We start from the raw sequence: 121,980 nt of genomic DNA, 5'->3' as shown, positions 1-121,980 counted from the left end.
CAGGTCCCTCAGCCTCTCCCCACAGGGCTGGCCACAGAGGCCCCTAACCATATGAGTGGCCTCCTCTGGACCCTCTCCAGGTTCTCCATGTCCCTCTTGAAGTGCGGAGCCCAGTCCTCTTCTACCTCAGTCTTTTTTGGACACTCCATGTCTGGATGCTGCTTCTGAGGATGAGGATATGGGGGCCTAATTCTGATGGGGTGGTTTTTGATAGAGACATCTACAATTTGGCTGACTCCCTGCATCTCACCTTACATAGGTCACCTTTGAGCCGTTGGATTGCAGATCTTGGGATGAATGGAGATTTATGCGGGTCAGCTGGCAAGTGCTTACCTGTTGAACAGATGCTGGAGGTGGTTTGAGGGCTGATGTTGGAAATGGGAGGGCTAGAGATTACATTTTCTATTGACTCACCCTCGGCTCCTTAATCTGAGGCACGTATTTCCCACTGGATCTCAGGATGCCCTATTTATACAGCCACCTTCACAGGGCTATGCAAGTGATGGGCTTCTAAATACTGCTAGGGGAAGACCACTGTGCAGTGACTGACTGACGGAGCTGGTAGCACCTAGGTATTCTGTCATCCTTTCCTGCCACATGTGGACTGAGGACCAGGGGCAGCGGTTCCCAAACTCTGACAGACTGCCCACCACCTACTGAAAATGATACAACCTTAAGTACCACCAGCAAATTTTTCTCATGTAATTATAATAAATCTGTTAACACATATCACTGACAGGTTGCCTGTGTACTACTGGTGATACCTGTACCACAGATTGGGAACTGCTGACCTGGGGTATGGCTAGAGGTGGGACTCTTGGGCTAGCCACAACTTAGACACCTATATTTGTGCATATGGCTAAGCAGGAAGCATAAAATACAGCATCTGCTATACAGCTGTCAAAACCACGCTTTCCAGTCATGGCCAGTGCAGATGATCTCTATTTGTCTGCCAAGCCCAGTAATCCACACTGTGGGTTTCCAAAGCATTTGGGGTAAGATCACTTGGATTCAATGCCCCTTCTGTAATGCTGGGGCAGCAGTGGTCCCAAAAGGAAAATGCAAGGGAGGACCCCTGCTTGATGGTAAGGGTTACACATGCAGACTCTGGAGGTGCTGAAGGAGTTTTGAATTACTCCTTTTAACCTGGATGGAACAACATCCTCATGTCTCCAATGCAAATGAGACCTGTTCAAGACTAACCTCCCCTTCTACCACAACACAGGGCTTCTTCCGCTCTGGTCAGACTCCCAAATAGACTTCACCTGCATGTTTAGTGTCTCACGGTGGTGTCCGAGCAGTGATGGCCACTCTCTGCCTTGTTGCTGAGGGTTTAGGGGCCTGGAAATGATTGACTTTTGGTTGGGTCATGGAGACTTTTAGCACTAAATCACTGGGTTGGAGATACCCTGTGTCACACCTGCCTGAGAGGAAGCCTGGCCCTGAGGGTAAGGCACTCCCTGCACTAGAGCCCTGTAAAGCCATATTGCCTCCCTGGGTGACAGGTTGGTGTCTCCATGCCCCAGTTGGCCACGGGAGGCTAGGCGAGAGCATCCCAATATGCTGCATACCCCAGGAAAGACCCCTTTCCTCTCATGTAAACCCAGCACAGAGCCCTCTTGGGGCCAAGTCCTCAGCTGGTGTATGTAGGTCTAGTCCCAGTGACTTTGGTGGAGTAATACCACTTACACCAGCTGTGGCTCTGGCCCCTTAGATCTCCGATTCAAGAACCTGGGCTCTTCCTCCTGGGGAAAGCTGCTGTCACTGGCAGGCTGCTTCTCCCTCATTCCCACCCCTCCCCTGCCCAGTTTGCCTCTAGTGTCTTCGTTCCCCATTACAGGCCTCCGCCTCCCCCACCTCTCCACAGGGGCTCTGCTCCTGTGTGGGAAAGCTGAGTTGTTCCCCAGTTCACACCCTGGGGCCAGAGGCTTTAGCACATGGCAGCTCCAAGGAGAGCAGCGAGGCACACAAGGCTGCTTTTTCCACCTCCTTGGTAGGTGTTCTCTCTTCATTTTCCCTTTATGGGGCTGCTGCTTCACCAGGGAGGGGAGATGGGGAGCCCGGGAAGTTGCTACGCGCTCTCCCTCCCTTTGGAATGCAACGAGGCCCCGTCCGCGGGCAGCAACTCTTTCACTGCCAGCATTATTCCTTAGACAATCGTCCCCCTCCCCAGTCCCGGACTTCCCCAGAGGTTCCCATTCAGCACAGTGACACCTGTTGGTGAGGGCAGCACCGTCCCCCTTCCCAGCACCGCAGAGCAAGGCGGCATGCTGGGAACTTTACAGCCAGGGGGCCCACCCCCCAGGGCATCCTCCTTTCTGCAGAACAAAACGCCCGCACAACAGCTGCAAAATGTGCTGACCTCAGCAGCAGGCTGGGGCTGAGACAGGGTCCTCGCGGGCACAAGAAGACCCAGCGGTAAAGGCAGCAGGGCCATTGTGCTGCAGTATTGGATGCTTCCCCATATTCATTTCGTTTTAATGAAGGCGCATTCCTCAGAGGAGAAATATTTACATTCGGCTTCCCAGGTGGTCACCTTCGCCCAGATGACACGCACACACAGCTGCCTCCTAAGCCAAGGCCTTTCAAGGGCTCAAGCAGGGGAGGGTGGCTGGGACAAGGAGGGAGCATAATGCTAATACATCAGACATCCAGGCCTCTTCCCCTCCCCTCCGCAGAGTCAATGGAAAGCCCATTTCACATGCTAATCCCCTCCGCTCTCTTCACAACACCTTTTCCGAAAGTGTTTGGGAAAAGTCCTTGTGGCGCGTTTACAGCTCCCCACCGCTCAGATTCCTTCTTGTTCAGACCCCGGCCCCCGTGCGGGTCTCTCGCTCCAGCGGGGCTTCTTACAAAAAAATTTAAACAAAGGCTTTGGAGTTCATCAGCCTCCCACTGAAATTCACAGCTGCTGAACAAACTAATCTCCTCTCCAGGCCTTTCTTCCTTTCAATGGGTTCTTGGCTTCAAAGACACTTTGGGAAAAGACTTTGCAGGGACTCACACTGTTCTCTCAATAGAAGTTAGTGCAAGTATTATACTCTGAGCAAGTGGCTTTACAAACAAATACTGCCTAACAATCTCTCCCTCTCCACCTCCACCAAACACACACACACAAGCCTTGCCTTGCAGACATGATGTTATCTCCCAGGATTAGAGTTCTACAGATCTCACGAGCTCACACACGCCCCTGGCTCTTTGTCAGCCCCAGAGGCACTTCTGTCCAAGGTGGAAAGTACATTCCCCATTGGGCTGTGCGGGAATGCTATGGTACAGCCAGTGGAGTGTGTGCCCACCAGCCAGGCTGGGGTGCTGCCAACCAACAGTATCAGCAAGGAAGTAGACCCATACTACTTTACCAGAAGCAGTTTAGCCAACTTGGCAGAGCCCTCCAAACTAAGGCTGAGTCTGTGGGTTCAGTCCTAGCTCAGGGAACAGTATTCAGTTATGCTGCCTGCGAAAGGGGAAGGGGGTAACAATTCTGACCTTTCCTGGAAAGTGCTTTGAAAGCCATGGAAAAACACTTGGGAATCATCAGACCCAACATGAATGAACTGCCTGTGACCTGGGTAAAGGTGACAAGAGCCATCCTGTATGGGGGACTAGAAAGTGTCAGGTAAGGATGGCTCCTGTTGTTGGTCACATAAGCCTCTTCCTAACAGCCGAGGGACCAGAAGGGCAGTATATGTAACCATGTCTCAGAACTACTTTTGCTAGAACATTTTGGGGATCCTCATGAGGGGAAATCTTATTTGTACTAAAAAGAGCACAAAGAAGCATCACCTGAGATGGGCATCTCATCATGGTGGCTGCTGCACCCACCTACAGTGAAAGGGCACCAGCTCCAAAGAGCCTTCCCACCAACTAGATAAGACAAAGGACAGAAATAAGAAAGGTGAAGGATTAGAGATGCCAAAATCCCTGGCAAAAATATTCTTCTTACTCCTCATATGGTTTCTGCAGGGGTCTGGGAAGACCCCAGTCTTGATAAGAGCTAAGTGACTTGGCACCAATTTCACATCTCCACTTATCTCACCTGCCAAGCCCAATTCGACAATGTTTGCACACAAGGCCTAAGAGATCAGGTACTTCACAAAACACAGCCACAGGGGGACAGACCCCCAGTGAGTGGGGCCTCACAGGGAGAGACCATGAATGGGTCTCCAGGCTGCCCCTCACTCCTCCAGCTTCTATTTTCTGCCCCATCCTGAGGGTGGGCAGCCTGGCACAGCACAGCCATATCACACAGCAAGAACCTGTGGCTGGGGAGCTGAGCACGGGGCCTGGGTTAGAGTTGCAGCACCCAGACACTTACAAGTCAGACAGCCCTGTTCTGAAGCATAAAAGGAACTAACTGCCCTGCCCAAAGCAACCTTGCTTACTTTAGCAGAAACAAGGGGCCAGATGCTCAAGCCATTTTTATGGTATCACTGATTTGAATGTACTAATACTGAGAGTTGGAGGATCCTCCACCAGCTGAGGACTGTGCCCAAGAACGCACACTCAGCTATTACTACAGCTCTGAAAGTTCATTTCAAGAGCAAAATCCCTAAGACCACTCTCCATTCCAAAGACTGCCACAGACACTCAGCCACCCAGGGCAGATATCTGCTTTAATACAAGGGAGTGCTCAGGAGAAGGACCATTCTCCATTCTATAGCTCCAAGCAGTTTGTAACTGAGGAAACCCTGAGTTCACACTAGGGCCAAGTCCATGTGTCAGTGCAAAACATCTGGAGCAGAGGGCTGTTTGAATTGCTAGTGTTCTGTACCAGAATCGGCACCCACATGGAGTCAGTATCTATCCTTTGGCCCTGAAGATGGCAATATATCCCAAGGAAGCACAGCACCTTATCCCAGGGTAAGTTGCAGCTGCCACAAATAGGATTTCTCTGTATCAGGGGCGAGGTGAGGTAATCCAAGCTGTGGCAGCCTGGCCTGAGAATGAAGACACAGGTTTCACAAAAAGCAGCTTTATTTCACCATTCATTAGTATGTCAGTGCATCAAACCGCAGCAATAGAAACATCAGAAGATGGCAGCAACGAGGCACTTTGTGCTGACATGAGAGAGGTGGGGGAGGGGGCAGGGAGACCCCTTTCCAAGTCTCAAGGCAGATCACGCTGATTCAGCAGGAGCAGCTTTGCACCCAGACAGCATCACAATGTGCATCCTGACCAGAGAAGGCAGGAGGCCCTCTGAGTCCAAATGGCAGGCAGGAAGGGAGGAGATTTCCCTCTGCTGGGGCAGGCCTGCCTAGGGGGTTATACTGCTTGAGCTGAGAATTCACACAGTGCTGAAGGACAAACTGCGAGTAGGGGAGGACATCTCATAATGAAGTCACCTGCACAGAGATGGTGGGTGGGAGGAAGCTCCTAGACCCAAACAAACGTCAGCATGAAATGGGCAGATGTGTGCCCTGGAATCCGATGTGTCCTCCACACACCAGCTCCAAATGCTTCACTGTTCCCCGAGTACCCTCAAAGCAGCCTGGTCACGGGCTCTGGAGCAGATGGAACCATTCCCTGAAGCAGGTGCCCACTCTCTGCTGTGCCAACAGGCCTTGCGGTACTATGTAGGAACATCTCCAGGACTTAGTGGGAACAGACCTACAGTGCTCCACCCACCCTCCCTTTACCCTTAGCTTGGAACAGAGGGTCCTAGAATGAGGCGCAAGTTACTCAGATCAGGCTATGGGATTGACACCAGCCATGGTGTCCAAATCCCCAAATCAGGTTTGAAATCCCAGCCAAGGGGCTTTCAGACCATGGCTACTGACAAGCCAGTGGTGCTACTTGGCACATGGTGCCATGTGCCAAGACAATTTAGTTTCAGGGTCAAATGCATCATGCCACAACTCTCTGGAAGGGAGTATGTGCATCGAACATGTAGCTGCCCACTCTCAGGGATACAGTCATCCCAAGATGAGGGGAGAGCCATGAACAACCCTTGACATGAGGCATAAGGGCTTGTGTTGCCTCAGCCATGGAAACAAGAACACATTTTGCACAGGAAGAGGAAGCAAAGGCAGAGCCAACCCAGAATGGCCTGGCATCATCTCCTGTTGAACCATCTCATAGTGGCAAAGGACCAGGGAAAAGAGAAAGCTTTTGGGACAGGAGAGCAAGTGGGGGGGGGGGCAGTGAGTCTCAGGAGTGGTAGCACAGGCAGCATGAGATGAGACAGAATACAGGCCCTGGGTCTTCAGCTCAGGAAGCAAGGGTGTGGTTGTGTGTGTCACTTCCCTACCACCAAAGGGATGTCTATACCCAGAGCAGGAGGGGAGAATCCTTAGCCTTTGCAGGTACCTGTCCCATATAGCAGTCTCCGACTGAAAAGCACCTGCAGCAATAGCTTCTGCCCTACAAAGAGTCTCATCTCTGTACTAGGGGTGAGGAGAGAAGCAGGAGGCTCAGAGCTGCTTGAAGAGGTTCTCAGTGTAACCTTGGTGACTTGAAATCAAGATATAGACCAGGAAGAGCACCAAGATAAGCAGATGTTGGGGAGTGGGGGAAGAAGACAGAGAGAAAGAGACCAGCTATACAGGCCTATCATGGCCCTGGTACTGTCACAGACAAGCTCCTCATGAACTGCAGCTTGCGGGTGAGTCCACAACCCTGTACACAGATCAGCAGGACAGCTGGGAGATTACACCTAGTGTGGCCTCCATGATGACAGCCCATCATAGCTCCTGGCTGGGTTTTACACATTCAGCTTGCTGGCGATGGTCATGAGAACCTTCAGGATGGGCATAAAACCGGACACCTCACTGAAGCTGCTGCTGCTCACCACCTGGGTGTGGACTGCAAGGCCCTGCTGGTAGTTCCGTGCCTCCACACAGCAAGCTATGTCATGAAGCCCCATCAGGATGTGTGGGGAGAGCTGGAGGAGAGGAAACAGACACTGTCAGCAGGCTCAGACTAACACTAGCTCCCTCTACTCCTGGTTTGTGGTCCCTCCCCGACCCACAGTAACCAAAGCATCTGACAAGCACCTCCAGTTGGAGAAAGGCTTTGCTCTGTGGTGGAGCCTGAAGGTTCTTCCCCAGCCTCTTCAGAAGACACTGGGGAACTTCATCCACATGGCAGCAGCAAGGAGTAAAATTAACTCTCCCTGCTGAGTTAACAGGGAAAAAAAAATCTAGGTCCTGTCCAATAAGATGGGTAAAACCAGTGACACTGGCTTATTAACTGAGGAGTTAATGCTACAGGATCTCCAACACTCTGGACCAAGATCAGTCCCAAACCATCCTGGGGACCACCATTCACTTTTACCATCACACTGAACAGAAAATTATATAAAGACATGTGGGGGCAGCTGCTTACTTTCCACTACATCCACGGCCTCACCAACCTCATCCTGGGAACCTCTAGGTTAATATATTCTAGGGGAAAGAGACCATAGGAAACTAAACTCACCCCATGTAGTAATGACCATCTTGCCCCACCAACAGATACCAACTCATGGGTCACATGTACCAGACTGTATACCAGACTTGATACAAGTGGGTATGGTGTTGGAGGAAGGGGACACATGAATTTGGTTTCAGAGATGGGATGAAAGAGAGTTAAGGGTCATGGCTCCTAAGAGGGTCATCACCTCCCAGCTCTTCAGAGGGCACACCTCTGTGCAGTGGACAATGCAAGCACAAGCACATTTGGTGTGGGGAAGGGCCTGGACCCTGCTCAGCATCAGGGCTGGGGGCTTGACTGCTTACCGCCTGCTCCCGGAGTTTCTCATACAAGCACTCCAACCGCTGCATTGCATCCTCCAGCTTCCTTTTGGTTTTCTGAAGCAAAGAAATAGTCATCATTGGCTTTGGCAGGGTTCAAGGCCCCACTAGATTCACGGTGCCACATCTCACCCCAATGTTTTCCTCTCCCCAGGCTGCCTTACAGAGGGACTGCATCTCAAACTCTACTAGAAACAGTTGTGGCTTGGATGGTATCACACTATGTACACTCCTCTCCATTTGATACCACCTGCCAAAGACTCTGCCTTCTCCATGACAAATGCCTGAGCTGACTGGCTTGCACCTCTGCATCTCAACGCCCTCTGCAATGCAAGCATCACATCCCAGGCTACACAGGCCAGAGCTGTCTGAGAAGCTCAAGAAATCATCCAACAGGGCTGACTGTAAGGCTGGAGTGGCAAACAGCTTGGACAACCAAGCTTACACCAGTGTAAAACAGTAGCAAATAGTTGACAAGGACTGGGGTACTTTACCTACTCCAGTGGAGAACTACTCCTGAATCAGGGGGAAAACTCTACTAGTACTAATTAACCTGGTTTAAGTACCATCTGTCCATGCCCACTGTGGGAGAGCTGTTTGCTAAAGACAAACAAGTCATTTCCTACTTCTCTGATGCCTTGTGGTAAGATACTGCATTAGCCACCTACTGCTACCTTGGGACAGCTGCATGCCTATTCCTGATCCCAGAATAACTGACATCTGAGATTTACATTGGTTTTCTATACCAGGATCAGTCTCTGTCTGCCCATGCCCAGATGCCATCTCAGCCTTACTAGTTCAAGCACTGCCCTTTTTGGGCTTCTTGAGTAGAAGATCTAGCCCCATCCTGTTCTGACCCCTTCTCTCACTCTGGAAAGCTGTGAGGGAAACAAAACAGCCCCCAGTCATGGCCTAGGTAAGGGGTAGGCCAAATCCAGCCCACCAGGCTATTCTATCTGGCCCACAGGGCCCCAAAAAATTAGTAAATTAATATCGATTTGTTCCTGGCTGCTTGTTAAAGATGCCAGGACCCAGGGGCAGTAGGACCCAGGGGGAGCCAGCAGGACCAAGAAGCCCAGCCCTACCCCACCCCAGTGATTTCCCTGCCTTCTTGCCCCCACACTGCTCCAGCACCATGTGGACCCAGGCTGCATCACAGGACTGGGGAGCACAGGCCATGCTGGTACCCTGGGGCCAGGAGCAGGAGGGATGTGTGTGTAGGCAGGGGCAGAGTGTATGTGTTCTCATAGGGTGAGTCTTACATGCACACCCCACCCATATGCATGCATCATACTTCACCTTGCACTGCCATACACGCAGATCCCCATACCTCCTCACACACCCCAGCCACTCTCCCCCAACACAGCTCCCCACAAACTCCATACCCACCCACACACCACATATCCACACGCACACCCACATGTTCCCTTGCCCCCCCACACCCACAGTTCCCCACAAACCTATACTCGCCTCCCAACAATATACAAGATCAAGGCTTCATTTTAAGCTATTGTGCAATCATCTTTATGTACACTACACAAACACATGTAAATCAGGACAAAATCAATTTTGAAATCAAATTAATGAACGCTGTAGATGTTTTCTTTTAGAATATAAATTTGATATTTTTCTGGTTCCGAGATGGCAAAGCCCCTGGCTGAAAGGAGTACTTCTCAGGGTAAGGGGAGGGACTTCTGGTGGCAAAGGTCAGGGGTTAGGAGGCAGGACTTCTGGTCACAAGATGGCAACCAGGGGGTGGGGCACCTGTTAAAGGGCGGGGCTACTCATGCAGCCCTTGACAGCTTGTCCAAACTCAGTAAGCAGTCTTCAGCCTGAAATAATTGCCCGCCCCTTGCCTAGGTGGTGGGGATATCTGCTCTGCACAAGCTTTCCCCTGTCAGACCTGCTGACACTGCTTGGCTTTTTCCTTTTTTTCAAGACAGACAGCAAGGGGCAGGGCCAAGTGCCCTTCAGAATGACAATGGGATGCAGGAGAGACGACTTAAGAGAATTAATCTCTAAAGCACAAGCCTGACAGCCATGTTGAAACTTTCAAGAGAAGAGAGCCAGATACTAATCTACAGGGACAGAGAAGACAATGGCAGAGCTGGAAAGAGATCCCATACCACCCCAACCCTTTCCTTATCTACAGCACCTACTGAGGGACAGGGGAAGGGAAGAGGGGAAGCAGCTGTAAACTCAACTCACAGGGTCTGTGGCAACTGCAGAGCAGCGCTGTACCAGTCCTTCAAAGGTGGTTTTCAGCCCCTGGTGCTCTGGGGGCACCTCTTTTCTCTCGATCCTTTCCACAGGCAGCTGGTGAAACTGGAAGCAAGAAGCAGTGGGAGTGCACAAGCTGAGGACAGACAAGTCCTCCACTCAGCTGGGGGAAATGAAAAACAAGGGGCACACTGGTTCCTCTGGCAATATGTGAGAACAACTTGAAAGCATTAGTAGCCCATCACCTCTGAGCTTTTTTTGGATTCAAAGCCCCAGTGAGGCTGTTGGCCTCTGGGGTAACTTGATTCTGGTCAGGGTCACTGCTTCCTACCCACTCAGCAGTTTGCCACAAGGCTGCCATATTCTACCTGAGCTCTAGAGAGAGCTTTGAGAGAGGAGAGGCAGCTAGGGGCCCAGAAATCCCCAAAGGATAAGGATCTCCAAACCCCAGTGTGGAGTCTGGCAGGAGAAGAATGCCTTGGGTTACCTGCATGCTGCCTTCTTTGGGTGCTCCTGGGGGTGCCTGGCCTGACTCCCGGGATCTGGGGTTCTGGGGCTGGAGCACTCGTGGCTCAGCAGGGAGGTTCATTACTGGAGCTGTGATGGGAGCTGGTGGAGTGAACTTCTCTGGCAACTAACGGTGAAAAGAAAGATACAGGGAGAGAAAATTCAATGCTGTAAAAACTCCATGCCTAGAGGCCCAGCAGTTGGTTGCAATTTCCTCCTGCCAAACTCATCAACATCCTTTTCCGGCATTCATTTTAACTGGAGAGTTTCCAGAACGATCCCCAAGTTGGGCTGTATAACACCTCTCACCTACTTCCACCCAGCGGATCAGAGCATGAGGTACTCCTGGCACGTCCCAGTGCCTACACCCAGCACCCAAGGCCACCGGGACAAATCCTCTTGGACTTGCCAAAATTGCTCAATCAAACAGCTGTGCTGCACCAGTAAGTGTCGCCCCTCAGAAAGCTGCCTCGGGTCCGCGGTGGCATGAGTCATGAATGCAGAGATTAGCAGCAGGAAAGTGCCTGACAGAACAAGTGTCGTGGGACTTTTCCTGACAAGGGAGGTTGGTGGGGGAGAGAAGAGCCTCCTGAAAACACTTCACTCGGCCTCTGCTAAGCCAGAGTCTCCAAACAGATTTTCTCCAACTAGGCTGGATCAAAAGGAGAAGGCTTTAACGAGAAACTAATCCAGCAGTAGTGAGCACGGCCTAGAGCAGGCTCCCAGCAACCCTGCCAGGAGTCTACTCCAAGCTAAAACAGAAAGCAGAAGGGGAAAGAGACAGGGGAATGGGTGGGTGGGGGGAGCTCTTTACTACATCTGCCAGTAGGAGGCAACAATGGAAATAGTGGAGACATGGTTTGCTGCAGTGGACCTCACCTGGCTGGTCCTTTTGGAGGAGCCATAGCAAAGAATCACATAGGAGGACTAACTGGCTGAAGAAAAGCTCAAAGCTACTCGAGTTGCAGCTTTGTCCAGCAGAAGGAAGGGAGAGTATGGGGGTTTGCTAGGGTACTGCCTGTGGGGAGCCTACAACAGCAGTATCCTGGTTAAGAATCACCACTCTAGCAGATACCTTGACTAAGCTGTTACCTTTTTCTTCTGAAGGCCTCCTCTTAGTGCAGAAGGATCATTCCAAGATTCCTGAGCTGGAGACAAAGAATAAGACACGGGCATGAAATCCATATAAGAAGTTCAATGTGGTGGTTCTCAACTCCTTTCATTATACAGACCATTCAGGAAGCTGGAAAGTCCCCAGTGCTGAACCACCTTCCCCTCCCAACTTCCATGGCTTGTTTCTCAACATTTCATGGAAAGGCTTTTTGACTAGCTTTCATTCCAGGGGTGGTGGTCTGAGAACCCACCTCCCCAAGGTGTATTCCTTTCCTTCTGGAATTACACTGTCTGGCACAGGAAGCACATGCACAAGCTGTGGGTTGCCTCTGTTTAAGGGATACTAAGTTTGATGCTACTGGTGCAAGCAAAGCACTTCTGCAATTGTCTGTAGCTTCCCAAGTTCTGCACTGGGTGATGAATTCTATGGCTGAACTCAAGCCACATATCGTGTAGGGCTTCCAAGAACTCAGGGGCTCAGGCTTCCCACACAATTAGAGAAAGGACTGTTCTGCTTTATAAGCCAAAGCTACATGGCTCCAGGAGACAGGGATTCTCCCTATCCCTGAAAGGAGTGCCTCACACAGGCAGTCCATAGCACTGAGGAATACAGGAAGCTGGGTGGGAGGCAGATACCAGGGAATGAAACTTTCTCCTACTGATAATAGGTTCCCAACCACCCCTTGGGTAAAAGGTTTCCTGGATGACAACCAGAAGATAGTTTTCACTTTATAATTTTTTGGAGGCTAAGGCTGTTCTTGGACACTATCACACAGTGCCTGACTGGAGCCCCCTGGCACTATTATAACATAGGTCACAGCAGCACCACCCCTAACTTAGCCCTGCCAGGTGGAAAAGATAGTGCAAGTGCAGCATTATTTTACACTGTGATAGTCTAAGGCCTGCTGGAGTCTTAAAAGAACCGAGGACTGAGTGACTGAACCTGAACTGTCATAGGCTAGTATTTATTCACACAAGCCATGGGAGAAGGACACAAAGGTGATTATTATTTTAATGATCTTTATTACTACACCAGCTAAATACTTCTGCAGCCTTCTCTCCCATGTGTCTGCAATGATCACTCTCTTAAGGGCTTAATTAAGTCAGTAATTATGCACAGCCCTCAAGAGGCTGTGTCCTAGAACTGTGCTATTTCAGTGGTCTAGCAGGCTCTGGCATTGCTCCAGGGATTTAGGCCTATGTAACTCAGTCCCCACCTGAATACCCCTCCATTTGGCAACCATGCATGTGTGGGGGAGGTGGAGATGACGACAGGATGACACCCTGGTTGCCTTACTTTTGCTCCAGCTGCTTTGGAAAAACTAAAAAGTGCCCAGGATGAGGACCCTCTAATTTGTGAGGCAGACACACTGATGCGTGCAAGACCCCTCCGCCTGTTGCTGAGCTGCTCTGACAGCAACTAAGATACCTCCAAACGACTGGCTGGGTCTCTCAAGCACAAGCCACTGGGCAGGATTCAGGATTGCTGGGGGTATCTCTCCCTGGCATGCCCCAATGATTCCTTCTCACCTTAAAAAATACTTTTAAAATAGATCTATGAAAAAAAGGAAGGCAGCAATAAATAATCCCAACCACAGAAATCAGGAAAAGACTCTTAAGAAAGCCTGGGCTGATCTGTATGTGTCCTATTCCCATTAATGTTAACAGGAGTTAACTGTTTGCCCAGGGAAGCAAGTATAATTCTGGACCTGATGCATGCCCCCTTCAGCCCAAATACCAGAGTTGCCAGGCAGAGGGAGCATCTCAAAGGAAACAGATCACAAACTCCCTGCTGGAATCAAGCTGTTTTTCACAGGAAGTCACTGGAGTTCTCTGTGCCTTTGCCAAAGGGACAGACTAGAAAGCCTCTGCACACATAGTACTGCCCCAAACTACTCAGCTTCCATTCCACACAAATGCTGGGGTTCCTAGACAGGCCAAAACTCACACTGCTCAGCAGAGCTGTTGAGTAGGGGGGGGCCCTGAGGGCCCTGGCTCCCCTCAGGAAGAGGGCTGTCCCCTGAAATGCATAAAACTTTCCATATGTCCATCATCTTAGACACCCCCCGGCAAAAATAATAGTCAGCATCTATGCTGTTGAGCTTCAGAGACTGGCAGAAGGGATTTAGTGCAAGCAGAAGCCACTGTGTATAAGAGACCCTCAACAACACAGATCTTTTCTCTCCCATGAGTGAAGACAGAAGAGCTGCATTCTCCCCCTTAGGAAACTTCAAATATAGAGACCAGCACAAAGTGGTATCTCTGGCACTGTCCGACTTCTCCACAGCAGACTGTCTGGGATCAAAATCCAGGCCCTGCTCTCAAAGCAGGTAGAGGAACCTATCCCCACTCTGTGCCATTCCCTGTAACACCCATCCATTGGCTGGTAGCAGGGGAGCTTGCCAGCAACTAGAAGCTACAACCACAAGGGCTTTCCAGTACATATCCCCACCTCAGTGGCCACACTGATGTACCCCAGCCAAGGCAAGACTAGGCCTGCAAAAAGCCTTAGGTCAGATGAAGGGAGAACAAGTTGGGAATATCAATCCACTAGGTGTGTTCCAGGGTTTCTGACCCAAAGAAGGATGCTGACATCAGCTTTGAAGGAGAAGCAGCTGCTTCCCAATTGTACTGGCCAAACAGATGCCAGGGTGGTGAAATGAGACACGGCCAGAACGTTCCAAACCCTCCAGGGCTCATCAGCAGCTGCATTAGGACTGAAACCTCACAGTCATCCCAATGAACGCTCCAGTTTACCAGTCCCCAGGGGGGGCAAGTATTTGCATTGCTATGCCTCAGCTCCTGGAAAAGCACATTTACAAGTTCCTGGACGTAAAAGGAACACAACAAACAGCAACAAGCGCGTGCGTGCACACATGCACACACACACACCACACACACATATCTAGATATATCACGTTTCACTCAAAGCAGCACCAGTACAGCAGCTGCTCTTTGTACTACCTGCATGATCCAAGTAGGGATCTAGCCAGGGGAAGAAACCTGAAAATCAAGGCAGGTTGTAGTCAGAGTCACTATCACCAGCTTCTTTGACTTCACCAGTAACATTGCAATGGCATACACAGATTTTCATAGATTTCATAGACATTAGGGCTGGAAGGGACCTCGGGACATCATCGAGTCCAGATGATTTCAGATGGCTCAGTCTAGCCTGACCTAGGCAGTCAAGGGTATAAGCCCAGCCTTCACATAGTTGCACATGGCTATATTTTTCTGTTTCAGTCAACACTTAAAGTGATTCCTTTGTTTTCAGAGTAAATTTGGTTTGAGAAGCACTGGACTATAGGTGCATCCACCTTCTCTACAGTATAGCAGTCAGCCATGACCTACCAGGACTGCATTTGCAAAGGAATCTCCACGAACTGGATAATTTCTATAAAGCTAAGGACTAACAAGCACCACCTTTGATGGCATACTGTGAAATGGTCTAAAACCCTGGCAGACAAGTATCCCCAAGGCCACCAACTCATCCTTGTAGGCCAAGAGGTGACAATGACTTCACATCACTAGCAAGTTAGGTTGGATTCAGACCAGTATTTCAGCCATGAAGGGCTCAGTTAGTTATGAATCTTATCCACAGAGCCTGGGAAGTTCTGAAACAGATTTCTAGCTCAAGAGCCTGTTGGCAGTGGGAAGCAAGAGCTGAAGCACAGTAGAAAGCAGTTTTTAATCATGAACTCCCAGTAATAGGGGCCTTCTTCCTTAGGGAGACAAACTCATTACACTCCTAGCATTTCCAGAACATCAGGTCTCAGGTATGAACAGGCAGCATCTCAGGAACACTGGGCCTAAGGAAACCAGTTCATTAACCCAACATGGGCAGCACTGATTGAGGGATTCGTGGGAACAGAGTGACCCTCAGAAGACTCATTCTAATTAAGTACAGTGCCCTCCATGTATGCACATCCTAGATAGGTGCATGATTTGCTTAACAGAACAAATACAACACAGGTTCCATTTCACTGCCCATTGCTCACACTACAGCTAACTTCAGTCATCTGTACATTGCTGAACTGCATAAACTGTTATGCCCATATCATCCTTTACACCCAATGCCTCCTTTCTCTGCAACTGGACTCCAGATAGCTGAATGATAATGGGCACCAGAAATGGTCAAGGGGAAGCAGCCAATATAGGGTCTTATTGGCAGCCCTCAAGTGATTGTGCTGGAAAATACTCACCTGTGGGAGGTGGAGGGATGCTGGCAGCTGCAAGAGGCTTGGCAGATGGAGCCCCAGGGCCTCCTTGAGGATAACCCATCCCTGTAGAACAGTTGAAAGGGGTTGGAGAGAAAGCTCCAGGAGGGGGGCCTGGTGTGGGCAGAGGACAACTTGCAGGAAGCTGCACAGGATGCTGAGAAGGAACTGAGGCTGGAGTGAAGATGGCAGATCCAATGGGTGGGAGACCAGGGGATGCCATGGGCACAGACTGTCTTGAAATAGGAGGCTGACTGGGAAAAGCAGGTGGTCCAGCAAGCCTGGGCCCTGGCAGGCTAAACGGCTGAGGTTGGGACAGTGCTGAAACCAAGACAAAGAGCATTAGCTGTAGAATGTGTGCATCCCACCCAGAGCATTAGCTGTAGAATGTGTGCATCCCACCCTTCTTCTCACTGTGTAAGCACAGTCCCCTTCCTTCTTGCCTTCCCCTGGGGAGCCTGCCCATCACCAGACAATACCAGGCTAATTATGCCTGGGATCTCCCTCCACCATAAGCATGCTCACTTGATGAGCAACTCCTCCTATAAACTTAATGGGGGCCTCTGCCAGAGTTCCTCATTTGAGGATGCTTTTATAGGTTACATCCTTAGACTACTCACCAGGTCCTGAAACTGTTGCTGGGGCCAAGCCTGAGGTGTATGGTGGGTATGTAGACCGGACTCCTGGCCTGGAGTAAACGTTGGTGGAGGGACTGCTGCTGGCAGGAGGCGGCCCAGCTGGGAGAGGAGTCACAGGCATTGCTGGGACTGGCTGAGGTGTGAAGGGGGGAGGGATTGATGGAGCTGATGCTGGAGGGGTGAATGATGGCTGGTAGATAAGCTGCAATAAAATGAACACAACATGCTGTAAGGCCTATCAGCCCCACCTTCCCTGTCCCAGAAAAGAGGTTGATTTGGGTATTTCTGCAATGATACTAGATAAGAGCTTAGGTGCTACTGTCCTCTTACTCACCTGCCAATCAGCCCTTGATTTCATCATGGGAACTGACTTTTGACTAATGCACGCTATACTGCAAGCTTGCTGCTACTAGAGCCAGTAACTTTATGATGTTCAGAAGCATCTATTGTCCACTTCAGCCTTCTGTAGATGTCTCTCCCCCTTTTCCCAGAGCTTTTACTGCCTAGGTAGTGGTCACTTGAGTTTGGGGCTTACCTTTTCTGGATGTCTGGGAGCTGGTTTGTGAACTGGGCCTTGAGGAACAGAGCTGCTCTTGGCTGTTGGAGATGGAACTGCCCCTATGTGGACATGCGTATAGGGGAAAGGAGGAGGCTGCTGGTCACCCACACTCTCCCCCTGGGCATGAAAGAGTCTGTCTCGGAGCTGCTGGATCAGGAGCTGAAACAATAAGGCCAAGAGGAATAATTTGAGACCCTCAGAAAGATTTAGAAGAGGATTCAGAAATGCCATGGTCCACCAAGTAGAATTCACTGGTAGTGACAGAAAACCTTCATAATCAATATGCAGCACCTAACAAAGGCTCCAGAGGGCTTATGAGGAACTACAAGCCTCAGGATCCTGGACACCACTATGATCTCCATTGACAGAGCTCTCTGATACCTCAACAAGCCTTTCCCCCCCCCACAAGTTGGCCACTGTTAACATTCTCCCTTCCAACAAGACGGATCAGCCCTTCATCCTCACATCTCTATGCTTGTCTCAACATAGCGACTAGCTTTTAGTTAGACAAGAAATGAGTGGATCTTCCCCTGAGACGCTGTTGATAACACTGTACTGCTGATCAGTAGATCACAAGACAGTAAAGTTCCAGCCCCTTCCTCTACACACCACAAGCGACCGAGGCAAGCTATGTGTTCTAGAAAAGCTAAAAACTTCACCCTGAAATGACAGATTCCATTACCATTTGGGCTAGCTAGACTCCTGATTTATAGTGAAGTACCAGATCCCAACTGTCAAGTTTCTACCCCTCGCCTCAAATCCTATCCATTTTTCACATACCTCAGAGCTGTTAGGAAGATAGCTCATTGCAGCTGCCAAGCAACCCTGTGATGCCAAGAGGTTGGCATATTGGGTTAATTGCTCCGCTACGACAGGTCCTGGTGCAGGCCCTGCAATTCCACGGAGAGTCTCAATGGACCTGCTGAGCACCATCACCTTCTCAACCAGGTCCTGAAGGGGCAGGATGAAGAGAAAATGCTTGTCAAATTCATCACTGAGAACAAGATTTGCTATGCTAACCTCCCTAGTCAGAAACACAATCAGCCTAGCAGTTTTTGCCCAGAAGTCAGCATGAGGGAGAAAAGGAAAGTTTCTCTAAGCCAAATATGAACAGAAATGACTTCATTCAACAACAAAGACTATTACTGAGGAGCCTTCCCCACAGAGCTGGAAACAAAAGCATCTTGGTTGGGGGGGGAGGGGGACAAGAACCAAAAAACAAAACCAAGAAGTTAAGTTTCATGGTAAGAAAATAGCACAAAATAGCAACAAGGACATTGTAACCTGAAAATAGCCTCTCCAACAGACATTCCATAGGCAGCTTCCAAGATACAATTACGTGAGGAAACAGGTTAAAATCTGTTCTAAGGTGGCTTCCTGATGGAGGCCACTACCACAAAAGCGAACGAAAGACTGGCCTGCTTCAGCTATTAAAATATTCAGACAGTTCACTGGAAATAAAGACTGGGTCCATGGAAGCACAAGTATAGTTCTGGTTTTCACTGAAAGTTGCTTTTCTCCAATTGAAAACATAACCAGAAGAGGCATTCAGGACACTTTTTAGCTGCTGTTTACTATCAGTGGGAAAATAAGAGGGGGGAGAAGGTTTGGGGGCCTTTTAGGTAAGGAGTATTATACATTATCGCTTCTCGGCCTCTTGAAGGCTCAGATAGTGCCTGACCAGAGGAGGTGCCTCACTCACTGTGAAAGCCCAAAGACACATTGAAAGGTAACCATCCTAGCCACAGTAGGAAGGATGGCTTAACGCACTAGGACAATGGGCTAGGACTTGGAAGACCCAGGTTAAAGAAGCTCAGGCACTGACTTCCTGTCCTTCAGGACATCATGGGTAGATAGGGGTAAGGTCCTCTCTACTGCACAAGGTATGCTGAGAAGATGAAATGCAGAGCTGCTCAGAGAACAGGGTGAGGAGTACTAGATAAACTTATCGCCACCAAAACACAGCCATGCAAATTCTACAGCACCAGACCCTGTCCTGATCAAGGAGGCGCAGAAGGATCCAGGTCATCTAAACAAAACAAGTTGCTGGAGCTTAACAGCACAAATCTCTGTCAGCTGCAAACCTACAAACTAGTCTAGGAGACACTAACTTCTGCAACTGGAAGCAGCACAGTTGGTGAAACTAGAGTTAAAGGTGCACCCTCTCTTTTATGGGGTCATGCAAACAGATTCTGGATGGGAGACTAGCTTATGGTGGCCTCATGTCCATACTGTAGAACCTGTACCTGCAGACCAAGGGGTGACGAAGTCTCATGGTATTTTACCCAGCAGTCCACCAACCTCTCCACATTGCCTGATGAGATGTAGCAGAGGCAGGCTTCATTGGACAGTGCCCCATTGCCTTCTGACTCCAGACGGGCACCCAACATGTCTAAAGGGAATAGGAATAGGCATAATTTCCACGTACTCCCATCTGGCCTGCTCATTCTCCCATCCTTCACTCAGTAATCTTACTACAGCTTTGCAAACTGCTATAGTCCCAGCTCAGGAGCTTGCATACAGAGCCAACTCTGGATTTGCTGCGGAGCGGCTGTTGTCATGAAGGATCTCGAGAGCCAAGCACCAAGCTAAAATTAAACAGCCAGGATTGATCAGAGAAAGAAAACCACTTGAAAGGAACTGAGAAAGAACAAAAAATTCCAGCCCCATCTCCACTCAAGAGGTCCAGACATCCTCCAGCAATTGCAAAAGTTTATACCATAAGAGCTTCCTGCCCGAAAGCAAGTTGCCCCATAGCTCTCAACAACTAACATACCCGAAGAACAAGTGATAGGCTAGAAATATGGAGAACATCCTCCAGTGCAATAATGACATGGCACCTTTACAAGGTACCACAGCCTTTAGAGTTGTGCCCAGCAGTGTTTTATGCATCTCAAGTGATGGCACTTCAACTACACAACAATGCTCAGGCATTTGAGTACTGGTCATTGGCCAGTTGCTAGCAAACAGTCTGGATCGCTTTATATATACTCTGTTAGATCAGACCTGGCTACTTACATTCCCCAGAATGGTTAATTTCTGGGTAAATTTAGTTTTTAAGGGGCTATAAAAGGAAAATGACTCACTCCTTGCCACACTCAGCTTCTGGATTTAGAAAAAGAAGTGAGGACTACGGCAAGTAGGAAGAATCACTTAGGTGGGGTGAACTCTTCTGACCTCCTCCTCCCCCCTCTACCCCACATGGAGCTCTAATTCCCTCCCAGAAGCCACCTACTCTGTTGCTCTTACGTCTTTCTAACCCATTGTTGTAGGGATCAGGAGATGACCTATCCTCATTCCATGCTAGGATTCTGCTCCGCCACAGAGTACCTAGAATTCACTTTTCCTCCTTTTACCCTTCCAGCCTTATTCTGTTGTACACTTCCATTTACCCCAATGATTGGTCACATGCTCATTTGTGATGCACCATCCCGCCTGGAATTCCCCTGGTTCTAAGATATGCCTCCTCTCCCTAAGCTTCATTTGCTTTTCTCTGTAAAGGATCTGGAGAAGCTCTAATTGATCATATCAAAATGAATTACACTCCATACCACAGAGCTGGGCGTAGTCCTCACACTTGGAGTATGTTAGCAAGATGGCCAGTGCCTCCTTCCAGCTCTGCAGGTCACATGTGCAAACTACATCATGCCAATTCTGCTGCACAATGGAGGCAAGAAGCTGTAAAGGAAGCAAAAAGCCCACCAGTCACCAGTTAAGACCAGCAGGTGCAGATATACTGCTTGCCTATACAGAGACCTGAAAAAACACAAAGACCAAGCCTGCACCTGGATAAATGGAGGCACATATTTATGCCTGCAGCATTCATATCACTATAACATTCTCTTGGTCACCCATAGTAGCCTACCTCCAGCAGTACTCAGTGCTTCAGAAGGTGAAAACACTGTATCAATGCACCTAAATTGTTATATACAACACAGTCACTGAAGCAGGAGGAGAACTAGTCTTGCAGCAATCAGCTTATGCCTTGCAGCATACAGTTTGATAACCTCTGAAGTTATGAGTTAGGAATCACTGTGGGTCTGTTATTGTAGATGGATTTTGGAAAGAGTTGGCTATTTTTTTACTGCAACTTCCTGAGGTAAGTAATACCAGCAGATGTACACAAGACATAAAGCAGGGAACAAACCCCACAACTGTAAGCAGAATGTATCTGGCTGACAGCAAGGTTTGCAAAGGTATCCTGAGCACAGAGTAAAGATCTAGATAAAAAGGAGGTTAGATGCACAAAGCCCTTGTTTACCATGTCAACCTCCTACCCCCTGCAAATGTAAACACATGCACAACGGAACAAGTAAACCTACCCAGACACAGTATGCATTAGCCTGCCCTATGCACACCTAGTCCCTCTCCCATCCAACTACTCACTGGATGTACTGTGCCAGGTACTTACCAGAGAAACCTTGGATTTCCGTTTGGCAAAATAGCGCTTCTGGGTCTCCCTGAGCAGTTTCTCCCCTCCAGCAATAGCTAGGATAATTGCATCAGCAAAGCGTTCAGCTCTCATGCACAGCTCCACAGCACCATCAAAATTCCCCACCAGGAGTGCCTGGCTGATCAGTCCATCTGTATCTGGAGAGGTGAGAAAGTAATGCATGGTAGCAGGCTATGGATAAGCATCTATGGCTCATCAGTCGCGACAGTTGCACTGAATCAGAGGCTGAGAACAACAGGTTCCACAGGCATTAGTTCTGTGATAACAGTGATCAGACTCTGGACCTTTCACCTCAAAAACTGCAGGGCTCCAGCACTAAAAGTCAACCTTCCACGGGAGGGTCATACCCTCTGTGGATCTCTTGCCAAAATAGGCAATGCACTCCATTGCCATGTACTGCCCAATATCACAAGCACCAAGGACATACTTGAGGATATGATAAAACAAGCCTGGTCTACGCATGTTCTGTGTATTACTTTCTAGGGCAGTTGCTGGCTCAAGATCATGTGGACCATATGGTACCTGTTGTGACAGAGATCTCCAAGGCACTTGTGTCCTGTGGGATGATGTTGTCAAAGAATGCTGAAGAGGATGAAGAAGCATCTGTGTCATCAGGGGAGCTTCTTGAGCACTGTGGAAAGCGAGCAGGATAGGCAGTTAAGCAACAAGCAGTAGACTCATCTGGCAATCAGAAAATTGCCCAACATCATACATGGGTTGAACGGTTAATCCTTCTGGCACTGAAACCAATATGATCCTGGCAATTTCAAGACTGCTACTGGAGGCCTGGCAAAGGAGCTGTACTGCTACCCAGTGTGTCCACACGTTGTAGATAACAGAATGACCTTCAGGGAAGGTTAGCTGCAAAATAAGCGGGGGTAACTCTGATGAATAAGCAGTCACAGACCAACCACTGGATGTGGTGGAGACAGCAAATGGCAATGCTTTCTCTCCTGAGAAGCCACATATATCTTTTGATGGTGCTGTGACATGGCAAGTACAGTCACTACTATAATCAGCTTGCCCAGCCCCCAGTCACAGGTCTACAAGTCCTCAACAGGGGAAATGGCAGAAGAAGATTCAGAATCTAAACAGCTGCAAAGGTAGACAAAGTCTTTAGTGGAATGAGATCACCAGTTGTCTTGGCCTCCTTGCCATTGGATCCCATTCAGTAAGAAACCATGTGGAAGATGATGCACAGCACCTTCTCCATGATAAAAGAAATCATGCACAGGTGTCTTCCATGAAAACAGCTGTCCCAGCACTTCTCAAGGCCTTTGGCAACCAGCTAGTGACAATGGGAGAAAGACTGTGAGGTCTGGAACTTCATAGTCATGAACTAGCACAAAAGCAAGAGTTACCAGGTCATTTAGCACTTGGTTAAGGCAAGAGTGTGATTTGGCAGCTGTAACTGCAGCTGAGCAGGGGATCCACTTTGCTCACCTCACATGGAGAGGGGGCTAGAAAAGATGCAATAAACATAGCCTGTCTACCTTCTTCCTGACTGAATAATCACATCCACGGGGATCACCTTACCACAGTCAAAATCAACAAAGACACATGAGCAATTCTGAGACCTGGAACATCAGGATCCTCAAGAACATTGCATCAAAAGCCTTGCTAAAGTCAAGGTATAGTCTCCCACAACATTCTTGCAAACAAGTAAGGAAGTATGGGTTGAATGAATGGATTGAAAGGGGATAGAAAGCTGGCTGGATCATTGGGCTCAATGGGTAGTACTAAACAGCTTTATGTCTAGTTGGCAGCTGGCATCAAGTTGAGTGTTCCAGGGTTGGTTCTGGGGCTGGTTTTGTTCAATATCTTCATTAATGATCTGGAAGATGGGATGAAGTGCACCCTCAGCACATTGATGGATGGCGCCAAGCTGGGCAGGAGCATTAAATATACTGAAGGATAGCACTAGGATGCAGAGTGACCTCAACAAATTGGGGGATTGGGCCAAAAGAAATCTCATAATGTTCAGTAAGGACAAGTGCAAAGTCCTGCACTTAGGATGAAAGAATCCCATAAGCTGCTACAGGCCTGGGACCAACTGGTTAAGCAGCAGCTCTACAGAAAAGGACTTGGGGGTTACAGTGGATATGAGTCAACAGTGTGCCTTCATTGCCAAGAAAGCTAGCAGCATACTGGGCTGCATTAGTGGGAGCATTGCCAGCAGATAAGGGAAGTAATTATTCCACTCTTCTGCACTGGTGAGGGCACATATGGAGTAATGTGTCTAATTTTGGGCCTCACACTACAGAAAGGATGAGGACAAGTTGGAAAGTTGGAGTGAGTCCAGTGGAGGGCAACGAAAATGGTTAGGGGCTGGGGCACATGACTTTTGAGAAGAAGCTAAAGGAACTGGGGGGAGAAGAGAAGACAGAGTGGGGATTTAGTAGTAGCCTTTAACTACCTGAAGGGGGTTCCAAAGAGGATGGAGCTAGACTGTTCTCAGTGGTAGCAGATGACAGAAGAAGTAGCAACGGTCTTAAGTTGCAGCAAGGGAGTTTAGGTTGGATATTAGGAAAAAACTCTCTCACTAGGAGGGTGGCGAAGCACTGGAACAGAGAGCCAACTACCTAGAGAGGTGGTAGAATCTGCATCCTTGGAGGTTTTTAAAGCCCAACTCAACAAAGCTATGGATGGAATGATCTAGCTGGGGGTGGTCCTGCTTTGAGCAGAGGGTTGGACTAGATGACCTTCTGAGTCCCTTCCAACCCTCATTTTCTATGATTCTATGACAATCTTAATAGTGAATGGTCAAAGTACTGCACCACAACCGTGGCTTGAGAATTCAAGCAATGCAACACTAACAGGTCTTGCACTGAACAAGACCTGGCAAAAGGGAGATGGGCAGCTAAAAGAACATGGAGGCAGCTACACCTTCTGGAAGGGTAAACAGAAACGAAAACACCAGCTTCAGGAAGTCAGTTTTGCCATCAAGAATGAACTCATAAACCAACTCAACAAGTTCCCTATAGGAATTAATGAGTGCCTCATGACTTTTTTTTAGGTATGCAGGGAGTAAACGGAAAGCACAGAGAAGCATAGGACCCCTACTGAACAAGAAGGAGCAATTAGTGACAGATGGGGGGGGGGGGGACAAGGCTGAGCTATTCAGTGAGTTTTTTACCTCAGTATTCTTGAACAGGGGTCACGATAAGTCTCCTAATGGGTTCTTAGATGGGTATCAGAGGGACACCAGCCCACCAACTGTCAATGCTGACTTGGTGCAGTCACTTCAATGGACTAGATGTTTTTAAGTCAGCAGGGCTGGATGAGCTGCATCCGAGAGTACCAAAGGAATTGGCCAGTGTCATAGCAGAACCACTGGCACAGCTGTTTGAATGTTTGTGTTACTTGGGTCAGGTCCTGGAGGACTGGAAAAGGGCCAATGGGGTCCCTATTTTCAAGAAGGGGAGGAAGGAGGATCTGAGTAATTATAGGTCAGTCAGTCTCACCTCCATCCTTGGAAAGGTTTTTGAAAAGATTATGAAGGATCGTATTTGTGAGAGTCAAGCAGGAAAAATAATGCAGCAGGGGAACCAGCATGGATTCATAGCAGGTAGATCATGCCTGACCAATCTGGTTTCGTTTTATGACAGGGTCACAAAACGCTTAGATGCAGGAGTTGAGGTGAATGTCATTTTCTTGGCTTTTAGCAAGGCCTTCAATATGGTATCTCATCCTATGCTCATATATAAAGAGGCTGTGACAGATGTTTACACGGTCCAGTGGGTGACAAACTGGCTTAGTGGTCACACCCAGAGAGTGATAGTAGATGGGTCGGTATCGACCTGGAAGGATGTGGGTAGTGGGGTCTTGCAGGATTCGGTCTTTGGACCTGTACTCTTCAATATCTTCATCAGATATTGGATGTGGGTGTGAAGCATACTCTGTCCAAGTTTGTGGATGATACTAAATTTGGGGTGAAGTGTATATTCCGAAGGGTAGGGAACAATTGCAGGCAGACCTGGACAGGTTAGAAAAGTGGGCAGTACACAATAGGATGCAGTACAAGGATAAGTGCAGAGTGCTGCACCCAGGGTGTAAAAATATCCAGTGCACCTACTGGCTAGGAAGTGACCCTTTCAGCAGCACAGAAGTGGAAAGGGATCTTGGAGTCACGGCAGACTCCAAGATAAACACAAGTCGTCAGTGTGACAAAATCATCAGCAAAGCTAACCGCACTTTATCATGCATCAGCAGATGCAAGACAAATAGAACCAAAGAGGCGATATTTCTCCTCTATGAGGCACTGGTCAGACTGCACTTGGAGAATTGCGTCCAGTTTTGGGTGCTGTACTTCAAAAAGGATGTCGATAGACTTGAGAGAGTCCAGAGGAGGACCTCTTCCACCAGTACCTCAATAAAAAACTGGCAAATTCCAATCAATAAAAATGGGAGAATGCCAGCAGTGCTTGGGGTGCCTTCATGTCCACCATCAGCAGCACCTGCAAAGAGACGCTGGGATTCTCTACAATCAAACATCAAGACTAGTTTGATGAGAATAGCCAGGAGATCCAATAGCTGATCAACCACAAGCCCAAAGCCTTTTGTGCTTGGCAGAAGGACATCAACTCCAAGCAAAAGAAACTGAATATCCAACAAACCAAAGCCAAGGTCCAAAGACCCATGATATGAAAACCAGATGGTGGGAAGACAAGGCAAAGGAAATTCAATATCTGGCTGACATTCAGGATATGCACATTTTTTTCAATGCTACCAAAGCCATCTATAATGCAAAGACTCGGGGATCAATCCCTTTGAGACAAAAATGGAGGAGACGTGATCAAGGAAAGGGGAACCATCAACACCCATAAGAAGGAGTATTTTGAGCACATTCTCAAAAGAGACTTTGCTGTTGACTAAAGTGTTCTCAACTCCACCTGCAACACCCAGTCAGAGATGATCTCAGAATCCCTCCAACCCTTGATGAGGTGAGAAAACCAACAAGCAGATGAAGAACAACAAGGCATTTGGAGGGGACAGAATCCCCACCAAAATTACAGCTCCATGCCCTCATTTTAAGGGTTTGGAATAATAAGAAAATCTCAGGGATGCCATGATTGCGACAATCTTCAAGGAGACAAGCCTGACTGTGAAAATTACAGAGGGATCTCGCCTTGATGTCCATCACAGGAAAGATCATTGCAAGAATCCTCCTGCAACAGTCTCTTTCCACTTGCTGAAAAGCTTCTCCCAGAATCTCAATGTGGGTTTAAGGCATCAAGAGGAACCACTGACAATCTGCACAGTTTACCAGCCACAGGAAAAGTGTTGGAAACAGTTAAACTTCTCTACATGGCCTTCTTTGACCTCATGAAAGCCTTCATATCTGTCAACCTAAATGCAATGTGAAGGATCCTTCTGAAGTACGGATGCCCACCAAAATTCATTACCAGAGATCCAGGCTTCCTGTTCACGATAGAAAAAATGCAATAAAATGCAGATTTTTCTTATTTTAAAGAGAAAACCCCATATTTTCTCCTTTAAAGGAGAAAAAGCAGGCTTCTGCTTGCAGGCTGGCGGAGTTCCAGCCTACAATCGGCTGGGGGCAATGGGAGGGCGGTGAGGCAGGGGGCGCCACGTGCATGTACACATTACATGGCCAGCAGACAGCCTGGAGTGCTGCTCCCACAGATCCCCATAGGTAAGTTGGGGAGGAGGGGGGAACTGAGGCCCCCAAAGTGGGAGTGAGTTGGACAGGGCTGGTGTGCAGGGCTTGGGGTCATTCAGCTGCAGGGCCCAGGAGGGGAGCGGGATAAAGCCATGTGCAGCTCATCCTGGGGGCAGAGGGGCTGGCTCTCCACCACTGTGCACGCTCCCGAGGGGGAGTACGGGAGGCACATGCCCCCCAGATTTGTGTGCAGCGTAGATACAGGCTGCCCACTTGTGGGCTCAGGCTCCCACCCTGCTGCCCTCCCTCCCAGGGCCAACTCCAAGCCAAAGCCAAGACCACCCTGACCTCAACCATCGAGCTCCAGTATATGTTGATGACACTGTAGTCTGTGATCACTCAGAAGCAGACCTTCAGGCAATCGTCAATGTCTTTACCAAGTCATACAAGAAAATGGGACTGATGTTTAACATTCAGAAGATGAAGGTCAATAAGCTCTTAATGCGCAGTCCCTAGCCCCAGTAATTCAGATTCACTGTAAGACTCTAAAGAATGCTGTGTATTTCCTGTACTTCGAAAACCATCTCTCACAGAAGACTGACACAGATGAAGAAATCCAGCATTGCCTCAAATTTTCAAGTACACCCTTTAGATGCCTGAGGAAATGGGCGTTCAAAGATTGTGACATCAAATACGAAACGAAGCTCATGGTTTATCAAGCGGTTGGGATCCCCACCTTACTGTACGAAGCTGAGATGCGGACAATGTACAAGAGACACCTCAAATCACTGGAGAAGTACTAGCAACGCTACCTGTGGAAGTTCCCTCAAATCAGGCGGGAAAACAGACTCACTAACATTAGTGTTCTTTCACAAACATCAACTTTGCTGGGCCAGCCACGTCATCCAGATGTCCGACTCCAGACTCCCAAGCAAATTTTCTTCTTCCAGCTCAGTCAAGGCATATGCTAAAGGAGGGCAGAGAAAGCGCTTCAAGGACATCCTTAAGGCCAACTTGAAAAAAAATTAAACATTGACATCAAGTTTTGGGAGACTGGAACTGCCCCAAATGGAGGAAGAGTCTCTTGCAAGGATCTTAGTACTTGGAAACCTTATACCAATAGGAGATGGAAAAGTAAGAGCAGCAAAAACAGCACGTTGTTGTGGACTGAATGGAGAATTTGGAGCCACCCACTGCTCACAAAAACATGTGCTCAAGTTGCAAAATAGTCTGTTGATCCCAGACTGGCCTTGTTTGCAGTCTTCAGACCCACCGATAAGACGTTCACGGAAGACAATCATCCTTGACTGTGAGGAACTGCAGAAGAATTCTGACTTGTTTACACATGAGTGTGTCCTGGCCAGCATAGGCCCAGCTACCCTTCCAGCCACACACAAAACCTGGAACTACACTAGTAAAACAGCCCTGGGCTGGCCCTCAGGGGCCACTCTCAGACCCACTGAGATTGAGGACTTGAAAGCAGCCTGAAAGGGAAGCCATCTGAGTAGCATCACCCAGTAGCATTTCTGGGTATGGGGCATGAGTGCAAGTGGGTGTGGGTGCAGTGTGCTCAGCAAAGACAAATCCCAAACAATGTATAATGAGCATTAATGCAGTGTAAACTGTCAAGGACAAGCTGTTCCCACATGAGTTATCAGACACCCTCAAATTGGCTTGCCCCATACCTTTCATATGGGAATCAAAGGGATTTGGCAAATGTTTCATATTCCAGGTAAACAAATGAAACGGTGGCCTGCCAACCATGGGCATAGTTAGTACACTGCCCTGTGTTTAAAGGCTTATCTAAATTCTGAAGCTGCTATTGCAATAGTAGTGCAGGCAAAACTAAAGCAGCAGAGCCCCCTAATGGAGATGTTCTATATAGCAGCAGAAGGGACTTGTTTTTTCTGTTGATTCAGTCCAGTGGTGATCAACTTTTTGGCCCAGAGAGTCAGATGAGTTCCTGATCCAGCACTGTTCCAATCGGGCCTGGAACTGCCCCCTCCTGACCCGACACAGCAGGTTGGGTCCCAGACTCATGATGCCACCCCTTCCCAACGCCCTCCTGCCAGGATTGGGTCCCAGGGACCCAGCATTATCTCCTCCCACCCACAGGCACTGGCCTCAGGAGTCCTGCACTGCCCACCACCTGCCAGGATTGGGTCCTGAGGACCCAGCACCACTCCCTCCCCCACCCCACATGCTGGGTTTAGGCCCAGTGCTGCCCCTGCCCACCCCTGTGTAATGGTAGAGGGTGCCCATCCAGGACACAGAGCCTGGGTTTCCCCATAGGTCCCAAAATTTGGCAGTGGTGGAGTGGTGCCACTGCCAAATTTGCAGGCCTGTGAGGAGGTCTGCAGGCAAAGACATGGCACCATGGGCTGGGGGTTGAACACCACTGGCTTAGCCACAGCACCTCCCCAAATAACAATCTCTGTTAATGGAAGACCCCTTTTGCCAGCAAGACTATGTGCTCACTTGGACAGGGAAGTTTGCTGGCACAGCTATATCAGTGCAGTCTTTTCACACTGTACCAGTTTCTGTAGGCAGGAATTTGTAGTGTCGTCCAGATCTAAATTTACAGAACACAGAACAAGTCTGCCCAATTCAGCGTCAAGGATTACAGAGCTGCGGCAAGGATTATGGGGGTGCTATTCTAGAACCCACCTGTGAATTACTATATCCATCCCAGCGGACACCCACTTGTCTCTTTGCCAATGTGCTATCACCATTGCAGCAAGATGCAATTACATAAGATGTCTGCTGAGAGTTTCAGTAAAATTGTCCACAGGTTAATTATGTATCAGAATTTTCTTTAATAGGACCTTTCGTGTGGGCTGAACTCCCATGTGGTAACAGGAACTGAGGCACTATACTGTAGACAAGAATCACTGGTATTAAGTATGCAGCAATAAAAGAGCTGCTGACGATTACAGATAAGCCCCACAAGTGATCCTGATGGTACACAGACATTAAGCGCCCACTGTGATCAACAGCAGCTTACACAGGATCATACTGATGCTTCCTGTTCTACCAATAAAACAAGAGGCAGTGCCTGCCCTAAAGAATCTAAAAAAACTAATTATCAAGCACAAGGATTTACAAAAGGCCAATACATTTTAAGTGTCTGACTTGAGATGCTTTAAAGGAGCTTGGTTTGTGGAGCGTGGGGTTTTTAAGACATCTGTGCACCCAAACATTGAGGTAGAACACAATAAGGCTGGAAGGGACCCTTGTGATGATCCAGTCAGACTGGCACAAGACAGAACTTCCCAAGGAATACCTGCACTGAATCCAAGAACTTGTGGTTGGAATTTAACCTTCTCGTTCATTCCACTCCCTACTCCCCACCCATCTCAGTGACCAGCAAAGAGATGAGGACATACCTGAGCAGGCTGCCCAGCTTGAGAAGAGTTGTCTGCCTCGGGTAGGTGACATTCGTCTGGGATACCATTACCCAAACACGAGGCTATCTACAAAGAAATGCACATTTGTAGAGTCAAGCCTCTTCCAGAAAGCCAAACATGGGGGCAATCAGGTCTCTTGCAATCATAAGTAATTCCATTGGCATTGGCTGCCCATGCATCTCAGGAGCTCTTCTGAAATCTCTGCATTAGTACCATATACTCCCTTCCCTAATGGACCTGCCCTTTATTACTTCACAGGCCCCATCTCTCCACTCCCTTTGCCGGTTATAGAGCAAGTCTCTGTCCTTTGCCATAATATCATCCACACTGTTGCAAGCATCTTTTCTGCAACACCATCAGTGCCAGCTGGAACTAGCTTCCAAATCTTTCCACACTCCACTTAGGTATCCAGCTGGATTTCTTACCTGTTGTCTATGGAATACCAGGAAAGGAACCAAAAAATGCACAGTGCTCAGGATTACAGCATGGAGAAAGCTGCATTGTCAGTGCCCCAGCTAGATCTGCTGCAGAATTTATCCAGTGGAGCCTTTCTTTCCACTGAATTCATACAATATCAACACCTTGCATATGCTGTTGTGGAGTCACCCGCTTTGGGTCTTGCTCATGCAATGAGTGAAGGGCTGAAAGCCTAGTACTTTGTCAGATGAGCAAAGCAGATAGGAGTGCAAATGTTTAAACTAGGAGGGGGACTGAAGCCTGGATCCACAAAGATATTGAAAGTTGAACTCCTGCTGAACACCTAAAGCCATTGATTTCAGGTGCCCCTGACTTTATTTTTCTCCATCAGCCTCACTCTGCAGTTCAATGGGTTAAGTGTATTAACTTTTCACTTTCAGGGACCAGGGTGCCAATCTCAGCTGAAGCTACGCTACTACTCATGGTAGTGCCCAGGTACTCATTACAGTCCTGGCATGAAACTAGATCAGCATTTCTATTTCAGGCCTAAGAAGAGAGACTGCCAGGGAACACTGCAGGTCAGAATTGAGATGTGCTGGAGATGCTGCCCTGCCAGCTGTCAGGGACAAAGAGCACTAGGATTGCTGGCAAAGAGAAGCTGAAGCCTGCAGCATGCGACCAAGTCAGGCCAGCAGGGTCCGGCTCCAGCCATTCTGGCACAGATGAAAAACACACGAAAGCACCATCCTAAGAATGGCCAGGGGCAGAAGTGCTCCAGCCAACCCCAAAGAGGAAACACACAGATCAGCAGGTTCCTCGTTCTCAGACTGCCCTTTAGTGGAATCTATTCCCTGATACGTTCAGTGACTGTCCTCCACTCTGCCCTCTAAAGACTCTACTTAGCAAAAATACCACTCACCTTCTTCTGAAGTTCCTCTTTATTATAGCCCAGCAACTTCAGGAGTTTGATCCTGGAGTCCTGCTCCAGATTCACCTGGACACCAAAGGATTTTGGAAAAGAAACATTAAGTGAACTCAGTCTTCCAAATGAGGATAACACCAGTTGTATTCTGGTAGGGGTAAAGTTTAGCAACTAGTTGTCAGGGTAGGATTGGGGTTGTTGTGTGCTTCATAGAGTCTAGCCCAGGGGTGGGCAATTAGTTCAGCTAGAGGGCCACTTAATGAGTTTTGGTGAGGTGTCAAGGGTTGCCAGGGTAGCCTTGCCCCTTGAGAGGTGCCCCACCCCCAGGTCACAATCTTGTGATCAAAAGTCCTGCCCCCTAATCCTTGACATTTGCCACCAGAAGCGTCTCCCCTTGCCCAGGAAGTACTCTTTTGGGGGGGGAAGGTTTGCTTGTACATTGTGTGGCAGGATGTGGGTGTGTGGCAGGGGCATGTATGGATGTGGTTATGGTGTGAGTGGAGTGTGTAGGGGTGGATGTGTATTGAGGGCGTGGGATTGTTGGATGTGTGTGGGTATGTTGGGGCAGTGGGGTCTGGATGCTTGTGTGAGGAGGTGTAGGTCTGTCTGTGGGGGGTATGGGTATATGTGTGGGTGTGGGATGTGTGTGGAGGGTGTTCGGGGTACGTGTGGGGGATGGTGGGGAGTGTGTGCATGGGTGTGGACTTTTTGTGTGGTTGGGGTATGGGGTGCGTGGGACAGCGTTGGCTGTGTGTGGGGGTATGGTGGGGAGTGTGAGGCGGTGTGGGTGGGTTGGTTGTGCCCCTGTGCGGAGCTTCCCTCCTGCCCACTCTTTGTGATGTGGCTGAGCCCAGCCTCTCTGCAGGTGTGGGGAGGGGGAGGGGAAGCAGGGCTGCCTGCCTGGCTTGCACTGCACTGTAAAGGGCAGGAAAGCAGCTGCTGCCAGCAGGCACCACGAGATGCCTGGGAGGGGTGGTGGGGCAGGGAACCAAGTGCATGCTGGCTCCTGATGCTGTTCTCACCCCACCTGCCTGTCCTGTGCCTGCCTGTCTTTGTGAACAGCAAAGCTCCTAAACACACCCTCCTCCATCCACACGTTCCTCCACCCAGTTATGCAAGAGCAGGACTGAAGTGAGCTGCAGGCAGAGCCCACCCTACTCCCCTTAATGCTGCAGCTTCCACTCCCTACCTGCTGCCTGGAGAGCTGCAGCAGGGACAGGAATCACTAGAGGTTGGGGAAGTCCAGCAGTTCTATGGACAGTGGCAGCAGCAGCAGCCCAGCCCGGAAGCTGTGCCTGCTGGCAGGGCTGGTGCCCTCCAGTGGGGAAGGCTGGGAACACAGCACATACTGCCCCAGGCAGGACTCGGCCCCACGCAAAGTGCAGCAGGGGCAGCCACCAGTGGGGACAGACACAATTAACTGGTGGGTGCCTGCCTGCAGGCAGGATCCAACCAGATAGCAGGCTGGACTGAGCCTGCAGGCCATATTTTGCCTACCCCTGGACCAGGCTGTAACAAGTTCCTGTGCTGAACATCGTATACAAGACTTTCCTAACCCTGACTCCTCCGTCAATGCAGTACAACTTTGCTGTTCAGGAGAGTATCAAAATAACCCTCGCCTACTAAAACCAAATTAACAGCACTACTACTTGCTTTTAATGCCTATCCCCTTTAAAATGACATAAAAAATCTTCCATGTTATATAACCACTCTTGCAAGCTGTAATGGCTTGGACCATTACTGTAGAATATTTTAGTTATACAGTAAGAACACTCTATATCACTCATAAAGACAGTGTGGTCCAGTGGACAGAATAATGGACAGGAGTGAGGCAATCTATGTCCCACAGCTAATCCCACTGGCTTTAAATGACAGCTGCTGAAATCTAGCCCTCTGCCCATTTTAACCCCTTATGAAAGGGATTACATGATATGGCTGCCTGGACTTGATGACCCACCCAAAGTCATACGGCCCCTTTAAATTAAAGCTCCCACTATTGTCAGTGGGATTTCTGTCTAAGGGAAGCAAGATTTGGCCAGTCATTAAAAACAAAAAAACAAAACAAAAAACAGAAAACCACACTTCTCTGGCCTTCACCAGAAGTTGTGCTACCTTCAAAAACTTCCAGATATTCTCCTCAAACTGCAGCTTAGCCATCTGGATCTTGTGCTGGCAATAGTCAAGGAGGTTTCCCTTCTGTAGAGCCCCCTGTAGTTCTCTGGATCGAACCAAGAACTCAGTTTCTGTAGTGACTTGGCTGATGAACACCTGCCATGGGGAGATCTGTGGCATTTGTTGTGCAGGGGTTTTGGCAAGGCCAAAGGTGATCAATTTCCCCCCAAACTGAAAAGGAAAATAGTAGAGAGAATAAGTGTCTGTACATATGAAACTGAAACCACACTTTGCGTCCTCAGGTGCTGGTTCCAACTGCCTTGCCCAGGGCAATAGCAAGAAGTCCAAGGCTATAAACAGATGTCACATCTGTCCTGGAATAAATTCCAAAAAAGGTTATGGAATAAAAAATATTAACAGTTTATCCCAGGACACTACAAAGTGAATCTGGATGGTTATTCCAGGACTGCATCACTGAATCAGTGGTGGAAATCATGCAGTGCATTCAGCTGCACACTAAACCCTAATTAGAAGGGTGGTATGTATACACACCAATCATGGGATATTTCTCTTCTCAGACAAACCTGGGCACAACTTGTCCAGGGACAAATGTAACAGTTTCCTCACCCAATTATAAAAAATTACAGGTGCAAACATCATACAGTCATTAGCAGGATACAATTCCAGCATCAAAATCATAAGCCCTCACTACTCAAGCTCAATGCATAGCCAACTCTCTCCTTTAACTATGGTCTCTGTACACATGCAGCCACACATATTTTGTTTTGGATGTCAGCAGCAAAGAAGAAAGTATGCTATTTGTTAAGACTATATTAAGTTAGTGGCATATGTGCCACAGATATGGCACAAGCCAGGACAAGGGCAAAGGCAAGCAAGACAGCATAATGACCCTACAGAAAAGAAGAAATGGATAAAATAAGGCTATGGGACTAGATTCTAGAAAAGGAAAGAGAAAAAGAAGAGACAATGAAATGGGAGGAAAGGGAAATGAAAAAGAAAAAAGAAAAAAAAAATCAAGACGACAACACATATGCTTTCCCTACAAGAAAGCATTTCTGAGTTATTCTAGTTTCATTAAAATCAATGATTCTCAAAAAGGTAGCTATGGCCTATCAGGGTGCTATGAGATTTTTTTTTAAGGTTGCTACAGGGTGCCATACAATACAAGCATTGATAGTGCAAACGGCTATACAATTCAGAGATTTCAAAATAGGAATCCATAGTGTCAAAACCATTCTGCCCTCTTGTGATCTGTAACAGGGGTGCCTCTTGGGGGACCGTCTACTGGTGGCCCTGCCCATCCGTTATGGGGCCACCGCCCACCTTCTCGCCTGCCATGCCTTGTTGTTAATTAGCAGATGTAATTAAGCAGGAGGCTTCCCATTTTCTGCTCCGATGCCAAGGAGCGTTATCTACAGTTCTGTTCCTCCCCTACACCACAGCCTAAGCCTCGCAGATGGTATTTGTAAATTCCTCTTTATGTTGAGATCTAGATCACTGTGGGCCTACCCATTTTTCCTCTAGCTAGGCCTGTCAGTCAAAAAAACAACCCACTAATCAGAGTTTGACTTCCAGGCTCTAGCTCTCAAAAAAACCCCAGTCACTCAGGCTCTTGCCCCTCTCTAGCGCCATGGTCCGCGTGCCCCAAAATGCTGCGTCCTCTCTGATGCCGGGGTCCCAATGCTGCTGTGGGCCCCCTATGAGGCCTCCTTCTTCCCCTAATAGCCTCACCCAAACCACTGGTCTTAAACAGCACACAAAAACACAAGCCCCTGGGCTATAACATAAATCCAAGCCACCTGGCTATAACATCATTCAAGCCATACCTGGGATGCTCCAGCCCTTACCAGCATCAGAGACTGTACCTGCAGTCAGGCCTCTCCCCTTTGGTTGCTCTGGGAGAGCTCCTTCCCCCTTGGCTGCTGGCAGGGAAATGCCGTGCTGGCCTTAGCCCTGGGGTTTATATGTGAGCCGGGCCCTGCCCCTTCCAGTCACCTGACCGGCTGGCAGGGCTTAAGCCTTAACCCCTAACCCCTACTTGACTGGCCGGCCGTGACTGGAAGGTTCTGGACTTAAAGGGGCCACCCTGTCTCTTAGTAACAGGGTTAGGGCTCCCTGTTACAGGTCTTTGCAACCTTTGCAACAAAAGGATTGCTCCAGTATTTAGTCACAATCAAAAAACAAGTGAAAACTAAGAGCCAGCATTTTCCATGGGGTGCCCTGAGTCTAACAAGGAGTGCCTTTTGTTTAACAAGACTGAGAACCACTGCATTACATCCTACTCAAAAAGAAAGTTAAGTAAAAGAGGAGTGAAACATCAGTTCTCTTCCCTCCTCACACAAATTCTATTAGGTCCTGTTTGCTGATCCAGAAATGAGTGTTGTTGCTAAGAAATTGGAGCACCAAGGCAAAGGGAATCCATGCAATGCCTTCACCTAGAATGAAAATAGGGAGCATCACAAAAGCTAAATGATCTCCTAGTGAGAAAACAGGATCACCTCAGACATGAAAAGTGCCTTCTCATTTGTTTTCTCAGTAAGGACACTCCATGTACTTACTGCAAATGAGGCCCCAACAGGCCTGCGAATCCATTTGGGGGGTTTCTTCAATGGAGGGATCAAGGTAGTCTGAGCCACCTGCTCTGGCACCTGCAGAGGAGGAAGGGTCTGTCCTGTGCCAAAGGGGTCCAGGTTGTTAAAGGAAGAGGAGATCTGAAATCAGAAGTAGGAAAAATAATTAAGTTTCACTCTGCAGGGAGTATGACCATTAATCTACAGCCTAGTAATTAGATAACCAGCTAGTTATTCTTAACGGTGAAGAAACAAGATGCTAAGTTCTCCACAACTGCCATACCATTTCCCCACAAGACATAAGAGTATATATGGAACCAGAGACTTTATAGGAAATAATTATTTGTGCCCTGGCAGATTTTCCAAGTAGCTTTTCCCTACTGAGATAAAAATCTCTCACAAGAAGCTTTCTGACCCAGTGTCCCACTCCTAGATACTGAAGTACCTCATTTATGGAAGACAATGGTGGCATCTGCTCATAAAACGTCTAGCTTATTTTAATTTAGCCGATGGATGAATGCCAAGCAGCTGTTAATTGCTAGGCTCTTTCAAAACAGTTATTTTTAGAGGGCTTGGAGTCAAACTTTCTATAAACTGTTAACACAATATTGTCTCAAGATTTTCACCTAGATGAGGACACAGTTTAGGTTCCTCAAAAGTGGTTTTTGATCTGCATTTCTTAGAGTGTTGTGGGTACTGGATGTGCAGTTGCTGTGGCAAACACCATAATAGGGAAAAAGTCTGGAGCCATGTTACAGTCCGGAGAACCTCACTGCGAGATTTATCAGGTGGTGGAGGACTGGCACAGCAGTACAAGTAGAAGTGCTGATGTTGAGACAGATGTGGAAGCCTCTGTGCCTGGCGCACAGAGGGGCAGGTCATGAGACCTCAGAGCCATCTCCTACAGGCCTGGAGAAGTCAGACCGGAAGATAATGCAGTGCTGGCTCAGAGGGAGTTTTCCCAGACAGGGGAAAGAACAAGCCAGGGAGAGTTTGTGCAAACTGTGTGGAGGTGTGGGATTGATGAATGGAGCAGGACTAGTAGACCAGAGATGGAGAGGAGCTGAAGGAGGATGCCGAGGGCCTGCAAATGATCTGCTGGCTGGGAAGCTGGCTCCGTGGTCGGACCCAGAGGGTGGTAACAGACAGAAATCAATTGTCATGGTGCCCTGTGCCCGGTGGGGTCCCCCAAGGCTCTGTCCTTGGACCCATATTGTTCAACATCTTCATTAATGATGTGGACACTGGAGTCAGAAGCAGACTAACCAAGTTTGCCAATGACACCAAACTCTGGGGCAAAGCATTCATACCTGAAGACAGGAGGGCGATCCAGACTGACCTGGACAGGCTCAGCAAATGGGCAGACGAGAACCTGATGGTGTTTAACACTGAAAAATGCAAGGTTCTCCACCTTGGGAAGAAAAACCTGCAGCATCCTTATAGGCTCGGCAGTGCTACGCTGGCTAGCCCTATGGAAGAGAGAGACTTGGGGGTCATCACTGACCACAAGATGAACATAAGCCTTCAATGTGATGCTGCGGCTAGTAAAGCGACCAAAATGCTGACTTGCATCCATAGATGCTTCTCAAGCAACTCCCAGGACAGCATTCTCCCCTTGTACTCAGCCTTGGTGAGGCCGCAGCTGCAGTACACAATTCAAAAAGGATGTAGAGAAGCTTGAGAGAGTCCAGAGAAGAGTCATGCGCATGATCAGAGGTCAGGAAAACAGACCTTAGGATGACAGGCTGAGAGCTATGGGGCTCTTTAGCCTGGAAAAGCATAGGCTCAGGGGTGATCTGATGGCCACCTATAAGTTTATCAGGGGTAACCACCAGTATCTGGGGGAACATCTGTTCACCAGAGCGCCCCAAGGGATGACGAGGTTGAACGGTTATAAACTCCTGCAAGACAGTTTCAGGCTGGACATAAGGAAGAATTTCTTTACTGTCCGAGCCCCCAAGGTCTGGAATAGCCTGCCATCGGAAGTGGTTCAAGCACCTACTTTGAACGCCTTCAAGAGAAATATGGATGCTTATTTTGCTGGGATCCTATGACCCCAGCTGAATTCCTGCTGCTGGCTCTATGATCTTCCGAGGAGCCTTCCAGGCTTAATGTCTATGAAATCTATGAAACATCCCTGGAGATGACTCTTGAAGCCCAGAGCAAGGACAGACTTCCAGGACTGGCAAAGTGGGAAATTTAAAGGGTGTATCTCTGGGATATTGAACTTGGTACAGAGGCTCAGGCCAGAAAGTGACAGGCCCATGCCTGACAGACTTAAACTAGAATCCGGCCTTTGCGGGGTCTGCTAAATTTGAGGAGTGAAATGGATTAATCCTGGCTGGTAAACTGAGTAGCTGATTAGACCGACAGAAAACTGATACATGGAATACAGACAGGCTTTGTAGCTTGGCATCGACGGCTCAAATCTAATAAAAGGACATTGGAAGCCCTAATACGAGGCAATAAAATTTGATTAAGCTGGAAAGGGGACATTTCTTAAAGGGAAAAGAGGAAAACTGATGCCAAGACAAAGGACTCAAATCACAGGCTTGAACCACTGGCCACCTGCAGTGAGAAGTAAACCAGTTAACTGCTAAAAGGGACTGCCAACTGGTTACCAGGTCTCCACAACCCATCCGTGGGAGGACGAAACCCTGAGCGAGTCACAGATCAATACCTATTTGGGTGTGGTAAAGACAGGGTGTAGGAGAGGCGGAGCTCTGTGAAAGAAGGCCCTGAGTCACCCTCTTCACTACTGTTAGCAAACATCTCACCTCTCCTTATTTTCCTCCTTCAGTTTAACATCAAGGCAGGGCAGGCGAGCAATAAGGGAGGTGACTGAGAGCAAAGAAGAATGGTGGCAAATTAGTTACCATCAAAATACAAAGCCCCCACAAATTTAACAACTGAAGGAATTTCTTAGAACTAATGTTTCCTAAGGATGACCTCACTTGAATTTAACTAGGCCAAGATGCTCCAAGGGACATCTCACATCTGACACAACCTAAAACTTGGAAGTGTTTCAATGTGGAGTGAGCAGACATTGCAATCCTTAAGAATCAAGGAAGGGTAAGACTGAAAAGTTTCACCTTCCAAGCCAATGAGCTAGCTGAGGGAAGACACACATTCTGGACCCCCAAAACTGATCTCCTCAAGTGCAGGGGAGTTGCTACTTCAACAAATATCACCTTGTTTTGACTGCGGTCCTATATTTAGCATTATGAAGAGCAGTTTAGCTTTGATCATTGACTTATTTTATTTTTATGGAATAGTTTTAGCATATATATAAATATAGACACACATTTTTACACACACACACGATACTCAGTCACATCTCTTGCAGAAAGCAATACAGAGCCTGAAGGATCCAGGTAGATATTACCTTCCCAACTAACTGGTCTGTGGTTGTCACGTATGACACACATGCTTATGCTCACTGCCCCCACAAACACACCCCCTCTAGGGGTAAGTTCATTGCTGCCATTACAAAATAACAAGACCTCATTCCTGTGCTTAGAGTGCTCCTTGATCTCAAGTACCCAGTCATCATTGTATCTAGTCCAAATAGTAGTCTGTTTCTTTGTTCTTTTGGACCTGACCTTGTCAGCCTGAGTCTTCTGCTGAGCTTCTAGGCTCCCACCCATAACAGAATAAATGTTGATCCATCCATCAAAAGTGGCAGCTGAGAAGACTGATGGATTCCGAGGGCACCACTGGACATCAAAACACCACTGGCTTCGAATGGGCAGTTCATAAACCACCTAACACGGACATATAGGAGGTAGAAAAACATTATACAGCAATACACTCACTTGTTTTCTGAAAACCACTTATGCATGGCAGGTCCATCCCATATTATTAACAGCTCCCTAAGCATGAAGACCCTCCAAACCTTGTCATTTTTTGGGAAGATGTACTCTGGCTGGACTACTAGTGTCTAGCACAAGCAACAGCTAGAGGCCACAACGAGAAATGCACAACATAAAAGAGGAGAGAATGATTTCAGGAATGCATAACCCTAGTAAGTTTGATTCAGCTTTGGAAGACCTTCTGCACCTGAGTGCTGCAGTATTGTGGAACCTGGAAGGACACATCCTGGAAAACAGTAGCAAGGAAAGTAGAATTACAAAAAAGTATTAAGTAATAAAGACTTGACAGCATAAGAAAAAGATAAGAAAAAAATTAAATAGAAAGGAGGACAGAGAAAACAAAGAAGGCAACAGAAACAATGAAAAACATGGCTCCAAAAATGGAATCAAAAGAACTGTAGAAAGCGCAGGAAAAACTGTCTGTTTAATGGGGCATTAGACTGACACTTGGGAGAGGCAGGTTCAACTCCAGGCTCGGCTCTAGGCCTTCCATGTGATGCTGGGCAAAACTTGTAATCAGGTTGTGTGTTTCACAGTCTTGTGTCCCATTTGTAAAATTCAGAGGATTCTTCCCTACTTCAAAGCAATGTGGTCTATCAGAACATGGACTCCTCCCCTGTAAGCATGACCTATATTTTCTGTTCAGAGGTATACAACCCTACATTTTCCTGTGTAGGGTTTAAAGTCAGCCCAATTTAGATCATTCTATATAACTGACCTGTCTTTGTATTCAGTGCTTCAGTTCTGGTATCACCTTCAAACTTTATATTTTCTTTCATATAATTGATAAAGATACTGAATGGTGCTGGGTCAAGGACAGCCTTGAAGTATCCCAACAGACACCACTGTTCCATGATCATACATTAACTTACATTCTGAGAGCTGTCAGTTATGTTGTACAGCTTTTGTACAGTACCAACAACTTTAATCAGGACATTAGGTAGTACCAGGTTTGATTATAAGAGGTTCAGATACCATGGTAAGGGGGACCACTAAGCCACTGGGATTTTTTAACCCCTTAAAAACATTAGAGGTGGTTCTCTTCAAAAGAATATATTACACCTATCTAATATTTATATGATAATTATTAATTGCATTAAAGTTATAATTTTAAATACTCAAAGGTTACCCCTGAGCATCCTTACATTAACTATTAAATCTATATCTACAGACAGAGAGTATGACATATGGGCTATCATTATTAAAAGAACCCACACTTTTTACATTTTTAAACTTTTGAACCTTTACAATGCAACTTCACAATTCCAGTGAAAAAAGCTTTTGCATTTAATGTGACTATTTAAGAATGTAAAACGAAATGAAACACAAGACCAGCATGTTAACACCTTTGCTGACAGCACTGTATTTCTACAGTTGTGTTAGTCTAAAGCACATTTTGCACAGCTGCCCAGATGCACCAGTCAGGAATCCTCTCTTGTATGCCACTCAATAGCCTTATCTATTAGAACATCATTTTTTTTCTCTACAGATTACTTCTAATACAATTATATAACTTCCAAACACACCATTAAACAAGACCACACTTGCTTGAAATTTTCCATTTCCAAGCAGGTTTGTAAAATGCAATGCCTTTTGCAAAATAAGCAGACCATTTAAGGGCACAATCCTTGCAAAAACACCTTAAAGCAGGCAAACAGGCCCTATTGGTGTTGTCATAGCATGTCACTTTCATTTTAGACCCAAAGCTGCTTAACTTCACTCACTTCAGTTCTGGAACAATCCCTCAAAATATGGACTGAAGGTAACACTGAATTCTGAGAAAGTAATGATGAATTCATTTGCTATGTCTTTTTCCTCCCAGATGGAGTCTACTGTTTCCATCACTTTCTTCTTATCTTCTAAAGAAAATTACGTGTTTTTTTTGTTTGGTCTCTCAGCCACGATAAAAAAGGGTTAGGCTATCCCAGGTTAGCCCTCATTCACCACAGTTTAAGAGCAAGCAGATGGACAGTCACTACAGAGCAGCTAACACAGGGGTAGACAATTATTTGGGCCTGAGAACAGGATGGGCAGGAGAAGCTGATCCACTCCCTGTACACCCCAAACTGGATCCAGCCAGTTAGCAGGCCAAATCCAGCCCACAGGCTGCATTCTACCCATCCCTGAGCTATCACATGGTAAGTTCCCACCCTCTTTCACTCCACAAGAAGTTGCTTTTCCGCCTATACAGATATTTTTGTTCCCCTTTTTGACTAACAAGTTTCTCTGGACTTCCTGTGGTTTTCCAAATTCCATAATCATGGTTGACAAAGGAACAGGAAACAAGCAGTGAAAAGGCTTTTGCCATGATTCAGTTATAGGGACTCTCTCTCTCTGCATTTCAGTTTTAAAGGCACCTATAGGTATGGTTGTTCTTTGAAATAAGAGTCTATTATACATAAAGTATCAGAACAGGCTTTTCCTGTAATGAATTTTTCATTGTAATGAATTTGATTCTAATGAGATCTACTTGGCACTACCTTCTGTGGGCTGGAAGCCAGAGCTTGGAAATGCTTTCACTGTAGTCAATTTTTTACTGAAATGGGCTTCACTGTAATGAGATTTCACGTGTATTCATTGAAGTTTTCTTCTTTTTACAGATAGACTTCTCTCTTGTAGCAAGCAGAAATTGTATAAATTGGAACAGCATGGAATGATAATACTGAATACAAGTACATGCCCACCCAGCAAGAAGTGTGCACTAACTATCAGAGAGTCAAACTTGTAACACACCTCAGCAATGCAAGGATTCCAGCACAAGATCCGGTTGTCTTTGGCACTGCTCAACAGCAGTTCGGGGTCTGCCTGGCACCAAGAGACAGATAGGACTCCTCTGAAACAGACCAGAAAAAGTCACATTCAGGCATCTTAGCACAAGAGGGACACTGCTAACTCACTTCTCTGGCTTAATCAGACTACAGTGGAACCAACAAAGATAGTGAAAACAGTCCTACACTTTAACCCAAAAGCTAAATGAACACTTCTTCCAGCAACCTATCCTTTAAAGGTGGGACTCCTCTCAGAGGCAGAGATATAGGCAGGCTCTTACCTCATGTGGCCCTCCAGCTGGTTCAAAGGAGAGGTAGCAAATCGCAGGTCCCATATCTGGATCACTGGCATGCGGTCATCCTCAGATGAAAGAACCAGCTGGGTAGAAACTTCTGGGTGCCATGCCATTCCTGAGCAATGCATCTAGGGACACAACAGCACAGACTGAAAATGCAGAAAAGTTAGCTAGCAGCAGACCACACTGCCCCAGAACCCTGGCACTCTGTCTTCTAGCATACTTGATAACCTTAGCATCCTTGTGGGTCAATGTCCTTATCTCTGTCTGTATAGAAATGGAATTTACCTGTGGTGTGGCCAGGCAAGAAGTCAGTAGCAGAACCAGAATTAAACTTCTAGACTAGCCTCTTCAGTTTACTAGAGTACAACCTTTTAAAAAATTAGATAAAAGGCCATAACTCCTAGGTAAGCACAACCTCTGCCTGGGAAACAGCAATTAGAGGGAGAGCAAAGGGTCTGATTTTTCACTCAGTTAATGAGCAGAAGAGAATTTTTCCCCTTTATTTGCCTACCGCAGCGCTTGTAACTCAACCCCTGCCTGCATAAGACTCTCCCCCAATATGCCTTTGATAATGAGATCCTAGACTTGCCTCTGTGACATACAGCTCACCCCTGCAAGGTCATCTGTTCACCTGACCATAAGCCCAGACATACAAGAATCTGAGTCTCCTGTCTCTAGAGAATACTTTGCAACAGATAAAAGGCCTTTTGCCAGACATTCACATCAGCTACTGCCCCTTCACTTGAACAGCTTGATGCTTTACTTTAAAGCAGCGAGGGAGAAAAAGTAAGTCTTGGGCTGCTTTAGCTACGCCGGAAAATGCTGCCTTCTGCTTAGACAGAGGCAAAAACAAACAAAAACAACAAAACAGAAACAGCATCAGTTACTCACCTAGCACATACCAGCATTTCTCTCCTCTGACCTAGAGATGAGTAGGTAGTTTGTCGATATAGCCTATTTGCTCATCAATGGTTCTCCTCACACCAGTTGTCCTAACAAGGACAACTACTTTGGGGACATGCTAGACCTCCCCAGCATGGCACAGAATTGCTGAGGTACAAAAATGCCCTATCCAGAGCCTTGCCTCATTACAATGCCCTCCTGTAAAGATTACTCTTACTGGAGGGTAGATGTTACACAGCCATCCCTACAGGGCCCGCAGGCCAAAACATATGGGTTATAACCCTGGGCCCTGGTGAGCTGCAAGACAATCATGGTCTGGGCCCCAGTGTCCAGCTTGCAGTCCTTCCTCCACTCACTCTGTTGCTGTGGTCACTGACTTTGATGATGGGTTCATTCTTTCTGAGGTCCCACACGACAGCCTTTCCACTGGGATAAGCAGAGGACAGGATGTGCTGTACCTGCCGATTCCAAGCCACCACACTAATGTCTTCTTGAGGCTGTCAAGACAGGAAAGGCCAAAAGTTCATTATACTCCTGTAGCAAACATTAATATCTAGACCCCATCAAGGGCTTAGCCAACAGCATGCCATTATTCCATTGTGTTCCCAAAGAATCTATAGCTTCTCCTTCTCAAACACTGATTTGCTAATCAGATAGGGCAAGAAATAACATTTTTGGTAGGGAACGCTGCAGAAAAATACAATTCCAGATGAGACCATTCCCTAGAAAGATCCCTTGCAATCTGGGCAAGCCTGCACTGGCTACATGTGTCATTAACCATTAACTCCACTGTGAAGTGACAGAACTGGAAGGGGTGAATGGATCAGCAGCCTGGGATATACCAAGATTAGGTTGCAGACTACAGAGAAGCCCCTGACCTCTGGGAGAGAACACAAATGGAAAGATGACCACGTGCAGCATTTCAGGAGTTCAGTCAGATGGAAGACGTTGATGAATTTAAGACAAATACCCCTTTCCAAACTATCACACAGGAGACTGACAGGAAATCTAGCCCGAGAGATATTTAGCCATCTTTTAAGTGAGCAAACAGTTACCATTCTTCCAGTAAAAACTGCTTGTGCTACTCTCAAAGAGGGACTCTCATATAAATCTGCCTCAAAGGTGTGCTTCCCTTTTAAAGGAAAGAGATACCAGCCAAGAGGAAGACAAATCCTAATAATGGCTCATCAGCTGTGTTGTGGCTGTTATGTTAATTAAAGCCCTTGTACCACCACCAGACCATGTGATATGTGGTCATCTGAAATACTTCAAATCCACAAAGTCCAAAGTCTCCATAAAAAAGTTTCTTTCAATCCTGCAGAGTATAGTCTTACAGCTTACCCACTACCAGCTCCCATATGCAACAGTTTCAACCATAAGAAAGACTAACCGTTTGGTTTAGATCCATTTCTGAACTCACTATGGTTGAGCCCACTGAACAGATCCCAAAAAGTTAACAGAATGAAACCACCACCCTCTCTATCACTAGTCGTGTCCATCCATGGCCCTGATGTTTGTAGTGCTGAAGAGACACTGCCTCTAGAGAAGCCCTTTACCTGTGACTTAGTCCCTGGAGTCATAGGCACGCTGAAGTTATTCAAGTCCCAGATGTAAATTTCAGAATCATTGGCTCCAGAGGCCAGGAGGTTACTCTGTAGGAAAATCAAAACTATCATCATCTGCTCTACTCACAGCATCCACAGAGAAAGAGGCTTAACTTTATTAAAACTAGTTGCTACCAAAGAAAACAAAACAACTTTAAGAGACGTGCTGCAAGAAATTATCTACTGTAAATGCATCAGTGCAAGGAACACATTCATGCTGAGGGAGGGAGAAAACAGACCCAAAGCACATCCCAGAAATTGGGTTTAGGGAAGATTACAATCATTTTACATCTCTCTACTGCCCCTCTCAAAATGCTTAGCCAGTTTAAACAGACAGGCAGATAAAGAGTCCAGAAGCAGGGACCTCTGAGACACAGTCACCTTTTGGGTAGGAAAGGACAATTGTTTAATTGTGAATCATGACCACAAGTGACAGTTAAAAATGAAATCTGTATTCCACTGACTCTGTGGGGGAACATTGTAAGCAGAAAAGGATTAACCTTGTTATAACGGAGTCCAAACTCATGTCCCTACCTAATCCTTCTTTCTTCGTCTAGGATGATAGTAAGGCATTATGTCTCTATTCGGCCTAATAAACAGTGCATTAACAACATATATACAATTTAATCTGACTGGCAAACCTGCCCAGGGCTACAAGCCTACAGACCCTGCCTAGAGGGAACTACAGCTCTGCCTCCAAGAGCCAAAAATATTCCAAGCCATTACTGGTCTTCTTAGGAAGATGTAGACTCTTCATAAGGCTGCAGTAGCCCTGGCTGTGGCTTTGTGAGACCTAATAATCTGAGTGCTAGAGTCTTCTTACAACACTTCATTGCAATAGCAATTAGAGACATCAGCCCAGGTCTACTGGGCTGATACAGAGCCTGGCCCACTGTGCCAGGCTCTGTACCAATATATAAGAAGAGATCCATCTGCCTGAAAGAACTAACAATCTAAGTAAGCAAGACAAAGGGAGTGTCATTAATCCTGTTTTATATATCGGGGCAGACAGATGAAAAAAGACTTGCTAAAGATCACAGCAGGAATCAGTGGCAGAGCCATAAACTACTCCTGAGTTCTAGTCCAATAGCTGAGTTCAGATCTCCTGAGTTCTAGTCCAATAGCTTAACCTATTCCTCCTCTATGCAGTCTATAGCTTGTCCGTTCAAGAATCCTTCTAAACATCTAATCCCTCTGAATCCCTCTAAACATAGAAGATAGCGCTGTTGGCAATATACCTGGAAAGGGTTGAAGTCAAGAGCTCGAACAGGCCCCGTATGCTTCTCTGTTTGTCCAATCACAGGCTCTTTCCCTGAAGTCAGGATCTGTGAAGCACTGTACATTGTTAATACTCCATTGTCTCCTCCGCCTATAATCACCCCAGAGGAACTGGAGGTCCCATTTCCAAAGCTGCCCCAGATCAGCTTATGAAACCTAAAATGAGAGAGAAAGAAAATAAGTTAGAGTAAACTCAGGGGAAAGCCAGAACACCTAGTCAGTCAGCAAACTCTACCTTGCAAGCAGAGGCCTTTCCTACAAATCCCAGCACTAGAAAATAGCTTTCATATCTCATGGCTTCAAATGTACCAAGAAGTCATCTATTCCTCTGCATTTTAAAGGGCCACTCTTTCTTTTTCAGAAGGCAATGGTTCCTCCTCCATGCAAAAGAAGAAACAAACCTTCCAAAAGCTTTGCAGGAAAAGAAATTCACAAGTCAGCCAAGGCAGCGCTGTTTTATGCAGGTGTTTTACAGTGATGGAAACAGGACATGGTAGCAGTGTAGATGTGCTCTGCTGATTTGCTGGGGGGGATGGGATGGAAATCAGTGGATAATATCCTCCAGCCAGTCATGTATAAGCAGTCACATTAGACACACTCCATTCCCTTTGGCCTTGAAATGAATGAAGGGGAACTTGTACCAGTGGGATATATCATAGTTTCAAACTAGGATAAGTTGCACCAAGGTAAGCCCCTCTTTATACTGGTGCATCCCATCTATACTGAACAACTGCATGGATGTGGCTACATGTTTTCAAATATCCCCAGTATCGACAAACCTTAGGACCTTGCTGCCTATTAAAAATGTGTCTGATGGGTTAGTTTACCCATAGCACCTTCACACACGATTTCACTTCATCCCACAGCTTTCTTTATTTCATATCCTCAAACTACTCTATGTGATACATACCAATGCTCCTCCAATATGAACCCCTTGGAGTCCCCTCAGACTTTCCCAGCAGTCACTCTGGATGCACCAGTTCCTCATCAGAGCACAGCTGCCAAACTCTACCCACTCAGCCACACTGTGTATTGCTCAGATATTAGAGGAGGGGTACTGGATTCCTTCCAGGCCCTGACATGCAATGAGCTTACACACTGTAAATTTGATTACCCCTCTCTCACCATGCATAGAATTACTCAGCCCCTTCTCAAATCCAGTTCCTGTACTGGCATATCAGCAGGAAGCACTAATACCTGTTAGAAGTAGTAAGGACTCCTCTGCGTTTCAGGTCAAGGGAAGGATCCCTGAAATCAACCTCAAAGATCTCCAGAGTGGCATTTGTACTAAAAGAAGCATCCAGCTGCTGGGCAGACGTTCCTAGCAAAGGTACAAGAAGTGATACAGATGAGAGATCTTTCTGTGGGCCCACAATATAAGAACCATCCAGGGTGAATTGGTGTTGGGTCTGTTGGTATATGTACGTTATGGAACGTTTGTGTAGAAGATACCAAGTTTGATCAGCTGCTATATGCATATACTGTGCAGGGATTTTAAGGCATTTTTGGTTTGTTTGTTTGGGGGGAGGGAGTTGCCTCTTCCCCAAGCTACGCCTAATTAAATAGAGGGGCTGCACCCAGCTACAGAAGCCTAAAAAAAGCCAGTGGCCAGTGAGTGGCAGCTGATAGGACATTTTGAGGAAGAATTTGGCGTGGTATTTTAGTGGGCGTTTTCTTTTTTTCTATGACAGTGCCTTCTCCTCGCCCCACCCAGGTTTTTTCTTAAAAACGTAAATGCAAAGTACAGAAGATAGAAGATGCAACATCCACAGAAACATTTTCAAACTTGACAGGGAAAATGAGAATGACAGGACATGGAAACTGGATTGTATGCATCATCTATGGATGGGTTCCTAACATCAGCTATGCATCAGGCAATCCAGGAAGTTTTTGGAGAGTACTGCGGACAAATTCCTGGTGCAATTGCTGAAGCAGCTAACTAGGAACCTTGTTCTTCTTGACCTGATGCTAACAAACAGGGAAGAATTAGTGGAGAATGTAGTAGCAGATGGCAACTTGGGCAGCACTGACCATGAGATGACAGAGTTCAGGATCCTGAGGAAAGGAAGGATGGAGAGCAGCAGAGTGAGGATCCTGGACTTCAGAAACACAGACTTCAACTCAGGGAACTCATGGGCAGGATCCCTAGGGAAGCCAGTCTGAGCGGGAAAGGAGTCCAGGAGAGCTGGCTATACTTCAAAGAAGCCTTATTGAGAGTGCAGGAACAAAACATCCTGATGTGCAGAAAGACTAGCAAGTATGGCAGAAGACCAGCTTGGCTTAGCAGGGAAGTCTTCAGTAAACTAAAATCACAAAAAGGAAGCTTATAAGTGGAACCTTGGACAAATAACAAGGGAAGAGTATGCATTCCTCAGGCATTCAGGGATGAAGTCAGGAAGGCCAAAGCACACTTGGAGTTGCAGCCAGCAAGTAATATAAAGGGTAACAAGAAGGGTTTCTACAAGTATGTTGGTAGCAAAAGGAGGCTCAGGGAAAGTGAGAGTCCCTTACTGAATGGGGGAGGCAACCTAGTGACAGAGTATGCAGAAAAGGCTGAAATGCTCAATGACTTTTTTGCCTCAGTCTTCACAGACAAGGCCAGCTCCCAGACTACTGCAATGGGCAGCACAATTTGGGGAGGAGGTGAGCAGCCCACAGTGGTGAAAGGACAGGTTAGGCACTGTTTAGAAAAGCTAGACATGTACAACCCCATGGGGCCAGATGCAACGCATCCGAGGGTGCTGAAGGAGTTGGCTGATGTGATTGCAGAGCCACTGGCTATCATCTTTGAAAACTCATGGTGATCAGGAGAGGTTCTGGATGACTGGAAAAGGGCAAACAGAACCTATATTTAAGAAAGGGAAGAAGGAGGATCCAGGGAACTACAGACTAGTCAGCCTCACCTCAGTCCCTAGAAAAATCAGGGAGCAGATCCTCAAGGAATCCATTTCTAAGCACTTGGAGGATAAATAGGTGATTAGGAACAGTCAGCATGGATTCACCAGGGGCAAGTCATGCCTGACCTATCTGACTGCCTTCTGTGATGAGGTGACTGGCTTTGTGGATGTGGGGAGACTGGTGGATGTGGTGTACCTTGACTTTAGAAAGGCTTCTGATACAGTCTCCCACAGCATTCTTGCAGACAAGCTAAGAAACTATGGGCTGGATGAACGGACTGTAAGATGGATAGAAAACTGGCTGAAGCATTGGGCTCAGAAAAGTAGTAATCAATAGCTTGATGTCTAGTTGGCAGCTGGTATCAAATGGAGTGCCCCAGGAGCCAGTCCTGAGGCCAGTTTTATTCAATGTCTTCATCAACAACCTAGAAGATGGCGGACTGCACCCTCAGCAAGTCTGCAGATGACACTAAGCTGGGGGAAGTAGTAGACACGCTGGAGAGTAGGGCTAGGATTTGGAGTGACTTAGACAATTTGGAGGATTGGGCCAAAAGAAATCTCATGAGGTTCAACAAGGGTAAGTGCAAAGTCCTGCACTTAAGATGAACAATCCCATGCACGAGTACAGGCTGGGGGCTGCTTAGCTGCACAGCAGCTCTGAAGAAAAGGACCTGGGGGTCACAGTGGTCAATAAACTGAATATGAGCCAGCAGTGTGCCCTTGTTGCCAAGAAGGCTAATGGCATAGTGGGCTGCATTGGCAGGTATGTTGCTAGTAGGTCAAGGGCAGTGATTATTCCCCTCTATTCAGCACTGGTGAGGCCATATCTGGAGTACTGTGTTCAGTTTTGGGCCCCCCACTAACAAATTAGAGAGAGTCCAGCGGAAGGCAACAAAAATGGTGAGGGGGCTGGGCACATGACTTATGAGGAGAGGTTGAGGGAACTGCACTTATTTAGTCTAGAGAAGAGGAGACTGAGATGGGACTTAATAGCAGTATTTAACCACCTGAAGAGGGGTTAGAAAGAGGATGGAGCTGGACTGTTCTCAGTGGTGGCAGATGATAGAACAAGGAGCAATGGTCTCAAGTTGCAGCAAGGAAAGTTTAGATTAACATCAGGAAGAATTTTCTCACTAGGAGAGTAGTAAAACACTGGAACAGGTTACCCAGAGAGGTGGCAGACTCTCCTTCCTTGAAGGTTTTTAAGACCTGGCTAGACAAAGCTTTGGCTGGGATGATCTAGTTGGAGATGGTCCTGCTTTGAGCAAGGGGATGGACAAGATGACCTCCTGAGGTCCCTTCCAACCCTAACTTCCTATGATTCTATGATATACAACAAGTACTGTTTGATGGTGTTCATGGAAGAGAAGACTGAAGGTTTGAAAATGCAGCCAAAGACAATGATGGAATTCACACCGGATATTGAACATGTGATAGAAACAAGGAGAGGCGAGGCCATGTAAACAAATGACTAGTCTGTGACACCTACTGAAAAAGATAAGCTAATAGCGGACCTTCGGGGAAGTAGCAGAACCCATGGAGTCAGAAGTACAAGAACAAGGCAAAGGAACTAACCAACCAGGAGTGAAATAGAATCAAAGAATCAATTTACTATGTAGATAAATGAAAAGGAAAAAAAAGGCAAGATCTGACAATGGGATGGAAGAGAAGAGCAGCTAATCCAAAAAAGAAGGGAAAAGTAAACGAAGTTAACACGTGATCTTAGCTCAGGAAGATGACAGGAAGGACCAAAGGAAAGCAAAAGACAAGATCTACAGACAGAACGAGCTGAAGGGAAAAGACATTTATGTAACTGGGGATTAATTTTAAAAAAGACAAAACAGCTACAAAGGCTAACCCAGAAACCAGAAAGGTGCACTGTCTAGCAAAAACAAAGATTTGCCACAAAGACCCAAGGTTGAAGAGGATTTTGACAGGAGTAGACAAGAATCTATTAATTGTTCTTCCTGTGGGAATGAACAGTATGACCATATGCTTATTAACAAGGATAAAAGACAATTATGCTAAGATGAAGATGTTTAAAGATGTAGAAGCTCAGGTTATCCTCTATAGGATTCTTCTTGTCCTAGGAGAAGATGAGACAAGAAAAACTGAGGGACAGCTCAAGGACTGGTGCCATCCAAAAAGTTTTGGGACAGACAATCTCTGGGAGATATTTCCAGACATAAGACATTTCTCCACTTGGCCAAGGGAGGAAATATACTTGTGTTATTATCAAAGTTAAACTGACTCAGGAGAAAATACTGGGAGAAAACTATATAATCTCCCTACCACAAACAAACATCCAACAGAAAAGCAATCAGGTAAATGAGGAGGTGGCAACATCACTGATACTGGATGGTAAAACATATTCCACCTGGAAACTTGGTAACGTTAGAAGGAAACAACTAAAATGTTTGCATATCAGTGCAAGGAGTCTGGGTAACAAAATGGAAGACTCAGAACTCCTCCAGTGGAACATGAAACTGGACATAATAGGAATACCAGAAGCACAGCACAATAGCAGCTATAATTGGAATACAGATACTGAAGGGTATAAACTCTTTAGGAAAGATTAAAATAAAATTTAAAGGCAGAGAGATAGCACTGTCAATTAATGAAGTGGTAGACTAGAAGGAAATACAAAGCACTAGCATGGATGAAACAGGGTCTAGTTGGGTTAAACTCACTCTAGGAAGGCATAATGCAAAGTGTAAAGGGATTGGTGTTGGGGATTTGTTAAACTGCCAGGTTTAGACTTGAAAGACAGTAAGTTTTCAGGAGAAGATAATAAAGTGGAAATTGTGTAATTATGGGTGACTTCAATTTCCCTGATATAAATTGGATAACAAATGCTTTCAATAAAAGTAGGGAACAGACATTTTTAAAAATCAACTGGTAGATTTATCAATTCTGTACCAATGAGAAAACATTTAAATAACAAAACAAAGCACAGATGTGAATACTTTTTATAAACTTGTCTGTGAGATGACTTTTAGGGAAGGAGAAGAGCTTTTCAGGTTAGAAAACAATACTAACATGTGATCAGATGACTGCAAACTGGTTATGAACTAATTTATAAATCTTCTAATTTCCAATTTAACTATCAGAAAAGTGAAGTTTCAGAATGGTTTTTCAAAAAGTAGTCAGGGAAAAGTACCTAAGTTACTTTAAGACTGAACTCAATACATTTACAGAAGGGATAGTATGACCGCAATAGAGAATTGCTGGTTCAACAATCAGCATGTACGATAAGTGGATTCATGTGTTTTTAATCTTTTGTTGGGGTATAGAGGTAATGCTCAGTGTGGAAGGTGCCTGGCAATCCTTCAGAGTTTTTGCTAGTTGCCTGTAGGGATCAGGAAGGATGGCTTTCCCCCTTATGAATACTTCATTGGCTTCTGAGTTTTTTTGCCTTCATGTGAAGCATTGGCCATTGGCTGAGGATTTTAGTTAGGGCCTATGGGTGCTCCTACTAGCGAACAGGATCCTAATGAAGAGAGTCTTGCTCTTCAGCTCAGGGTTAAAGCAGCTGCCAAATTCGGGTTCAGGAAGGAATTTTTTCCTCGGTTTAGTCTGATAAGGACTTGGGAGATTTTTTTCCTTCCTCTATAGCATGGATCATGTCCTCTTCCTAATGTCCTCTGAGCAAATACTAACCAATTACTTTCCTGTCACCGCAGTGGCCAGGCATTTGCAGTTATTCTCGTCTCTCCTGCTTTTACCTGTGCCGTGTTGTAGAGTATTCTTGGTGTTTCTGCTTTAGTGCCTTGTAGTTATGGTGTGGAATGGATAATGTTAAAGAATCTTTGGACAAAGTGTAGCTTACTAATGCAAGGGACAGGACTTAATGGCATAAGATATCCTTTCTTAAAGTCCTAAGGCTTTTGCACTGCTTGCACCATTTTTCCATAAAACCTGCTGGAAATTTGAATGCGTATTACATGTGAGGAAATATGGTAACAGCAGTTTCTGTCACTTAAGCTTTGTCCAAGTGAAAGCAAAAGTAAAGCCTGAACACAATCAACAGGGAGCAGGGTTGCCAGCTGTCCACAAATTTAAAGACAGTCAGTAAAAATTCAGGTAAAAAATGCCTGTGCCTAAAGTCCATAAAAAAAATTAAGCCATTGCTAAAAAAACTAATTGGAGCTGACTGAAGAAAGATCACTGGCTGGAAAGAAGCTGGGTGCACTGTGGATGGACAAAAAGAGAATGGTAAGCCTTTTCTCAGGGCTTTGTAGATACTCCCCCTGCTCCAGCTATGTGCTGCCGAGTCTCATTGGCTGCCTATAATACTGCTGGGTCACAGAAAAGTTTATTTAGGGCTCTGTGCCAGGATTGGGGGAGCAGGGCCATCAGGGTAAGGCTGCTTGGGGGGGAGGGGGGTGCGGGGCGGGGTCATGGTGCAAGGCAAGAAAACCTGGGGAGGGGGCACAGAGGGATACAGCATAAAGTAAAACCACTGCTGTAGTCAAACCAGGTTGCCAACCTGAGGGAAAAAAAAATATTGCAACTTTTTTTACTTTTTTTATTTTGGTTGGTGTTAAACCCCTACATTTGAACCCAGTCCTTCCAAGTGGGGCATGACAACATGGCAAAGCCTGACAGAAGAGTTAGATTTACATTATATAAAGCATAGATCAGTAAACTTGTCAGTGAAAAAGTCTGGTTATCAGTAAAAAACACGTTCTTGGGTTGGGAACCCTGACAAGAAGCAGAACATGAGCAGGCTTGGCTCTCTGATTACTGCTACTCAGCTGCTTACTATAAGGAAAGATCTTTTTTTCATTCTTCTTTTCAAAAGCATGCATCTTACTCTGGGGCATGTTGCATCTGAGAAAATATGATACATTTCTTTTCCATTTGAACATACAGAAATCCCCATTGTTCCTTTCAGAAATAATTCCAGCTTCTCCCATTAGGGCCCTATCTACATTAATGATACAGCCATATCGGGGAACTAGTTCCAATATGTGCTGCAGCTTTGGTCAGGCCTCCTAGAGTACGGGTGGGCAATTATTTCTGTTGGAGAGCCACTTAATGAGTTTTGGTGAGCTGGTAAGGGCTACACACAAAAAAATTATAGATAAGACAAAAATCATATGCTAAAAATAAAATATCTACAATAAACTTTTAATTTTATTTCAAAAATAAATTTTGTCCTGGTTTATGTTTTTTTTAATAGTGTATATACTGTAATTACATAATAGCTCAAAACACAGTCTTTTCCCCAGGGGAATCAAAGCCAGCCAGCAGGATACTTGGCTAAGGTTGGACACCCCTACCCCCAGCAGAGCCTTGTCAATGCCCAACCACCCCCAAATCACAAGGGAGTTCCTGCTTCAGCCTGCATCCTAACATATGTCTCGAGCCACCTGCACCTCAAACCCATCTGCCCCCACTCCTTCCCATCCACACTTGCCCCACAAAGTCTTGGAAAGCCCAGCAGTCCCCTCAAACCTGCCCCAGCTCCCTGCCAGGTCCATGCAGGCTGCACCCACCTGCAGCCTGGTGGGGGTTCTCCTTCCCCCAGGAGGAGTCCCAGCCCAGTGGCATTGGAGGCAGCCTCACCTGGGCAGACAGGACAGGAGTCACACTGGCTGCAGCCGGGAGGTAGCAGGTGGCTGGACTGGCTCATAACACTACATGAGGCAAGGTGGAAGGTGGGGCAAGGGCTTTACCTACCAGAAGGCACCAGGAAAGCTCTGCCACCCCCAAGCTCAGGTGCAGAGCACTTGCCTCCCAGTCCTAACCCCGGGGTAGCTCCTGCCAGCTCTGATCTGCAGACAGGTGGGATGCCACTGCCACAAATGGAAGTGCTGGGGTCTGAGCATGCCTTCCCAAGTGCCTGCCACACAGAGCCAGGCAGGCAGGGCTGCTTCCACCCAGTGTACCCTGCAGTGCCAGCAGCAGCTGGAGCCACTGCCCATGCCACCTGCCCATGGACCAGACAGTACCCATTGGTGGGCTGAATATGGCCGTATTTTGCCCACCCCTGTCCTAGAGCTATTCTATAGCTGACAGTCCTAACAGCAGCTTCTGAAACATTAATGAATCAAGAAGAGTGAGTTGTTTACATGGTGGCAGCTCAGAGTCATCAGAAGATAGGGCTGAAAGGGACCTTAAGAGGCCATCTAGTTCAACCCCCTGCTCAGAGCAAGATCATCCCTTTCTAAACCACCCCAACCATGCGTTGGTCTAACCTACTTTTAAACAGTTCCAGTAATGAAGATTCCATAGTCTTCCTAGATAATCTGCCCAAGCGATTAATTACAATTTTAGGTAGAAAGCTCTTTCAAATATCTACCCAAATTTCCCTTGTTGTAATTTAAACTCATTACCTGTCCCTATGGGCATGGAGAACAACTGATTGCTGTCCTCTTTGTAACAACCCTTTTGCGCTTGAAGTGGTTATCGAATACTCCCTTCAATCATCTCTTTTCTGAACTAAATAATCCTAATTTTTCTTCCTTGTTACCATATTTCCAGTTCCAAAAAAGAGGACACTTGTCACGCGTGTGCAGGGGGACGAGCAGGGGCAGGGAAGGTTATATGATTGTGAGGGGTAGTGATAGGATGGTGCCCTGGCCCTGCCCATTCAATTACTCCTCACACCCAAGCCACAGATCCCCAGCCCTGCTGCAGCCCCTCACGCCTGCCCCAGGGACTCCTAGCCCTGCCAGTGCCCCTCATTCCCAACCTGTAGTACCCTGATTCCCTGGGTCATGCTGGTGCTCCTTGCTCTCAACCTGCACCCTACCCCATCCCTGCTGGTGCCCCTCACTCCTGCCCTGCACTCTGGACCCACAGTCCCCTGCCCCTCACTTCCAAGCCACAGCCCCCTGCTCCCTCCACCTCTGGACTGCCCCACCCCTGCAACCTTTTTTCAGACAGTGGGCTGCTGCCTACAATCCAGCCCCTCCACAAGTTGCAGTCCCACACCCCATGTTGACCAGATGCTGCTGTAAGAGGAATAGATAGAAAAGGACAGGTGGCTAGGATCATGGGAGTGCCTTGTATGCTGAGGCAGAGAAACTACATTGAACTTGGTAGGTGCCAGGACACTGGGGACATCTCTGCCCCAGGGTGGCCAGGCATTCTGGGGGGCAACCCAGGTGCCTGGGCAGCTTCTCCCAGTGCCAGCAGTTACCTGCTCCCCTTGCACAGCTGAGCTGAGCAAAATCCCAGACATTTGATTAGATTTAAAAAACCCACCCAGACGTAAATCAAAGGATCAAAAAAAGAGGACATGACTGGGAAAACCTGCACGTATGCTAACCCTACAATAAACGATACTAAAAATATGATTAATATTTACTAATGTGATTTTTCCATACAAGCAACTGACAGTTGCCACAGAAATGATATTCCAGTGTGAATGAGGGGAAGTGCTCCAGAGACACTGTCTACTAAGGAGTAATCCAAGTTATGAAAATCAGGCAGTTCCTAGAGGGGGCTGAAACCAGGATCCTTGCTCCAATTAATAATTTGGCCTTGCTATAAGAATACAATTAAGAACTAGTTCATAACCCAAATTGGAACCACGTTTATAATGAAGTGATAACTGAACTTTAGTCACTTTCCCCGACATGGTCAGTAGGCCTGTATGAAGCAGCAAGTAATCGCTCTGAATTCAGATTCAGCCAATTCGGAGGGACAGCAATTTGATTCAGTGATTAGAATCACTGTCCTGATTCAATTCGGCCAATTTGGATTCGGAGATTCAGCCATAGACTATAATGGGGAATCGCTAAAATACCTCTAACCTTTGTCATTTTTTTGCAGATTCAGATGAAAACAGCAGGGACGGTAGCCTCTTCTGAGGGCATGAAGCTCTTTGAACCAGAATTGAAAGGAATGCTGATAACACAGAGTTAAAAGAAACTAGTGCGAGCATGCAAGTGGGAAACCCCTAAAAGCCAGTACGCATGTCCAAACATGCCCCACACATGGCCAGCACATAATCTGAGTGAGGTCATTTGAATTGGCAAAGCACGCATGCCCAGTCATGCACTAGGCATTATATAATCTGACTAGAACTTTCCAAAAAGAGAACCGTGTGATTGGCTACCTGGAGAGTATTTAAGCCAGCGAGTTTCTGCCCAAAGCGGAGACCAGCTCTTGCAGAAACCTGGTTCGCATGAGCCCAGAGCCACCTCACAAGCTGGCCACTTGTGATCATCTCCCAGCATACCCCATCCTCGCACACGTTTCAACTAACTCGTTCGTCTCCGTCTCTGTTATCATTACCAATCATCTTCGTTTTATCGGTTGTCGTTGTAACCAAGCTTGACCTGTGCTACACTACTGTTACCTGGTGGCATAAGTAAAGAGAAATAAAAAGTTTTTTTGCAACCGTACGAGTATTGACCGCCTGCCTCCTCGCCGCTAGCCCCCACCTGCTCGATTGTGTCGGCCCAGACCATGACTTGGTCACCACAGAAGCCTGCCAAGTTCCAAGGAGGTAGGTGCAGGGGTTTCTGTGAAAATGTACCTCAAACTGTTGAAAGCAAAACTCGTATCACTTGTGCATGTTAAAGCAGAGCAGGATGAATGCAGCCCTTTATGTGGGCTTGAGGCCTGCCAGGTTTCAGGCAGAGTGGCACAGGGGTTTCTGTGAAAGGGCACCTCAAGGTTCTGAAAGCAAGTAAAAAAAAATCAAATAGATGTGGAGTGAGGAGGATGGCACTCACTCCATTTGCACGTGGAGCTTGGGGAACACCAGCAGCAGGAGGTTCACCTTCAGGAACACCAGCTGCTCCAGCAAACCAGGATCCAAGCAGGCACGGTGGTATGTCACAACATCCCCAGCAATGCTGAACATCCTCTCACTTGGAACACTGGTCAGTGGACAGGTCAGGTGTCCCCGGGCAACTGTGGCCAGATCCTGCCACACCTGCCTGCAGGCTACCCAACAGGCCAAGGGGTCGCAGTGCAGCAGCTCCACGCCCTTGGCGAGATAGGTAGCCACCGAGGAGTCCATGCTACCTGCCTGATGGTGGGATCTAGTGCCTCTGGATTCCAACATTGTGGGCCAAGGGCATGGCTTCATCGGCAGCAGCTTTGGTGCAGGAGATTGACTCGTGGTTGGAGTGCTGGCACAGGAAGTGGGCACCCCCTCTTCCACATTCTCCCGCCTCTGACCTTCTGTCTCCTTGATTCTGTTAACCAGAACCTCTGTCCAGTAGTGATCGAGGGTTTTGCTGCTGCAGATGATCCCTTCACCCTCGGGTCACACACGCCTGCCAGCACGTGGACCATACCGAACCAGTCATTTTTTGATGCCCTCCTTCAGCTACGTCACCAGTGCCTGCACCTCTAGTAAAAGCAGCTTCCCCAGCCAGGAACATCGATCCCCTGGAACTTCTCCATTTGGTTCTCAAACTCCTTCACTACAGGGATCACCTAGCTAAGGAGGGCATCACCAATGCTGAGGCTCTTGGTGGCCTTTAGGAACAGCTTGAGGACCACCAAAATCTGGGAGATGCTATCCTACTCAACTCTGTCAAGGGAGCTCCTGATCCCAATCTCCCCAAGCAAGGCCATCTCATGGATGGCCTTTTGTTGCTCCACCAGACTCTCAATCATCAGGTATGTGGAGTTACACCAAGTCTCCACATCCTGCATGATTTTGTGCTGCAGGATGCTCAGCTCTGCTTGTTTGCCCCACAGCATCTTGGCCCCCTTGATGCTCCGGTGGAAGAAGCCTGCCACCTTCCTGCATTTCGAAATGAGCTGGCAGGTAGTGACAGTGCTGTCAACAGGAGCCCTGTCCACCTCAAAGGCATCTCTACCTACGAGGTGGAACTTTTGTGCCACACAGTGGATGCCAACAAAGTTGGCATCACGCACTGCCTTGACCATACTGGCCCTGTGGTTGGTGACCATGAACTCATGGGTGAGCTCGCCCTGCGCAACAAGCCACCCCTGCACCATGCAGTTCATGGCCACTATGATCTCCCTTGCCATGTGGGACTCATCCATCACCTCCACTTGAAGGACAGCCCACCGACACCTTGACTGATAGCACCAGTGCCCTGCGAGGGAGCCGTAGGCATGATCTCCACCCCAGCTGCTCCAGATGTCCGAGCTAAAGTGCAGGGCTATCTGAGGACCTGCCTTGTGCAGCTCCTCCCTCAAGTACTCCCTAAATGCCTCAGACAGGCGGGGCATCACTGTCCTGCTAAATGGTGGTGCATGCGGGCACTTGCTACGATAGGGCCATGAGCGCCGTGAGCCACCTGAACCCTAGGCACTCAACAAAGGAGAAGGGCTGGCCATCCAGAGCAAGCATCTCCCCAATGCTCTGCGTGACTTAGCTTATCTTCAGAACATGCCCCTCCTTGTCTCCACCTTTCCCCCACTGGTCCAGGGTGGCCTACCTCTGCTTCTTGTGGACGGGGGCTTTGGAGTGAGAGGAAGATTTATTTTTGGGCATGTTCCCACTAGTGCCAGGCTGAAGAGGAACAAGGACAAGGGGGTGCTTCCTCCTGAGATGCAGCAACATCGCCATGGTGGCAAAGTGTTTCATCTGCTTGCCCCAGCTGATCTGCATTTGACAGTGCTGGTAGGTAGCATACCTGGGATCATCTGCCACCTCAGAATGATCCGACACTATACTATGCACTCACTTCTGCGTTGCAGGTGGGGATCCTGTCTTATTCCCCTCCTCACCAGGCAGAGGCACAACAACAGGAAGAGCTGATCCACCCGCCCCCACAACCTCCTCCACAGTGCCTTTTAGAGGAGACTTACCTGTAGGGGAACTTTGAGGGGGGGGTGGAGCACAAACTCAGATTCCCCCTTCTTCCCCAGAATTTCTTTTGCTATGGTCCTCAACTCCTACGCTTCCAGATCCACCTCCTCCTCTGGCACTGGAAGGCTCATGCTGGGAACTGCAATAGGGGTGGAGAATGCCATGCTGCTGCTGGTTAGTGGTGTTAGCACTGCTATCACCTCCTTGCTTCCACTAGCAGCAGAAAACTCACTGCTGCCAGGAAAGAGGGTGCATCTATGTTTGGGGCAGGTGCATCTTGCAGCTCTCCCTCTGCCCCCTCTCCCTCCCATGCCAGGTGACTGAGCACGTGCCTTTCCAGTATGCTTCATAATGTTTGGTGTGCTGCAAAGTGTGTGTGTGTGCGTGCGCAAGTTATTTTTGTGGGGAGAAAGAATCAAGACAGACTAACAAGAACAAATAAGAGGATTTTTGGGGAAGAGTAAGTTGAAAGGAATGGACAGGGATAACAATAGCTATTGTAGGCAAGGGTGAATAGGAAAGGATTGGATACGATTTACAAGAGAGACTAGCTAGCAAGCCAGAGCCTTTCAGATGTTGCTGCTCCAAGAGAGACAGCTCACAAAAGGCACAGATCACTTCAGACACAGTTTTATACATTGTTTCTACATCCCTCCCCCAGAGCACTGTGATTGGAAGGGAACTCAGAGAAAGATCAGAGTCACCAGCCAACTACAGATATCAATATCAAAGCAGTCTTTTCCCCTCTCTCAGCCTCTTTCATATATCAAACATCACCCCATCCCCCTCCCTCGTCTCAGTTTCTGTTTGCTGCAAGCCTTCCGAACTTCCAAATCTCTCCAAATCAATTCGAAGGCTTCTGAATCGATCCAGACCTTTTAATGGGTTTCCCAATTCGATTCAGATTCTGAGATTAAACTACCAAATCAGGCTGAATCTCCTCTGAATCGAATCAGCTACCAAAGCTTTGCACAGCCCTAACGTTCAGATCTACAGCCCACAGAGGGACTGACAGACAGCACTGAAAATAGTATGAAGTAAAACGGGAATGCAATCCAATCCTAAACAGGAACCACAGCTGGCTTGTTCGCTTGCAGGGCACAGATACCAGATCATCAGCTTTCCATTTACAAACTAAATTATTGCCATCTCAAGGCGCTTGTAAATTCTGCAATATCATACAGTTTAGAGATGTTACTGAGCAGACAAACCTACATCTGGGGCCTGAACAATGTTGCAAAATCTAATAAAAATTTGGAAATATACAGCTGGGAATTTCAGCTAGAACATATTGCTATTTAACATTTACCCTGACTAGCTGTCAATCTAGAAGTGGCAAAATAAAATAAATGTAACCCTATTGGTTCTTTGGTCATTCTAATGTCTAATCTCAGTGAAGCAAAAGAACAACAGGAAAAGAATCAGGCAACTAATTTTACAAGATGGTGACATTCAATAACATGAGGTGAATGTTGCCAGGTAAAGAGCAGATTCTTTTAAAAACATCTGGCCCTGATGATTTAAAAAGTGATCAGTGTTCAAATCAGAACACTTGAATGGAGCTTGATTATATGTTTAATCTGAAAGTGCTGTTAATTCATGTTCTGAAAACCAATGCCTTTCAAAATACCAAGCTGGATACCCAAAAAAACCACTAAGAATGTTTAAACGATGAGGCTGTAATTTCTATCTTGCCAGTGACTGACTTCTTTTCTAAGGTGATTAAAGTGGTCTTGGGGAAAGAGATGTCTGTTCCTGGACAGCTCATGGCCAAATAAAACTTGCATGGCTCAAGCCTTTACTCTCAAGTCCTGTGGTTATGGGGAAACATACCTGTTGCCAGATAGAGGGGATGGTTGCTTGCTGGACTCCACACTTGAACAGCTGTTCGCTCAATTTCCTTTAGCTTCATTTTCTGGATGCTGAAAGAGATTTACACAGGGATTAGGGTAGCCAAAGTCTGCGTGAAAATTCCCCCCCAGCTACAATTATTTTGGTATTTTACTGTCCCCTTGAGAAAAGTTATTCACAATTAAAGCTTTCCCCATACCCTCATTTTGGAGGACTTTCAGTTACTATACAAATGAAAGGAAGGACATACTCAAGTCTTCAGAGTTGAGGTTTGGTTTCATTTAGCTGCATAAGCTTTGTCAAGTTAATCTAGTAACAGTGCTGAAACTGCACTGTCTGAATGGACAGTTGCCAGTCTGGAAACAGACTGGGAGCAGGAAGAAAGAGTCAGGGCAGGATAAATTCCAAGCTGAAGAAAGAGATAACAACAAATAATCAAGGTGAATTAAAGGTCCCTAAAAGAACATTTATTAGGAACTGAAGCAGAATTCAAGCAGAAAACATGGTCTAATGACTGGAAATTAGAAAGTGCTGAGTTTCAGACTCAGCGTTGCCAACAACTCTCTCTCTGACTGTAGGCAATTCACTTACAATTTTAATATATGAGTCTTCCCTAGTTGTAACAGAAACGATGCTTCTATATTTTGTGGGACATGGGGCTATTTGTTAGACATTATAAAGTGCTAAGTAGAAGCCAAATGTTATCAGTTGTGGGCAATCAGAAGACAATAACAGTGAGCAAATCTATCAGCACACTTAGACTGGAGGCTTATAGGGCACGGAAACACATCACCTATCACCACAGGAGCCTTAGCCATGACTGGTGTTTCTGGATGTCACAATAATAATAATCATTCAAATTGGTTTGTAGTCCACACACCAGTGGCGACACAGAAATGACTGATCTGTTAGCCGCTAGCACCTGACCTGTTTCTATAAATTTTATTTTCCCTAGCTAGACACAATTGCCAACAATTATGCTAACTGACAAGACACTGAGTAAAATGAACTAGGCAAGGGAGACCAGGGCAAAGTACTCAGCTGCAGGCCAGCTGTGACTGAACACTTAATTCCCCCTGGTGAATGATGCCATTTGCTCTGGTTCCTATAAAATGCTAGTTCACATTCAGCACAATGTGGGCTACTGCAACTGTTGGCAACTCTCTTCAAACACAAGAACATTTTATAGTGTCGACCAGTGGGGGACAACCTTTTTGGCAGGTGTCACAAATTAGCCCTGCATCCTCCCCAAGTGCAACTCTGATCCTGATCCCCTGCTCAGTCTATTGCTATTTCTGCACTCAGTCCTGTGTTCCCTGCCTGAACTGCTGCTCTACGCTCTGCTTCATTCCCAAGTTGCTGTTTTGCTTTTTACCCTACCTGCTACTGTGTTGCTTGTTCCCTTCCTGATCAGCTGCACATACCCAGAAGCTCTGCCACATGTGGCACCCATACGCAGGTTGGCCACCTTGGCACAGACCAAGCCTAGCAACTGTCTGTGTCTGACAACATGGGATTAGCCAGATTAGAATCATTCAGATGTTTATTCCTGGCAGAGTTCACTAACAGGGATTGCTTCCCTGATTTCAGTGACACAGCCTCTCTGCCCATCAAACTGCATTAAATATGTAACTGTCTACATCTTAGCTTGGCTTATGTGAAACCAAAGACACTGCTTATCTGAAGCCTGTGCAAAGGGAGTGGTTTACAGGCATTTCTGCTGGTATTGAAGTCATTGACCAATCAGTCCCACACATAGATCAGAAGATAAAGCCATCTCTTCCCATATCATTTAACTATAGGGCAGGCTGCTTCATCAGACTTTCTTTAATGCTGTTAGCTTAATCTGCTGTGGAATCCATTGAAGCTTGTTACCTGCTACCATTCTCATGCTAAGCTCACCCCAGTTTATCAGAGGCCATGGGATATTTCAGCAGTCTGTACAGAATAAAGTGTGACCAGTTTCCACCGCACCCTAATCATCTGATGTGAGGCTACCCTCCCCCCAACACCATCATGCAAAGTGGTAAATAGAAGATGGGAGACTTCTACTTTTGTTCTTAAATGCTTGCTCTACCCTCTGCCCTTGTGGCTCTATCAGACTTTCTTGGCCAAAGGGTTCCAGACTATGCACTCTCATTCCAATTTCTGGCGTGGCTCTGTAGAAAAGTCAATCATCATCAGGGATCCTCTTTTTCTCTGATAAAAAAAAAATCCCCAATTTTCAGTTTAAAAAAAGTAAACTAAAATCCACATTTTTCCATGATTAAAATGAAACACCACAGAAAACCAGGACCCCTGGTCATCAGCTCCCCACACTCCTACTGGGGTTAGTAGTATCAGTATCCCTTCTTCCAGCATATGAGGAAGAAAAAACAGCAGAGCAGCAAAAGGCTGCAGCAGGAGGCAAGAAGTTGTCCAATAGATGTGCACCAATACATAGGTCTGATAATGGATCGCCATGAATAAAAAGAAAATTGACGGAATCAGAAATTGGCTTTTTTTTGCCTGATGTGGCCAATAATTTGGCTGATGCCCCATGCATGTGTTCAGTTGCAGCACAGCATGTAGGCAGCAAGAAGCACAGCTTAGACAGCTGCGTCCAGCTGGTAAGTCTGTTGTAGTGGGAAGGGGAGGGGGAGGCAGGGAGTGGGGCTGTGGCAGGCACTGTCCAGCCAGGGCAGGGCATGGGACAGAGCCACAGCTTGTCCGGGGGTTGCAGGGAAGCGGGGGGGCTCCCGTTGCTGTGCACACCCCAGAAGGGCATGAGGGGGGGTGGGGCATGTGTCCCCAGAATCTGCGTGGAGTGGGGCAGGCTGCCGCTGCAGGCTTGGCAGGCAGTGGCACTGGGAGGGAGGGTTGGGGGGCTACAGCAAATTTTGAGGTGGCTGCAGCCCCCCCATAGCTCCCTTCCCAGCACCACCACTGCCTGCCCAGAGCTCAGCCCAGCCCAGCCCAGCCCCCCGCCAGAAGAGCGAAGCATAGCCCCGGCCCCAACCCACAGCAGCAGCCCACTCCATCTCACACAGATCTGGGGCATGTGTCCTTGTGGGGTGTGCACAGTGGCAGGAGTTGCCCCCCACCCCGCACCTCCCCAGACAAGCCACAGCTCCATCCCACGCCCCACCCCAGCTGGGCAGCACCTGCCTCAGCCCCTGCCCCAGCCCCAGCGCTAGCCCCACTCCTTCCCTCACTGCAGGGGCCTCAATCTGTCCCCAGCATGCCCCTTCTCTCCCCCTACCCCATCTACCACAACAGACTTATCAGTCAGACACTGCCCTTCAAGCTACAGGACTGCATATCAGAAATCAGGTTGGTATCAGCTGATGTGCCTTCTTAAAAATCGGCTATCAATATCAACCAAAAATATCTCTATTGATGCACCCCTATTGCCCGCATTGACCATACTCCCTCTGGCCCTACTGATGCTGGGGAATGGGCCAGTCACTGATACCTTGTTTAAAGTCATCCTGGCTCTCTGCTGGCTCCTACTTCCCCTAGTACAATCACTCACAGGGCGTGATCATATACCTGGCCCTGTTAGACAGTTGCCATCTATTAATCACCACTGACAACTAGTAGCCAAGAGGCCTCTTGCTGCCCCAGCTATGTCACTGGGAAAATAGGAAAGGGAACAGCAGCTACTAGCAGAAAACTGGAAGGGGTAGAGGGGTACCTCCAGGAACCAACTGTGTTGAACTGCACATTAATAAAGTTTTTCTACATCTTCCCCTCTACCACTGGCTGCCAGTGCCAGTGGCATCTACCTACATTTAATAAAAAAACAAATGCAAAGAAGGGTTCCTGCCACAAGAAGTTAACTGTAAAAATCAAAGCGATGCCAAAAAGTTCTCTAACAACAACATTAAATCAAATGAAGCCAGAAGTGTGCCTTAACCCAATGACCTATAGCACTAGCCAGTTTACATTTCTGAAACAAACAATGGAGTTTCATAGTTAGTAGGGTCAGAAGAGACCTGAGCAGATCATCAAGTCCAACCCCCCGCCATGGCAGGAAAGAGTACTGGGGGTCAAACGACCCCAGCAAGGTGATATGTCTCTCATCCCATTCTCATTAAAAAACTAAGGGACTGTGGCATCAACACCGGCACAGTCAAATGGGTCACTAAGTGGCTGGAGAGTCACACCAAGAGAGTGGTGGTGGATGGGTCCTATTCAACCTAAAGGGATGTGGGCAGTGGGGTACCGCAGGGTTCTGTCCTCGGGCCCGCACTGTTCAACATCTTCATCAGCAACTTGGACAAGGGGGTAAAAAGCACCCTGTTCAAATTCACAGACAACACTAAGATATGGGGGAAAATGGGCATGCTAGAAGGGAGGAATAGGCTGCAATTGGACCTAGACAGGTTACAGGGGTGGGCAGATAAGAACAGGTTGGGTTTCAACACTGAAAAGTGCAAGGTGCTACACCTGGGGAGGAAGAACCAGCAGCAAACCTACAGGCTGGGGAACTACCTTCTTGTCAGTGCAGAGGCAAAAAAGGATTTTGGGAGTCATTATTGATGCCAAAATGAACATGGGCCAACAGTGTGGGGACACGGTCAGGAACGTTAACTGTACCATGTCATGTATCTCAAGCAGGTCCAAGGAGGTGATCCTCCCCCTCTACACGACACTGGTCAGGCCGCAGTTGGAGTACTGCGTCCAGTTCTGGGTGCCACCCTTCAGAAAGGGTGTGGACAACATGGAGAGGGTCTAGAGGAGGGCCACTCGCATGATCAGGGGGCAGCAGGGCAGGCCCTACAAGGAGAGGCTACGGGACCTGAATCTGTTCAGCCTCCACAAAAGAATGCTGGGGGGGGGTCTAGTGGCCTGTTACAAACTAGTCAGGGGGAACCAGCAGGCACTGGGGGAGTCCCTGTTCCCCTGAGCACTACCAGGAGTGACTAAAAATAACAGTTACAAGCTGGCAGAGGGTGGATTCAGGCTAGATATCAGCAGGCGCTACTTCATGGTCAGGGCGGCTAGGATCTGGAACCAACTTCCAAGCGAAATGGTGCTGGCTCCTACTCTGGGGGTCTTTAAGAGAAGGCTAAAGAAACACTTTGCCAGAGTTGTTTGACCCCAGTCTTTCTTGCCATGGCAGGGGGTCGGACTTGATGATCTACTCAGGTCCCTTCCAACCCTACCAACTATGAAACTATGAGGCACCAGAGAGCAAAGTAACTTGCCCAAAGTCTCTCAGCAGGCCAGTATCTCCCAGTGTTCCAGTTCGATGCTCCATTTGTTAAGCCTCACAGCCCAGAGGATACCAGGAAAACAAATCTGGAAGAAGTCATAGATGTAGTCTGGAACACGCCAGAGAAATCTAAATAAACGTGCCATCCAGTTCCCTGCAGATCACACCCAATACCTAGAGACAGACAGCGTTCAGTGATCCCTCTGATTTCAGCTGCCACAGCATGTGCATAAAACAAAGAGGATATCAATAAGGCTGGGCCTAAACTGGCACTACTAATAGAGATGTCATGAATCACACTCACTGAATAGGCAGCCAGCGCACAGCAGCATAAGGAAGCAGCTGTGAAAGCACATCTCACTTGAGTGAAACAATTAAAACCCAAATAAGGTACCCAAGAGTGAACCAGACAAGAAACCAACAGTTTAGAGACTCTCTGAGCACTTATCTATCCTTGCTGAAAAAACAATTCCACTGAAAGCACAGCATGGCTTTAAAGAGGATGGCATCTCCTGCACTGTGAAGGGGCTCTCCTGATGCTCATCTGGACCAAGGACAGTCAGTGACACAAGACCCTTCTAAATGTCTTGGCATCTTACTTCTCAGTACCCGAAATGATTCATCATCCCCAGAGCACAGAAACAGTCCTGCAGCAACCTCCTCTGGCTGTCCTAGGAAGAGCTGATTTTTTTTAACAGGATTCGCAGAGCAATTGTGCCACCTGGTGTTCTCCCTAAAAGTCACACAGCAAGTTGTTGACAAAGTTCATGCCTTATCTCCAGAGCTCTAATTAATAAACCACAGCAATGCCTACTCTATCTACCTGGCTGAGAGCAGATTAGAAATTTCAGGTATTTCCAACTGCTACTGACAGCCACAGAACAGGACAAGCGCTGCTCAGTTAGCTGCAAGCTGCTGCAGAGTATCCTTAAAAGGAAACCGCTCGTACAAAGGGAGAAGCTAGTCAGAGCACTGCTGGGAGCGGAGAGAACAAGAGGTACTGATCCCTCGAGCCAGGCGTAGAAATGTATCCTCTCACTGTGCAACGCAGCTTGCAGACAGTGCTGAGCCAGGCAGCAACCTGTCCTCCTCACATGCTTGCAATCACAGCTGCAGGCCACGACTGCGAGGGGTCTGTTAAACGCACAGATGGCTGCTGTTGTAATGACAACCGGACCCCGCCACTGCCCGGACCGCAGCACTTGCAATCACGACCATCCCAACAGCCCTTGTCGTAGGCCTCGGCGCCCTCCTGCCACTCCCAGCCCCTCGGGAGCAGCGACGCTCTGTTCCACAGCACTTTTCACCTGCAGGTCCCGACGCCCTCGCCCTAGAGCTGCTCCACCCACGGCTGCGCCTGCTCCCGCGGGGGGAAACTGAGGCAGGGGGAGGGGAAGGCCTCGCCCAAGGTCAACCCCCAGGACAGCGTCTAAGCCACGGATTTAGCCGAGGCCTCCCAAGATGCCGCCCAGCATCCTCCCGCCGCCTCAACACAGCCCCACCCTGCCCCGGGGCCTCGAGTGGGAGCGAGCAGCAGGGAAGCTCCGGCGGCAGCGGAGCCAGGCTGTGACTCTGGGGCCCGCGGTGGGGGACGGCCCTTACCGGCTCCAGCTCCGGCGTCAACGTCTCCTCCGCGGCCCGCACCGCTTGTCCTGGGGACGGTGGCCGCCAGGCGCCCGAATTGCTCCGCCCGCGAAGCGCTGCGTAGGCTGCGGCTCCGCCCCCAGCCAAGAGCTGCAGCTCCCCGCCCGGGTGGGCGGCGCCCCGGCGAGGGCGAACGGCAGCTGCGCCCTGTGCGGAAAGCGGCTCCTTCCCCCGAGCAAGACCAAGAAAGCCCCTGAACCTGAAGAAACTAATTTGCCAGATGAACTCTGCCCCTTGGTCCCATTTTACAATGCCTCGATCCAGCGGGGTCTCCACACGTGTGGCATTAGGCCTTCTCAGCCCAGCAATGCCCTTGGGCCAAACTGTATGTGTTAGCAGTGGTCCCCTTGCCCTTATGGTCAAGGCCAGTGCCTCTGCAAACAGGCTTCTGTTGCAGTACACAGCACGCAGATTGCCACACTCCCTTCCAGCGTGGTAACCACCCACAGAAACCCCTTGTTTGCACTGTTAAAACATAAAGTGTCTTGTGATATTGCAGCCAGATCATGGAAAAGAGCCTGGCTCCTTGAAGCTGGCCCTGAATAAGAAAATTCCCGTAAGAATCCCACAGGGGAAAAGGGATTGCAGCGATGCTGTTGGAGTCTCAGAGCCAGTATGGAACCCATTGGCTAAAAGAGGACTTTTGACTCATGAAAAGCTAAGACCACATGTGCTCATGCTCATCTGAAACCTTATAGTACTTTCCAAATAGTAGGCATGTCACACCTTTTCTTGTCCTTTTCCCTTTCAGTTATTATTTCATCTAACTAGTACCTATTACAACTTCAGGCCATGTACTTCTGTATGGTCACTAGTCTGTTGGAAAGCAAATAAAACTTGCTGAGTATTCATTTACAAGTCCACCAAGTCCAATTAGAGTCCAGATGTTGCTTCTGAGTCTGGAAGCAAAAAAGCGCTCTCCACCGATTAAACCTGTTGTCCAGCATCCCCAGAAAGGCTGTCAAAGTCAGTGGTGTTGTGTCCTCCTGACCCTCTGTCTCTCACCTAAACTGTAGGCACTGGAGGCTTCCAGCTTAACCCCTTCTGAAGACAACACATGTCCCTTGCTTTCAAGACAGGTTTAGAAAAGGTCTCACTTAACCAAAGAATCTTTGCATTTAAGGATTCAAGGTTAGAGACCTTTGGAAACAAAAGCTCAGAGCTAAGATATATCCCTCCCATTCTGGGAGTTCAAGGTTTGTCAGTTCTTGAGACCAGGTAGTCCTTCCAGCAAATCCTTTTTTCATATGTTCATCTTCCCTCAACCTAGAATCCCATTATTCAGAGCCCAGGTCCCTATTTAGCTACATGCTTAAAAGCTCCAGGCACCTCAGTCATGCTTGCTTCACTGTAGAAAAGCCAGTTCCATGGGATGGGCTTATAAGAAGAGAGAGTCAGATGGGGTATTGCTGACTTTGTTTTTGAACAAATCAAACCCCTTTTTAGGTCACCACAGATAACTGAAACGCAGGCAGGTCCAGGCCTATGCAAGTACAGCATCAAACAAGACAAAGCAAGACAATCTGACTCAGACATGTCTCCCACTCACATTCCCTCCTACTTTATGTGAATACATTTGCCACTTCCTCTCCAACCCTTGGGGAACACCTATTCTGCACTAATGTTATGGTCTACCAGAAATAGCTTTGTTTCACTAGCAAGTTAAATAATTCTCCCTTAAACATCCTGAATTTTCACAGAAATTCAACACCAAACAAAAGCCAGGCTTCTAGGTACCCATAGCTTAGAAAGTGCTTTTAAAGCATTCTGGTACAGTGGTCCTCTCTCCACTGCTGAAGGGCAATATGTTGCTGCTGGCACCACTCACAGCTACAGCGAATTTGGACAGTTTGTACCTAAGGCTAAGAGGGAGAGCCTGCAGCATGCTACTTGCTTGTTACTGCTGCCCACAAGCCAGCAAAGACTGAGGACCACCATTCCAAGGGAAAGAAAAGTAATAAACAAGGCTGTTATATATGCCTTACTTATACATTAAAATATAACAGCCATAAGGATTTAAGCTAGTTTGAGTGCCTAAATAAAAAAAATAAAAATAACCAAAGCCATGGGAAGTACCCAAATTTAAATACTGCAACCTAAACATGTTAACCACTGAATGCATTTAAAAATAACTCCTTATGGATACTTCACTACTCATGGCTTGGACAGTGAAGTATCTCAAAGTCCTATGTAAGTTTGCAAACTATTACAACCAAGCTGAACAGTAGTTGCTCCATCAAGAAAAAGGCAGACAACAGGATATGGAGAAAGTTGTAACTGCAGTTTACACAAATAACTGTCTCCTCCTTGTATCAGACACATCCTCCCTCTAATTCCAAGAAGCATTTGATCAGTCAGTGCAGAAGTGTAATCATGTCCTGCAGTATAAATGACAGTAATACAAAGCTGAGTTACTCCTGCACTGAAGTGGGAAACTAAGGCCACAACTATATGAATGGTACTGTCTCGAGATTTACGTCACTTCAAGGTTGCATAATGTAGCTGCAATGTTCCCTGCACCCACCTCAGCCGAGATTTTCAAGGAACTGCTTGTAATGTGTCCAAGTGGTTATAAGTAGAAGATTCCATCACACAAAGTGGCACTGAAATGAGCTCAGGTTTCTGAGATAGAAGGTGTATCTCAAGTGAGGGTTATAGCTTCAAAGCTACATGTGGTCCTAATCAAGGTGTACTTAAGGATGTGTCTTTGGAATGTCACGGAGGGCTTAAGCCAAAGGAAGAAGTTAGACCAAAAATCCTAGGGAAAGTTGTTATTCTTAAAATTGGCAACCCCAGAGCCCTGGCTAGGCCAGAAGTTGTACCCATCCATAAGTACATAGTAGAATTCTGTGTTCTAGTTTGTCTTCTCCTGGCAACACCTAAAAAACTAAACACCCTCCCCTCCAGGTAGCAGGCAGTGTTGCCTACCTAAGTAACAATGGGCTAACTTAATGCCCCATTTCCATATTACACACAGGATCATAACTATCAGATGCTTCCCTCTTCACTCCCAAAAGCAGCATGATGTACAAAGGATTCTAGCCTGCTTCAAAGCAATAAAATTACAGGGCTCTGTCACTGGCCTTCCCAAATCAGAGGAAAGCCATCACAAAAGATTTCATAAATGCATTTATCTGAAGTTAAACCTTTTAGAACAAGCATTAGCATCTCTCATGTTGAACATTGCGGAAAACTCCAGAGCAGCTGACCCAGGAGAAAAGCTGCATTTTCACAAGACTTAGATTTCATAGTTCTTCACTACAGGGGGCTCTTTGTTAGGATCACCACCTCGTTCCAGGTACAGGTTGTTGTAGGGATATTGTTTTGGCCCCTGGAAAGGAAAACAGATATTAAGTTGTTTATTTGATTCTGCTATTTGTCACCTATTTATATTTATATTTAACTTATGTTGAGGAAAAAAAAGAAAAGTCTACCAACCATACTACTAAATACTCACTCAAAGTGTTTTGTATTTTCAATACCCTGGGTGCATCTACATGTGCACCATTACTGCACAGCAATTTATGCAGACTCAGGAGTAAATTTGCTCTTACAGACAGCTTCCTGGTGGCACGGAAGCCCAGCGCATGCCTAGGACAGAGGTAGGTGTTGCAGAAAAACTGGCACTGGGAGCTGGGACCAGACCCAGCCCCAACCCTGCCCAGGCTGAGCCAACAAGAGCAGCTCACTTCACGGGGCAGGAAAAGCAACATCAAGCACTGCAGACAGATAACACAACCCGACCCCTGCACACACGGTGCTGCCTCCTTCCCCTGCAGGGAGTTGGGGGAGGGCCTTTCCCTGCTGCCAGAACTGCAGCTCCAGCATCTGCAGCAGCATGTACCATGTGCTGGGCTCTGGCCCGCTATCCTTGGACGAGAGGCAGGAACACAAGGAAGAGGTTAGAGCCAGAGCTGGGGCTGTCCAGGGTGCTGACCAGGGCAAGTTGATGGTGAGCAGCTTTACAGTGCCTTAAGACATTAACAGCTGCATATATACACGACAGCCTAAAAATCACTTACTGCATAGTAAATGCATGTGTAGACATGCCCACCTTAAGCAAGCCTTATGGCACTACTATGAAACAAGCATCACTTTGCTCTTCTGATGGGAAATCTGGGATAGAAGAAAATTAAGGGGCTTGTCCAAAGTCAAAAAGCAGACTAAAACATTGTTTTCAGAAAGTTCTATCCAAAAGGTAAATCTACTCTATTCTCCTCCCTAAAATTTAAAGTCTGGATACGCCACAGGCATAAATTGAAGTCTAAAGCACAATGAAGTGCAGTTTGACCTGAAAAGAGAGGTAAGACACATTTACACAGCACACTAGCTAAAAGGGCTAGTAGCCAGAGAAGGAGTAACAGTTCATTCTGCAACTGTTACTCTTTGGGCATGAAGGAAACAATACACATTATGAATCCACTTTCACATTGTCCTAGCTTTTTATTCTATCTATTCTGCTCAATTCTAAGACAAGAGAGTAACATTGATACTGAAGTCAAAGAAGTGGCATGTGGCCAGGCCCTATTTCCACCTGTACAACTTGTGTTTTTTTTCACACTTCTGAAAGTTGCACCAAGATTTCAAGTGGACAAACCATCAGCTACTTGGGAAACAAGTTCACAGTAAGTGCTATTACGGCACCCCACCACTAGGTGGCAGACGAGCAAGTAATAAGCCCTTTACCTACAGCAAACTGTTCTTTCCAGATAACTGCAGAAACACAGACCTACAAAAGCGCAGTTCCACTCTAGTTTTTGCCAGGGTAATTCTATACCAGATTCAAGTAAGTAATGCTGGTATAGGGCTGCATGCCATTTGACTGGTTCTTTTTTCCTTTCTTTTTTTCCCCCCCTCTCTCTTTTTTCCTTTTTATACACACTGGTCTAAAGGCTGATAACACTTGTGTTAAAAGCATTGTGCATCCAAGTACAGTAAGTTCTAGAAATAATCAAAATCCTCCAAAAAGAACACTTGGTTTTAAAAGTAGGGTTAATAATGGCTTTAAAACAATGTGAACACACAAACTGTCATTTTTCAATCTATTTCAGTAGCGTTATTCATCCTCTAGCAGCATGTTCAGGGTAATTTCTATGCCCCATATAGTTAGAGGATATCTAGCATGTATCCTTAACAACAGAGAAGCACTAACTCCACACAGAGGAGGGGGAAATGTGGTTTAACATAAGTAGACCTTTTGGACTGAACAAACCGGAAAGATCTCAGACATCCACTACAAAGGTGAATGAATAGTCTGATACACAAAGTCTAGACAAACTGTAATATTAGCTCAGCCAACACTGTGACATTTTATTAGAAAAATCTGTTTCTGCTCAGTTCATCATGCTAGCCCTATTTGGAACAATAACCTGTGAGCCAAGCTAGCTAGCAGAACTTACATGTGCACATTATCAAATTCTTGTTTCTCCGTTTGAATTCAGGAGTCCAGAGAGGACCCCTCTCTGAACATCTAGAAGGGACAGGCAAAGCAATTACTAGAAATAATTTCCCCCCTGTCTCATCTCATTTCTCACCGCAGGCATGTAGGATGGAAAATTATGTCCAACCCAGAACAGGACTGCAATGCAGGTCAGAACGAATAAAGTCCAATTGACCACGGTGTTCCAAGGTAACATTTCAGGGGTTGTGTCAACACGGGACCGGATAAACATATCGAAGTCCCAGTGCATCTAAATGACAAAGAAAGAAGATCATTTATGTATTATGTCAACATCACTACGCATTTCTCAGAGAAATGTAAAGCACTTTAATATATATTAAACACACCTGAAAGCTAAAAGTATCATTCCCATTTTACAGGTGGAGATAAGTCACTTAACACTCTCTGTGTCTGTCCAAAGTCACAGCCAGTTGGAAACATTAGATTATATCAGGTTGAGTTCCACTACCCTGCTCCTATTAGGTGATGCTACATCAGTACGAAAAATCCCCTGACCCCATCTTTGTCTACTCAAACACTTCCGAAGGGTCTCAGAACCTGTTCCGTTTATTCTCATGGTGCTCCTGAAAAGGCATGGAAAGAACGCTCAGTGATTTACAAGGGTGTTCAAGCACCAAGACGTATTTGGACTGAGCAGAATTACCAAGGCAAATGACTTCTTGCCACTTCAGAGCAGGTTCTACATCACCCCCAAATTGTATCAAACAACCTAAGTATAAGGAGTCACTAGATAGAACATGTAACCAGAATAAGGACAACTGAGTATATCTGACTGTGTACTGCCTTCACTTACCCCAAGTTCTACTTCACAGAAGCTAGACCTGACTGCACAGTTGTCTGACGTGATGAGAGAAGAGACTCCCACCATTACAACAAGGCCAACTCTTATGAGCAAGGACACAGCAACAAAAAGTAGCTTTACTGTTTCAGACTTCTCATCTCATTGAAAGCACTTGTTTTCCACTGACTGGCAGGGTAAGGAGAGGGTATGAGCAACAGGCATGTCTCATCTCACAGGAACATTAGATTGGAAGAGGCCTCCCTGGCCATCAAATCCAGTCCTCTACATCCTAAGGGACAGTAAATAGCAGTTGAATCCTTTTCTCAGGCAATACAGCCCACCATACATGGGTATCCATAATGACTTCAGCAGTTTGTGAAGTTGTATCCAACAGCTCAACAAAAAGAGGGGGTGGACAAGTATCTGGGCTGAAAGGGTCACTTAAGAGAATTCTGGTGAGCTGTCTGGGCTGGAGAACTGCACTCTCCCCCCCCAACATATCACCAAAACTCTTGTGGCTCTATCCCAGGGCCCAACCTCACACCATTAGAGCCCAGCAATCTTGGGGTCTCCATGGACTGGCCCAGGACCCAAGCGGGCAGAACACACTCAACTGGGCAGATGGGATAGGGATGCAGGCAGGCAGGGAGCAGTATCCAGGAGTGAGACAGGTGGGCAGAAACAGGGCCAGGGGGCTGGGATCCAGACTGCAGGGTGGTGACAGCGTGGGGCTAGGGCCTGGGGCAGAGCCACGATCTGCTGCCCACATGCCCTTGCCTGCGAAACATGCCAGTCATAAGGATGTGCAAGAAACAGACTACGGCTCTGTTCCTGGCCCTAGCCCCACACTGTCACTGCCCCATAATCCTGGGGCTGTGCACCCCTCCCAGATGCTGCTCCCTGGCTGCCTGCAACCCCATCCCATCCACCCAGCTAACGTGGGTCCCAGGCAGGTCTCCATGGAGACCCCACCTACCTACTCCGTCTGGCTTCCCCAGCAGTAGTAGGGTGGATGGTTGCCCAGGAAGCTGGGCCAGGTTCAGCAACACAAACTGGTAGCAGCAGCATGAAGGAGCCATTGCTGTGGGGGCTGCCGGGAAGCAAGTCTAGCCACTGCCCCAACCCCACTGCACACGTGGGGGCAGCAGGACCAGCCACATGTGCCACAGCCCAGGCTGCTGCACAAACCTGGGCCAGGAAGGGCCAAGGGACCTGCTGCAAGCAAAATAAAAATCCCTTAACAGGCCAGATCCAGTCCGCAGGCAATTTTTTGCCCACATTTGCCCTAAATCTTTTTGGCAGCATCTATGTTCCTTCTACAAGGAATCTTCATCAAGACTTCGTGGCTACTTAACAACATACAGGAAAAAAGAAAACATATACAAACACCATGGCTGTGATGTTCCTATGTAAAAAACATTTCTTTGATCTGTTTTAAATCACCCCTCTCCAACTGTTATTATCCTATTTTGATGGACACCTTTGGGTACCCTGCATAGACACACAAAAGCTAATGTTTTCTCTAGTTCTCTTGCTAAGGGACATCTCCTGTCACTGACTGATTTAAGCAACTCAGTCCCCCATGGGAAAACTATATATTCTCATCAGTAAGAGTTACTAGTTATCGGGATGTGATGCTCAAGAATGAGGAACATGGTATATACGGAGAGCTGTTCTAAAAATCTTTTTTTTCCAGCATCAAAAGTTTCTCACAGCTTCTGACAGCCACCCAGCATTCATTCCATTTAAAGCTATATAGAATAAAGTGGCAGCAATGAATGTATTAGCCAAACTCAAAAGACTTGCACTGATGTGACTGCTTATTAGCCAACACATCTGAAGCAACTTGATTCTGATGCATGCTCAAATCCCAGTATGGCTGGTTTAGCCTTCTTACTATAGCAGGTATTAAATCACTTGACATTTGTACAAAAGGGTACTGCTCTGATGTTCTCGACCTGTTTTCCTCCACCTCTGTGGCTACACACCACAGGAGATTACCCTCTGTTCTCACAGACAGCACTTCTCAAAATGTTGGAATGCAACTGGTCAGTGAAGACATTAAATACATTATTAACTTTTAATTCATGAATCATTAATACTAAACAGAAATAGCTCTAATTTAGCAAGCTGAGGACAAGAACAAGATCCAGACTCCCTACCGGCTCTCCCCAGTTTCGTCTATGAAATGAATGGTCCCAGGGATACCAGGGGTCTCTCTCTTCTTGAGATTGGTTAGGGAGTTTGGGGTAATCACCACACCTGTTCAAAACACAAGACAAAAAAGGAAAAAGAGTTGATACATGCTGTGTGGTATGGCAGCAAAACTGTACCAAAATCTATTAAATGCAAGAGTAGAACAAGGCATCTTTAGCTACCACAGCTCAGACTTATACTACTTGTAGATTTTAGGCATGCTGTCTGCCCCCATGGCCATCACTGTACCAGGCTGCATCTCCAGATCGTTGGGGTTTTTTGCCTTTACAAACTGAAGCTACTCCTGCACTACATGGGGCTGTAACCACTTAGCCTATAGCAACAGCAGAAGGAAAACCAAGCTTCCTGATATGGGCACACTTGTGGCAGCTGAAACACTCCTGTGTACAGAGCCCAGGATGGGTGCAGAGCTGGGGCTGCTGCACCCCTCCTCCCACACTGGACTGTGCTGAGGGAGCCTCAGGGACTTCTTTAGCCCCTCAAAACAGGTGAGAATCCCCTCGTGCCCCCTGCACCTCCCTTGCCACACTTCAGAGCAGCTTCCCCAGGGTGCAGGGGCTGGGCTTAGCTGGGGCAGTGACAGCGGTGATGGGGGCGCAATTTCCCTCTCTACACAGGCCCCCGGTCTAGCAGCTTCGGGGAACAGACCTTACCTGCCCCCTCCCGGGCCGCTCCCCCGCGTGTCACGTGACAGCCCCCGCTCCCCCCAGCCCGTCACGTGACAGCCCCCCAGCTCACCCCAGCCCATCGTCCGGGTAGGGCTCATAGTCCGCCGGGTGCATGTTGTACTTCTTGGCGGCCGCGAGTCGCTCCTCCGGTGTGCGCGGGTAGGGGCCGGGCAGCAGCTCCTTGGGCAGGCCCGAGGCTGTGGGCGAAGAGGCTGGTCAGGGCGCACTGCCCCACGCCCTGCCCCGCCCCGCCCTCGTGTCCTCGCCACCCCGAGCACCCCCAGCGCTGACCTGCCCGAAGCCCCATCGGCCCCACCGGGGCCCGCAGCCGAGCCACCGCCCGCAGCCAGAGGGCACCACGGGCAACCCGGGCCGCCATGGCTCCCCGAGCTACTGCGCAGGCGTCGGGAACAGTGGCCGAGCGGGGCCAGAAAACCGCGAGGGCGGAGCGCGGCGGGGACTGGACAGCCGAGCTCAGTAGGCGTCGGGAGTTCCCGCCCGCCCGCCCCCTGCTTTACGTGTGGCAGGGTCGGGGCCGGTTGCACAGGGGTGCTGGTAGATTAGACCGCGGGTTTGTGCGGGATGGCTGAGATAGGGATGCCCCTGCTTGGGGCAGGCTGACCTCGAGGTCCCTTCGGGTCTCGCTCTCCTACCACCCCGCGCGTGGTGCTACTGGCAGCTCTGCAGAACCAGACTCTTTGCAACGCGCTTTCCAGACAGGCCAGCTCTAACCCGCACAATCCAGTGTCCTTGCTCAGATCATTAGTACCCATTTGGGAAACACTCTGCCGCTGCGGAAGCTCCCCTACATTCCCATCTCCCCCCTGCTTTCCCACTCTGCTCCTTACACCTACAGCACATTGCGCATGGACACAGCCAAGTTTGCTTTCACCTACTGAGCATGGGCCCTACCAGCAGCACGGCCACTGCAGTGTGGAGCTCAGTATGTCTGCAAAATCTACCTGGGACACTGGTCAAGTACTTAGGCTACTGGGCTTTGATGCTGTGGTTGTTCTGCTACCACTAGCACAGATCAGGTCAAACATAACTGGAGGCATCTGGATTCCCAGGCCTGTGGGCGTGGGAGTTGAACATAGGATGCTGGCCCAGTAGAAAATCTGAGTCATGGATATTCATTTTGATTAGATATGGGTAATGATCAATATGGATGTTGAGATGAGAGATGGATAATGATAGATGTGGATACTGAGCTTGGATATTTGGAATTTAATTGGAAATTGCTTTGGACTGATACAGATATATATATCAGTTTAAAGCCAACTCAGTCATGTCCACAGCAGCTGTAGTCACTAGTGGAGATGTACTTCTTGTCTCTCATCCACACTTCAGCTTTACAAGAATCTATTTCCCTTTCCCCTTCCTCTAATCTCACAACCCTGCCCTGCCAGTACTACAATATTACAGCAACTTTGCTGTTTTCCATCTCCTCTTTGCCATGATTTTGCTTACACTCATACTTTGCATAACTTCCCCCGCTTTCTCTTCATTTTTCATCCTTGATGCTCAGTCCCATGTCATGGCATAACAAGAATTCTCCACCTTTGTCTCTGATTGTAGATGGAGTCAGAGCCTTGGTCTGCAGTTTAAGTGACTGACAATGTTCCTTTTAAGTTACTAACAAATTTTCCTCCCAAATTCAAGTTTGTATTTTCCTATATCAATGGCATCAATTTACACCAATAATTGTTTTATGTGCTATTTTCTCATGGGCAGAAATGCTGTTGGTTTACATTAAAAATTTATGTCACAAAAGAGGCAGTAACAAAAACATTCCACTTATATTGGAGGATATATTATCTTTTTATGATATAGTTTATAGTTTGCCGAGTGAAATAAGCCATACTGGCAAAAGCACTTTTGTGTTGGTGAAACCACACCTTCATTAGGGCTTTTGCTGGCAGGAAATGTTCCCCCCCCAAAAAATCACAGCTGCCTGTGGCATTGCAATGCTAGCAAAAGTTGCTATGTAGACTTAACCCTAGAGCAGTGGTCACCAACCAGTGGTTCTTGATCCACCAGTAGATCTTGGAGCCGCTTGGAGTTGATCTGAGGCTGGGGTTGGGGGCTGAGGGCCTGTGTGCGTGTATGCACATACTCCAGCCCAGCAGGTCATTCTGTGGGGGAGGGAAGAGGTAGGGGCTAGATTGAGGCCCCCACAGTGCGGGACAGTGCCACAGAGGCAGGAGCAGGGGTAAATTGAGTGGAGCCCAGCCGGGTGGGACTTACCTGCTGGGAAGGCTCACCCCCAAATAATTCTTTCTCCCTCTGCCTCGATCTGCCCCCCCACCTTTTCTCCCCACAGACTTACCTGCTGAGTTGGTGGGGGGGGGAGCAGGAGGTGCATTGTAGATTTGGGTTGCTTTTAAAAGCTAAAGGTGATCTCCTCTTCAACACATATGATGAAGAGAAAATGAGATGTCAATTCCTTTATTTCTAAGGTGAAGCCTTCTTACTCTGTTATTCAAGGGTAGCTTATACATTAAAGAAGTGTTTCTCAACCCATGGGTCACAACCCAGAAGTGTGTTGCAAGAATATATGAAAGGGTTGCAGGCAAACTTTAAAAATGGATTCTTCTTTAAAAGAGTAAACCATGGGATACCATGGCTTTTCCCTTGCAAACTAGTGGAGTTCCAGCCTGCGAGAAACCACTTGGGGCCCTGCCTGCCCCACACACCCAAACCCTGCCCCACACACTGAGGGGCTGGGCAGGGGCAGCAGGTCAGGACTGGCCATCAATGTTTATAAATGAGTCCTGGTACAAAAAAGGTTGAGAACCACTGCACTAAAGCAATGAGAGATTTTCATTTTCAGTTTATGCCTACCAATCAAAACCCTACATTCAAGAAGCAAAATCTCCCATCTAAAAATATGATTTAATCAGACATTGTTATTATAATATTGACTTAAAAGCTAATACATGAAAAGAGCATTGATGTGATATTTCACTCTAGATGTCATCATCTGAAACAGGGTAATGAGAATTTATTACGGATATTATCTTTCAAATACAGGGCAGCATCTTATGGAAAAGTAGGATCAATACTAAATAAGATCAATTCTGTAGCTGGTTCCATTATGCAAATTGCCTTTTTTGTATTTGGTATCAATATTATTAAAGTTAATACTGGAATGTAATTGTCTTATCTTGGTGGAGCTAGGAAAATATGAACAGCTGAAATGGCATGTTAATTTAGTGATGTTATTTTTCAAATGTAGGCGATATGTTATCGTAGATAAGATCAATATTAACATTACGAATTCTACAGTTTACTTCATTATGTAAACTCCGTGGTAGTTGAACTCATTTTCCTTCAGTTATTCACATCAGCCATAATGGGTAATGTCTCTATAACGATCTACATTATAAACCTTTGCAGATCAAAAACAGCCCTGGATAATGTGTCATTAAACTCATTTGTTCTAATAACAACATTAATTATGAATCTACTAATTTAATAAATACAGTGATGAACCACAAAGGTGTACCTGAATTATAATGTGTGTCATGGGGTGAAGCATTGGGATTTGAACTTTTAAAAAATGTCTTATTTTTAGATAATGTTTATTAAACAAACAAATATTTGGTGACATTACTATCTGTTATTAAATAAAGCTACTGACTTAGGCCCAATCCTGCATCATAGGAGACACCTCAGGTTTTGCCTTTGACTCCAAGTGGAACAGCATCAATCCCAGTCCTGAAAATACTATGAAGTGTAGTGCTTTCTGTTGCTAGGTCCACACATTTGCAAAACAGAACCTTCACTCACTTCTTTGTATCTGTAGCTGGCTTCAAACTTCCCAGCTGGTTGGATCCTAAACCTTTGCTCCCTCTACTGGCTCACTGCTGAATGCTGAGCTATGTTCTGACTTGATTTTCCAAGTCTTCCACAGAATGGGTTAGGCTACCATGACTAGCAACGCCCTCCCATATTTTAGCCCCAAAGGCTGAGTACTTACCTGGGAAGCAGCAGACATAGGTGTTAGGCCCCCTCACCCACAGGCAATTTGATTTTATCATCTCTCTGACTTCTCACTCTAGTGTGCCAACCACAGGCTACAGGTTAGGCATTATTCAGATGTTTCTCCAGCCCTCATTTTGAAGATGCTCCTTTGGGCAGCTAAGAGCAGGTGAGAGGTGGGAGCAGGAAAAAAAAGAAGAGGCCACAGGTTGTGTGTACATATGCTGTGTGCGCTCTAAGGTGGCTGCTACTCTGCAAGGAAACTGGTCCTGGTTTTTAGCTTGGAATTTTTGCTCCCAATTATGCAGGGACTTACCCACTGTACTCTGTCTGTTTTATCCAATGAGTGTTAAATACAAGGTGCAGTGGCTTAGCTTCAAGAGGAGTCATAGAATCATAGAAAAGTAGGGTTGGAAGGGACCTCAAGAGGGTCATCTATTCTAGTTTAGCCCCCTGCTCAAAGCAGGACCATCCCTAACTTATATTATCCTAGCCAAGGCTACAGGCCCTGCATGCACCCACGTTTTCAGTTTTCATTTCATTTTGTGATCTGAAGCTACAGGTGATTCTGAATGGAAGTACAGTTATTATTCTTGCATCGAGCACATAAATAAAAATATTACTTTTAATATGTGGGTGCATCTTGGCCAACTTGTAACTGGCAACATTTCCCAAGCCATTACTAGCATCAAAACTGACACAATTTCAAAGTATTTCCATTAATTAAGAGACATTGTGCTGTTTGTGCCTTGCGTTACTGCTACTTAAAATCAGTGGCGAGAAGCTATCAACTAAAATATTAATTTATAGTAAATGGTTTTGAATCCTAGCATCCTCTGGAAAGACCACCCAAACACAAGGGAAGGGACGAATCTTAACACAGTGACTTTGGAATGCTAGTATTAGTGACATTAGCATCAGTGATTTTGTTGAGAAATTAAAATATGGGCAAAAAACAAAAAAAGCCCTGGTAAAAATGTCTCTGTTTTGGTAGGAAACCCAGCTGTGCCTGATATTTTAAGTAGTCTCAGCGCTGTCTCAATGGGAAGTGCAGCTGGGTGTACAATTCCCAAATCTATCCCTGGAGGGGCAGGGGGGCCAAATCAGGTCAACTGTCCCAGGCCCTGCACTTCGGGGGGGCCCTATGGAGCCAGGTCAACTTCACATCCAGCTGCTCGCCATCCCCTTCCTCACTGCGTCTGGGCACCCCACAACCTGATTTGCCCTAGGCCCTGCACCTTGCTACAGTGATCTTTTACGATTCCCGATTGTGCATACCAGATCAGGGGATTTTATCATAAGCTTTGTGATAGTTGGCATTTCATTTCCTGTGTTCCTGAAGATCTGTGATTACATGGGTATCTCAGCTTTCAAATTTGTTTCTTTTAAAGCAAGTTTCCAGCCTGTGGACTGTGGAAGAGTTGACAGTAGGAATTCTAGGTGCTCAGAACAAAAGACAAATCAAACGAGCCCAAAGTCAAACGTGTTTACATGTCCATGACTCCCTACTCACACTCAATACCTGAATCCCTGGGATGGGCAAGACACCACAAGTGACACGAGCTGCCCTGCCCTCTGCTCGGTGCCACAGCAGCCACTGGGGGTCCTGCCTACACCCTGCATCTTGGGCTCCATCAAGTCGACACCTCATCACGTGAAGGTCCATCAAGGAGGAAACTGGAAGGAAGATACTCGGAGCTGAGGCCTGCTTCTGGCCCTTAGGTGCGTCGCAGCTGCGGCGTTTTCGGGCGCAGGGCACGGCCCAATGTTGGCCCCGTGCTGTCACGTTCACCCCCGTTTTTCCGTAAGCCGATGCCCGCATGCTTTGCCAGCCCTGGGCGCTGCCTTGGCGCAGGGAGACCAAAGACTCCCGTTCCACGGCGCCGCCGCTAAGGACGCTCTCCCCCCGGCACTTCCCCGCTTTAGCGCCCGCGGCGCCGTTAATACCCCTTGTACCCCGGAAGAGGCCTCTCTGGCTCCCCGTCTCTATGGTCTTCCCCCGTTTCCGGCATCGCTCTGGGCGGGGACGGAGGGCGCTTCCGGTTCCAGGTTCCCTCGTTCGGTTCCAGGTTCCCCCGTTCGGGTGGCGATGGCGGCGGCCTCCTCTTCCTCCTCCTCCTCGGCGGCGGCGGGGGGTTCCGGGTGCCGGGCGGAGCCGGAGGACGGGGCGGCGCTGCCCGCGGACCCCGGCTGGAGTGAGGCGCAGTTCCGGCCCTACACGTTCGGGACGCGGCCCATCCCGCGCCTCAGCCACGGCGACCCGCGCGCCGAGGAGCTCATTGAGAACGAGGTGCTTCCCCCGGGGGGAGCGCCCGGGGCGCCCCCTGCTTCGTCCCCACGCCTCCCAGCTGCAGGACCGGCGGGGCCGCGCTGCACCGAGCCCGGGGGAGGAAGGGAGGGAGGCGGGCGGCGAGACTCCGGCGGCGGCTGCCGCTGCTGATGCTTCTGCTACTGCTGCTGGAGCAATAGGGTTAGCAGATGGGAGCTCTGGGCCAGGCACTTGTGAACCCCTCGTGGGCAGCAGGTAGCCCAGGGGCCACCAGTTGGGCAGCCCAGACCCAAACCATCGAAGAGCAAAAGCAGGTTTCTTCTGTGGCCTGGGAAGCAGCCCCCTGGGTCATTAGTCCTGCAGGCGATTAGATTGCCATTTGTTTTTGCGTGCCTGTTTCCCTTTTCTGTTTGTAGAGTGAGGCTCAGTGGTGTCAGTTTCCTCTTGCTTATGGGGGATGTCTCTTTCCTGCCGCAATGTTTGGGTTGTGAAACTTGCAGGGAATCGGGGACACTTCCTTATGTGGAAACATGCCTTTTACAAAGCTGAAATGTGTTGCCAGATTTGAACTGGGTGACACCGCAGGGGCTGGTCATGCAGCGGATTTCATGGGTCAAACTAGGTGGCATTTGATAAGTCTTTTGTACCTTTAGCTCAGTGAAATGAATGTGCTACCTGTAACTGCAAAGCTATTAAAAAGAAAGTGGACGTGTAGGTTTCAGAAACGTGTGGTCTCTTCCACCAAGTACAGGAAAAATATTAGTGCCGGGGCTGCATGTCTGTAATCCATTTATGGGACAGGGGACATGGCTAGATCCTTCCCTAAGGAGGGTTGTGGGGCATGTGTGGCCTGTCACTCAGTTGCATTTTTCTGGTGGGTAGGGAGTGTGAAAGAGTGCTGAGCTCTTGTCAAAGGGACCACTGAAGATCAATGCAAGTATTTGTATTGACTGTCCTCATAACAGAGCACTTTGCTTTAGTATGTTTTTTTTCCCTGCTAATCCAGGAATCAAACCTGGCCTCTATCACAAGGCTACACAAAGTGGTGTTTTGTACTCCGTATTGTGGAGTTGAGGGTATTTTGTACTATCTTCTGAGGCACCTGGGTACAGGTTGCTGTTAGGATACAAGGACCACTGCTGCATAACTCAGTCAGGCAATTCCTATATCCTGCCCTGAGATGCTGCTTTGACTGGTTTACAGGGTTGGTTGATGGAACCTGACACTCCTCCATGAGCTTGTCTTAAAACCTTTTGTCTTATGGGTATGTATTTGGGACTTTCCTCCCCTCCTTCCCAGACCATGTCATCTGATTGTCCTCCTCTTGGTCCAGAAGGGAAACTTGATAGTGGTAATCAGTTACTCATCTGGTTTCTCCAGAGTTTCTTGAACCAATGCACTTCCTGTTTTGTTTTTTTTATCTAGGAGCCAGTGGTGCTGACTGACACGAACCTCGTGTATCCCGCCCTGAAGTGGGACCTGGATTACCTCCAGGAAAACATTGGCAATGGAGACTTCTCAGTGTATAATGCCAGCACACACAAGTTTTTGTATTATGATGAGAAGAAAATGGCCAATTTCAAAAACTTCAAGCCCAAGTCGAACAGGGAAGAAATGAAGTTCACTGAGTTTGTTGAAAGACTCAAGGAAATTCAGCAGAAAGGGAGTGGTGAGAGGTAAGTGAGCCTTGGAGATGTCTTTGGTTATCCATGCTTTATGGATGGTTATCCATCCATCCATTAGATGATAAATTGAGATTTAGGGATTATGAGTATGGAAGGAGCATGTATCCTTTTTTTCTTTTCCTGAGATGTTTCCTTCCTCAAGCTTGGTGCTTGAAAAGGGTTTTTTTTCAGGTTTATCTTTGCTATTTCCAAGCCTTAATAAGTTTCAAAGTTGTATGTCTTCAGTTATAACTCAGTTTTCTTTCAGTGGTTGGCAGGAAGGGCTCCATATTCCTTCACTTTCTCGTTCCTGGTGGAAAGAACTTAACTTGGTAGCCTTGGAGAATAAAGGCTCCAATCCCTAGGAGAGGCCCAAGCACTAACAGTCAGCCTCCCCCCTGCCAGTGCTCCATGTATGCACGTTACCTTTTCCTTGGATGGATGAGGGGTTAAACAGAAAGGGGGGTTAGTCTCTGGTGTAGGCTGGTTGGTGTCTCTTTCCATGCTACTAGCAAAGCTGTAAATTAATGCTGTGTCCGTGATTTGATTGTGATGCTCATCTGTTAGCAACTAGGTTAACTACTCATTTCACATAATTCACTGTGCAGCCATTAGATAGGACCAACTCCTGGATACTATGAATATTGGCTGGATTTGAATCGGCTATAGAGAACAGAGGAGTTGTCTGTCCCCATACTGGGCCCCTGAGCGTTTGTTGGTTCTGTGGCTTTTCCTTTCAGATGGCATGTCAAGATTCAGCACACTGCTCAGGAGCAGCTTTACTTGTATTTGACTGCTGAACCTGGGTATTGGAGTATTAATATGCACTACTCATCTGCAGTGAATGAGGTTCTCTCTCTCTTTGGTTCTTGCTCTGTAGCCACACATGTTCGGATGTGCCATTGAGCTTGGCGAGCTGAGATTTAATATTTATGTTAAGACTCCTTCAACCTCATCCTGCCCAAACAAACTTTTTATTGGAAAGGTTCCTCGAGGATTTTAGTGACTTAAATTAAGAAGAAGGACTAATCTTAAGGGTACAGATTAATTTGACTTGGCTATAGACAGTGGCTGTCTGATACATTGGGCTTTTTAAACTTCCCTTTTAATGAACTTGCTGGTTAGTTTCTCCTTGCTCCAAAGCCTAACATTAAAGTCCTTCTTTCAATATATTATTATTTGAACCAAATATGAATCAATTTCCTTTGTCAGAATTTCTGTAGGGCAAAGTTTGACTCAGGTTTTCAGAACTCTTCCCTTCCATAGGCATGAATTTCTTGCATCCCAAAGGATGACACGGTCGAACGGTTATAAACTCCTCCAAGACTGTTTCAGGCTGGACATAAAGAGGAACTTCTTTACTGTCTGAGTCCCCAGGGTCTGGAATAGCCTGCCATTAGAGGTGGTTCAGGCACCTACTTTGAACACCTTCAAGAGAAATTTGGATGTTTATCTTGCTGGGATCCTATGACCCCAGCTGACTTCCTGCCCCTGGGGCAGGGGGCTGGACTCGATGATATTCTGAGGTCTCTTCCAGCCCTAATGTCTATGAAATCTATGAGATTTTCTCTGTAATCCTGGGTGATGACAGTAGAATTTCTAAAAATAGTAGGTGTCTCCATCCTTTGTAGAGAAGGTGATTTTTCAGTGTTTATGTGAGACTTATCTTCAAATCTACCTGTTTGTAATAGTAAAAGGGTGGGGGGTATATATGCGTGTGTGTGGAGGGAAAGAGAGATCTTTTTGAGGGTAATGAGAAGATGCCTTTTTGTATGTACAGATACTTAATGCTCACTCTAACTTTTCTCTCTGGAAAATGCAGGTTGTATTTGCAGCAGACACTGAATGATACAGTTGGAAGGAAGATTGTGATGGATTTCTTAGGCTTTAATTGGAACTGGATTAACAAGCAGCAGGGGAAGCGTGGGTGGGGGCAGTTGACCTCCAATTTACTGCTTATTGGCATGGAAGGTAAGCAACTGACTGATTCTAACACTGATCTCCAGGAGGGTCATTGGTGAATTTGAATTCTGGGGGTCATTTTTAGCTGTTCTGACCACTTCTTTCCAGAATTAACTGACCTCTCGTCTCGGAAGCAGCACCGATAACTTACGGGGAGTTTCATTTGTGTGTACAATTTTTCTGTAATCCAAGTTAAAGATAGTGACCAAACTATGCTGTAGTTGTTTGGAGATGTTTTCATGGTTTAATTGCTCACTGTAGGTTCAGCTCTCTGCCATTGTGTCAGAGTTGTGGAGTGCATTTTGAATTAACAATACTCATGGTCTGTAGCTGCCCCTGGTCTTTATCAGTGATGTGTGAACTGATCCTATACATTCCTGTATTGGTTTTTGGTTTTTAAGTGCACAGAAAGTTACATTCTTTTTCCAGTCTCTGAATACTGCAAGAATAAGCATGCAGTAGGTTTGCTAAGGTCAGAATGCAACCTGTTGTGAGCTAAGCAGGAGTAAGCCCGTTCAGAATGTAAAGAGATGTTGGAATTATTCTTTCTGAATCAATAGTGAGCCAATGCCATAATATGGTGTTAGTGGGCAGCATATTGGAGGAAAGAATCGTCTTTCAAATGACTTCAGTTTGATACTGCAACATATTAGTGCCCTTAGGATCTTGAAGGTAGGCACCTGATAAGTATTGAATTGGAAATCAATTTGGGGACTGAACTGTAGGCTGAAGTTTCAGAAAACATGTGCTTTACTTCATCATCTTCATGCAGGACATTTTGGTGGAAGGCGAATATTTCTTTAATCTCTCATCTGGTTTGTGAATTTAAGTTCTGAGGGACATGGGGATGAGATTTAATCAAACTGCCTGTCACACTTGAATTACCAGTCTTAAGCTCCTTAGAAATTGATGGCTGTCCAAACTCTGGCTGTTACTTTCACTGTGCAGCTAAGTAAGCTAATCATACGCAGGTAGTAAAGCTCCTACCTTCACTGTATGCTTTACTAATGTAAAGGAAAAACTCCATATAAATACACGGCATAGACTCTTGCCAAAGGCTTGTAACTTCGTCAAACTACATCCAGTTATTAAGAGTCACTCAAAATCATTGGGCCCAGTTTGCAGAAGTGAAAAGGAACATCTTTCTGGAGTTAGCCATCTTGCAGTCTTATTCTCTTAACCACATTTAGCATTTGACCATTGTATTTCTGAGATACCTTAACATGTAGACAAAGACTGAACCGATGCTGTTGAGTTTGTAGATTGCCTGACACAGTGGCTCAGAATCCCAGTTCCTTTTCTAAGGTTTTTCTTACCATTGAAGTCTGAAAAGTGTCAGTCATTAACTACTTCTTCACTGGACAGTACTCCTGTCCTTTCTCTAATAATCATGTTATGGAGACCTACTCTGAGGGGATGGTCTGGCATCTCAAGGAGGTGGAGGGCCCTTTTTTTTTAAATGAAACTTGCAAAAATACTGACACTTCCTAATCAGCCCCTTAAAGCCCTATAGAGTATATTTATCTTCCCCACCCCTCAATACTAAGAGCTTTAGTGTTTTTAAAAGCTCCTCCCCTTTTTTACTCAAACAGCCAATCCTTAACTCTGCTACTTTGCCCCAGCCTTTAAAATAGAGGTGAGAGTGTTTCTGTCTGGTGACTATCAGCCTCTTTCTTTGTGCAGGGAATGTGACACCAGCTCACTATGATGAGCAGCAGAACTTCTTTGCTCAGATCAAGGGCTACAAGCGGTGTATCCTGTTCCCTCCAGATCAGTTTGAATGCCTCTACCCCTACCCAGTGCACCATCCATGTGACAGGCAGAGCCAGGTGAGAATAATGACTGTGGTGAATTGGATCTGTTCTCTATTACACATAGAAAGGAGTACGTTTGGGAAAGTTGTAGCTGTGTGGAAGATATGCTAGATCTGTATTGTGAACCAATTCCTACCTTGCAGCTGAGCCACTAGAATGTCTGTATCAGATCAGTTATATTTGGTCTCTATTGTAAAATTGGACTCTGCTGTGCATCAGTTATGCAGTAGGTTACACATCAGCATCACTTTGAGGCAAATGTGTTCTTGTAATAGAGCAGACGGAATTCTTAAGTTTGGCTACTAACCATGAGCTGAACAAGTCATTTAATTCTCAGGTGTTCAGTTTCCCCATGTGCTGTCTACTATAGTAATGATGTAAAACTTCTTGTTGCAGGTACTTTGAGAAGTGATAGATGTGCAAAGCATTGTCTTCAGGCTCTTGAGTGCTAATTTGTTAGCTGAAGAACATAACTTTTTTGGAAATGTTTCTTGTCTTCCTCTTATTTGCTTTGATCCAAATAAGTTTTCTTTCAGTCTTGAATCGTATATTCTAGGAATACAAACATCTTGTTTTGCAATAAAATAACTGGGGGACTATTTCCTTTCTCTTTACTCTTCTTCCTGTTTAATTAATTATTCATGGAGAGTTGGGGCAGGCAACTATACTGCATTAGGGAGGGAGGGTGAGTTGAGGAGGGAATTCATGCTCATGCATAAACATCAGCTGAATCCACTATAACTGTTTTGTCTCTCCACTCATATTCAGTAGTAAGTGAAATTGAATCGCAGTAATTTACTCCTGAAGTAATTAACCTAATAGGAAATTATTGCAGTTTAGCTTCCATTTGCTGTGGGATAACAGCAGACAAAACACTTAAGGTGGATTCAGCTGTAAGCCCCTTCCTTTTAAAGGGGGTAAGATTCTTTTATCTATCCCCAACTTGAGAGAGACAGAGTCCAATAAATCTTTTTGATGTACCTGTCATTCAGACTTAACACCACAGTAGTTGGAAGCATTTTTGGAGGTATTTGTTGTACAGAAGTGACCTGCAAAGCACAGATCAACAGAAGGATGCAGTACTGGGAGAGCCTGAAATAGAGACCGTCAATGAAAAAGATACTCTTCTTAGTTCCATATGTTTGCTCATCAGTTCTATGTTCTTATCTTTTCTGATCCTCCAGGTGGACTTTGACAATCCTGATTATGAGAAATTCCCTAACTTCCAAAATGTGGTTGGCTATGAGACGGTGGTGGGCCCGGGTGATGTTCTCTACATCCCTATGTACTGGTAAGGAGCATGCAATGAGCTGGCACATGACAGGGCTGGGATGAGAAGTTAAAAGGGATGTGGAGCACATGGAAGTTTAAAGGGAAAAGATAATCTTTTTGTTGGAACAGTGCTGGGCTTCAAGAGATCTTGGTGTTATTTCAGGCTGAACTGCATACTTGCTGTGAGGTCTTAAGCAGATCTTTACCACTCTTTGCTTCCAGTCCTTGTCTGTAAATGAGAGAAAAACTACTTCCTACCCTGGAGTTTTGAGGTGTGTGGGGCTTTCAGATGCTATAGTCATATGTGCCACAAAAGTATTTAGATTTCAGTAACTAAGGGGAGTTGTACAAAGGTCAGGTGGGGGGTTTTGTTGATGGCAGAGGGACAAGACAAGGTCACTCTCCAGTAATATGGCCCTCTTCAGTATGTAGGGATGTCTCACTTTGCAGGAGTTTCTTTCTCCATCTTGTGTCATTTCTGTGCAGGTGGCATCACATTGAGTCACTGCTGAACGGGGGAATTACTATCACTGTGAATTTCTGGTACAAGGTAAGAACATCTCCTTCCAACTTCTTTGTGGTGGTTCATTATTTCATAGGACTTTCCCCAACTCCTCCAGTGCTGCAGCATGAAGACAGAACAGTCTTTGTCAAGCATGGCTTAACATTACTGCAGTAATTTTGCATGTAGGATTTGTCACTAGAAAGGACCTGATTTTTGTTCTGTCCATGGTTTGGCACGAAAGAACATTGTTGCTAATTATCTGTAATGCTTGGTTGAGTATTTCCTGTCAACACAGGTGATACTGGGAGAAGGCAGACATTTCAGTAGGGACACAATAAGCTATTCTTTATTTTCAGGGTGCCCCTACTCCAAAGAGAATTGAATATCCATTAAAGGCTCATCAGAAAGTGGCAATAATGAGGAACATTGAGAAGATGTTGGGAGAGGCCCTGGGAAATCCACAAGAGGTACAGTTTAAAAAGAAATGCTCCCACTGCAAATGAAGTAGATGAATGTGGTCTGCAGAACTTCAGCCTCCAGCAAATTGTGTGGCCTTAAGGGAGAAGGGGCAATGCAGCAGTATTGTTAGTGGCAAGTCTTAACACTCTGACCTCACAGTGCCTTGGGATTACAAAATGATGAATCCCTCAAATTATAAAGCTTGGGAACATTTGTGCATACCACAGTATGTTGTAACATTGGAAACTAGTGTCTTCAACAAGACTTGTTATGCTTTATTCTGGATATTGCCAGACAAACATTGCTGGTCAAAAGATGAATGGAGGATGAATGACAGTATCGAGGGGGTAATGTTTCAGGACAGTTAGGGCAAGGTCCGTAACGAGCTTCTCACTGGAATACAGTATTGTTTTGTCTAGCTGTCCCAGGCTGAGAGCCACCTCATTCTGATAACACTCTTGCTTCCTTCTCCTTCCCCCTCCCCCTAAGCCTGTTTTCTGATATGACTTTTAGCAGCAAGTGCAGAGGTGGGCAACATGGGGCCTACGGGCCAGATGCGGCCCACCAAGCCATTCTATCTGGCCCATGAACCCCATAAGAAATTTAGAAAATTAATATTTATCTGCCCCTGGCTACCTGTCATGTGGCCCTCAGTGGTTTGCCAAAACTCAGTAGGCGCCCCTCCACCTGAAATAATTGCCCACCCCTGACCTAGTACCTCATAAACTGAAGGATGAAACTGGTATTTGGAATGTGGTTTCTCTCTGAAAGTACACTCTTCTTCTGCTGAAGTTGAAATGCTGGGTGCTAAATGCAAATGTCTTCATGACAAACACATTTTTCCAAGCATTGATCCTGAACTGTTGATCAGTTCAAGAACATGTTGGTGTCTGAAAATATTTAGTAGTGTTCTCTAGCACAAACACCTAGTATCCCCCAAGGGAGGTGCCTTTTTTGTTTTTTTTTTGTTTGTTAACCAAGATGTGAAAGGCATTTCCTGGCTATTCTAACACAATGTTTACTGATAGGTCAAGCCATGGTAAACATCTTTGTCAAGTTTTTCATTTCAAATGATCTCAAAATATCATGCAATTTATACAAGGAGAACATTCCTTTGCTCCGAAATAGCCTCTGAATTTGGTAGCTCACTTAATATGTAGTGTCCAGCAATATAGAACAAGTTTAGGACAAGAAGTAAATTAAATGGGTTACAACTGAAATTACAGGTGGGATTTTTTTTGCATACAGAAGATGTATATAGTATACCTGAGCTGGGTTTTGGCCAGGACCCTAAGGCTTTCTTTTGTGGAAAGATGTGCAGTATCTTTGAGACTGGTCTTGTATTTCATCTGAAAGATGGTACAGTTCTCTCATGGCATTGTCATGGTTCACTAATGAATTGGGCCAAATGTCTTTTCTGGAGTGTAAATAACAAACTCCAGTGTTGCCAATCTTCTGTTTTCTTCACCTTACTTAGTTTGCAGGAGCTGATATTATCACAGCCAGAGACAGGGGATGGACTTTTGCAGCCTCTCTTGTGGTGCGTGTTCTGTGGCTAACAGTCTCTCTTTGTCTTGAACAGGTGGGTCCCTTGTTGAACATGATGATTAAGGGTCGGTATGACTAAGCCCTAGCTACGTGTGCAACTGTTGGAGCTGCTTTGTTCACAAGCAATGGAAGATACCGAGCGCTAGTATTGCACGCAGCACTTAACAGACTGATGGGTTCTTGGCCCATCCCTGTCCCACCCACAACAATTTGAGGGGACTACTGGAACTTGCTAAACCATTAGCCTCCCCCATCTTTCCCCACTGTCATCCAACTGAATCTTTCACCTCCCAAGAAAGAATCTGCACTTAGTGGTCAAGAATCCATCTTCCAGTAACTGTGTTTTCCCTGTGTACTGAGATGAGAAGTTGGCTTCAGGCACTCAGATGTGTTCCTTCTGGGGTTTAAAGTGTATAAAGGACAGTTTGGGAGGGAGCCAGTTGTGATCTCATTCCCTCAACCTCCTCGAGTTCAAGCCCATCAGCTGGGTTTCTGTGGTGCTTGCAGTAGACGCATGATATCTGAAAACTGGTATGGAAAGTCTGTGGATGGCAGGAAGCCTTAGCTTTTCATGACCCTCTTGTGTTAGGTCTTGTACCTGCTGAATCCTGGAACTTTTAGATAGATAGTGGGCATAAGCACGTGATGACTTTGGTATGAGGAACAACTGGGCAGATGATTTGGATCCCCCTACCCTCAAGACATTTATGCTCAGGGCATTGGAGCTGGATACGGAGTAGAATGATTGAATCCATATAGTATGTACACACAGAATCCCACCCTTCCTGAGTCCTACCTCTTGTATGGAGCTGGGGGGGAACCTTTTATTCTGTGGACAGATTTCGTTGAGGAGTGAAGGTTTCCTTCCTCTCTTTCTAAAGTCACAGTATGTTTAAGAGTGGGTATAGTGTGGTAAAGGGCAATAGATACACCAGGACACTGACCAAGGCTCCTATGATTAAGCCACATGAAAACTGATTTTCAGGGGTCCTGAACTGAGAGACTGTCAAATGACCAGTTCAGAATGAGACACACACAGCTTCCCTTTTCTCCACCAGGGGGTGCCGGTTTCCTTGGACAAAACAGAAAGTGCCCTTTACTGGTAAGCTCAGCGAGTAGTGTGTGTGTGAAGCTGTCAGGCTCTCAGTGTACCAGTTTGGCTTGTGCTGTTGTGTTGCCTCTTTCCCTGTACAACCGTGTAGGAGAAGTAGGGGAAGGTTTTTGTTTAAGTGTGTTAAATTTGTTTGAATCCTTTGGACTTGTCACGGTAGCCTAGAAAATGGAAAGGCAAGGACTTGGAAGCAGCAGAGCTTCCTTTTTAGAGTCCCAACAACCTACCAGAAGAGCCATCAACCCCTTCCTAGTTCTTTTTCCTTGCAGAGGCTTCCAATTCTTATGGGGACATGCTCTAGTTTCTTATGCGTTGCTATGCTATTCCTAGGCAGTCTATTGAATGTGACTAAGTGATCGTAGAAATTAGAGGTGGGCTAAGCTGTACTGGGTCCCATTTAATGCACCCCAATGACCAGTGAGAGCTAGTTCCTTTAACTTTATTTCCTAGTGCTTTATTTCCTTTTCTCTTTGGGGCCTATTTTGACATGCAGGTTTCTGTGAAGTTTACAGTCTAGGGAGGAGACAACACTAGGGAAATCCCATTGTATCTTTATCTAGTTCTGTGCTACCTTGTGCTGGGACAGTTCTTATAACATTTACAGTGAACTTTCCTTATGTAGAAACAGAAGAAATGCTTAACTCAGCTGAATTGTCAGACAATATCTAGTGGGTTCTTTCAGTTTTTTAAATTGTTCTCAAAAGCTGGTTACAGGTCTGGTGTTGAGTGGCACAGTGGGCAACAACAGACATCTTGCTACAGAAAATCCCCATGCCACTGATTTAGTGAAATTTAACACCAGGTGAGGGGGCAGCAGGAGACAAACTTCCTCTCCAAAGCTTTGACTAGATCAGAACCAAGGTCACTCGGCAAAGTATTTTTCGACCATCCACCTTGGAGATGGAGAAGAGGAGAAACAATCAACGTCTTCTGTCTCTGGCTAAAACTGAAGTCTTCCCAAAAGTTGTTGGAGTGTGGGCAAGTCCTCTTGCCTTACTTAGAGGATGGCCGAAGTGGACCTTATCTACATGACATTGTTCAGAGCACAGCAGTCATATGAGCTGCTAGCTGGCGCCTCTGTTTTTGAATCCTAAGATATGAGGTCCAAGTGCCTCAGAGTGGATGGTACATATGGAAACTATGGGATTTTTTTTTTATTGCCAAAGGTCTAACTTTTTAAGTGTCTGGGCAGTTCTTGCTGCACTTGACTGACATGAAAGCTCATTTACAATGCACTGATGGACTGACATTTTCCTCCCCTCCACTCCCCTTTCCATTTGTGCTTTCAATGCCCCTGCAATGGTATCGGGAAGCTATGTGTGTTTTACAATAGGGGTGTGTGAGAGAAACACATGGTACCTTCTGAAGTGTAGTTCTTAAATACAACCAATGTTGAACAACAGAAGTGCGTGGCTTTTATTCTCTGTGAGTGCTGGTTCCTAAAGCAGAATATGCCTAGTAAGGCGTTCATTTTTTGGGAAAGAGGACATTAGCATAGCATCCAAAATCCAGAGCTTGGAATTCTTCAGCTTTTAAATTCTTTAAAGAATTCACTACAGGTCAAAGGTGCCCTATTGATGGCCCTTTAATCTTTTAACAAATATGGATAGTGCCAGTGGTACAGAGTAACAGGGCAACACCTTCAGCAGCATTTTTAAGCCTACAAAGGTACCCCAAAGTCATTTGATATCTCAGTTTTCCTCTGAGAACAAACTCCCCTTCACATGCCTGCCATGACTTGATGTTCCTTGGTTCTTGATGAGGAAGCTGCCCCAGGGCTTCCCAAGCAATATCTACATTCCCACTCACCAAAGCTGTGAGGACCTTTTGCCTTAGAGGCTAATTGCATGTTCCAACTTTCCCTTAACATGCCTCATACCCCACAGAGGTTAGTTGTATGCGTCTCTTGGGACTTCAGCCTACTCGGCTTCTGCCCCACCAGCCTAGACCAGTGAGATAGGGTCAGGCTTCGAAGCTTTAGCCTCTTAATATGCTGTGGGCATGTGGTCCTATATACTGTTCTCCAACTCTGTTGGGACTTCAGCCTATCCAGCTTCATCCCCTTGTATATGGCTAAACCCTTTTGCCCATACCTATTATCTCAGGCCTGGCTTTAAAGCCCTAGCTCCCCAACTGGGCCCCTGGCCCTTGTCTGCTGTACCCCTCTGGTGCTGGGCTCTCTAGCCCCTCTGTAGCTGCATCCTGTGGGCGCTAATGAGGTCTCCACCTCCCCTACAGCCCCATCCACAAACCACCAGTTTACAAAATACAGCATAAGCAGTAAGCCTCTGGGCTATAACAAAAATAAATGTAAAAAGGCAATCTGCCTGCTTGCAGTGCCGTGGCTCCGTCTCTGCATCCCAGTGTCTGCTGTTCTCTCTCCACGAGCTGCCGCAGCTTGTCTGGGAGTTTGAAGTCTACCCTCCCAGCCCGGTCCCACCTGGCTAGCTCAGACTAGGGTTTATATAGCTCTAGCCTGAGCTCTCTTCCGGTCACCCGACCAGCCCTGAAAGTACTGTTCTTGAGGGAGCCATCATGCTTCCTAGTAACAGGTTTTATGTTCCCTGTTACATGCAGCCTCTTAGCAATGTCTTACCCCTACACCCCTGAGATGACAACATTTCTTGGGGTAAAAGAGGAGTCGTGTCTACATGGCGTTATCAGTGTATTCTGGGCTTCTTGGAGCAACAAGGAATTTCCTATAGGGACGCTTGCACACTAACCATAGGACCAATAAAACTTAACACATGCCAGCCCACCCAACCACTGTCAGTTGGTATGAGCATGGGTTAGATGTGAGGCAATGAGTAAGAGCTGAAGAACGTTTGTCAAAAACAGTCCTCTGAGCCATCCTGTGTCTTCTGTGCATTTGTTAAGAGTCTCTCGTGCAATTGGCAGAGAGTGATTCTTCCATGCTTTGGTGCTGGTGAGGCCTTATCTGCTGTATTGTGTCCAGTTTTGGGCACCGTGCTTCAAGAAAGATATGGACAGATTGGAAAGAGAACAGTGGAAAGTAACCAAAATGATTATAGGTCTGGGAAGTATGATTTATGGGGAAAGGGTAAAAAGAACTAGGTTAACTTACTCTGGAGAAGGGATGACTATGGGGGATTTGGTAATAGTCTTCAAATACCTGAAGGATGATTATAGAAAGGATGGAGATAGACAATTCTCTGTGGCTTTAGGGGACAGGACTAAAACAATGGCTTCAAGCTACAGCAGAAGAAATTCAGTATGCAGATTAGGAGGAACTTTCTGACTGAGGTTGGAATAGACTGCTTTGAAAAGCTGTGGAATCTCCATCCCTGAAAATTTTCAAGAACAAATTAGACAGACACTTGACTGGGATGGTTTAAGTCAGGGATGATCCTGCCTTGAGCAGAAAGCTAGACTAGATGGCCTCATGAGGTCCCTGTCAGCCCTATCTTCCTATGATAAAATGTCTCACTTCTTTGTAAGCAGCAGCAGATCTGCCCCTAAGCATAAAGGCCAGTGTATTCTTGTGAGATTCTACATACGCACAGCTCTGGTATGCATTAAAACGTGTTGATTATGATGCCTCATGTCTATTAAACTTTAAGGGAGTTAATTTATATGTGCCTGATAGCTCAGTGGGAGCCATTTTGTGTAATCTACACATTCACCTCAGCTGGGTGGAAATTATTTAGAATATTTTTGTGTTCGTGTAGCAAGGTAGGGAGCACCCAGACAAGATCAGGGGCATTTCGTAGAGGCATCCTTGAGGAGTTCCAAAACAGTGCACTGGTTGGATTTTTTTTTCCTTAATTTGTAAAAATGCAGCTAGTGATTGGGGCTGGGGAGCATGTGACTGCTTTTTGATTAATGGTGTCTCCATTTGATTCATTGGGTTAAAGGCACATACATGGTTTGGGAGTGGAGGAAGGAAAATGGACAAGGAAAAAGGTGAATTGCCTAGTAAACTGAATGGCAGATGAGAAGACGGGGATGGGAGTATCAGTAATTGCATAGTGTCTAGGAACTCCAGCATTAGGCAGTTAGGGTTTGGGTAGAGATGATGTCATGATCCAACACTGCTGGTCTCTGTTTCCTGTTCTTGTCTTTGTTCCTGCACAGCTTATGACCTGTATCTTCATGGGATTATGTCCCTTTGAAATATGCATTTACTTCTAGATCTGCACAATGTGACATCATTTGTGAGAGTGGCTGCCTCGGCTTTCTATGATACCTATGCTGTTGCATGCCTTGTGTATGAGTAACTTACCTTGATGGTGATGGTACATAGGATAGACATGTCTAACCTTTGCCCTTTTGCAGCAATCATCCCTGAGCACAAAACCCTTTACAACAAGCCTTGCAATAGTCCTGTGAGTGACAAAGGAATTAGCCCATTTGTTTTTCTAGGTGGGAAAACTGAGACACTGCAGTGAAGTGATTCATACAGACAATATGTTTTTGTACCTGATAAAGAATGCCTTGAATTTGAAAACTTATCTTGACTGTGTCTTAACCATGCAATTGTTGCAATGAAAAGTAGCACCCACAAAAAATGTAATTCCTGCACCATCATGACTATAACATCATTCCAACACTACTCACCATCATCCAGGCAGTGTGTGAACTCTGCAGAAGATAACCCATATTTGACCCATGTTTTTTTCTTCCCTTTATATGCCTACTTCGCATTTTATTTTCTCTTCTTTGCCTCTTGCCTCCTTTGCTAGCTCCCATTTGCCTTTTGTCTCCTGTCCCTTGATCTCTTGAAGAAGAGATTCTCTGAAGGAGAAGGAAAGTCTGTGGCCATGGGCTTCCAGGCTATGTCTGTTTTCATGGCTGAATGGAGACCTGTAAAAACAGAAGATTGGCAGGCTGCTGGATTTGTACAAATGACCTCCCTTTGTGACCAGCATCTAGCTGGGAGGTCTGATGGCACCCAAAGATGCTTTGGTGTTTGGTCCATGATCATGTGACTTTCCCAGGCCCTAATGTTGCCGCCTTCTGTTTCACAGATTAGTCTGTTACTCTCAGTAGTAAAAATCTATTGTAAATAGTTATCTTTCACAATACTTCCCTTAAACTCCATGTCCTTCCATCTTCAATTCCCTTTTCAATTCCCAATTCAATTCTAGCAATATCTAGTTGCTATTGGACCTCAAGCTCATCTCTGTTCCAGCTAGAGATTGTGGATCTGGGTGGGCCCACCTCTGTTGGGAGGTTTGAGTTCAGCATCACATCTCCCTCAAGCAGGTTAAGGGTCGCCACCTCCATCATGCATTGTTTTATATTGAGCAGGTCTTCAGACAAGGAAAGAGGAGAAGAGGCTTTCGCGAGGATGAGCACATGCAAAGTAAGTTCTAATTACTGCCTTGCAAAGTCAAATATTTGTGTGAACGGAAGATTAATTGGCGGGGGAGGGAGCGGAAGTGAAGGCTCTCAGAGTGTAAGTGGAACAGATGCCCGGACGCCTTGGGGAAACGCAGCTTTCCTCTACAAATCAGAGCTTTAAATTACAAGGCTTTTACCAACGAGAACAGTTGTGGGAAGTCGTCTGCTCTCATTTGCGTAATAGCTTCTGTCACTGGTGATTAGACACAGGATGAAGGAAAAGAAATTTGACAATTAGGAATGAGCAATCATTAATCAGAATCTTTGTTAGAATGAGAGAAGGGGGGGAAGGCCCCACAAACAATAGAAGCAGACACCCTGGCTATCACAACCCCACATGTTCCACAGCAAGGTGGCCTTCAGCCACACAACTGGTAGTGCCAGCATTGCTGTACAGCGTCCTCTCTGCCTAAGCGAGATGCAACATGAGAACCTCCAAGGTGAGCCATGGACCTGGCTCTGCTTAGCCAAAATAAGCTTTCAGAGAAACTTGCCTATGCCAATTTTTTCCCTGTAATTAGTGCTTTTCGGCCAACTGCTTCGTAAAGGGTGAAATCATCTCTTAGATCCCTCTCCTTATCCCATTCTGCCCCATCCTTTCAATGTCCTGTTAAAGATGACCACCAGCATCACCACTTTCCTAAGCCTTGCAGAGAATTTTACTAAATCCTTTTACAAAGACACCTGCAGTTCCCAAGCAGAGAAGGGTTAGAAGGTCTTTGACTGGCATATGTAAAAAGGTGGATGGCCAAAGAAGAGATGCGCAGGCTCTTCTAGTTATGTCACATCCCTTGAGAGTAAGGAGCAGCTGATGGAGTACATGACAGGGTAAATAAAAGCAGCTGCGGTAGTTTCTTTGACTGCCTGTAGCCTGCCTCTGTCAGTCACTAGCACCAATCATCTTCCAGGCACAGAGCATCACAGGGTTGGGATTGTATTGAATCAGATGAACAACAGTGACTGAACTGCCCATTCATCTGCTTCAGGTGCAACATTATTACTGAATTGGATCCATAAGGCTGTAATACTACTTCATCTCTCTTTACACTAATTTCTTCAGCAGTTCCCAGAAAAAGCTCCCTAGCTATCATTCACTGATAGTTTGAATGAAATTTAGATACAGTTACTGAGTACCTATTATAAAAAAAGGTTCTGAGTATTTTCTCCTTTGTATGCTGCTGCTACCCTTGTATTTTCACCATCTTCCCCTTCTTTAGAGACCAAGTTTGTCAGAGTGTCTACTACTAAAACATACATGTTATGCGTCCTGAGAAATTAAAGGCTCCTGAAGCTCATGACTGGAACTGGGTGAGAAGCCAGTTTCCCTTGAACTTGGACAATTAAAAATTCTTCATTTTTTCGTCAGAGGAAAACCAAACTCCCTTAAAGTTCTTTATGGAAATGGAGGTGCCAGTAGCCTGATACTCAGATTATTTATTATTGCTATTCTGAGGTCACTTTTACCCTGTTTTTCACCAAAAACTCAACCCCTAAGCTGAAAGGTCATTCATCAAAAGTGTTATGAATCCTCCTTTCCACCCCAAGCTTTTGATGAATCAGAATTTTTGACAAAGTTGTCATAAAAGGAATTCCCAATCAGTTCTACTCATGCTTTGTCATGTCAGCAGATGGAAAGTCTGTCCATTAGTACACAATCAGCTGAGCCAGGTCAGGGTTAGGTACCTTCCTGGCTACTGGCAAGAGCAGGGTACTGGACTGCCTTGATAGGTCAATGCTGTGATATAACTCCAGTAGATTGGACTAGAATGTAGTGAACTAGTATATTTAAAGCTGGTGGCAATGTGGTCTAGATGATCTCCTTTGAGTGTTCATAGGATGTCTGGAAACAAGTGTCTCCTTAAATATACATGTGGGGATTATCTGCTTCTGATCTAGTCAGTCTCTAAAACTGGGTTTCATGTTTCGTATTTGGCCTCCGGTTCTCTGGTCAGTCTTTTTTTTTTTGGTTGAGACAAGGGGTGAGAGGGGAAATTTATAGACTCACTTTCCTCTCCCTTATTGCAGAATAGACTCCAGCCAGATGCCTATCCAGCCTTCTCTTAAAGACCCCCAAGGTATAGGAGAGCACCGTCTCCCTTGGAAGCCCATTCCAAATTTTGGCCACCCTCACCATGAAGAAGTTTTTCCTGATATCTAGCCTAAATCTGCTCTCTGTCAGTTTTTGACCATTGTTCCTTGTTACCTACCCCAAGAGACGCCCTGGTGAACAGAGCATCTCCGATCCCTTGCTGCGTCCCCCTAATGAATTTGTAGGCAGCCATAAGATCACCTCTCAGCTTCTCTTTTGGAGGCTGAAGAGGTCCAGGTCCCTCAGTCTCTCTTCATGGGGCTTGTCCTGTAAGCCCCTGACCATACAAGTGGCCCTCCTCTCGATTGACTGTGTGGTAAAATATATTTTTAAAAAGTATAGCAAAGCGGCGGGGGGGGAGGTGTTTTGCTTCCAAAGACCCCAATCAAGATTGTGATCATATTCTGCTGGGTGCTAGACAGACATTGAAAAGAAGACAATGTGTGAAGGGCTATTAGGACCTTGTTTTAAATCTGGGGACATCCTCTGAATACACTTTTCTAATCTTACGTGGTGATAAAAAGAGTCCATAGGGTATGATGCTTACATGTAGGCCATCAAAACCAGTTTAATCCCCACAAACACAACTTGAACTACTCTTCACCTTGTACTCCACACTGCTGTAGTCGAATATGGCTCCCCTTCTTTCTAGATTTACAGTACAAGCACCCTACTTAAATGTCAGGCTGGAGGAAGGAAGGACATACCTGGTCTTTCACAGGCTTATTCAAGCGATCTGGGATTGTTTCCTAGCTCTGCCATGTACTTCCTGCGTGACATTCAGCAAGTCACTTGGTCTCCCTGTGCTCCAGTTTCCGATCTATACAATGGAAGTCATGGGTCCTTTTCTCTCATAGTTTGTCTTGTGTTCTTAGGTTATAAACTGCTTGGGCTCTGGACTGTCTTACTATCATGTATGTGAACAACCCCTAGCACATTGAAATGTGTCAGTGCTATTGTCATATAAATAATTGGGATGGCTATAAAAAAGTTCTCCCTGGAACTGCCTGTCTATTTTTATCATCCAGTTTACCACGGGTCCTGGAACTGCCTCAATGTGTGTGACTGCCGTTCCCCTATTCACTCTCCAGCTTCCACCGTAGGAAAGAGTAGAAGTACAATAATCAGCTTTTCCTTTGTGTGGAACAATGGGAACTGGTCTTTTTCTATGCATCAAATTGGGTAGGTTCCAAGGATCACCTCTGCCTATTTCTAGTTATCTGATTCCTAGCTGTGTGGCTGGGCATAACATCTACTTCCATAGAGACCACCAACAGATGATCTCTAGATATTGGAGGCACTTAGTAAGCCTTCAACGTTCATAAATAGTACTTGCTTTTTTTATATGTGCAAAAAATGGGGTACAGAGGGTGTAAGCAAGTTACCAAGTCACACAGCAACTCTATAGAAAGGCTAGGAATAGGACAGACTTTCTGGCTCAGCCTCTTCCTCTAATCCAGGGGTTCACAACCATTTCCATATCATGACTCCATGTTATAAAACAGGACTAGCCTGCCTTTATAGCCATGAAGAAAAGGGAAGGGGTCATGTCTTTCTAAATCTGCTTTTGACACCCATTCCAAGGTTGAACGCTGAATTCCTTGCTCCATGTCTAGCATTTCATACATCATAAGGCTAGACTGGACCATTGTGATCATCTAGCTTCATGGCTAGTGTCATACAGAGGGCAAACTTCCCTGAATTAATTCCTGCTTGGAATAGAGTAGGTTTTTTTTTAAAGGAAAACAATCTAATTTTGATTTTGAAGTTCCCAGTGATGGAGGATCTATCATAATCCTTGGTAAATTGTTTTGTTTGAAAATCGAGGTTTCTTGCTTCAAAGATGTGCTAGCAAAAGAGGGGGTGTCAGCATAATTCATCACCTTTCCTTGAACTTGAGCATCGTCTCTGATCTTGGGTATATTGACCACGTAATGGAACGATTTTCAGCTTCTTTGACTAGTGCTTTGATTTTGTCTTTGTGTGGTTTTAGTTTTGTTAATTAGATCAAGCCAGATTTCCACTGAGACTACAATAGTAGCATCCTCATCAATCTGTAATCTGTCAAGCCTCTCTGAAGCCTTGTGCAATTGCTTCAGTAAATTTAGTTTCTTTAGGGAGAGTCCCTTGCTGGAGGAAGTGTTATGTTTTTGACTGAAGTCCTCTGAGTCATGAGTGTAAATTTTAACTTATGATAGCGCGGCACACCTTTAGAGACATATTCATAACACAGGCCAGAAGGACTTCTCCCAGGTATTCCTTCATTTCTCAACCTTGAGGTTGAGCTAGAGCACATTTGTTAGAAAGGGACATCCCATCTTGATTTTAAATCTACAATATTTCCTAGTATGTTGTTCCTGGTGGTTAATTAGGTTTATCACTGGAAATTGCACCTTTTTTCTAATCTTCCAGAATTCCCTAATGTCATTGGGAACCTGGGTCTCCCATTCTCCCTTTCCAAACTGATTAATCATTTGAGGCCCAGGTGATCTCTGTGAGGAAAGGAACTGTTGAGAGGGGCCGCTCCAAAACCCTGCTAGGAGAACCAAAGGTTAGCAATTGCAGTGGAGACCCAGGGGTGTTGCTGATGCCATTAGTGCCTACATGATTTTTTTTTTTTAAAGCCTGGATACACTGGACACTTCCTCCTCTGGTGGTTGGATCCAAAATCCCCTTCCTCTGCATCTTCATTCCAGTTTCACTACCTGCATTCTACAATTCCCTTCTTTTTATTTCCCCTATACTGTTCTCCCTTTCTTGATGTTTCTGTTGAATTAAATTTCTCATTAAAAAGAGAAATCCTGCCATTCTGAAGATATTTGCATAATGCCTTGCTGAACATTATGACTGCACCTTACATCCCTTTCCATCATCCTTTATCTTATTTATTCCCATTGCAAATTTTTCAACATAGGTGTTTGTTCAGCACCTGGCACAACAGAGTTCTGGTACATGACTAGACTTCATAAACATGACAGTTATACATATAATAGCAGCTTTAGACCTTTTTGGCTGCTACTGTGTGTTTTGACTGTATTAGGATTTCCTTCTTTCCCAACAAGTTTTAAATAGTGTGAATGCCAGCGTACAAACTGATAGGATAGCTGCACTTAGGAAGTTTGCTAGGTAAACAGTGAAAATAATTTAGCTGGTCTCTTAAAACTTTCTTGCTGTATTTTTTCCTGAATCTTGTGATGGATGTTTACAGCAGTTTGGGCACAAAACAGTGCATGTTCACTTCAAAGTTTTATTCAAGTTCACAACTGATCTTGAAGAATCAAAAAATGATTTCTGCTCTGTTGAATGCAAGCAGGAATCCTTTCTTGCTTTCTGCTTAACCGTTCTTGATCATTTTTACTCTTCACTTCAGAAAAGCAATGTGTTTCCATTTTTTGCACACCTGCAAATGCTTGTTTCCGTCAACTTCCTTCAGTGTTAAGCCCCCCTCCCCCCCCCCCCCCCCCCCCAAAAAAAAATTCATGCACCAATGTCTGGTACTCCCTTAAAAAAAATCCCCAAGCAATAGTAGCCGCACCTTCCAAGTCTGTTTCTCTCCCACATCTTGAAAACAATAACAATTGGAACTAATTAAAAAAATAGGGTGAGGATTAGGTAAATCTCATTATTTCACCCATTCTTCATTGAAAATGCAAATTCCGGTGCTACTTAAAAAATAATTCTGATCAGCTTTGATATAAACCCTTTTGCCTCAGGGTATAAGACCTCTTGACAGGTCAGGATGAAATTTTCCTTAGAGGCAAATTGTTCCCACAACCACCAACTGCAGGGACTTTAGCACTTTCTTCTTAAAATTTAGTGGTGGTTACTGTTGGAGACAAAATATTGGACTAAATTACAGACCTAATCCAGTCTGTTTCCAAAATGGATTGTACATCCAGACTGACAATTTTAAAGACCTAGCCAGAGCTCAGTCCTAGTGATATCCAACTGGCAAGAGGATCCTGTGCCTCTGGGCTTTCCCTTGATGATGAGGATCCTAAAATAGTATAAACTAGCCCTCACTGGTCACATTTTCTTTAGCACAGAAACTATTGAGACAGCTACAACCCAATGAAGTCTCTCAGACAACAATCCCCTAGAAGTTCCAACAGCCACAAAGCCCCATGGTAAAGTCTGTGGAGTTCAAGATAGATTCAGCTATACCTCATTGTGGTGAAGGATCCTGAACCCACAGAACCAGAATCTAAGCTTCTTACATGATTCCTTGCAGACTGGAGTTCATTGCCAATGCAGATTTTTGAGGCTGGCCGTGTGACTCATAACCCTGGTTTTTTTATATCGGCTTACGTTTATAAATAAGAGCCATTATGTATCTCAAAGTGCTTTACAGAGATCACTATCCCTATTCTACAGATGGGGAAATGGAGGGACAGAGAACTGAATTGACTTGTCCAAGGTCACCCAGCAGCCTAGTGGCTTTAGAATCCATGAACAGCCAAAACACATTATAGAGCTACAGTTGCTAGCACTCAATCTTGAACCAGTTGTGATAAGAATCACAACTTTGGCTGCTTAACACAAGCAAGTTCCTTCTGTTTGAAATCTCTTGTTCATCAGGAAATGTTTTTGTCCAGAAAGTTCAAATGTAATCAAGTGTGGTATGCTGGCATTTTTCACAAATAATAATTTTTATTCAAAGACTCTTCTGGACTGGATACGGAATCCATGCTAACTGGATGTATTTGGCTTATAGTTTCATAGTTTGTAGGGTCAGAAGGGACCTGAGCAGATCATCAAGTCCGACCCCCTGCCATGGCAGGAAAGAGTAGTGGGGTCAAACGACCCCAGCAAGGTGTTCATCCAGCCTCCTCTTAAAGACCCCCAGGGTAGGAGCCAGCACCACTTCTCTTGGAAGTTGGTTCCAGATCCTAGCCGTCCTGACCGTGAAGTAGCGCCTCCTGATATCTAGCCTAAATCTACCCTCTGCCAGCTTGTGACCATTATTTCTTGTCACTTCATTGGATATGTGTATACTGTGGTGCCAGAGTGCCCAGCCATGTCACTAAGAAAATAAGACTTTGACACTCATTCACCATTTTGGGGTTTTCTACTGCTATTTCTTATCCTCTGTCTGCCGGGATTTAAGCCACTTCCACACATAAAACCACTGGATCTGTTCATCCCCAAGGCAGGTGCAAATCCAGATGATGAATTTGTTGCTATCACTCCTGCATCACTCCTCACTGCTGTCACTTGGGGATCCCCTCTCACACCTCCCAGCAACAGTCTGGACAGACCTGCTCACTGCAGACCTTCAGGCAGAGCTGTTGGTTGGCCTTCAGTCTGCTGCTACAGATGGATTTAAATGGGGTTCCCTACCATTATTTCATAATCACATTCACTCCCCCCTGGAAATAAAGTGGTGACGATGCCCTTGGGAATGCCCCTAGCAGCGTGCTTCAGAAGTGGGTTTGTAGCGTAATCAAGACTAGTGGCTTGGGGTGTCCCCAGGGTGTCAACATCACCTAATTTCTGGGTCTGATAGTTGTAGAATGTGAGTGGGTGTGAGGGGTTACTTCCCTCAGCACCTTGACTGTCTATCATACCTAATGGGGACAATGGCCTTCAAAAGTTAGATGACTCATTTGGCAGGTTAGTATGATGGTCATTATTCTGTTTGTGACTAGATGCTGAACTGGACACTTCTAGAGGAAAAAGCATGAGACTTCAGTCCCTATTCTGATTCCAAAACAGACCAGACAAGTTATAGTGGGTTAGAACTTAAGTCACTTCTGAAGTATGGCCTCATTCACCAGAGGAACTCAAAATGAAACCAAGTCAGCCTGAACCATCTGTTCATTGCCAGGCAGGATCTTCACTGTACATTGGGCTCATCATCCTAGCTGCTGGTCATTCATTAAACAGCATGACTAACATCTCTTATGTTTTTTTGTTATTTTTCTTTATCTTTTTTCCTGGCAAGAAGTATATACCATTTGTTTTGAAGTTTTTTAAATATATAATGTTGCTATCTATTAATGAAGACAGGTCAAAGAAATGTGCTTGGAAGCTGGTGATTTTGCAATGCCTCTTTAGTTTTTTAGGGAGTTCATTCCATAGTCACAGACTGGCCCCTAAACACAGATAAGTATTACCTTTTGCATTGATCCAGAAGAAAGATGTTGTTGACCATGGTCTTCAATGCAGAGCTTTAGGGGGATTTTTTTTGTTTTTGTTAGGACTGCTCAGCCCATGTCCTAAGTCTTCTCTTGAGCTGCTTTCATTTTCCCTGTGCCAGTGGAAAAGAAAGCCACTTGTATCAGCCAGTCAGTACAACACATGTAATGTTTAGTGACAAGACTGCCACCTGTGGATGGTGGGATTTGCAAATAAATGCTGGCAACAAGTTGCAGATGGAGCTAGAGGATATGGGGTTAATGAACCTCTGGTTGTGGGGATGGGCTAACAGGCTAATAGTCACAGACTTATTCAGGTGATCCTGTCATTGAGTGGGGCTATGTTTGTCAACCTGCCTTTTCTATGGACCACAGACATGGGTTATAGGGCAACATTTACAGGCCTTTCAATCCTGGAACCACACTCATGGCAGCTAGGAGCATTGGCGAGCCTTCATTTTGTGGGTGGCAGGTGTAGATCTTGGCAAGCACTGACATTCAGAGGCTGCTTAGGTGACTGCTTCATAGACCTAAGCCCAGGCCTGGAGCTCATGGTGCTGATGCATGCCATTCTGGTGTGTTATGGCCCCACTTTCTGCCCACACTCATATGCCACCTATTCTCCCCATCTGCTGTCTCTCTGGGCACCCAAATAAGAGCCCTGAAGGCTGCTTGCTGGCTCTCAGCACAGAGGTAACACTGCGTTTATTTAAATCTTCTGCTTTTGCTGTTTGTTTATAGATCTCCCTATCCCATCTGTCTTTCTCTCCTCCTTCCTCCCATTCACTTTCCCTCCTCCCCCTCATACCCTGTAAGCTATTAATCATTTTGACAGGCTCAGCGATGGCCTTTATTTCCTCAAGGCAGCCAAGAAATGTCTGAGAGCACCTTTTTGACACCCTTGTGTTCTCTCGCCAATCAGCCCAGGCGGTTCTGTTGGAGTGACACCATCACAAATGGTGGACCCTTGTCACTGCCAGCTGGGGAATGGGCAGCAGAAACAACGTCCAGTCTAGGCACCATGTGGGCTACCATTAGCTGTGATGAATCTGTCGTTTCGCTGCAACTTGAAAGTGTCATTTTTTTCCTAATTTCAGTTTCACTGCAAAGTCAGATGGGAAGAAATCAGGCTGCTTGGAAAAAAAATAAAGGCCACTGGAGGGAAAAGATTGGGAGGGGAGAGGAAGTCCTGAGGAACAAGTAGAATGGAGAAAGCAGCTGGAATCACAGAGGGGAGAACAATGGGGGTGTCTTTGGAGATCATCATTGTCCTTTCTAACTTTAAAATCTATTCATTGTTTATTCTTCTCTTCTGCCCTTTCCAGCTCTGTCCAGTTGAACACAAACTATTATGGAATAATGGAATAATGCATGCAGCTGTGATTACAGTACCTGGGTGGAGGCTGTTCTTGGAAGGTACTGGTGCAAATTTCTCATGTAGGAAGAAGACTGCCTCCATTCAGCTGATACGGACACCCTGTGTTGTAATGTGAATTGACCACAGCCTCTCAAAAACAGAGGTTGTTAGGGGACAGTGTGCTGCCCTGGGTCGTGTCCTTCCTAATTAGAATTTCTGTGGGTAGCAAGATATGCCATACTTCTAGAAGTGATTTCATAGAATCACAGAAATATATAACTGGAAGAAACCTCAAGAGGTTTCTAAGTCTAACTCTCTCCATGCAGCATCTTCCACCACCTCACTTGGGGACCGAGGGGATGCCGTGCTGCAAAAAGTGCTCTTTCTTTGTAACATGAATGTTCCAAATCCAAAAATTCTGCATAGCATGAGGGCTGCTATGATTTGAGATGGACTTTGTAACCAGGCTGTGCTTTCTACACTAGTGTCTTGATATTCTTTATGAGGGATCTCCTCTACCTCCGTGCACTCCAGCATTTCAGGACTTACCCTTTTCTCTGGGGAGTCAGAAGAGACAGCATACTGGTAAATGTAAATGATGAAATAAAAAGGAAGAAGAAAAGATGGTAAAAGACAAAAGGGAATCCCAAGTGATCAAAGATGGGTTGCAGCTTGATTATGAAAGTGATTATGATGTGATCTGTAATAACAAGGAACTGGACTTGCAGACCCCAGAGGTCCTTTCAGTCCTGTGTTCTTTGACATGAGTAGAAAAACCCCTTGCTGAGCCAAGGGAATGGCAATAGGATCCTTCTAGCTGAAGAATGTACAGTGTAGAAATACAAATGAGAAAATGTGCCACGTCTTCAGCAAAGACAATTGCAAGAGTAGTGGAAGAGAATGAATACATCCACCTTTGAGGTAGAATGTAGCAAAGTCATAGAATGTGGCAAGTCAAAGCTATGGCAAACTTCTGGGTAAGAAGTGAAAAGGAAACTATAGTTAGATACAACTTTAAGAAGAATTTAGGCAGATAGATTATAATTACGCAGATTCAAACAGAAGCTTACACCTCTGTTCTTGTGTACACACAAGATCCCACCTGAAAGGCAGAATCTGTAGTGGCATGAGGGCTCTCTAGCAGCATTCTGGACTATAGTGGCATCTACACCAAACTTTCTTTCTGTGGTATCTTGGGATTTTCCAGGCATGTTCCCCATCTAAATACAGGTCAGTTCCAAAGCCATTTGGCTTGTGAGAGCTGAAACTGTCACAGTTCAAAGCGCCTTGGCCACTGACTATTAGAGAGGCTGATCCAGGACCTCCCCTTATGTTGATGTCAGATGTGAATTGTGTCTCCAGAGCTATGATGATACGAAGCAGGCAGGTATTGCTACTCAGCAGTAATACTCTAGCAAAAGGCACAGAGACTCCATGGCATCCTTGTTGACAAATGGTTGTGTGGGCCTCCCAGTCAGTCCGGAGCATACAGCTGACTTCCACAGTGGCAGGCAGTGGTGAAAGAGCGCGGTACTGAGGTCATCATTACATTGTTCCACACTGATGTTTCTTTTAAGGGAATATTGATTTTGTGCCTGAGACACTAAACAGCAGAGTTTAAAGAGAAGGTTGTAGATGCTTCATAGAGCAGTGGTGGTTCCCTTTTGGGGCCCAAACAGCTCATCTTGCTTGTTTCCAAGAAGGCCTTTTCTGTGGCATCATGTCATCCCATGTGTACTTCTCACTATCACAGGCTGCAATGGGAAGGAAGGTTGGTCTTGCAGTTCTGTGGCATAGGACTAGCCGGTAGGTAGCCTGAGTTCTCCTCTTAACTCTGTAACTGGCTCAGCATGTGATGTTGTGACCAATGGCTTTGGTATCTGTTCTCATCACCATGGGATCTGGTTTTCAAATGTCCTTTATAAAAGTGCATAGGAAGTGAAAGATTCCAAGTCCCTTTACAGTTTATCATAATATTGATAACCTTCATGAATAATCATAAAATCATAGAAAATTAGGGTTGTAAGGGACCTCAGGAGGTTATTTAGTCCCCTGCTCAAAGGAGGACCATCCCAAACTAAATCATCCCAGCCAAGGCTTTGTCTAGCTAGGTCTTAAAAACCTCCAAGGATGGAGATTACACCACCTCTCTGGGTAACATTTTCCATTGTTTTACTAGCCTCCTAGTGAGAGAATTCTTTCCTAATATCTAACCTAAACTTCCCTTGCTGCAACTTAAGACCATAGCTCCTTGTTCTGTCATCTGCCACCACTGAGACTAGCTTATCTCCATCCTCCTTTGAACCTCCCTTCAGGTAGCTGAAGGCTGTTATTAAATCCCCTCTCAGTCTTCTCTTCTCCAAGCTAAATAAGCCCAGTTCCCTCAGCCTCTCCTCAGAAGTCATGTCCCCCAGCCCTGTCACCATTTTTGTTGCCCTCCGCTGGACTCTCTCCAATTTGTCCACATCCTTTCTGTAGTGGGGGGCCCAAAACTGGACACACTACTCCAGATGTGGCCCACCAGTGGTGAATAGAAGGGAATAATCACTTCTCTTGACCTGCTGGCAACACACCTACCAATGCAGCCCAGAATGTCCAGTGGTGACGCGTAGGGGCTGCACAGGGGTGCAACTGCACCCCCTGAGAACGCCAGTGTACTCGCCGTTTAGGCAACAGGCGTTTGGGGGGGGCAGACAGGAGCACCGGTGCCCACTCTGTGAGCACAGCCGGGGAGTGGGACCCCCGTCAACGAGATTGACTGCAGGAGACCCCCTTCCCCCCAGTTGCTGACTTGTCATTGAGGGGGCATGTCCCCCCCGACTAAGGTAGCACCAGTTGCCCGTGAGGATGCCGTTAGCTTTCTTTGCCACAGCGGTACACTACTGGCATATATTCAGCTTAATGTCCATTGTAACCCCAATGTCCTTTTCTGCAGAGCTGCTGCCCAGCCAGTTGGTCCCCAGCCTGTACTGGTGTATGGAATTGTTCTGTCCTGCATGCAGGACTTTGCACTTGTCCTTGTTGAACCTCATGAAATTTCTTTTGGCCCAATCCTCCAATTTGTCTAGGTCACTCTGAGTCTTAGCCCTACCCTCCAGCATATCTACTACTCCCCCTCCCCCCCAACCCCAGCTTGTTGCCATCTGCAGACTTGCTGAGGGTGCAGTCTGTGCCATCTTCCAAGTGGCATAGACAATATGCAGGATTGTTGAGAAAATTCAGTTTAAGATGTTATTAATGAAGGGGCATGGGTAAACTTTGTTTGCTAATACATTTTGTAACATATCTTGTTACAAAATTGCACATTCTCACCACTAAGAATGTTCTGGCTATGTGAGAATAAAGTTCTCCTTCTTCAAGGCCACTACCACCTGAGTTGAAGGGAGATCCTCTTGAGCTGTTTACAGCATAGCACCTAGGATGTGCAGCTGAATAGTTCTTGCTGCACTCAGTAGAAGACAGTGGTGATACACACACATTAAACAGTTCGTTGCAGTGTTATTCCTTTCTCCTTCGAATGCCAGATAAGTTTGTTACATGGGAAGGAATAGGCTGAATATATCCAACAGTGCATTTGGATTTCATTGTTCATTTTATCTGCAGATTCAGGCTTTGTTTTTATTATTATGGTTTTTAAAAACTGGCATTGTTCTCTTTATCGCCTACTAATGGAAAGTTACAACATCATGAAACAGTAAAGTGAAAACCAGCTAGAAAAAGGAAATAGTAAATTTAGCTCCCTAATCACCCAGAACCCTAGCTTTTTAAAGGGACTAGTGATTTTGAGAGCCCAAGCAGAAGTGTCCTTTAAAAAAAAACAACTGAAGGCCCACCTGAGCCTAGAAGCCCATTGGATCAGCCTGGTTAAGATAAGCTAGTTGTTATAGCCAACAACTCACAGGAAAGTTTGTGACCAGCTTTATATCCAGCTGACTTTAACTTTGCAGCCTGAATGATAGGGTAGGTTGACTATGGCTGTCTTTGACAAGAGTTTAGAGTAGCATACTACCGCAGCCATAGCAAGATACCTTAACATCATCCCGTTCCCCCTTCCCCATCAGCCCCTGAGAGGTTGTCCTAAAGGTCTTGACTTTGACAGGGCAGGTACTTTCTGGTAAACCAAAACTGACATGGTCAAAATCATGAGCCACTTTTGAAAATTATGCTTTGTTACAAGGAAGAGTTTCCAAAGGTAGCTAGAATGCAGTTGGACATGACTGTGTTCTCCTTTTGTGCTGGAGTCCCACCATTCATTTCCATAGTCGACCACAGTTGCCAGCAGGAGAGTAAAACCAGCCCTATGTAGACCAGTCTGTGTTGAAATGAATTAGATCTAGAAATGTATTAATGTAATAGCATAATAAACCTTGGCCAGGAAGCCAGGGTTACCTGATGCTGCATTGTTTGCTCAGACTGGATCCTGCCCAGCTCTGATATAGGGATAGAAGCATAGGAAGAACCAGCCCAGAGGCTGTTGTGATACAAGTTCTCCAGTGCTAGGGGTAGAATTTCTTGGGTTCTCCCCCAGTTTAGGAAGGACAAAGCAGGTTAGAACTAGTAAATTCAGACCTCTAAGCACTTGACCTAATCATTCCCCTGGATTCTAGGTAACCCACACGATATGGATGGAAATGGATTATCTGGAGTAATACCTATGTGAATTATTTTACATGTCTATAGAGATGTCTTTGTAGATGGAAGTCCAGTGTTACATCCTCTATTTCCCAGAGGGCAGAGGACACAATGAAGGGAAGAGAACAGCCCAATTATTTCCCAAAAGAGGTCTCTGGTTGTGGAGCCATGGTACAGTCTTATATTAGATGGGAAGCTCCTAGTGTTGAGGGGCAGCTGTATACCACCTTCCCTCAGCTGTTGACATAGTTCACCATGCACTGGCATGGTCTGGTATAATTAAGAATCATAATGGACCTGATTCAAAGTCCATCACGCTCAGTGTGGGTTTTTTCCTAGATAAGCAATTGTTGGACTTGCTGTTGCTAGGGTATTGTGTGCTTCTGAGCAGAATGGCTGGCTCAATTGCAAATGGAGAGAAAGTAGGTCTGAGAGATGTGATTCATACTGTGGAACAGTATGAGATCCCTGGTCTAGAATGTATATGCTTGGGGAAAATGTACCATCTATACAGATTACACAGAGGGTAAAGAACAGCTATCTCCAGGACCCAGGCATGCAGAGCACATGGAGAAGTTCTAGATGCTGACTCAGTGCTGAGGGTTGGACTAGATGGCCTCTTGACATTCCTTCCACCACCATCTTTCCATGACATAGACAAAGCAGACTGAACAAAAACCTTTTAATACGCAGTACAATTACCTTCTCCAAGAACTGTCAAGGTTTCGGGTCCTTAACTATATGCAGAGTCTGTCTCATGGATGATTTGAGCTTCCTGGGTACTGCAGCTGTTCTAGATATCTGAGCAGCATCAGACATTTGGTGTGAAAGCCAGGGATCTTGGGTTAATTTTCCATGTTCCAGATATGTGTCATGACATCAGAGATTCCAATGCTGGAGACCTCTGGGCATCAGGTTAATCTGGCTGTTTGGGCTAAATCTGTCTGAGATTCTCTGGCCATTGGCAATGCCTCTGTCTGGGCTCTGTCTGTCTGGGATGCTTCAGCTCTGTGGGCTGCTCTCAGTGTTATGGATGTGTTGCTGCTGTCTTTGCGGAGTGGATGAAAGTGTTTGTGGTAAAATGTAATCAAGTGGAAAATTGCAGTGCATATAAACACATATGGCACTCAATGACTGGGCATTAGGCACAGTGACTGCAGGCAAAAAAAAATTATCTGTAAACATTTCCCAGCAAGTTTCAAAATCTTAAAGAACAATAAGATATTAGCAATTTAATGGGGTGATTCAGAGAGGCAGCGATCCTTGCTTTGGGAGAACGAGGATTCATGCAGCTGTGATGACAGGAGCGGCTGGGATTACTCAGCCGCGCTCAACAAGCCTTGTCTTCCAGCACAAGACAGCTGCCAAAGGTTCCAGTCACATGACAAGGTGTCTGCGTTTGGGGAGGAGGGAGCCAGAAGTGGCCTGCAAACTGCAGCTCCATCCTCATTTCAAGGAGCCCAGCCATTTACTTACGCATTTTAAAAGGATGCATGTCATCACTGGCTCAGAAGACAACCTAAATGGAGGAATGGGTTCCCTGGATTAGGCGTGGCTCTGCTAGGTAGCATCTGAGTAACTGCATGTTAATGGATGATTTAGCATGGTGGTTTCAGCTCCGTTTCTATCCCTCAAAGCACCTTCAGCTTTCATTGTCTGGTAAATGCAGCTGAGCCAGGAAGGGGACCACAGCAGCTGATATCCACTATAGCTATATCTTGTAACGCTACACCAAACTAGGTCATCTGTAGGGTTCAAACCTCTTTTATCTCTCAATCCTAGACCTTGACTAAAGGGCTGTGTCTAATGTTTTGAAGACAGTTTCAGATTTATGAGTCTTTTCCTGTAATCCACCTACTTCTAGGGAAACAAATACACACTGGGCCAGCATCTAGGCTGATCATAGAATCAGGGTCAGAAGGGACCTTGTAGATCTTCAAGTCTGATTCCCTGCCTGAGCAGGAGAAAAACTGGGCTCAGATGATTCTGGCCAGGTAGGCATCAAGCCTCTTCTTAAAGGCCTGTAGGCTAGGAGCTAGCACCACTTCCCTTGGACATTGGTTCCAGATCCTAGCCACCCTAACTGTGAAGTAGTTCTTACAGGTGTCTAACTTAAACCTACTTTAGAAGATTTGCTTTTTGTTATCTCACTCACCCCAAGTCACATCAGCTGGGATTTGAACCTAGATCTCTTATGTGGTAGATAGGAGCACTGCCACACAGCTACTACTGGTGAAGGTCAGGGTCTGATTCTACCATAAAGGTGGGTCTTTCCCACTTATATCTACTGGTACCTTCCCTAGGTCTGGACTGAAGCAGGTTGTCAGGGTTATGTGAGGAAGTACACCCTGGTGCTGCTGCCTGGGCTGTACCTCTTCTATAACTGAAAAGAGACAGGGAGATGTGGGGCTTTTCTTGGAGGTTCTGCTAATGCTGAACCCTAATTCCTGGATCATTTTTGGTGTGGAAGGCTCTGTTGATGAAGAATGAATCACTGGTGCATACACCAAAAAATGAAGAATAGGACATTCTGGTGTCCTGGAGCTGGCAGCTTGAAGGCTCCATGTAGCTGATTTGAGTCCTAGTTGGTTCTGATCCTCCTTGGGAACAAGCTTTGTCCCGTGCGGTAAACTAAATTCTTCAGACAGGACAGACACCTAACCCAAAGCTGTGATATTGCAAAAACTTTGCAATGCTCAGGGCCACATGCGTGTCTCCTTGCCAGGAGCTGAAGGTCATAGATATGGTTCTTGTTTCTGATGCATGTAGAGGTACAGCAACTCTTGGTTGCAGAGCCTTAGTTTACATGGAGGAGAATGTACTCCTTTGTAAAATATGTCTTTTCTGGTAGCCTCTGATCCAGGACATACATGCACATATCCACGTGACTGGACCATTAAAACCATGTAATTTCAGTAGGACTGCCTGCCAGCCTGTACTCAATTCTTTGCAGGATTAGGACTTTAGCCCTTACAGGTAGGTCTACACCAGGGGTATAAAACATATGGCCCATGGGCTGGATACAATCTGTGGAGCCTCCAGGATACTGACTGGCCTCCACCCAACCCACCAGGATACTGGCTGGCCACTGGAAATGGGGTGGCATGGCATGCTGTGGAATTCAGGGCCCTTTGGGCCTGCTGGCCATGACCACTGGTGGCAACTTTGGCTCAGTGCTACCACCCCTGGACTCTTCCCCCAGACCCAATGCCTCTGTCAGACCTGTTACTACCTCTGGATTCCTCACCACTGCCAGACCTGCCACTACTGCTGCTACAGCCATGGGCGGCCACCCCAGTGCCTGAGGCTGGATTTGGCCTGTGTGGGGCCCCACAGTCCAGGTCCAGCCTGGACCCTGAGATGAGTTTGACACTGCTGGTCTACACTGTACAAGGCAGTGTTGTGTGGAGATACCCTTACTAAATGTTCATTAACTCTGGTGCAATACCATGCTAATGCACCGATATTGCCTCTCATTCTGGAGTTGTTTGCAGAGGTAGTGCAAAGTGTCTCTGCTTGGTGCTCCGTAGAACCATAGCGATCGCCCCTGAAGCCCCTGGGACAAGTATTGTGCCTGCCTTCCTCTGGGTTTGGATTGTATCAAGAATTTATTCTCACCAGTGCATGCCATAAATGGTAATACTACTAATGGGAGCTTTTAATAACTTTCAATTTACTTAATAAATATCCCAAGTTCTCTTAACTTTGAATCATGTTAAATTAGGAAGGTTATTACTTGTGGTCACTGGCTGAATCATGCATGTGTAATAACACATCATTAACACACTGAAGCCCTCTCTGAGACCAGGATTTCATTGTGCTGTGTGCTGCACGTACATGCAATAAGAGAGGCTTCTGCTCCAAAGAGTGCACACTCAACATAGCCCAAAGTTGACCAGAGAGATGAAGTGACTTGCCTGAGCTCACACAGTAGTTTAGGATGGAGCCTGAAAGCAAGGCCAGGAGTACTCAGCCCACTAGAAAAGGGGTATCCAACTCATTTTGCCTCATGAGCTGGATATGGACCATGGGGCTTCTTGTAGAACTAACAACCCAGTTTTGGTAGTGAGGCAGTGGCTTGTTAGTGCAGCTCCAGAATCCAGGGTGTGAATGCTGACTCTGGTCCCCCTTCCCCTTTTCCTTTGCTGCTGATTTTAAGCACCAATGAAAATCAAAGAACCTGAATTTCATGGCAGGGAAGTGGAGGAGGAGGGGGGTGAGGAAATATCAGTGTTAAGCCCCTGGATTCTAGAGCCTTGCCAAATTGCCAATGCAGTGGCTCTGGCAGCATAACTGACAAGCTCCAGGGTCTGCAGTTTAACCAGTCAAAGGCCACATGCAGCCCATAGTGAGTTAGACAGCCTTGTACTAGGTCATGCTGCTTCTTACCTTTCTCTGTCAGAATTTTAGGGTATATCTACACCATGGGAGCAGGATATCCCAGCTGGGAGAGCCATGCTCACATCCCACTTCCACTCACACCCTCCAAACTCGGAGATAAACCAGCAATGTTGTTCTGGTGCTATTCCCAACAGCTGCTGTCCAGTCCACCAGAGACAAAGGTCTTGAGAGTACCTACAGAGTTTCTGAGTTTGGAGCATACATGAGGCCTGGGAGGGGGTGTCCAGGGCCATCCTGGCCAGAGCATGTCACTGCTGCAGTGCAAATATATCCTTTGTCCATTTTTTAGTGCCTCATCCCTGCCAGCACTCATAGGCAGGGGGCAGGTAGTCTCAACTACATAGGGTTCTGAAAACACATGAAACTTTGGTACATGTTCCTGTATTCACACTTATGTACAGGCAGTCCTTGACTTACAATGTTTCAAGTTACAATGTTTTGCACTTACAACATTTATAAATTGACGCCCTTTTTCAACTTTATGATGTCAGTTTTGATTTTACAATGCTTGATCTGATGCGACACCACGCCAGTGAACAAGTTTGCTGCGTCACCCATCTCCCTGGAGAACATTTGTCCAAACTTCCTTGGACACTTTCTTGAAGAAAGCAGACAAGACTCCAAAAAAACCTGCAGCCAAGACTCCTGACAAAACTCAAGCCAAGAGCCCTTCAAAAAGGCCAGCAAAGTCACCTCAAAGAAGTCCTTCCAGATCAATATGATCGCTATTACAATATAAGTACATTAACGTAGCTATATTACTCATCTATAATTGGTCAAGTACAACATTCTGGAGTATTTTTTGTGAAAATAGGATATTGGACCTTGGTTCAGGAACCAATCCCCAATTTATAACATTGTTTCTTATGAGAAAATTGGTTCTGAGTTACGTTTCGACTTAAGACACAGTTTTCAGGAACCAATTGTGTCATAAGTCTGAGGACTGCCTGTATAAATAACAGTAAAAACACTTGCAATAGCTAATGAATCTCTGAACAACCAATGCGTATGATGATTATATTCATATCTGGTTGCAGGATCCCTCTTTGCCAGTTTGTCCAGTGTTATCACAACCTCCATCCTAATGGCTGGCTGTATTTGGGTGTTATGATGAGACCTGTTCTCAAAGCATTGTTTATACATGTAACATGCTTACCTGGTAGGGGAGATACCATGATGATAATTTTGGCTCAGATTGTTTTATATACCTAGCAGAAGGATCCCTTCTTTCTGGTCTTGAATGACTTGAGGTAGTTGCAAGTGGAGACCTGTCCATTGCACTGTGGGTGCATCCCCAGACAAGAGTCTACTATAGCTTTCCAGTGTGGGGATCTCAGCTACAAAAGTGATGATGATGGGAGATTACTCTTGGGCTCTCCCTCTAGCTTGCTCCTATGGCTTTTTGGCTCTGGGCAAGTGAGATCAGTGGGCATCTGAATGCCTGCCATGGATTTGGGAGTATCTGAAGCCCCAGAGTGATGAGTCTGGGAAGTAGGATACTTGCCAGTAGTAGCACCATGCTAGACTTGAACTACTGAGCTCTGTTCAGTCAAGAAAATTTGGAACTAGTTTGGCTGTTTTGCCCTGAGACATGAAATTAAAAAACAAACAAACAAAGATGTAACTTGCAGTCCATTATAGAAACATGTCCCTTCACGGGATCTGTGTCCACTTGATCAGATCCCATCTCATAGTTTCATAGTTGGTAGGGTTGGAAGGGACCTGAGCAGATCATCAAGTCCAACCCCTGCCATGGGCAGGAAAAAGTACTGGGGTCAAACGACCCCAGCAAGGTGTTCATCTAGCCTCCTCTTAAAGACCCCCAGGGTAGGAGGCAGCACCACTTCTCTTGGAAGTCGGTTCCAGATCCTAGCTGCCCTGACCGTGAAGTCACGCCTCCTGATATCTAGCCTAAATCTACCCTCTGCCAGCTTGTGACCGTTATTCCTGGTCGCTCCTGGTAGTGCTCAGGGGAACAGGGACCCCCCAGTGCCTGCTGGGCTCCTCTGACTAGTTTGTAACAGGCCACTAGATCCCCCCTCAGCCTTCTCTTATGGAGGCTGAACAGGTTCAGGTCCCGTAGCCTCTTCTTGTAGGGCCTGCCCTGCTGTCCCCTGATCATGCGAGTGGCCCTCCTCTGGACCCTGTCCATGTTGTCCACATCCCTCTTGAAGTGCGGCGCCCAGAACTGGACACAGTACTCCAGCTGCGGCCTGACCAGTGTTGCATAGAGGGGATGGATCACCTCCTTGGATCTCATTTGCATCTGTCCTTCACTGGCTCTGACTGGCCCTTCTTCACTAATATGCTGGGTTCTCAGTTGGTCCTGAAGAAGGCTCAGCAGCAGTTAGATCCAAGTCTGATCCTGGAAGCATAGACCTGGAACTCAGGGAGCTGGGGTTTCCTATATGGGAAAACCATTGAATCTCTTCAGACCTCATTTGTATAATAATCCTATATTTAATCTGCAAATAGTCTGAAGCAGGGACTCCTTGCTGCTTGTCTGGATAGCCCCTAGCACAATGGGGCCCTGATCTGGGCTGGAGGTGCTAGGCACTGCTTAGCCTTTCTACTGAGCCAGTCAGCAAAAGAAAAAGTTTTTATTTATCAGGATGAAGATGCAGATCCAGTTCAGATCTAGTTCTGGAACTAGGGGATGATACTGAGCTCACTTTACACAGGCAAGCAGGAAGCCATCAAATGG

General features: G+C 46.4%; 3 protein-coding genes across 7 annotated transcripts; 1 reads left to right on the top strand and 2 right to left on the bottom strand.

Annotated features, from left to right (window-relative positions):
- Window positions 1–4,956: 4,956 nt before the first annotated feature.
- Window positions 4,957–69,790, bottom strand: SEC31B (SEC31 homolog B, COPII component). 5 transcript variants are annotated; one of them, XM_090058813.1, is made up of 27 exons: window positions 69,540–69,785; window positions 62,720–62,808; window positions 48,431–48,554; window positions 47,194–47,389; window positions 45,908–46,003; window positions 44,708–44,848; window positions 43,431–43,573; window positions 43,115–43,214; window positions 40,112–40,273; window positions 36,498–36,650; window positions 33,919–34,149; window positions 31,804–31,878; window positions 30,447–30,533; window positions 21,960–22,068; window positions 21,396–21,574; window positions 20,536–20,662; window positions 19,231–19,376; window positions 17,765–17,935; window positions 16,961–17,143; window positions 16,408–16,627; window positions 15,773–16,108; window positions 14,535–14,573; window positions 11,550–11,605; window positions 10,438–10,584; window positions 9,939–10,055; window positions 7,716–7,787; window positions 4,957–6,880 (listed from the first exon to the last, which is right to left on the bottom strand). In XM_090058813.1, the coding sequence occupies exons 2-27, from the start codon at window positions 62,796–62,798 to the stop codon at window positions 6,701–6,703; spliced, it is 3,669 nt and encodes a 1,222-aa protein (XP_089914939.1). In that variant the 5' UTR covers window positions 62,799–62,808; window positions 69,540–69,785; the 3' UTR covers window positions 4,957–6,700. The 5 variants fall into 5 exon arrangements, with proteins under 5 accessions (XP_089914939.1, XP_089914942.1, XP_089914943.1 ...); XM_090058816.1 differs by lacking the exon at window positions 69,540–69,785 and adding an exon at window positions 69,245–69,492; XM_090058817.1 differs by lacking the exon at window positions 14,535–14,573 and having other exon boundaries at window positions 69,540–69,783.
- A 2,907-nt stretch (window positions 69,791–72,697) lies between these two features.
- NDUFB8 (NADH:ubiquinone oxidoreductase subunit B8) lies at window positions 72,698–79,151 on the bottom strand. Its single transcript, XM_090058820.1, has 5 exons — window positions 79,000–79,151; window positions 78,779–78,905; window positions 77,986–78,085; window positions 75,116–75,271; window positions 72,698–72,912 (listed from the first exon to the last, which is right to left on the bottom strand). The coding sequence occupies exons 1-5, from the start codon at window positions 79,085–79,087 to the stop codon at window positions 72,820–72,822; spliced, it is 564 nt and encodes a 187-aa protein (XP_089914946.1). The 5' UTR covers window positions 79,088–79,151; the 3' UTR covers window positions 72,698–72,819.
- A 5,566-nt stretch (window positions 79,152–84,717) lies between these two features.
- HIF1AN (hypoxia inducible factor 1 subunit alpha inhibitor) lies at window positions 84,718–96,701 on the top strand. The gene is made up of 8 exons (XM_090057860.1): window positions 84,718–84,982; window positions 86,387–86,637; window positions 88,448–88,596; window positions 90,271–90,416; window positions 91,586–91,692; window positions 92,160–92,223; window positions 92,535–92,645; window positions 94,220–96,701. Exons 1-8 carry the CDS (start codon window positions 84,782–84,784, stop codon window positions 94,262–94,264), a joined length of 1,074 nt encoding a protein of 357 aa, XP_089913986.1. The 5' UTR covers window positions 84,718–84,781; the 3' UTR covers window positions 94,265–96,701.
- Window positions 96,702–121,980: the final 25,279 nt, after the last annotated feature.

Source organism: Crocodylus siamensis, chromosome 7, assembly GCF_052110815.1.
Source record: "Crocodylus siamensis isolate JL-2025a chromosome 7, ASM5211081v1, whole genome shotgun sequence".
Lineage (NCBI taxonomy): Eukaryota > Metazoa > Chordata > Crocodylia > Crocodylidae > Crocodylus > Crocodylus siamensis.
This window is presented reverse-complemented; position numbering and strand designations above follow the sequence as displayed.

Coding starts and splice junctions, on each gene's coding strand:
- SEC31B (XM_090058813.1), bottom strand. CDS start 62,798: ATGAAGCTAAAGGAAATTGAGCGAACAGCTGTTCAAGTGTGGAGTCCA. Junction 43,215..43,430: donor CAGCTGGAGGGCCACATGAG/GTAAGAGCCTGC, acceptor GGTCTGTTTCAG/AGGAGTCCTATCTGTCTCTT. Junction 31,879..33,918: donor ATATCTGGAAGTTTTTGAAG/GTAGCACAACTT, acceptor TTTGGTGTCCAG/GTGAATCTGGAGCAGGACTC.
- NDUFB8 (XM_090058820.1), bottom strand. CDS start 79,087: ATGGCGGCCCGGGTTGCCCGTGGTGCCCTCTGGCTGCGGGCGGTGGCT. Junction 75,272..77,985: donor GACGAAACTGGGGAGAGCCG/GTAGGGAGTCTG, acceptor TTTGTCATTTAG/ATGCACTGGGACTTCGATAT. Junction 72,913..75,115: donor TTCCATCCTACATGCCTGCG/GTGAGAAATGAG, acceptor TTTCCTTTCCAG/GGGCCAAAACAATATCCCTA.
- HIF1AN (XM_090057860.1), top strand. CDS start 84,782: ATGGCGGCGGCCTCCTCTTCCTCCTCCTCCTCGGCGGCGGCGGGGGGT. Junction 88,597..90,270: donor ACTGCTTATTGGCATGGAAG/GTAAGCAACTGA, acceptor TTCTTTGTGCAG/GGAATGTGACACCAGCTCAC. Junction 90,417..91,585: donor CATGTGACAGGCAGAGCCAG/GTGAGAATAATG, acceptor CTGATCCTCCAG/GTGGACTTTGACAATCCTGA.